Below are 144,179 nucleotides of genomic sequence, written 5' to 3'. Positions count from 1 at the left end.
CCACTGGGAATGTGATGAAAGAAATAAAAGCTGAAGTAAATCATTCTCTCTACTATTATTCTGACATTTCACATTCTTAAAATAAAGTGGTGATCCTAACTGACCTAAGACAGGGTATTTTTACTCTGATTAAATGTCAGGAATTGTGAAAAACTGAGTATAAATGTATTTGGCTAAGGTGTTAGCAAACATCCGACTTGACCTGTCACGTCCTGACCAGGAAAAGGGGTTATTTGTCATTGTAGTTTGGTCAGGGCATGGCGGGGGGTGTTTGTTTTGTGTGTTTCTGTAATGGTTTTCTTTAGAGAAGTAGAGGAGTCAGGCGCAGGACACAGGGATCAATGTAAACAAACGTGTTTACTTGAAAAATCAATAAATCTTCTCATAGGAAAAATACATATTGCGGAGAAACACCTCCAACCACACAAAACAGGAAACAATCACCGACAAGACAAACAGGAAATGCAGAGATTTAAATAATGAACATAATTAGGGAAAATCAAAACAGGTTTACACAATAAAGACAAAACCAAACAAACAGTAAAACATCGATCGGTTGCAACTAGTAAGCCGGTGACGTCGACCGCCGAATGCCGCCCGAACAAGGAGAGGGGCCGACTTCGGCGGGATTCGTGACAGTACCCCCCTCCTGACGCGCGGCTCCAGCAGCGCGCCGACACCGGCCTCGGGGATGACCCGGAGGACGGGGAGCAGGGTGATCCGGACGGAAGCGGTGAAAATCCTGGATTAATGATGGGTCCAGGATGTCCTCCGCCGGTACCCAGCTTCGCTCCTCCGAGCCGTACCCCTCCCACTCCACGAGGTACTGAAGGCCCCTTGCCCTATGTCTAGAGTCCATAAGGGCTCGTACTGTATACGCCGGGGCCCCCTCGATGTCCAGAGGGGGCGGAGGAACCTCCCGCACCTCCGACTGCTGGAGCGGACCAGCCACCACCGGCCTGAGGAGAGACACATGGAACGAGGGGTTAATATGATAATCAGGGGAAGTTGTAACCTATAACAAACCTTGTTCAATCTCCTCAGGACTTTAAATGGCCCCACAAACCACGCACCCAGCTTCCGGCAGGGCAGGTGAAGGGGCAGGTTTCGGGTCGAGAGCCAGACCCGATCCCCTGGTGCATAAACCGGGGCCTCACTGCGGTGGCTGTCGGCACTCGACTTTTGCCGCCTGATGGCTCGTTGAAGACGTACATGGGCAGCGTTCCACGTCTCCTCCGAGTGCCGAAACTATTCATCCACCGCAGGAGCCTCAATCTGGCTCTGATGCCATGGTGCCAGGACCGGCTGATACCCTAGCACACACTGAAAAGGGGTAAGGTTAGTGGAAGAGTGGCGCAGGGAATTTTGGGCCATCTCTGCCCAGGGGATAAATGATGCTCACTCTCCCGGCCGGTCCTGGCAATAGGACCACAGAAACCTACACACCTCTTGGTTGACTCTTTCCACCTGCCCGTTACTTTCGGGGTGGAACCCTGAGGTAAGACTGACCAAGACCCCCAGGCGTTCCATAAACGCCCTCCAGACTCTAGACGTAAATTGGGGACCCCGATCAGACACTATATCCTCAGGCACCCTGTAGTGCCGGAATACATGGGTAAACAGGGCCTCCGCAGTCTGTAGAGCCGTAGGGAGACCGGGCAAAGGAAGGAGACGGCAGGACTTAGAAAACCGATCCACAATGACCAGGATCGTAGTGTTACCCCGTGATGGGGGAAGATCCGTCACGAAATCCACCGATAGGTGTGACCACGGTCGTTGCGGAATGGGAAGGGTTTGTAATTTCCCTCTGGGCAGATGTCTAGGTGCCTTGCACTGTGCGCATACCGAACAGGAGGATACATAAACCCTCACGTCCTTGGCTAACGTGGGCCACCAGTACTTCCCCGTAAGGCAGCGCACCGTCCGACCGATACCAGGATGACCAGAGGAGGGTGATGTGTGGGCCCAACAGATCAAACGATCGCGAACATCAAACGGCACATACACGCGCCCAATGGGACACTGGGAGGGGGTGGGTTCAGCACGTGACGCCCGTTCGATGTCTGCGTCCACCTCCCATACCACCGGTGCTACCAGGCATGAAGCTGGGATTATGGGAGTGGGCTCTGTGGACCGCTCCTCTGTATCATACAGCCGGGACAGTGCGTCTGCCTTGACGTTCTGGGAACCTGGTTTGTAAGAAAGAGTGAAATTAAAGCGTGTGAAAAACATGGCCCACCTAGCCTGGCGAGGGTTCAGTCTCCTCGCTGCCCGAATGTACTCCAGATTTCGGTGGTCAGTCCAAATGAGGAAAGGGTGTCTAGCCCCCTCGAGCCAATGTCTCCACGCTTTCAGAGCCCCGAAAACAGCTAACAACTCCCTAGTTTCACTCCGCCGGGCTGAGCTTCTTCGAAAAGAAAGCACAGGGGCGGAGTTTTGGTGGTTTACCCGAGCGCTGAGATAGCACAGCCCCTATTCCAGCCTCGGATGCGTCCACCTCAACTATGAACACTAAGGAGGGATCAGGATGCGCTAGCACTGGAGCCGTGGTAAACAGAGCCTTCAGGTTACCAAAAGCTTTGTCCGCCTCAGCCAACCACCGCAATCGCACCGGTCCCCCCTTCAGTAAGGAGGTAATGGGAGCCGCCACCTGGCCAAAACCCCGGATAAACCTCCGGTAGTAGTTGGCAAACCCTAAAAACCGCTGCACCTCCTTTACCGTGGTTGGAGTCGGCCAATTACGCACGGCTGAAATGCGGTCAGTCTCCATCTCCACCCCTGACGCGGACAAACGGTACCCAAGGAAGGAGACGGACTGTTGAAAGAACAGACATTTCTCCGCCTTGACGTAAAGGTCATGCTCCAACAGTCGACCAAGCACCATTCGTACAAGAGACACATGCTCAGCGCGGGTAGTAGAGTATATTAGAATATCATCTATATACACCACTACACCCCGCCCATGCAGGTCTCTGAAGATCTCATCCACAAATGATTGGAAGACGGATGGAGCATTCATTAACCCATACGGCATGACAAGGTACTCATAGTGCCCAGAAGTGGTGCTAAATGCCATCTTCCACTCATCCCCTCCCCTGATACGCACCAGGTTGTACGCGCTCCTGAGGTCCAATTTTGTGAAGAAGCGCGCCCCGAGCAATGACTCTGTCATACTGGCGATCAGAGGCAGCGGGTAACTGTATTTAACAGTGATCTGGTTCAAACCTCGATAGTCAATGCACGGGCGTAAACCACCATCCTTTTTCTTCACAAAAAAGAAACTCGAGGAGACAGGTGAAATGGAGGGCCGAATGTATCCCTGTCCCAGAGATTCAGTGACATATGTTTCCATAGCCGCCGTCTCCTCCTGTGACAGAGGATACACGTGACTCCTGGGAAGTGCAGTGCCCTCCAGGATATTTATCGCACAATCCCCCGGTCGATGGGGTGGTAATTGAGTCGCCTTCCTTTTACAGAAGGCGATTGCCAAATCGGCATATTCGGGAGGAATGTGCATGGTGGAAACCTGGTTTGGACTTTCCACCGTAGTGGCACCTAAGGAAACACCTAAACACCTCCCCGAACACTGACTGGACCATCCCTTGAGAACCCTCTGTTGCCACAAAATAATAGGATCATGAGAAGCCAACCAGGGAAGACCCAACACAACGGGAAACGCAGGAGCGTCAATCAGAAAGAGACTAATACTCTCTTCATTTCTCCCCTGCGTTACCATAGCAATGGGAGCCGTGACCTCCCTAATCAGCCCCGACCCCAACGGACGACTATCTAGGGCATGTACAGGGAAGGGAACATCAACAGGAACAATAGGAATCCCTAATCTATGGGCTAAGGACCGATCAATAAAGTTCCCAGCTGCGCCTGAATCTGCTAGCGCCTTATGCTGGGAATGCGGGGAAAACCCCGGAAATCCTATAGATACCCACATGTGAGCAACAGGGGGGTCTGGGTGAGTCGTGTGCCTACTCACCTGAGATGAACCACCAGTGTTCCGCCTACCACCTCGACTCCCTGGAAAACCTCCCCAGCACCGACCAGCAGTGTGCCCTCTGCGGTCACCTCTAGTGCCTGGAATGCTCTCCCCTCCGGTCTCCCTAGTACCAGCCCCTCCCAACTCCATAGGAGTTGGACCTAAGGGATTGGGGGATGGAACCAACGGACACCGATCCGGACGTCCGCGGGAGGCCAGCCGATTATCCAACTGGATCGATAAGTCAACCAGCTGGTCCAGGTGGATGGTGGTGTCCCTGCAGGCTAGCTCCCTACGAACGTCCTCTCGCAAACTACACCTGTAGTGATCGATAAGGGCCCGTTCATTCCATCCCGCACCAGCTGCAAGAGTCCTAAAGTCCATTGCAAACTCCTGAGCGTTCCTCATCTCCTGTCTTAAATGTAACAAGCGCTCTCCCGCCGCTCTCCCTTCCGGTGGATGATCAAATACTGCCCGAAAGCGGCGGGAGAAGTCCTCGTAGTCCTCCAGAGTCGGGTCTTTCTCTTCCCAGATGGCGGTGGCCCACTCCAGGGCCTTACCAGTCAGACAGGAGATGACTGGTAAGAGCACAGAAAAAAAAAAATGTATGAAATGTATGCATTCACTACTGTAAGTCGCTCTGGATAAGAGAGCTGCTAAATGACGTAAATGTAAATGTAATGAGAGCGCTCACTCTCTTGCTTCCCGAGGGTGCCGGCTGGACAGCCGCCAGGTAGAGCTCCAGCTGGAGTACGAACCCCTGGCACCCGGCAGCTGTTCCATCATACGCTCCTGGGAGCGAGAGCCGAATCCCACTGGATACAGACGGAGGATGGGTAGAAATGTGTTCATCAGGAGGTGCAACTGGTGGTGCGACTGGTGGTGGTGTGGCTGGGTTGACGGTACATCTTTTTCTCTCCACTCTCTCCATGGTCTGCAGCACGCAATCCATGGCAGTCATGAGACTCTGAATCATGCTCGCTTGCTGCTGAACGCGCTCCTCTATATGAATCGGAGGGCTGGCTGCTCCTGCTGACTCCATAGTGGTCGGTGATTCTGTAATGGTTTTCTTTAGAGAAGTAGAGGAGTCAGGTGCAGGACCCAGGCATCAATGTAAACAAACGTGTTTACTTGAAAAACCAATAAATCTTCTCATAGGAAAAATACATATTGCGGAGAAACACCTCCAACCACACAAAACAGGAAACAATCACCGACAAGACAAACAGGAAATGCAGAGATTTAAATAATGAACATAATTAGGGAAAATCAAAAACAGGTGTACACAATAAAGACAAAACCAAACAAACAGTGAAACATCGATCGGTGGCAACTAGTAAGCCGGTGACGTCGACCGCCGAATGCCGCCCGAACAAGGAGAGGGGCCGACTTCGGCGGGAGTCGTGACAGTTTCGGTGTTTTTGGTTTAGGTTCTATGTTTTCTATTTCTATGTTTAAATCTAGTTTTCTATTTCTTTGTTGGGTTTTTGGTAGTACCTCCAATTAGAGGCAGCTGGTTGTCGTTGACTCTAATTGGAGGCCATATTTAGTTGAGGTTTGTTTCACTTGTGTTTTGTGGGTGGTTATTTTCTGCATAGCCTGGTAGCCTTATAGAACTGTCTTTCATTGTTTGTTTATTTTGTTTAAGTGTTTTCTTTAAATAAATTAAGATGAGCACTTTACCCGCTGCGCCTTGGTCCTATCCTTACATCGCCCATGACATCAACTGTATATTGTAGATAGCATTAAAATGCTAAAATGAGTCCAGAGAGCATGTCAGCCTGACGGAACTGCCCCTTTCAAACAAACTGTATAAATGATGAGTTAAGAAATTAACATACCAGACTAGAAAAGCGTGAACCTGCACATTTAAAGTGGTTTGAACTTTGAATCTCAACACGAGTTAGAGACAAACTCACCTCTTGGACAATCACTGGTACGGCTGATTAGTTGTCCTAAGTAAAGTATCTTCAAAAGCAAATGTAAGTAGGACAATTCTGCTACTCTGCTCAAACCATCGTATTACACTACTCTCATCACCCCACTGGGAACCATCGTTACGCCTGGCTAGCCTATCTTCAAACAAGCCTCTTCAAGAGTGAATGGAAGGAAAGTCACCTCTTTAGTTCTGTTCAGGACTAAACGACAAGTTACCGGATACCGGACAACTACAAAGGAGTAGAAGACTTGTTGGAACAATTTTGGACAATCAGAGCCTTACAAGCGTGCCGCGAAATGGCCCAACCCCCTATCCAAGGCTGCACTGTCCACCGAGAGAGATCCATGGCAAACCCAGGCTTTTCACATAAATACATTCATGATTTCTTACTCAAAGCGGGCAGCGGTTCATGTGCAAAGTATATGGTTACTGTAGGTGAGAGTAGTTTCTAAATGTACCAATGTTAAGTGTCTCTGTCCCCCTCTCTCTCTCCCTCTCCATCTCTTTTATAACAAGCAGCCATGTTGTTGTCGTTCCGCTAGGTACCTGTTTTAACATATTATTAAGTCTACAGTCAATAATTGGTGCAGTGTGTATGTTTATCTTGTGTTCCCATTTAATTAGCTTATAAATATATAATTAAACTAATTTTGTAGTACTGAATCATTAGTAAGGCTCAGGTTTTTGCAGATGCAAGGAGGTTACGAATGTTCTGAATGATGATATGATATGAGGTTATGATTAATAAGTTGACTGTTTATAGATGTGATAGGTAAAGACCTTTCAGAGTTTAATTTGGGAGATGGTAACTCTTTAATGAACCGCTCTCTTGGTGCCCCAGATCCTAATGAGTTAATTGTTACCTGATTAAATTAATCAGGTAACAATGAACCTTTTCATACATACCAACACACAGGTGTGATCATTCTACAGTGGTCCCTGTAGTGTACGATCAAACCGGTGTGATTAGAACGCATATTTAGAACGTCCGGTTTCGAATGATGCAACAATCAGCATTTGAGCTGGCCACACTGATTTTTCAGAAACTTTTTGCACAAACAGAGACCTTACAAACTTATGTCCAGAATGTGAGCAGTTTATTTTTGGATGCAATGTTCAGACATTCACAGAAGTAGCTACAGCATAACACAATCATCCAAACCGGAAAAATGTAGGCTACATTTATCCAACCGCTAACTGAGGAAAGACTGACATAACACAAGTGGTCATATTTTTATAACTCTCGGCTGACAGAAACTACAATATGAATTAGCTAATACAATTACTATTTATAATTAAATTACATCACGGGGGAGCTCACCATTGAGCTCACCATTGATCGAAATAATTCAGTAAAACATTTTCTAGAAATTGAAAGTAATCCGATGATGGGTAGATTGTGCATGCCTCCATGCTTGTTTTTTTCACATCAACCAAAGGTAATAAGAGGAGACAAGATGAGTTTGGTCTGTTTATAGTATGCATGTTGAAGTGGGTGTGTCGTCTACGATCATCCACTTCCCTTCATTCACTTCCGGAAGTTTATCCGAAAGATGAGTGAACCATTCTTTCACTTCATTATAACATCTTTGGTCTGGCAGATTACATGACACCCAGAATGCATTGTATAATGTCAACAAAAATGGTGCCACACATAGCTGGCAAATTGCTAAGCTCATTAGCAATTTGCCAGCTATGTGTGGCACTTCAAAAAAGTATTTTTCTCACATCATAGGTGTCCATTACAATATATGCAATGATCGGAATGTATTATTTGTCACCAGTAATTGAAAACATGTGAATAAAACTGTAAATACATTATGCTCCATACATGCATATATACCAGTGTATGCGCCTACAGTAGAAACGACAACACGATATACAGAAAATAAGGAACTTACTTTGGTAGGAACACACACATGTCAAAATTATTATGTGTAAGGAAAACAACAACAAAGACAAATCGAGCACCAGCAAGAAAATTTTCCAATTGTTGCAAGACTGCGCAAATATATATTTTTATTTATTTCACCTTTATTTAACCAGGTAGGCAAGCTGAGAACAAGTTCTCATTTACAACTGCGACCTGGCCAAGATAAAGCAAAGCAGTTCGACACTCACAACAACACAGAGTTACACATGGAATAAACAAACAGAGTCAATAATACAGTAGAAAAACAAGTCTATATACAATGTGTGCAAATGAGATAAATGCATACTTGATCTGCGCAAACATGAGTGAAGTGCGGTGGGTTCTCCTAGAAGAGAGAAGCAAACATGAGTGAAGTGCGGTGGGTTCTCCTAGAAGAGAGAAGCAAACATGAGTGAAGTGCGGTGGGTTCTCCTAGAAGAGAGAAGCAAACATGAGTGAAGTGCAGTGGGTTTTCCTGGAAGAGAGAAGTTTATCGGCTCAGTAAAGCTTCAAACATAAATTGTCCGAAACGCTGAAATGGACTTCTTCTATGAGAATTAATGAAGAGGCGGAACACACCTCAATTCAAGAAAAGAAAATACAAATTGTTAGAAAATAATTTGAAATTGACAAGTTGAAAATTAGCCAATAGATAATGAGCAGGCAGTGAGTGTAACTGTCCTGTTGCGTATTAATCACATTTTGGAAGAGTGAGTGCATTCTGACATCACATGCATAAAACAACTCATGCTGGGGCGACCATTAGAGATACTTGGAACTCAAGTGTGAAAAGTTTAAACGTAGTTAGGTAACTAGATAAATAACAGTCTTCAGATGAATGTTAAAGTCAAGTCACGACACAAGAGGAGAAGAGAAGATCACTGGGTAAAACTTCCAAACGGTCAAAGCGATTTTGAAATGGGGATGAAAACCAAAATTGGGCTATATATTCATTGGCTATGTCATAGTTAATCTGTAAACTATAAATACTGAATCATTACTAGCTCAAACACTTAATCTGTAATATTTCTGAATCAAAGTGGGGGGACAGTGGGGGAGACAAATCTAATCTGATAGTGGTAGTGGGGTGGTAGATGCCCAGTCTCCCTTATGGCTCAGCTCAGGTGCCTATATAGTACATACACCATAGACATACATCATTTACACACACACCACACACACATCAAATCAAATGTACTGTGGTGAGAAACATCAACAGGAGAAAGAGCAGGAGAAGAACAGAGCACTAGAGGAGAAGGTGAAAGTGCTCGAGGAGAAGGTGAGAATGATTACGTGTGACAGAAAACAACTCACCCCCGCAGAAAAGCCCGTAGAACATTCCACCTCAGACCCTGACTAAGGTCTCATAACCACAGCAGAATAGTCCACCCCAGACCCTGACCATAGCCTCGACATCACAGCAGGACAGACAAATGAAGAACCAAATGAAGAAGCCCAGAGGATCCCACCCCCTCTGAGTGAGCAGCCCCCTGGCAGCCACCCTGATAGCCCTACTGACAACCACCCCACACCCACTGAGGACATACACAATTCACAGATTGTACTCCTTATGGACTCAAATGGGAAATATATACAAGAAACTAAACTTTTTCCCAAACACACAGTCTCTAAATTCTGGTGTCCAAACCCCCAGCCTGCCCTAGACCTTCTGTCTGAGGACCAACTAGGGTTACCTAGCCACAAGTGGATTTATCCACTTCTGGGAAAATTGGAAAACCCTAAACAAACAACAACACGAAGAGTTATCTATCCAAAAAGGAGAAGTATGGGTAAACCACCTCTCCAATCTTTTTGGCCCTATAAAAAAGAACAGCAAAAACATATACATGATCAAATACAAATCTTAGAATCAACTATTAAAGACCACTCATTCTTCCTAAAATGGCCCATTCCCATAGAAAAACAGCACCTTATTCATGGTTATGGTAATGTTATAAAAAAACATTTACAGCAAGAAAGAGAACCCTTGTAATGAAACGGAAATTTAACCATTTTGAATGATAATCAAAAGGTGCTTTGAGTCTTACAAAATGACCAACAAAATAAAGATGATCAATCTTGGTATCAAAAGACATTACTTGAGACTAAAGTTGTCGACTTATGTCATAATAATAAACATTTAATATCTCTTAATATCTCAATTACCTTGAATGAACTACAGGACAAAATACAAACCCTTCAACACAAAAAGGTCTGTGGTGTTGATGGTATCCTCAATGAAATGATAAAATATACAGACCACAAATTCCAATTGGCTATACTTAAACTCTTTAACATCATCCTTAGCTCTGGCATCTTCCCCAATATTTGGAACCAAGGACTGATCACCCCAATCCACAAAAGTGGAGACAAATTTGACCCCAATAACTACCGTAAGATATGCGTCAACAGCAACCTTGGATAAATCCTCTGCATTATCATTAACAGCAGATTTGTACATTTCCTCAGTGAAAACAATGTACTGAGCAAATGTAAAATGGACCTTTTACCAAATGACCATATGACAGACCACGTATTCACCCTGCACACTCCAATTGACAAACAAACAAACCAAAACAAAGGCAAAGTATTCTCATGCTTTGTTGATTTCAAAAAAGCTTTTGACTCAATTTGGCATGACGGCCTGCTATACAAATTGATGTAAAGTAGTGTTGAGGGAAAAACATATGACATTATAAAATCCATGTACACAAACAACAAGTGTGCAGTTAAAACTGACAAAAAACACACATTTCTTTCCAACGGGCCGTGAATGAGACAGGGATGCAGCTTAAGCCCCACCCTCTTCAACATGTATATCAACAAAATGGCGAGGGCACTAGAACAGTCCACAGCACCTGGCCTCATACCTCGGCCTAAATATCAGCACCACAGGTAACTTCCACAAAGCTGTGAACGATCTGAAAGAGAAGGCAAGAAGGGCCTTCTATGCCATCAAAAGGAACGTCAAATTCGACATACCAATTAGGATCTGGCTAAAAACACTTGAATCAGTTATTGAATCCATTTCCCTTTATGGTGGTGAGGTCTGAGGTCCGCTCACCCAATCAAGAATTCACACTATCTGCAAACATATCCTCTGTGTACAACGTAAAACACCAAATAATGCATGTAGAGCAGAATTAGGCTGATACCAGCTAATTATCAAAATCCAGAAAAGATCTGTTAAATACTAAAACCACCTAAAAGGAAGCGATTCCCAAACCTTCCATAACAAAGCCATCACCTACAGAGAGATGAACCTGGAGAAGAGTCCCCTGTCGTGTCTTTGGCATCATTAAAACTGAAGACCTAATTCTCAAATAACTCTCTGTAATTATTATTACGTGATTAAACTGATTAATCGTGTAACTGTAATTAACTAGGAAGTCGGGGCACCAAGGAAAATATTCAGATTATAAAGTTATAATTTTCCTAATATAACTTTCAGATATTTTATTATCTGATGAATTAGTCTTTGAATTAATGAATTATTATTTACCTCACGTTAGTCTCATTCCAAACGTTGTAAATTGTTGATTATCTGCACGAACCCAGTCTTCACTATGAGTCATCCGTACATCAATTGTCTTAAAATCATTTATTTACTAACTAAGTAATTCACAGAAATGCATAACAAACAGTTGATATGGTTACAAAGAAATGATAAAGGAATGTGCCCTAGTGGGCTAAACCGGCATGGCGGCTTGTTAGACAAAAGGCGAGTGGGGGGTCATCTGAGGAGACACTACAGAGTTGAATATTATAACAATTGAAAAGCTAATCCTTTGCACATGAACGCTCACTCATTCGGGAACAATTGCAATCAATATATATATTTACGCTCAGTGTGTCGTTGAGATCTCTGTTGAAAAGTTTGTTTCTGTTGGAGAGTTTGTCCACCCTCTCTCTCTCTCTCTCTGTCGTGGTTAGAATGGATAATTCAGAGTAACATTCATTAATGTCGTTATAGATTAGCTGTTTCGGCGGTTGTCGGTCTTCGCGTTCAATGATACCGAATTCCTAGCTGCAGACTAGTAATTATTATCAAAGAAGTTCTTATTCTGTCGGTATCGATAGTCTAAGAGTTTAACCACGTGGGATGCTTAAAAGTTCAGCAAGAGAAATGCATGGTCTGCAACCTTTAGCCATCTCGTAATTGAGGTAAGCTTGGTCTCCTCTCAAACCTTGGCCCTCTCATTATCGAGGTAAGCTGGTCTCCTCTCAAACCTTGGCCCTCTCGTTATCGAGGTAAGCTGGTCTGGTGATAGAAAACCTAGGTGGGGGTTTTATTCAGAACATCGAAAAGGCTGTCTCATGATGCCAGGTCCTGTCTGTGCCCCTGGGGGCATGCCAAGGACTTAGTGAAACTTTAAACAGAAATACAATTCTCTCACATTAACATCATTACATAGCATCCCATCATCTCACAAATAGCTTCATCCTTATTCATTCATTTTATACAACCATTAGATGTAGGACTCATTCCTGAAATTCTATAAACATGGTTATGGTAATGTGGCGGTATTGTCTCTCATGAGTTTCACAGAATTGTACCAAACGGACCAGTTCGTAGCTGGATTCTTCACCGATCTTTTATACCTTCTCCAGAACATAAATGTCGTTCGGTTCTCCAGTTCTGTGAGGTGGAAGAAATTCCTTTGTTCTCTCGATGAAAACTCACTCTCTCTCTATACTGTGGCCATGAGCAGAGGATCATTAAAACTCGTTTTTCAACCACTCCACAAATGTCTTGATAAAAAACTATAGTTTTGGCAAGTCAGTTAGGACATCTACTTCGTGCATGACACAAGTAATTTTTCAACAATTGTTTACAGACAGATTATTTCACTTATAATTCAATGTATCAGAATTCCAGTGGGTCAGAAGTTTACAGACAGACAAGTTGACTGTGCCTTTAAACAGCTTTGAAAATTCCAGAAAATGATGTCATGGCTTTAGAAGCTTCTGATAGGCTAATTGACACATTTGAGTCAATTGGAGGTGTACCTGTGGATGTATTTCAAGGCCTACCTTCAAACTCAGTGCCTCTTTGCTTGACATCATGGGAAAATCAAAACAAATCAGCCAAGACCTCAGAGAAAATATTGTAGACCTCCACAAGTCTGGTTCATCCTTGGGAGCAATTTCCAAATGCCTGAAGGTACCATGTTCATCTGTACAAACAATAGTACGCAAGTATAAACACCATGGGACCACGCAGCCGTCATACCGCTCAGGAAGGAGTCGCGTTCTGTCTCCTAGAGGTGAACGTACTTTGGTGGTGTGAAAAGTGCAAATCATTCCAAGAACAACAGCAAAGGACCTTGTGAAGATGCTGGAGGAGACAGGTACAAAAGTATCTATATCCACAGTAAAACAAGTCCTATATCGACATAACCTGAAAGGCCGCTCAACAAGGAAGATGCCACTGCTCCAAAACCGCCATAAAAAAGCCAGACTACGGTTTGCAACTGCACATGGGGACAAAGATCGTACTATTTGGAGAAATGTCCTCTGGTCTGATGAAACAAAAATAGAATTGTTTGGCCATAATCATCATTGTTATGCTTGGAGGAAAAAGGGGGAGGCTTGCAAGCCGAAGAATACCATCCCAACCGTGAAGCACTGGGGTGGCATCATCATGTCGTGGGGTGCTTTGCTGTAGGAGGGACTGGTGCACTTCACAAAATAGATGGCATCATGAGGGAGAAAAACTATGTGGATAAATTGAAGCAACATCTCAAGACGTCAGTCAGGAAGTTAAAGCTTGGTCGCAAATGGGTCTTCTGAATGGACAATGACCCCAAGCATACTTCCAAAGTTGTTGCAAAATGGCTTAAGGACAACAAAGTCAAGGTATTGGAGTGGCCATCACAAAGCCCTGACCTCAATCCTATAGAAAATGTGTGGTTCTGAACTGAAAAAGCGTGTGCGAGCAAGGAGGCCTACAAACCTGATACAGTTACACCAGCTCTGTCAGGAGGAATGGGCCAAAATTCACCCAACTTATTGTGGGAAACTTGTGGAAGGCTACCCGAAACGTTTGACCCAATTTAAACAATTTAAAGGCAATGCTAACAAATACTAATTGAGTGTATGTTATCTTCTGACCCACTGGGAATGTGATGACAGAAATATAAGCTGAAATAAATCATTCTCTCTACTATTAGTTTGACATTTCACATTCTTAAAATATAGTGGTGACCCTAACTGATCTAAAACTGGGACTTTTACTAGGATTAAATGTCAGGAATTGTGAAAACTGAGTTTAAATGTATTTGGCTAAGGAGTATGTAAACTTACGACTTCAATTGTATATATATATATATATATATATATATATATATATATATATATAAAACTCAGCAAAAAACAAAACGTCCCTATTTCAAGACCCTGTCTTTTAAAGATATTTCATAAAAATCCATATAACTTCACAGATCTTCATTGTAAAGGGTTTAAACACTGTTTCCTATGCTTGTTCAATAAACCATAAACAATTAATGAACATACACCTGTGGAACGGTTGTTAAGACACTAACAGCTTACAGACGGTAGGTAATTAAGGTCACAGTTATGAAAACTTAGGACACTAAAGAGGCCTTTCTACTGAATCTGAGGAGGACTGCAGATGTGGCCATGGCAATGAATTGCAATGTCTGTACTGTGAGACGCCTAAGTCAGCGCTACAGGGAGACAGGATGGACAGCTGATCATCCTCTCAGTGGCAGACCATGTGTAACAACACCTGCACAGGATCGGTACATCCAAACATCACAGGTACAGGTACAGTATGGTAACAACAACTGCCCGAGTTACACCAGGAACGCACAATCCCACCATCACTGCTCAGACTGTCCGCAATAGGCTGAGAGAGGCTGGACTGAGGGCTTGTAGGCCTGTTGTAAGGCAGGTCCTCACCAGACATCACCGGCAATAACGTTCCTATGGGCACAAACCCACCGTCGCTGGACCAGACAGGACTGGCAAAAGTGCTCTTCACTGACGAGTCGCGGTTTTGTCTCACGAGGGGTGATGGTCGGATTCGCTTTTAACGTCGAAGGAATGAGCGTTACACCAAGGCCGGTACTCTGGAGCTGGAGGGTTCATCATGGTCTGGGGCGGTGTGTCACAAAATCATCGGACTGAGCTTGTTGCAGGCAATCTCAACGCTGTGCGTTACAGGGAAGACATCCTCCTCCCTCATGTGGTACCATTCCTGCAGGCTCATCCTGACATGACCCTCCAGCATGACAACACCACCAGCCATTCTGCTCGTTCTGTGCTTGATTTCCTGCAAGAAGGGAATGTCAGTGTTCTGCCATGGCCAGCGAAGAGCCCGGATTTCAATCCCACTGAGCACGTCTGGGACCTGTTGGATTGAAGGGTGAGGGTTAGGGCCATTACCATGGCCATGTCCAGGAACTTGCAGGTGCCTTGGTGGAAGAGTAGGGTAACATCTCACAGCAAGAACTGGCAAATCTGGTGCAGTCCATGAGGAGGAGATGCACTGCAGTACCTAATGCAGGAGATGCACTGCAGTACTTAACATGTGCAACTTAACACATGTTAAGCTTGCTGAAAATAAACGCAGTTGACAGTGAGAGGATGCTTCTTTTTTTGCTGAGTTTATGACCATCTCATTCCATCATTCTATAGGTCTTTATCCCATCATTGTGATGCTGGGACACGCTCAGTTCCACAGTGGAATTTAGAAATCACTCTTCCTTCTGAAACACATTCAGAACCACAGATATCATTTTACACGGCTTTCCCCTCAGGACATCCCTACAGAGATATTATTACACAACACTTCTCCCTCCGAACTCTTGGAATGTGTTTGTCCCTGTAATAGGGCCTGGCTAGTCCTGCTATTCTTAACAGAGCAGCTTTGTCTCATACTGTAGTTTTTATAACGTTTTGTTTTAATTTGAGGGAGACTCTGAAGAGGTCCATGATATAAGCGCCCTGGTATGGTGGACCAGATGTCTTGTCCCTTCATAGTGAACAGAAACAGTCAGTGATTGTGTAGTATACATATTGTACATTAGTTATTTCAGTGTTGGTATTTTTTGTACAACACCCCAAAGCCACCAGCACCCCTCCTTCTGTCCTCCCGGCCAGTGTGTCTCTCTAAGTGTCTTTGACCCACTCTGGACAGATATGTCCATATTACAGCTTTATAGGGCTGTTTGGTTTTAGTGCATCTTTATACAACTAACACTCTCTTTATGTGTCTCTCTGTGTGTGTGTGTGTGTGTGTGTGTGTGTGTGTGTGTCTCTCAATCTCTCCCTTGCTCGTTTTCTCTTTCTCTCTTTCCTCCTCTCTTTTACACTCTCAGTCTCTCCCTTTTAATCATATATTTTCTATTTCCCCATTTCTCTTGACTTGCTTGGTTACCAGATACACACACCTCAAGGGTACGATGTACATTTTTTCTTTCTTCTGTGAGATTGGTTGGTAGACTGAGTGGCTCCTTTAGTAACCGGCTCCAGAGAGCCTGAGGGTCAGACAGACCTCTATACCCAAAACAGATGTCTCTTCATCACATCACACAGCTGCTTCAGATGCTCTGCAGGAAATTCATTGCCTGAAATGGTAAACATTCTATTTTGGGTTCTCGTCACAGCGAAACTCTGGAATATGATGTATTTGCAGAAATTACTAAATTAATTTAACATTTCACAATTTACAGAAGACTGTTAGCCCCCTAAACTAATCCCTACGTTGCCTAGACTTTAGCTCAGTGGGCCAAAGTGGTCTTGAGGCTCATGGACGACCAAGGTTTGATACCTGGTCGGTAACAAACACAGTATAAATGTGTGTGCTTGGTACGCACATTTTAGTGTTCCTGCAGAGCTATCTTCTGTTCACATCCTGTTTGGGAAGTAGGAGACACAGGCCCAGAAATCACACACATATCATCAAGAAGTGTGGTTGACTGAGTCTGGGCCATGCCCCAGATGTGTTCCATACGCACACATTTACGCATTTTCACACTTATGCATGTACGCACACACACATGCATGCACACATGCACATTTTTACATACACATGTATGCACACACACACACATAGGCACATGCACACATGCACACACACACACACACTTACACACACATTCACACAGACAGATGTTGGTGATGAAAAGCCTCTCAGAGTGGCAGAAACATTAAACAGTGTAACCATGGGAACTATTCCTGCCTGATTGATAATGCCAAATCATAGAAATGCATTGAATAGAACATGAAAGATTCTGAATAGAACAACACTCAATGGGAATGACCATTCTACACACCCACATTCTATGCTAGACTAGTGCATATTGAAATGGCGCCCTCTAGCCGCAATAAGAGGGAGGGCCCTGGTGTATGATTAAATCAAAACACATCTGATTCACACAGTGAGGATGGTGTTTTTGTTGTTGAATTTAAACATTTTTGATAACCTTTTGAGGGTTGAGCTAAAATATCTGGTGGGGACTCATGGAGTTGCAGGACTGACAATGGCAAGTGTTTTATGCTCGGATTGGCTATCTTTAGCTGAAGATGTGCTGGAACTTTGCAATTCCATGGTAACAGAATGATGCTGAACACAGATTTCTCTCTGCAAAAAATGTATGTAAAAAACAATGATTGCAAAGTTAAACAAACCATACAACTTTATGCACAAAGACTACTTTTAACAATTTCTGCACTGTTCTTGAAGAAAATGTGTTTTTATAAAATTTTCTGTGGAAATGGTTAATTAAGTCATCCTTGTGCATAGGGTTCTATGGTTTGGGCAACTTTGCCACTATTGGTTTAGTTTGACATACATTTTTTAAAGAGAAAAATCTGTGTCTCAGGTTCATTCTGCAACCGTGGTATCGCCCATTAAGAATAGAGTAAAGTCGGACAGCAGCAGAGAGACAGCAGAAGTCTGGACAGACTGTAGAACTCATAGAACTTTGTGGAACTGGAACCATAAGGACTGGAAATCATCCAGAAGACATCACACTGCTCAGATATGAGGCAGGTCTGTCTTTCTGCAACACAGCAGTTAGGAGAGAATTACATCTGGATTGCATGTGTGTCTTTATGTGTCGGTGCACGTGTTCTAACATCAGATCAGAGATAGTTATCTGTCTGTTGATGATGTATGACCTCATCAGCTGTATATATGAGCAGACTGCTGGTGATTTAGTGCTACCACTCACATACTGTACACACCCAACTCTCTGATAGCGCTGATATATTGGGATGGAGAGAGTGGGAGGATTGGCTGGGGTACATATGGAGGGGAATGGGAGACTGAGGAGAGAGTGGGGGAGATAAGGGGGGAGTGTGGTGTGTGGGGATATAGGCAGTACAGTTTTGGAGGGTCTGGGCAGGGGAATAGGTACCACATGGAGAGAGTGAGAGAGAGAGAAAGAGGTGGAGAGTGAGAGAGGAAAGAGAGAGAAGTTTTAATTTAAAGTAGGCAGACAGCCATAACTTCACTCTTTGTCTACCTGGAGAAAAACTATGGACTTGGTCCTCACATTCACAAGGCTTGGCTTGGCTCTTTCTCAGCGTGTACTGGCTCTCCTTCACTGTATACTGTTCTACTTTCTGACTTATCCCTCTATCACTCTGTCTCTTGTAATCACAAGGTTGCTGGTTCAAGTCTTGTTCCAGCTGTTACCTCTCAATCCTTACACATATGGGTAAAACTCTGTAAATGAGCATGGGCCATACATGGTTACTGTACTAAACTTGAAGGAATGTTTTTGGTGTAAGATGTGAATATTGCATGCTACTGTTGCTGTCGACCTACAGTCCCCTACGTATGTATTTTGATGCTCCATTTTTTTTTGTCTCTATACTCCATACCAAATATTTATTATGAGATGACAGTACCTCATAGGCATTTAGGAGTATACCACATCAGTCACTGGCTTCATCAATAAGTGCATCAATGACGTCGTCCCCACAGTCACTGTACATACATACCCCAAACAGAAGCGATGGATTACAGGCAACATCCGCACTGAGCTAAAGGGTAGAGCTGCCGCTTTCAAGGAGTGGGAATCTAACCCGGAAGCTTTTAAGAAATCCCGCTATACCCTCCGACGAACCATCAAACAGGCAAAGCGCCAATACAGGACTAAGATTGAATCGTATTACACCGGCTTCGACACTTGTCGGATGTGGCAGGGCTTGCAAACTATTAAAGACTACAAAGGGAAGCACAGCCGTGAGCTGCCCAGTGACATAAACCTACCAGACAAGCTAAATCACTTCTATGCTCGCTTCGAGGCAAGCAACACTAAAACATGCATGAGAGCACCAGCTGTTCCGGATGACTGTGTGATCACGTTCTCCGTAGTCGATGTGAGTAAGACCTTTAAACAGGTCAACATTCACAAGGCAACAGGCCCAGATGGATTACCAGGATGTGTATTCCGAGCATACGCTGAGCAACTGGCAATTGTCTTCACTGACATTTTCAACCAGTTCCTGACCGAGTCTGTAATACCAACATGTTTCAAGCAGACCACCATAGTCCCTGTGCCCAAGAACACTAAGGTAACCTGCCTAAAAAAATGTTTTGCCTTTACCTCCCTTATCTCACCTCATTTGCTCACTTTGTGTATAGACTTATTTTTCTACTATATTATTGACTGTATGTTTGTTTTACTCCATGTGTAACACTGTGTTGTTCTACGTGTCAAACTGCTTGCTTTATCTTGGCCAGGTCGCAATTGTAAATGAGAACTTGTTCTCAAATTGCCTACCTGGTTAAATAAAGGTGAAGTAAATAAATAATAAATAAAAATGACTACTGACCCGTAGCACTCACGTCTGTAGCCATGAGGTTTTTTGAAAGGCTGGTCATGGCTCACATCAACACCATTATCCCATAAACTCTAGACCCAGTCCAATTTGCATACCGCCCCAACAGATCCACAGATGATGCAATCTCTATTGCACACAACACTGCCCTTTCCCACCTGGACAAAGGGAACACCTATGTGAGAATGCTATTCATTGACTACAGCTCAACGTTCAACACATTTTAGTCATTTAGCAGACACTCTTATCCAGAGCAACTTACTGTAGTGAATGCATACATTTCATTTCATACATTTTTTTTTTCTGTGCTGGCCCCCCGTGGGAATCAAACCCACAACCCTGGCATTGCAAACACCATGCTCTACCAACTGAGCTACAGGAAAGACACCATAGTGTCCTCAAAGCTCATCACTAAGCTAAGGACCCTGGGACTAAACACCTCCCTCTGCAACTGGATCCTGGACTTCCTGACATGCCGCCCCCAGATGGTAAGGGTAGGGAACAACACATCTGCACGCTGATCCTCAACACGGGGGCCCCTCAGGGGTGCATGCTCAGTCCCCTACTGTACTCCCTGTTCACTCATGACTGCATGGCCAGGCACGACCCCAACACCATCATCAACTTTGCAGATGACACAACAGTGGTAGGCCTGATCACCGACAATGATGAGACAGCCTATAGGGAGGAGGTCAGAGACCTGGCCGTGTGGTGCCAGGACAACAACCTCTCCATCATCGTGATCAAGACAAAGGTGATGAATGTGGACTACAGGAAAAGGAGGACCGATCACTCCTCCATTCTCATCGACGGGGCTGTAGTTGAACAGGTTGAGAGCTTCAAGTTCCTTGGTGTCCACATCACCGACAAACTATCATGGTCCAAACACACTAAGAGAGTCGTGAAGAGGGCACAACAAAGCCTATTGCCCCTCAGGAGACTGAAAAGATTTGGCAATGGTCCACAGATCTTCAAAAGGTTCTACAGCTGCACCATTAAGAAAGTCCTGACTGGTTACATCACTGCCTGGTATGGCAACTGCTCGGCCTCTGACCACAAGGCACTACAGAGGGTAGTGCTTACGGCCTAGTACATCACTGGGGCCGAGCTTCCTGCCATCCAGGACCTCTATACCAGGCGGTGTCAGAGGAAGGCCCTAAAAATTGTCAAAGACTTCAGCCACCCTAGTCATAGACTGTTCTCTCTGCTACCGCAAGGCAAGCAGTACCGGAGCACCAAGTCTAGGTCCAAAAGGCTTCTTAACAACTTCTACCCCCAAGCCATAAGACCCCTGAACAGCTAATCAAAGGGCTACCCTGACCCCTCTTTTACGCTGCTGAAACTCTCTGTTTATAATCTATGCATAGTCACTTTAACTACCTACATGTACAAATTACCTCAATTGCCTCGACTAGCCGGTGCCCCCGCACATTGAGTCTGTACCTGTACTCCCTGTATATAGCCTCGCTTGTAATTTTACTGCTGCAGTTCAATTATTTGTTACTTTCATTTTCTATTTTTTACTTATCTATTTTTTACTTAAAACGTATTTTCTTGAAGCATTGTTGGTTAAGGGCTTGTAAGTAAACATTTCATACCTGTTGTATTCGGCGCATGTGACAAATACAATTTATTTTGATTTGACATAATGGCACCTTTTATTTGATGGTAGTTTCATACATATCTGATTTACCATTTGAAAATTAAAGCACTTCATATATTTAGTCCCCCCATTTGAAGATGTCATAAGTATTTGACTACTTCAAGTTTGGATGCATTTAGCTTATAGTTTGTTTTGGTTGTGTTTCAGATTATATTTTTTCCAATAGGAAGTGAATGGTGAATACTGTAATATGTAATTTTGGAGTACATTTTTATTGTAAGTAAGAATAAAATATGTTTGTGAACACTTCTACTTGAATGTGGATGCTACCACGATTATGGATAATGGCTCGAGGGCGCCAGGCTGCCCATCATTACGCACAACTGTCACCTTCGTTATACGCATCAGCGCTTTCCCTATATCTGTCTGTTGTTATGTTTTTCATGTCCAGATGCTGTCCTGTCCTGTTTCATGTCTGTTTATTAATTAAACATTCACTCCCTGTACTTGCTTTTCATCTCCAAGCGTCTGTCCTTACAGAATGATGACAACCAATATTGGAAGCATCAGGAGTATTTTTTTTGTTTTTGTTTTTGTTGGTGACGTTGGGTCCGGGTGCCGTTGCCGATGGAACCCGGGGGTGCCTCAGCTGGCTCGTCAGGCTTCCCTGCCTTAGCTGGCTTGAAAGGTTTCCTTGCATCGTTTGGCTCTGGCCGGGAGGCTCCCATCCCACATCGTGCCTCAGCCGGCTCGTCAGGCTCCCACGTCTCAGCTGGCTCGTCAGGCTCCCACGCCTCTGCGGGATCGTCAGGCTTTCACGCCTCAGCCGGCTCGTCAGGCTCCCACACCTCAGCCGGCTCGTCGCTCTCACGCCTCAGCCGGATCGTCAGGCTCTCACGCCTCATACCCCCCCAAAAATGCTAACCTCCCCTATTATTGGTAATGGTGAGAGGTTAGCATGCTTTGTTGTAGCCTCTAACATTGTCACTCATCATTATTCATGATTCATTCATGATTTTTCTTAATCATGGCAATATCAGGATTGATTTAGAAGTGTTCAGAAACATCTTATCTACCACATAGAAAGAAAATTCCTCCAGTCAACATTCACCATTCAGTTCCTATTGGGCAAAACATGATCTGAAACCCAACCAAAACAAACTGCAAATGCACCCAACAAGTTTGTAGAGACCACAAGCTTGATGTAGTCATTGAGTGATAGGAATCTGGGACTAAATACTACACTTTTGATGATACACTACAAGTGAAATTTGTCCAAATACTTATGACATCTTCAAAAGGGGGGACAGTAAAGTGCTTTTATTTCTAAACGGTAAATCATATACAGTTGAAGTCGGAAGGTTACATACACTTAGGCTGGAGTCATTAAAACTCGCTTTTGAACCATTCCACAAATTCATTGTAAACAAACTATAGTTCTACTTTGTGCATGACACAAGTCATTTTTCTAACAATTGTTTACAGACAGATCATTTCACTTATAATTCACTGTATCACAATTCCAGTGGGTCAGAAGTTTATATACACGAAGTTGACTGTGCCTTTAAACAGCTTGAAAAATTCCAGAAAATGATGTCATGGCTTTAGAAGCTTCTGATAGGCTAATTGACATCATTTGAGTCAATTGTAGGTGTACCTGTAGATGTATTTGAAGGCCTACCTTCAAACTCAGTGCCTCTTTGCTTGACATCATGGGAAAATCAAAATAAATCAGCCATGACTGCAGAAAAACTTCCACAAGTCTGGTTCATCCTTGGGAGCAATTTCCAAATGCCTGAAGGTACCATGTTCATCTGTACAAACAATAGTACGCAAGTATAAACACCATGAGACCACGCAGCCATCATACCGCTCAGGAAGGAGACGCGTTCTATCTCCTAGAGATTAACATACTTTGGTGGTGCGAAAAGTGCAAATCAATCCCAGAACAACAGCAAAGGACCTTGTGAAGATGCTGGAGGAGACAGGTACAAAAGTATCTATATCCACAGTAAAACGAGTCCTATATCGACATAACTTCAAAGGCTGCTCAGCAAGGAAGAAGCCACTGCTCCAAAACCACCATAAAAAAGCCAGACTACGGTTTGCAAATGCACATGGGGACAAAGATCGTACTTTTTGGAGAAATGTCCTCTGGTCTGATGAAACAAAAATTGAATTGTTTGGCCATAATGACCATCGTTATCTTTGGAGGAAAAAGGGGGAGGCTTGTAAGCCGAAGAATACCATCCCAACCGTGCACGGGGGTGGCAGCATCATGTTGTGGGGGTGCTTTGCTGCAGGAGGGACTGGTGCACTTCACAAAATAGATGGCATCATGAGGAGGAAAATTATGTGGATATATTGAAGCAACATCTCAAGACATTAGTCAGGAAGTTAAAGCTTGGTTGCAAATGGGTCTTTCAAATGGACAATGACCCCAAGCATACTTCCAAAGTTGTGGCAAAATGGCTTAAGGACAACAAAGTCAAGGTATTGGAGTGGCCATCACAAAGCCCTGACCTCAATCCTGTAGAAAATGTGTGGGCAGAACTGAAAAAGTGTGTGCGAGCAAGGATGCCTAAAAACCTGACTCAGTTACACCAGCTCTGTCAGGAGGAATGGGCCAAAATTCTCCCAACTTATTGTGGGAAACTTGTGGAAGGCTACCCAAAACGTTTGACCCAAGTTAAACAATTTAAAGGCAATGCTAACAAATACTAATTGAGTGTATGTTACTTCTGACCCACTGGAAATGTGATGAAAGAAATAAAAGCTGAAATAAATCATTCTCTCTACTATTATTCTGACATTTCACATTCTTAAAATAAAGTGGTGATCCTAACTGACCTAAGACTGGGAATTGTAACTAGGATTAAATGTCAGGAATTGAGTTTAATGTATTTGGCTAAGGTGTATGTGAACTTCCGACTTCAACTGTGTGTATGAAAATGGCTTCAAATAAAAGGTGACATTCTTTACTGTCAACTCATATGAAACATTAGATCTCGAATCCAAAATGCTGGAGTATAGAGACATATTTAACATTTTAGCATCACTGAACAAAGACGTAGGTGTGTGCTTGTGGTTGTTTGACAGAGTAACTTATTCTAGTGGTTAGTTGGCTCTCATTGGCTGCCTGCTGGTGAAAAGACTGATTCTCCTGCAGAAAGAACCTGGCCAAGAGACAATGGAAGGTTTCCTCATTTCATGCTTTTGTTAATGGAAAAGCCATTAGAGAGAGAGAGAGAGAGAGAGAGAGTGTGTGTGTGTGTGTGTGTGTGTGTGTGTGTGTGTGTGTGTGTGTGTGTGTGTGTGTGAGTGTGTGTGTGTGTGTGTGTGTGTGTGTGTGTGTGTGTGTGTGCGTGTGTGTGTGTGTGTGTGTAGTACGCTAGAATGGTATGTGCTACCTGTCGTCTGTCTGTCCTAACATAAGCCACAGCTTTAAAAGATTAGTCAAGGTTTTTGAAATATCTTTTACTCAATTATAAACCAAACAGACAAATCTATTTCATAACAATGTTATTGTGAAACTTCGCCAATATGGACCCAAGTTTCTGTTACCATGGAAAAGATTAGACAAATTATGGTTCCAAAACCTTTTCTGAAGTTCTTCATTCTTGTTTGTCTGTAAAGCATCGGTTTGAACTCTGTATACGTGTATCAAAAAGCAGTAACTGCTTTTCTCATCAAACTTTCCCTCTGTAACATTACAGCTCATAATTAAACATATTATTGTAGATCAAAAGAATCTGATATCATAATATTAGTGCCCTATTTAGCCCCCTATTAATAATCCTCCATTTTAGCCCCCTCTTTCAGTCCCCTAATAACAATACACATTATAGTTCCCTCTTTAGTCCCCTATTTTAGTCCCCTACTCACCATAATAGTCCCCTGTTTTAGAAGTCATAGCTAAACTGGGTGACATTATGTCAGACCTATGATGACACTGTTCCCCTGAGGAGACTGTCATGTAAAACCCTTTGATTCTTCCTCTGGCAACAGACACAGAAACAGCATGTCTGACACTCAGAGGGTTGAGCAAAGTGCTTACACATGTGCCCATGTGCACACATAGCCACACACACAGACACTTTGGAACTGATGGTGGTGTTATGATATCTGTTTTTGCTAGGGGGCGCTCCTTCTGTGTCTTTTTCTCTCTCTATCGCTCTGTTCCCACACTCCTCTTTCCCTCTCTTCCTCAGTCCCCACCCTCTCTTTCTACCCATTCCCTCAGTCCCCCACCCTCTCTTTCTACTTCTCTCCCTCAGTCCCCCACCCTCTCTTTCTACTCCTCCCAACCTCCCTTTCTCCCTTAATCCCCCACAAGATCGCCCTCTTCCAGTCCCTCCCTCTCTCCAACCCCTCCCTTCTTCTCTCTATCCCCACTGCCTTCCTCTTCTCTACCCTCCTCCCTCTCCCTCCCTCTCTCCTACCGAGAGAGAGAGAGAGAGAGAGAGAGAGAGAGAGAGAGAGAAGAGAGAGAAGAGAGAGTAGAGAGAGAGTAGAGAGAGAGTAGAGAGAGAGAAGAGAGAGAGTAGAGAGAGAGAAGAGAGAGAGAGAGAAGAGAGAGTAGAGAGAGAGAGAGAGAGTAGAGAGAGAGAAAGAGAGAGAGAAAGATAAAGAAAGTGAAGGGTATCGAGGAGGTCAAGGACCTTGTGTGCCTCAGGAACGTATTTGGCAGTGGGTTTAAATACTGCCGGCATCCTGAACACACACACACACTTACCACCAACCACTACAGTCGTGGCCAAAAGTTTTGAGAATGACACAAATATTAATTTCCACAATGTTTGCTACCTTCAGTGTCTTTAAATATTTTGTCAGATGTTACTATGGAATACTGAAGTATAATTACAAGCATTTCATAAGTGTCACAGGCTTTTATTGACAATTATGTGAAGTTGATGCAAAGAGTCAATATTTGCAGTGTTGACCCTTCTTTTTCAAGACCTCTGCAATCTGCCCTGGCATGCTGTCAATTAACTTCTGTGCCACATCCTGACTGATGGCAGCCCATTCTTGCATAATCAATGCTTGGAGTTTGTCAGAATTTGTGGGTTTTTGTTTGACCAGCCGCTTCTTGAGGATTGACCACAAGTTCTCAATGGGATTAAGGTCTGGGGAGTTTCCTGGCCATGGACCCAAAATATTGATGTTTTGTTCCGCGAGCCACTTAGTTATCACTTTTGCCTTATGGCAAGGTGCTCCATCATGCTGGAAAAGGCATTGTTCGTCACCAAACTGTTCCTGGACGGTTGGGAGAAGTTGCTCTCAGAGGATGTGTTGGTACCATTCTTTATTCATGGCTGTGTTCTTAGGCAAAATTGTGAGTGGGCCCACTCCCTTGGCTAAGAAGCAACCCCACACATGAATGGTCTCAGGATGCTTTACTGTTGGCATGACACAGGACTGATGGTAGCGATCACCTTGTCTTCTCTGGACAAGCTTTTTCCGGATGCCCCAAACAATCGGAAAGGGGATTCATCAGAGAAAATGACTTTAACCCAGTCCTCAGCAGTCCAATCCCTGTACCTTTTGCAGAATATCAGTCTGTCCCTGATGTTTTTCCTGGAGAGAAGTGGCTTCTTTGCTGCCCTTCTTGACACCAGGTCATCCTCCAAAAGTCTTCGCCTCACTGTGCGTGCAGATGCACTCACACCTGCCTGCTGCCATTCCTGAGCAAGCTCAGTACTGGTGGTGCCCCGATCCCGCAGCTGAATCAACTTTAGGAGACGGTCCTGGCGCTTGCTGGACTTTCTTGGGCGCCCTGAAGCCTTCCTCACAACAATTGAACCACTCTCCTAGAAGTTCTTGATGATCCGAGAAATGGTTGATTTAGGTGCAATCTTACTGGCAGCAATATCCTTGCTTGTGAAGCGCTTTTTGTGCAAAGCAATGATGATGGCACATGTTTCCTTGCAGGTAACCATGATTGCAGAGGAAGAACAATGATTCCAAGCACCACCCTCCTTTTGAAGCTTCCAGTCTGTTATTCGAACTCAATCAGCATGACAGAGTGCTCTTCAGCCTTGTCTTTGTCAACACTCACGCCATTGTTTTTGGGGGATTCAGTTAATTTGCATGGCAAAGAGGGACTTTGCAATTAATTGCAATTCATCTGATCACTCTTCATAACATTCTGGAGTATTTGCAAATTGCAATCATACAAACTGAGGCAGCAGACTTTGTGAAAGTTAATATTTGTGTCATTCTCAAAAATTTTGGCCACAACTGTACTATATGCTCATCGGTGCAGACCAGAGGTGGGACCAAGTCACTATTATTTGAGTCATAAGCAGGTCTCAAGTCACAAGATCCGAATCTCAAGTCGAGTCTCAAGTAGACCGGGTCGAGTCAAGTCCAAGTCATGCATTCTAAGAGCAAGTTAAGTCGAGTTGAAGCACAAGTTTTTAAGTCAAGCCTCAAGTCACGTGAAAAAAAATCTATACATGCCATGACTTATTCAGCTAGAAAATGTTGTCTATTTATTGAGGCTACCAGACAGCCATTTTCATTGTTTTGTCTACAACACATTTTGATTATGTCATTGTAAAATAGGGAGCTTGTAGCAGTGGTAAGGGCATGACAGCAGAAGGCAAGGCAGGTTGATGTGCTCAGTGTAGATTTATTTATAGGTCTTGGTGATCCAATGGTGAAAGAACCATATCATACAAAATATGCAAGAAGATTTATCCAATATCCATGGGCAATAGCCCAAAATAAGTAGCCTCTGCTTCAGGCTTCTGGTGTGTTCAAAAAATATGAGGTCAAATCATGATGTCAGTGATCTTCAGGTCAGAAAGTAGAGTTCCCAAGTTGGAATTCCGAGTTGGATGACCGATCAAAACTATTTTTCCCAGTCGGAGCTCCTTTTTTCCCGAGTTCCCAGTTGTCTTGATTGCACTGAAGTCGGAAGTCTGAGATTTCCAAGTTCCCAGTTGTTTTGAACGCAGCATTAATCTGTCCTATCTAACGGAAAACCAAACAGAATCTGTCTATGGATGTGTTTACCCAGGCAGCCCAATTCTGATATTTTTTTTCACAAAACGGTATTTTGACCAATCAAATTACATCTGAAAAAGATCTGATGTAATTGGTCAAAAGACAAATTAGTGGGAAAAATATCAGAATTGGGCTGCCTGTCTTAACGCAGCCTAACAGGAGCTCAAACAGATACTTATAAGCACGCCCTGCCCATAACCATAAAATTACACAATTGGCAATTATAACCAATAAACTGGTTCTACAATGTAAATGTAAATGTAAATGTCCACATCGATCTTAATCAGAATGAATTATTATTAATGATATGTCATCAACATTTATACATGCAACAATCATTTTATCTTATTCAACTGAATCCATTGCATGGCACGAAGGACACATAGCCTATTTCTATGCGCACTAAAAGCCAACGTATGCTTGATCTGAAAAAAAATGTGGTCGAATGGAGGGTGTGACGCAATTGTGGAGGCTCTGGACAAATTGAGCTTTGTACCGCATCGCTGTGCGACTCACAAATGATATAACAATGTGGAAGGCTCCGTATAGCTGCATATTGATATGATTGGTTGACGGTAGGTGGGGGCGCAAGGTACTGTATAAACACAAACTCACTTCCTTGACAAATTCCTTCACAACAGCTCTACTGCTCAGCGAAGAGCAAGAAGTATGAATGCCCTGACGTCGTCTGCAAAGGCGGTATCACCGATTCACCGTAAATGCTGCACTGCCAATGCAGATAACAGATTGACCATGCAAAGCTTTTAGTCGCACGCGTTCCTAATAGGCATAAGCAGAATGATAGAGACAGAACATAGATACACGGAACTCCAACATAACCTTGGAATTTGGGAAATATGAACAAATGAAACCATATATTGAATTAACTTGTTATGGATAGGGGGCAGTATTTTCACGGCTGGATAAAAAACGTACCCGAATTAATCTGGTTATTACTCCTGCCCAGAAACTAGAATATGCATATAATTATTAGCTTTGGATAGAACACACTCCAAAGTTTCTAAAACTGTTTGAATGGTGTCTGTGAGTATAACAGAACTCAAATGGCCGGCCAAAACCTGAGAAGATTCTGTACAGGAAGTACCCTGTCTGACCATTTCTTGGCCTTCTTTGCCATCTCTATCCAAAACAGAGTATCTCTGCTGTAACGTGACACTTCCTGAGGCTCCCATAGGCTCTCAGAAGGCGGCAGAACGGGGAATGATGACTTTGCTGTCTCTGGCTGAAAAACAATAGCGCATTTGGTAAGTGGTCGATCTGAGAACAATGAGACTGGCGCGTGCATGCACGAGACGACTAAATGTTTATATTTTCAGTTTTTGAACGAAAACAACGAATCCCGGTCGGAATATTATCGCTTTTTTACGAGAAAAATCGCATACAAATTTATTTTAAACAGCGTTTGACATGCTTCGAAGTACGGTAATGGAATATTTTGAATTTTTTTGTCACGATACGCGCCGGGCGCGTCACCCTTCGTTACCCTTCGGGTAGTGTCTTGAACGCACGAACAAAACGCCGCTATGTGGATATAACTATGGATTATTTGGAACCAAAACAACATTGGGTGATGAAGTAGAAGTCCTGGGAGTGCATTCTGACGAAGAACAGCAAAGGTAATCCAATTGTTCTTATAGTAAATCTGAGTTTGGTGAGTACCAAACTTGGTGGGTGTCAAAATAGCTAGCCAGGATGGCCGGGCTATCTACTCAGAATATTGCAAAATGTGCTTTCACCGAAAAGCTATTTTAAAATCGGACACCGCGATTGCATAAAGGAGTTCTGTATCTATAATTCTTAAAATAATTGTTATTTTTTTTGTGAACGTTTATCGTGAGTAATTTAGTAAATTCACCGGAAGTGTTCGGTGGGAATGCTAGTTGTGAACATCACATGCTAATGTAAAAAGCTGGTTTTTGATATAAATATGAACTTGATTGAACAAAACATGCATGTATTGTATAACATAATGTCCTAGGAGTGTCATCTGATGAAGATCATCAAAGGTTAGTGCTGCATTTAGCTGTGGTTTTGTTTTTTTGACATTATATGCTAGCTTGAAAAATGGGTGTCTGATTATTTCTGGCTGGGTACTCTGCTGACATAATCTAATGTTTTGCTTTCGCTGTAAAGCCTTTTGAAATCGGACAGTGTGGTTAGATAAAGGAGAGTTTTGTCTTTAAAATGGTGTAAAATAGTCATATGTTTGAAAAATTGAAGTTTTCGGATTTTTGAGGAGTTTGTATTTCGCGCCACGCCCATCATTGGATATTGGAGCAGGTGTTCCGCTAGCAGAACGTCTAGATGTAAGAGTTAAATAAACAGAACTTCTACCCCATTAGTCTTGCAAACGTTCATGTGCACAAAACATCGCGGCCACTAAGTGGGTAAGAAAATGTCACTGAAAATGTATGTCAAACTGAAACAGAAATGTTTAAGTGCTGCAATAAACGGTACAGGGATGGAATGATGAAACACTAGAAATTGTTGTAGAATTTTAATGGAATATAGATTGACCACATATGTATTTAAACGTGTGCAAGCGCTAGCAAACATTTTAACAAGAGAACAAAGTGCTCTCCACTGGCTGGAGTATGGCAAGCGCTAGTGGAGACGCGCCTATGGTGCGTATTCGCAACAGTAATATTACATTTTAACAAATACCATTATGCAAGCTTAATAAGTAAATTATACATTTCAAACAATTTTCAAAAACCAAAAGACCAGTAGGCCTATGCTAGTAATTGTTGCTTGATGCCCCATTGCCGGTGAGCTTGCAAAGTACAGTTAATATTATTGATCATCAAACATTTTTTTGGAGATGTATATTTATTTATTACAGTGGTGGAAAAAGTCATACTTGAGTGAAAGTATAGATACTTTAATAGAAAGTAAAAGTGAAAGTCACCTAGTAAAATACTACTTGACTAAAAGTCTAAAGTATTTGGTTTTAAATATACTTAAGTATCGAAAGTAAATGGAATTGCTCGAATATACTTAAGTATCAAAAGTAAAAGTAAAAATAGAAACCATTTTAAATTCCATTTTAAACCAGATGGCACCATTTTCTTGTTTAAAAAATGTATGGATAACCAGGGGCACACTCCAACAATGCATTTGTTTTAGTGAGTCTGCCAGGCCAGAGGCACTAGGGATGACCACGTGTTCTCTTGATAAGTGCTTAAATTTGACAATTTTCCTGACCTGCTAAGCATTCAAAATGTAACAAGTACTTTTGGATGTCAGGGAAAATGTATGGAGTAAAAGGCACATTATTTTATTTAGGAATGTAGTGAAGTAAAAGTAGTCAAAAATATAAATAGTATAGTACAAATATCCCCGAAAACTACTTAAGTAGTTCTTTAAAGTATTTTTACTTAAGTACTTTACACCACTGATTTAAATATGGCAATCCTCTCTCCCTACAATTAGATTTTTGCGCTGCACTCGATCCGTTTAGACGTACAGAAAATCGGTAATCTGTTCGCTAGCTCGCAGTTTGCTGGTCCAATCAGAGGTCCGAGTGTGCGTTTCACTAGCCAATCTGTTGCACGTTTTGTTTTTTTTGCAGGGCGATGCTGAGGCTACTGTCTCTGGCTGCATGGAGAGTAAACCACGGAGTCTGTGGCACAAATTGTATTACAAACGTTACAAAACCTGATTCGATAATTTCAAGTCATCAGTCTCAAATCGAAGTCAAGTCTCAAGTTATTTTATTTTCCTTCAAGTCGAGTGTCAAGTCATCAAATTTGGGACTAAATTAGACTTGAGTCCAAGTCATGTGACTTAAGTCCACAACTCTGGTGCAGTGACAGACCGATAACCACCTCTACTGTCTTCGACTACATGTTTATACTGTACAGAGTACAGCTCAGGAATACAAACAACCACAAGCCAGAACTACACCTGTTCTACCACAGCTAAGACAAGTATGTCTACTCTGTTTCCTTCATTTACCTGGGGTGAGTTAGTGAGTTTATGCAATTTGAAGTTGGACAGAAATGCTTTTATTCATAGATGAGTAATTCCACTGTAATTGTACTGTAGTGAGTTATACCTTTAAAGGTGGGCATTTCATCTTCTGACTAACAGGCAGAGTGGTGTGGATGTGTATGACTGTACTTTAACCCAATCTTTCCCTAACTCAGTGAGATATGAAAATTAAGTCCAGTTGGCTTGTAATGATGATGCAGTCTCTGCTATCTTTGTGAGTATTATGTGTGTGGGAGCGAGCGTGTATGCATGTGTGTGAGTGAGCAAGCGTGTGTATTTGGGTGTGAGAGTGAAAGCTATCCACTGTGTATTATTAAGACGCTGCAGCTGTGCATGTGGACAAATACAGACACGCATTCCTCTCTGTCCAAGGCAGATGTTTGTCTGCACAGCAAGAAATGTGAAGGAAAAAAGTTGCATGAATTCCTGTACTAGATTACAGTATTGAGATCTTAAGTGAAGAAAACGTAGTCACTGGTTGGTGTCTCATGCTGTGACAACAGTCTCTCCAGGAATCACAGGCCGTAGCTTCTTGCTGTTGAAGTGTTGTGTTAAATGTGCTAAATCAGATAATTAAAGTTGCTGTGTCCATGGCTGTAGTGTGTTTATGGTACTGGGTCTGGTCCTGGTCCTGGTCTGGGGATGTGTATATGTATTTCACTAATATAATTATTATTCCCAGGTAATCTAAACTATCTCCATGGCCACGGTGCGGTAAATAGTGGCCCTAGGTCTCTGGCTGGGTCTGGTGCTAAGTGTCTGCAGCTGCAGGTCTGTGTATATACACTGCTCAAAAAAATAAAGGGAACACTTAAACAACACAATGTAACTCCAAGTCAATCTCACTTCTGTGAAATCAAACTGTCCACTTAGGAAGCAACACTGATTGACAATACATTTCACATGCTGTTGTGCAAATGGAATAGACAACAGGTGGAAATTATAGGCAATTAGCAATACACCCCCAATAAAGGAGTGGTTCTGCAGATGGGGACCACAGACCACTTCTCAGTTCCTATGCTTCCTGGCTGATGTTTTGGTCACTTTTGAATGCTGGCGGTGCTTTCACTCTAGTGGTAGCATGAGACGGAGTCTACAACCCACACAAGTGGCTCAGGTAGTGCAGCTCATCCAGGATGGCACATCAATGGGGGTTGTGCTTACAGCCCAACACCGTGCAGGACGTTTGGCATTTGCCAGAGAACACCAAGATTGGCAAATTCGCCACTGGCACCCTGTGCTCTTCACAGATGAAAGCAGGTTCACACTGAGCACGTGACAGATGTGACAGATTCTGGAGACGCCGTGGAGAACGTTCTGCTGCCTGCAACATCCTCCAGCATGACCGGTTTGGCGGTGGGTCAGTCATGGTGTGGGGTGGCATTTCTTTGAGGGGCCGCACAGCCCTCCATGTGCTCGCCAGAGGTTGCCTGACTGCCATTAGATACCGAGATGAGATCCTCAGACCCCTTGTGAGACCATATGCTGGTGCGGTTGGCCCTGTGTTCCTCCTAATGCAAGACAATGCTAGACCTCATGTGGCTGGAGTGTGTCAGCAGTTCCTGCAAGAGGAAGGCATTGATGCTATGGACTGGCCCGCCCGTTCCCCAGACCTGAATCCAATAGAGCACATTTGGGACATCATGTCTCGCTCCATCCACCAACGCCACGTTGCACCACAGACTGTCCAGGAGTTGGCGGATGCTTTAGTCCAGGAGCATGCCCAGGCATTGTAGGGAGGTCATACAGGCACGTGGAGGCCACACACACTACTGAGCCTCCTTTTGACTTGTTTTAAGGACATTACATCAAAGTTGGATCAGCCTGTAGTGTGGTTTTCCACTTTAATTTTGAGTGTGACTCCAAATCCAGACCTCCATGGGTTGATAAATTGGATTTCCATTGATTATTTTTGCGTGATTTTGTTGTCAGCACATTCAACTATGTAAGGAAAAAAGTATATAATAAGATTATTTCTTTCATTCAGATCTAGGATGTGTTGTTTAAGTGTTCCCTTTATTTTTTTGAGCAGTATATACAGTCGTATGAAAAAGTTTGGGCACCCCTCTGAGGCTGCAAAATAATTTACTCTGTCGTCACAGAAAATGATCACAGTGGCATGCCATTCATTTTCTAATAAAAGCTGAGTGCTGGGGTATTGTCCAGACAAAGTTTTTTAGTGTAGCAATATTAAGTTGTATGAAATTAAATCAGATGTGAAAAACAGGCTATGCAAAAATTTGGGCACCCTTGTCATTCTGTTGATTTGAATACCTGTAACTACTTAGCACTGATTAATTGGAACACACAGTTGGTTTGGTGAGCTCATTAAGCCTTGAACTTCATAGACAAGTGCATCCAATCATGAGAAAAGGTATTTAAGGTGGCCAATTGCAAGTTGTTGTTCTCTTTGACTCTCCTCTGAAGAGTGGCAACATGGGGGCCTCAAAACAACTCTCAAATGACCTGAAAACAAAGATTGTTCAACATTATGGTTTAGAGGAAGGCTACAAAAAGCTATCGCAGAGATTTAAGTTGTCAGTGTCCACTGTGAGGAACATAGTGAGGAAATGGAAGACCACAGGCACAGTTCTTGTTAAGGCCAGAAGTGGCAGGCCAAGTAAAATATCGGAGAGGCAAAGGCGAAGGATGGTGAGAACGGTCAAAAACAGCCCACAGACCACCTCCAAAGATCTACAACATCATCTTGCTGCAGATGGTGTCACATTTCACATTTACATAATTTAGCAGACACTCTTATCCAGAGCGACTTACAGTAGTGAATGCATACATTTCATACATTTTTTTTTTTTTTTCTGTGCTGGCCCCCCGTGGGAATCAAACCCACAACCCTGGTGTTGCAAACACCATGCTCTACCAACTGAGCTACAGGGAAGGCTGTGCATCGTTCAACAATTCAGCGCACTTTGCACAAGGAGAAGCTGTATGGGAGAGTGATGCGGAAGAAGCCTTTTCTGCACACACGACCCACAAACAGAGTCGCTTGAGGTATGCAAACGCACATTTGGACAAGCCAGCTTCATTTTGGAATAAGGTGCTGTGGACTGATGAAACAAAGATTGAGTTATTTGGTCATAACAAGGGACGTTATGCATGGCGGCAAAAGAACACAGCGTTCCAAGAAAAACACTTGCTACCCACAGTAAAATTTGGTGGGGGTTCCATCATGCTGTGGGGCTGTGGGGCCAGTGCCGGTGCTGGGAATCTTGTTAAAGTTGAGGGTCGCATGGATTCCACTCAATATCAGCAGATTCTTGGGAATAATGTTGAAGAATCAGTCACAAATTTGAAGTTACGCCGGGGCTGGATATTTCAACAAGACAACGACCCAAAACACTGCTCAAAATCTACCCGGGCATTTATGCAGAGGAACAAGTACAATGTTCTGGAATGGCCCTCCCAGTCCCCAGACCTGAATATCATTGAGAATCTGTGGGATGATTTGAAGCGGGCTGTCCATGCTCGGCAACCATCAAACCTAACTGAACTGGAGATATTTTGTCAGGAGGAATGGTCCAAAATACCTTCATCCAGAATCCAGACACTCATTAGAGGCTATAGGAAGTGTCTAGAGGCTGTTATTTTAGCAAAAGGAGGCTCTACTAAATATTGATGTGATTTTTCTATTGGGGTGCCCAAATTTATGCACCAGTCTAATTTTGTTTTGATGCATATTGCACATTTTCTGTTAATCCAATAAACCTCATTTCACTACTGAAATATTACTGTGTCCATCAGTTATTTGATAGATCAAAATGAAATTGCTGATCCAAACACCCAATTATTTATAAATGGAAATCATGGAAATTGTCAGGGGTGCCCAAACTTTTTCATACGACTGTATATAATATATTTAATAAAAATCACTATTATTGTTACTATTATCATTCCCAGGTTATCCATGGCTGTGCTGCGGTTCGTGCTGGCCCTGTCCCTCGCTCTGGTGCTGGGTTTGGTGCTGAGTGTCTGCAGGTCAGTGTGTGGCACCCCAGGGGTACCCCAAGAACTGGACTATGGAGGGGTTCCTCTCTGCATCAACCGTCTGCTGGAGGAACCCTCTGTCCTCAGCCTGAGGGGCTGCATGGACCGAGCATGGTACTGTATTTAACCTTGAACCTTTATGGACTGCGTGGTACTTTATTTCGATATATGGACTGAGCATGGTACTTCATTTAGATATATGGACTAAGCATGGCACTTTAATTAGATTCACTACCGTTCAAAAGTTTGGGGTCACCTAGAAATGTCCTTGTTTTTGAAAGAAAAGCACATTTTCTTGTCCATTAAAATAACATAAAATGTATCAGAAATACAGTGTAGACATTGTTAATGTTGTAAATGACTATTGCAGCTGGAAACGGCAGATTTTTATGGAATATCTATATAGGCGTACAGAGGCCCATTTTCAGTAACCATCACTCCTGTGTTCCAGTGGCATGTTGTGTTAGCTAATCCAAGTTTATCATTTTAAAAGACTAAATGATCATTAGAAAACTCTTTTGCAATTATGTTAGCACAGCTGAAAACTGTGGTGCTCATTAAAGAAGCAATAAAACTGTCCTTCTTTAGACTAGTTGAGTATCTGGAGCATCAGCATTTGTGGGTTCAATTACAGGCTCAAAATGGCCAGAAACAATGAACGTTCTTCTGAATCTCGTCATTATTAGATATATGGACTAAGCATGGTACTTCATTTATATATAGACTAAGCATGGTACTTTATTAGATATATGGACTAAGCATGGTACTTTATTTAGATATATGGACTTAGCATGGTACTTTATTTAGATATATGGACTAAGCATGGTACTTTATTTAGATACAGTATATGGACTGTGCATGGTACTTTGTTTAGATTTATGGACTAACCATGGTACTTTATTTAGATACAGTATATGTACTGAGCATGGTTCTTAATTTAGATATATGAACTCATCATGGTATTTTAATTAGATAAATGGACCGAGCATGATACTTTATTTCGAAATATGGTACGCATGGTACTTTTTTTTAGATACAGTGCATTCGGAAATTATTTAGACCCCTTGACTTTTTCTACATTTTGTTACGTTACAGCCTTATTCTAAAATTGATCAAATCGTTTGTTTTTCCTCATCAATGTACACACAATACCCCGTAATGACAAGCAAAAGCAGGTTTTTAGAATTTTTTGCAAAACAAAAAAAAAAGAAACTGATTTCACAGTTCAGACCCTTTACTCAGTACTTTGTTGAAGCAACTTTGGCAGCGACTACAGCCTTGAGTCATCTTGGGTATAACGCTACAAGCTTGGCACATCTGTATTTGGGGAGTTTCTCCCATTCTTCTCTGCAGATCCTCTCAAGCTCTGTCAAGTTGGATGGGAAGCGTCGCTGCACAGCTATTTTCAGGTCTCTCCAGAGATGTTTGATCGGGTTCAAATAAACTCACATTTTATTAGTCACATGTGCCGAATACTACATATACAACCTTACTGTAATGCCCTGGCCATAGAGAGGGGTTTTTGTTCTTTATTTTTGGTTAGGCCAGGGTCTTACATTGGGTGGGCGTTCTATGTTCATTTTTCTATGTTTTTGTATTTCTTTGTTTTGGGCCATGTGTGGCTCCCAATCAGGCACAGCTGAAGTTCGTTGTTGCTGATTGGGAGTCACACATAAGTAGCCTATTTTTCCTTTGGGTTTTGTGGGTGAGTGTTTTCTGTCTCGTTCGTTTTTGACCAGACAGGACTGTTTGCTATCGTTGCTGTTTTATGCTTTGTTTATAGTGGTTCATTTTATTAAATATTCATAATGAATCCACAACCTCCGCTGCATCTTGGTTTTCTTGCGACGACAGCCCTTACAGAATCACCCACCAAGAAACGGACCAAGCAGCGGAGGAAGGAGAGGCACCAGGAGAGGAGCTATCATGAGTCGTGGAATTGGGAGGAATTGCTGGACGGTGAAGGACCATGGGCTCAAGCTGGGGAGTATCGCCGCCCGCAGTGGGAGATCGAGGCGACGATAGCTGAGAGGCACTGGTATGAAGCGAGTGAGCGCAGCAGACACGAGAGGCAGCCCCCAAAACATTTTTTGGGGGGGCACACGGGGGGATTGGCGGAGTCAGGCGGTAGACCTGAGCCAACTACCCGTGCTTACCGGAAGCAGCGTGGTACTGGTAAGGCACCGTGTTATGCTGTGAAACGCACGGTGTCTCCAGTGCGCATGCATAGCCCGGTGCGTAATAGGCCAGCCCCCCGCAAGTGCCATGCGAGTGCAGGCATCGAGCCAGGGCGGATGGTGCCAGCTCAGCGCGTCTGGTCTTCAGTGCACCGTTTCGGTCCAGGTTATCCTGCGCTGGCTCTGCGCACTGTGTCTCCAGGGCGCTGGGAGGTCTCAGTTCGTCCAATGCCTGCGCTCCGCCCGTGCTGGGCCAAAGTGGGCATTCAGCCTGGAGTGTGGGTAAATAGCCTAAGTACCAGAACTCCAGTGCTCCCCCACAGCCCGGTTTATCCTGTGCCTCCTCCACGGACCAGGCCTCCAGTGGGTCTCCGCAGCCTGGTGAGTCCAGTGCCTGCGCCCAGAGCCAGGCCTCCTTCATGTCTCCCCAGCCTGGTTATCCTGGGCCAGAGCCGCCCGCCAGTCTGGAGCCGCCAGAGCTGCTCGCCAGCCCGGAGCCGCCAGGGTCGCCCGCCAGCCCAGAGCCGCCAGGGCCGCCCGCCAGCCTGGAGCCGCCAGGGCCATCAGCCAGCCCGGAGCCGCCGGAGCCGCCAGGGTCGCCCGCCAGCCGGGCGCAGCAAGAATTGCCCGCCAGCCGGGCGCAGTCAGGGTCGCCCACCAGTCCTCCGGCGTGGCCAGGGGCGCCACCTAAGTGGGCGACGCCGAGGGTGGAGCGGAGGCCACGTCCCACACCTGAGCCGCCACCGTAAGAAGGCCCACCCGGACCTTCCCCTTCAGAGTCAGGTTTTGCGGCCGGAGTCCGCACCTTTGGGGGGGGGGGGGGTACTGTAACGCCCTGGCCATAGAGAGGGGTTTTTGTTCTTTATTTTTGGTTAGGCCAGGGTGTTACATTGGGTGGGCGTTCTATGTTCATTTTTCTATGTTTTTGTATTTCTTTGTTTTGGGCCGTGTGTGGCTCCCAATCAGGCACAGCTGAAGTTCGTTGTTGCTGATTGGGAGTCACACATAAGTAGCCTATTTTTCCTTTGGGTTTTGTGGGTGAGTGTTTTCTGTTTCTGTTGTGTGGTTTGCACCGACAGAACTGTTGGCTTTCGTTTTCCCTGTTTGTTTTTGAAGTGTATCATTAAAAATCATTATGACCACTTACCACGCTGCATCTTGGTCCCCTCTTCCAGACGATCATTACACTTACCGTGAAATGCTTACTTACAAGCCCTTAACCAACAATGCAGTTCATGAAATAGAGTTAAGAAAATATTTCTAAAGAAACTAAATTTAAAAAAATATATACATAAAAAAACAAGTAACACAATAAAATAACAATAATGAGGCTATATACAAGGGGGACCGTATCGACTCAATGTTCAGAGATACAGGTTAGTCGAGGTAATTAGTAAAAAACAAAATGTGTGGGTACAGTAGAGGTAAAGTGACTATGCATAGATTATAAACAGCGAGTAGCAGCAGTGTAAAAACAAAGGGGGGGTGGGGGGGGGGTCAATGTAAATAGTCCGGGTGGCCATTTGATTAATTGTTCAGCAGTCTTATGGCTTGGGGGTAGAAGCTTAGAAGCTGTTGAGGACCCTTTTGATCCTAGATTTGGCGCTCCAGTACCACTTGCCGTGCGGTAGCAGAGAGAACAGTCTATGACATGGGTGACTGGAGTCTTTGACAATTATTTTGGCCTTTCTCTGACACCGCCTAGTATATAGGTCCTGGATGGCTGGAAGCTTGGCCCCAGTGATGTACTGGGCCATAAGCACTAACCCCTGTAGTGACTTGCGGTCAGATGCCGAGCAGTTGCCATACCAGGTGGTGATGCAAACGGTCAGGATGCTCTCAGGGGTGCAGCTATGGATGCCAAATCTTTTTAGTCTCCTGAGGGGGAAAAGGTGTTGCCGTGCCCCTTCACAACTGTCTTGGTGTGTTTTGGACCATGATAGTTTGTTGGTGATGTGGACAACAAGGAACTTGAAACTCTCGACCCGCTCCACTACAGCCCCGTTGATGTTAATGGGGGCCTGTTTGGCCCACCTTTTCCTATAGTCCTCGATCAGCTCCTTTGTACGGGCTCAGGGTGGGCCACTCAAGGACATTCAGAGATTTGTCCCGAAGCCACTCCTGCGTTGTCTTGGCTGTGTGCTTAAGGTCGTTGTCCTGTTGGAAGATGAACTTTTGCTCCAGTCTGAGGTCCTAGGCCGTCTAGGCCGTCTCGTTGTTGTTGGTAATCAAGCCTACCACTGTAGTGTCGCCTGCAAACTTGATGATTGAGTTGGAGGCGTGCATGGCCACGCAGTCATGGGTGAACAGGGAGTACAGGAGAACGCTGAGAGTGCACCCTTGTGGGTCCCCAGTGTTGAGGATCAGCGGGGTGGAGATGTTTTTACCTACCCTCACCACCTGGGGGCGGCCCGTCAGGAAGTCCAGGACCCAATTGCACAGGGCGGGGTCGAGACCCAGGGTCTCGAGCTCGATGATGAGTTTGGAGGGTACTATGGTGTTAAATGCTGAGCTGTAGTCGATGAACAGCATTCTCACATAGGTATTCCTCTTGTCCAGATGAGTTAGTGCAGTGTGCAGTGTGATTGCGATTGCGTCGTCTGTGGACCTTGTCGTGTCTTTGGCATTATTAAACTGAAGACATGTTTATCAAATAACTCTCTGTAATTATTATTACTCGAATAAGCTGATTAATCATGTAACTGTAATTAACTAGGAGGTCGGGGCACCAAGGAAAATATTCAGATTACAAAGTTATAATTTTCCTAATATAACTTTCAGATATTATAATATCTGATCGATTAGTCTCCTGATTAATGACTTATTAGTTTACCTCACGCCAGTCTCATTCCAAACGTCGTAAATTGTTGGTTATCTGCACGAACCCAGTCTTCACTATAAGTCATCCATACATCAATTGTCTTGAAATAATTTATTTACTAATCTAAGTAATTCACAGAAATGCATAACAAACAGTAGGTATCGTTACAAAGAAATGATAAAGGAATGTGCCCTAGTGGGCTAAACCGGCATGGCGGCTTGTTAGACAAAAAGGGAGTGTGGGTCAGCTGAGAAGGCACTACAGAGTTGATAAATATTAACAATTGAAATACTTATCCTTTGCACATGTACGCTCACTCATTCGGGAACAATTGCAATCAATATATATATTTACGGGATCTTTATTGGAGAGTTTGGTTCTGTTGGAGAGTTTTGTCCTCGCATTCTCTCTCTCTCACGGTTAGAATGGATATTTCAAAGTGACATTCATTCATGTCGTTCTAGAATAGATGTTTTCGGTCTTCGCGTTCAATGACACCGAATTCCTAGCTGCAGACTAGTAATTAATATCAAAGACTTGTTATTATTCTGTCGGTATCAATAGTCTAAGAGTTAAACCATATGGTATGGTTAAAGTTCAGAACAAGGAATGCATGGTCAAACCTTGGCCCTCTCGTTCTCGAGGTAAGCTGGTCTGGTGATAGAAAATCTGGGTGGGGGTTATATTCGGAACATAGAAAAGGCTGTCTCATGACGCCAGGTCCTGTCTGTGTCCCTGGGGGCGTGCCAAGGACTTGGTTAAGACTCCAAAGGGAATTTGAGTTTCCTTCACTAAACAGTCCAAAACCACAGCACACAACTTCACAAACAGTTCCATCTCTATTCATTCATTCTACACAACCACCAGATGTAAGTCTCACAACTGAGGCTACTATATAAACAGAGCCATGGTAATGTGGCCGCATTGTCTCTCATGAGCTTCACAAAATTGTACCAAACGGATCAGTTCATAGCTGGATTCTTCACCGATCTTTTATACCTTCTCCAGAACATAAATGTCGTTCGATTCTCCAGTCCTGTGAGGTGGAAGAATTGCTTTGTCTCTCCATGAAAACACCCTGTCTTTATACTGTGGCCATGAGGCGGGACATTTTCTTAGGAATTTATGACCCCTTCTGACCACAGCAACCTGGGTGTAGGAGACAGAGGGAGATGGTGCAGAAGTAGGGGGATGGTGCAGGAGCAGGGGGTCAACTGTGCTCGCTGTACCCAAAGAGGGCAATGTCATGACAACCTATTGGGGCGGTAAGCAAATTGGAGTGGGTCTAGGGTGTCAGGTAGGGTGGCGGTGAGATGATCCTTGACTAGTCTCTCAAAGCACTTCATGATGACGGAAGTGAGTGCTACAGGGTAGTCATTTAGCTCAGTTACCTTAGCTTTCTTGGGAACAGGAACAATGGTGGCCCACTTGAAGCATGTGGGGACAGCAGACTGGGATAAGGATTGATTGAATATGTCCGTAAACACACCAGCCAGCTGGTCTGTGCATGCTCTGTGGACCCGGCTGGGGATGCCGTCTGGGCTGGCAGCCTTGCGAGGGTTGACACGTTTAAATGTTTTGCTCACGTCGGCTGCAGTGAAGGAGAGCTTGCAGGTTTTGGTAGCGGGCCGTGTCAGTGACACTGTATTGTCCTCAAAGCGAGCAAAGAACTTGTTTAGTCTGTCTGGGAGCAAGACATCCTGGTTCGCGACGGGGCTGGTTTTCCTTTTATAGTCCGTAATTGACTGTAGACCCTGCCACATACCTCTCGTGTCTGAGCCATTGAATTGCGACTCTACTTTGTCTCTATACTGATGCTTAGCTTGTTTGATTGCCTTGCGCAGGAATAGCTAAACTGTTTGTATTCGGTCATGTTTCCGGTCACCTTGCCCAGTGGTTCGCACGAATGCTGCCATCAATCCACAGTTTCTGGTTTGGGAATGTTTTAATAGACTCTCTTGGTACGACATCGGGTTCTTGGTCTTACCAAGGCCCTTCTCCCCCTGCTGCTCAGTTAGGCCGGGCGGACAGCTTGATGAAGGGTCTTGGTGGTTCAAAACTTCTTTCATTTAAGAATGATGGAGGCCACTGTTTTCTTGGAGACCTTCAATGCTGCAGGCATTTTTTGGTACCCTTCCCCATATCAGTGCCTCAACACAATCCTGTCTCGGAGCTCTATGGACAAGTCCTTCAACCTCATGCTTGGTTTTTGCTCTGACAATTGTGGGACCTTATATAGACAGTTGTGTGCCTTCTCCAGTATTTATTTTTAATTTATTTAACTTGGCAACTCAGTTAAGAACAAATTCTTATTTACAATGACAGCCTACCCCGGACAACACTGAGCCAATTGTGCACTGCCCTATGGGACTCCCAATTACGGCCGGTTGTGATACAGACTGGAATCGAACCTTGGTCTGTAGTGACACCTCTAGCACTGAGATGCAGTGCCTTAGACCACTGCGCCACTCGGGAGCTGATTCAAGTCCAATTAAAGGAATTTACCACAGGTGGATTCCAATGAAGTTGTAGAAACATCAAAGATGATCAATGGAAACAGGATGCACCGGAGCCAAATTTTTTGAGTCTCATGGCAAAGTGTCTGAATATTTATGTAAATACTTTTTTTCAGTTTTTCCCATCTTTCATACATTTTCAAAAAAATCTAAAAACCTGTTTTTGCTTTGTCGTTATTGGGTGGTGTGTGTAGATTGATGAAGAATAACTTCTATTTAATCACTTTTAGAATAAGGCTGTAACATATCAAAATGTGGAAAAGTCAAAGGGTCTAAATACTTTCCGAATGCACTGTATTCCTTATTCTATTCTACTGAATTTTAGTCAATACCACTCCGACATTGTTCGTTCTAATATTTATATATTTCTTAATTCCATTCTTTTCCTTTTAGATTTGTGTGTATTGTTGTGAATTGTTAGATACTACTGCACTGTTGGAGCTAGGAACACAAACATTTCGCTACACCCATAATAACATCTGCTAAATATGTGTATGTGACCAATAACATTACATTTATTTGATAGAAGGTAAGACTACACACACGCACATGCACGCACTAACACACACACATATACACACACAGACAACATAGGGCTGGGAGGGAAAGTAAGTTAACGCTGAGGAGAGGAGAAAACCTCTGTGAGGGCTTGACCAGGAGAATAAGATCAGCCAAAATGATGCTCAGAAAAGCACTCCTCTTGCTGTGCCTTCAAATATTTTCAAATGACAAAAGCTGATAGAATTATGAACTCCTGAATGCTTCTCTTGGACTGCAAATCAGCACATGGGGAGTGGATTTATCTTCTTGCCTCATCTTCAACAACGAACCTGTGAATCACACAAACAGTCAGACACTGCTTGTCCGCTCGGTCGCTCAGCCGTGTCTCCTGGACAAAACACTGTTAAGATTCCTGGATTCCTGGATTCCTGTTCTGGCTGAAAGAGAGGATGTTTGGGCGGGAGGTTGAGAGAGGCAGAGAGAATGACGAGAGAAAAACAGAGGTAGATTAACAGGGAGGGAGGGAGACAGAGAAAGATTTCTCTGCTGGGTTCTCCAGGAGACTAGACTATAAGCTTGTATGTCTGACAAAGAGCTAAACACCAGACACTCCCCTCACCTTAGAGCACAGCTAGCAACCATTACTCTTCTGCCAACAGCTATAGGCAGGAACCAGTGCCGGTCAGTGCCGTTTATGATGAGGGAGGACAATTATTTTTTTCATGAGCATGGTGTTTTTTCTATTACAGTATATTGGATGACTGTCATTCATATTCCATTTACCCAGTTCAATGTAACATCGATAGGTATAGGCTACTATGTGAAACTCAAATTTTCCCTAGAACCATCATGAGGTTGTTATAACCTAGTCTATGAATGAAAGTTTACAATGTAGCTACACACAGGTCCTCCAGAAAATGTTGAGGGGACAGACAGTGACACATGGACAGACAGTGACACAACCCCCTTCAGAGGCTAGCCAGCTAACTAGCTTCTAGCTAGTAGTCAGTTAGCCACTGCTAGCGGTCATCACCGTTAACTCGGACATCTGCCAGCCTCAGCCCGGTCAATTCCTGCAAGTCTGCACAGCGCGACATCAACCCAGAGCATATCGGACTGCTTTTTCTCTACCACATCTCCGGATTCCTACTGCAAGCTCTGAACCTTTACTCCGGATCATTGCAGCTAGCTAGCTGCTATCCGAGTGGCTACTCCTGGCTAACGTCTCTGTCCCGAAGCAAGCACCAGTTAGCTTGGAGCTAGCCTTGAGCTAAGCCCATCTTCTGGCTAGCCGAAGAGATCCATCAGACAATTACTGGGCTTCAATACCGCTTTTGCCAATTGGGCTGGACCCTTTGCTGCCAACACGGAGCCCCGCCGATCCATCACGACTGGTCTGCCGACGTAACTGTCCGGTGATGACCGTTTCAACAGGCTCTTCCGTTGCTACGTCCCCCTGAGGCCTATCTGCTAGCCTGCTAGCCCCGGCCTGCTAGCTGTCTGAATCGCAGTGCCTCCAGCTCGCCTAGCTACTCACTGGACCCTATGATCACTCGGCTACACATCCCTCCCCCTAATGTCAATATGCCTTGTCTACTGCTGTTTTGGTTAGTGATTTTTGTCTTATTTCACTGTAGAGCCTCCAGCCCTGCTCAATATACCTTCGCTAGCCCTTTTGTTCCACCCCCACACATGCGGTGACCTCACCTGGCTTAAATGGTACCTCTAGAGACAAAACCTCTCTCATCGTCACTCAATGCTTAGGCTTACCTCCACTGTACTCACATTCTACCATACCCTTGTCTGTACATTTATGCCTTGAATCTATTCTTCCGCGCCCAGAAATCGGTTCCTTTTACTCTCTGTTCCGAACGCACTAAACGACCAGTTCTTAATCCTTTAGCCGTACTCTCATCCTACTCCTCCTCTGTTCCTCTGGTGATGTATAGGTTAACCCAGGCCCTGCAGCCCCCAGCATCACTCCCATTCCCCAGGCGGTCTCATTTGTTGACATCTGTAAACGTAAAATCCTTGGTTTCATGCATGTTAACATTAGAAGCCTCCTCCCTAAGTTTGTTTTATTCACTGCTTTAGCACATTCTGCCAACCCGGATGTCCTAGCCGTGTCTGAATCCTGGCTTAGGAAGGCCATCAAAAATCCTGAAATTTCCATCCCTAACTATAACATTTTCCGACAAGATATAACTGCCAAAGGGGATGGAGTTGAAATCTACTGCAGAGATAGCCTGCAGAGCTCTGTCATACTATCCAGGTCTGTGCCCAAACAATTCAAGCTTCTACTTTTAAAAATCCACCTTTCCAGAAACAAGTCTCTCAACTTTGCCACTTGTTATAGACCCCCTTCAGCCCCCAGCTGTGCCCTGGACACCATACGTGAATTGATCGCCCCCATCTATCTTCAGAGTTCGTACTATTAGGTGACCTGAACTGGGACATGCTTAACACCCCGGCCGTCCTACAATCTAAACTAGATGCTCTCAATCTCACACAAATTATCAAGGAACCTACCAGGTACAACCCTAAATCCGTAACCATGGGCACCCTCTTAGATATCATCCTGACCAACTTGCCCTCTAAATACACCTCAACCAGGATCCAGGATCTCAACGATCACTGCCTCATTGCCTGTCAAATGCTTCCTAAAACACTTCAGCGAGCAGGCCTTTCTAATCGACCTGGCCCGGGTATCCTGGAAGGATATTGACCTCATCCCGCCAGTAGAGGATGCCTGGTTGCTCTTAAAAAGTGCTTTCCTCTCCATCTTAAATAAGCATGTCCCATTCAAAAAATGTAGACTTGACTGCCCTTGACCAGCACAAAAACATCCTGTGGCGTTCTGCATTAGCATCGAATAGCACCCGCGATATGCAACTTTTCATGGAAGTCAGGAACCAATATACTCAGTCAGTTAGGAAAGCTAAGGCTAGCTTTTTCAAACAGAAATGCGCTTCCTGTAGCACTAATTCCAAAAAGTTTTGGGACACTGTAAAGGCCATGGAGAATAAGAGCACCTCCTCCTTGCTGCCCACTGCACTGAGGATAGGAAACACTGTCACCACCGATAAATCTACGATAATCGGTCATTTCAATAAGCATTTGTCTGCGACTGGCCGAAATTGTTCCAACCCCTATTACTAGCCTTTTCAACCTCTCTTTCATATCGTCTGAGATCCCCAAAGATTGGAAAGCTGCCGCGGTCATCCCCCTCTTCAAAGGTGGAGACACTCTAGACCCAAACTGTTATAGACCTATATCCATCCTGCACTGCCTTTCTAAAATCTTTGAAAGCCAAGTTAACAAACAGATCACCGACCATTTCGAATCCCACCGTACCTTCTCCACTATGCAATCTGGTTTCCGAGCTGGTCATGGGTGCACCTCAACCACGCTCAAGGTCCTAAACGATATCATAACCGCCATCGATAAAAGACAGTGCTGTGCAGCCGTCTGGCCCACAGGGTTCAATTCTCGGGCCGACTCTTTTCTCTGTATATATCAATGACGTCGCTCTTGCTGCTGGTGATTCTCTGATCCACCTCTACGCAGACGACACCATTCTGTATACATCTGGGCCCCCCATTGACTGGAACAATTTGTAAAAATCACTGAAGCTGGAGTCTTATATCTCTCTCTCTAACTTTAAGCATCAGCTGTCAGAGCAGCTTACCGATCACTGTATCCTGTACACAGCCCATCTGTAAATAGCACACCAACTACCTCATCCCCATATTATTACTTACCCTTTTGCTCTTTTGCACCCCAGTAGCTCTACTTGCACATCATCATCTGCACATCTATCACTTCAGTATTAATGCTAAATTGAAATTATTTTTGCCTCTAGGGCCTATTTATTGCCTACCTACCTACTCTTCTACATTTGCACATACTGTACATAGATTTTCTATTTTTCTATTCTATTGTGTTATTGACTGTACGTTTGTTTATGTGTAACTCAGTATTGTTGTTTTTTTCACGCTGCTTTGCTTTATCTTGGCAAGGTCGCAGTTGTAAATGAGAACTTGTTCTCAGCTGGCCCACCTGGTTAAATAAAGGTGAAATAAAAATAGAAAATGAAATAGAAATTGTAATCATTAGTCCAACAGTTGCAAACAAGAGTTGCTATTGGACAAATTCAGGTATGTTTATCCCTGTTTCGTTCCGTTTGCTTCGTCGGCGGAATGAATACACCCCTGATCACACGTGAACACAGTTCACTCACCTTTTCCTTTTATTTGTGGACTTCAATGCACAACACATCAGAAGTATGTGACCAGGCGACAAAACCTTTTCAAGACAAACCATATCCTAACCACTACACACAGCCTACATCGTTGTCACCATATTAGCTAAAGTAAAGTCAACATAGCTAATAGACCTAATGCGTTAGTAAATCCCCAACAATCATGCAGTAAATTTAGTCACTAAGCAGTATAGCAGTTACACCGGCAGGCCCTGGTGGAAATAAATTAATAAAACCAAAAGCTTACCTTGACTTGGAAGAGTTCCAGTGTTCTAGCTAATTGTAGCATCCCTCTGTTTGAGCTGGGCGTTTTAAGTAGGCTAAATTAGCTATGTGCATTCACTAGCTAAGTGAAATAGAAAGTGAAAAGTGAACAAAATCTCTCTCGCTCTTGCTTCTCCTTCATTTTTTAAGAAATTAATTTGTTCAAAACTTGTCTAAACTTTTGTCTTTCTCTCTCTCAACTACTCACCACATTTTATGCATTGCAGTGCTAGCTAGCTGTAGCTTATGCTTTCAGTACTATATCCATTCTCTGATCCTTTAATTGGGTGGACAACATGTTTAATTGGGTGGACAACAGTTCATGTTGCAAGAGCTGTGATAGGTTGGAGCACATCCTCCGGAAGTTGTCATAATTACTGAATAAGTCTATGGAAGGGGGTGAGAACCAAGAGCCTCCTAGATTTTGTATTGAAGTCAGTGTACCCAGAGAAGGACGGAAGCTAGCTGTCCTTCAGTTACACCATGGTGCTACCCTACGGAGTGCTGTCGAGGCTACTGTAGACCTTCATTGCAAAAAAGTGTGTTTTAATCAATTATTTGGTCGACGTGAATATATTTAGTGTAATTTTATCTAAAAAGGTTAACTTTTTAAATGTTTTACCATTTTTATGAAATTCACTGAGGAGGATGGTCCTCCCCTTCCTCGTCTGATTAGCCTCCACTGGCAGGAACAGGAGGGAGAGACAAGGAGATGGCAGGTAATTGGGGTGGCAGGTAGCCTAGTGGTTAGAGCATTGGGCCAGTAACTGAAAGGTAGCTAGATCGAATCCCCAAGCTGACAAGTTAAAAATCTGTCATTCTGCTCCTCAACAAGGCAGTTAACCCACTGTTCCTAGGCTGTCATTGTAAATAAGAATTTGTTATTAACTGACTTGCCTAGTTACATTTAAAAAATTGTGTAGTGTTCTCTCCTCTTCTGTTTTAGGATCTGGCATTAATTTGAGATATTGTGGTTTGATGAGTTTCTGCTCCCAATAGAATAGTGAAGCTGTTCCCAGATTCTGTTCAGGGGAGTAATTCTCATATGGTCGGCCATTTCATCAAAGATGATGGTGGTGCACTCAAAATATGTCAACTTTTCATAGGAGGAAATGGGGTTAGATTTAGTTCACACATGCTAGAAACATGGTAGAAACACACATTCCTCAAACACATGCCACTGATAAGGAAGAGTCCATTGATCCAACACACACGTATAAATGTGCACATTATAGAACATTGGTTGTTGTTATGTTTTACAATATATTATAAATTATTTGTGTTGTTATTGGATGATGCATGATTGTATCTTATTGCTTTTGCAAATGACAATAACAATAAAATATATACCATTATCACACAAAACAATCATAGTTTTTCTCTCTCAACTAATATTTTACAACAGACACTACTGATGTAGACATGAAATAATCCCTATTTTATGTAAAACAAAACTGTTGTTTATTCCACAGCATCAGTCACTATAAACCCTGTTATATTCATTAGTCTAGATCCTGGTCCTATTGCTCTACAGGTAGCTAGTTCACTGTCTGAGACACACAAAAACATTCCTTTACTATGACCACATCCCATAATGACCTGCTGTTATCTCCATGGAAACCCACTGTTTGTTATTCCTGAATATCAGCTTCACAGACCTAGAAATCATACATATAACCCTATCCCTACACGTTAATAGAGGTATAGGTCTTCCCGTGAGTGGCATTTTAACATGCCTTGTTCCAAGTACTTTACCATACCTCTAAACCTATAGGGGACAGTCTGCATGTGTGTGTGTGTATTAATGTCAATACCATATTGTTACAGGTGACATTGCATTTTTTTGCAGACCCAGCCATTCGGGGGGCGCTAAATCTGGACCAGCATACTGTACATGCAATGGAAGCTATGTGGCTGTGTGTATGTTTGTGGAAAACCTGTGATAAATTGCTATGTACCAGACTACAATTTTCCTGATTGATCATATCCCACAAGACTCACCACTCACACTCACGCACGCACACACACATACACACACACACACACACACACACACACACACACACACACACACACACACACACACACACACACACACACACACACACACACACACACACACACACACACACACACACACACACACGTTCATTTTCTCCTCTCCACCACACTTACCAGTGGTGGTAATGTCAGAGAGACTAGAGACAAGACTGTGTTCTGATTAAAGACATGTATCATCGCTTACTCAAGACAGAAATTCAACATAAAAACCTGTGGTTCCGTCCCAAATGGCACCCTATTCCCTACATAGTGCACCACTTTTGAGCAGAGCCATATGGGCCCTGGTCAAAAGTAGTGCCCTATATAAGCAATAGGGTGCCATTTGGGACAGTTGTGCTAGGTCTGTGCCAGCAGTGACTGCAGTCTAGCAGGGATTCAAGGTCTAATGCTGACATTTTTATCTCTATCCAATCATTTCTGGGTAAGAATTAAGTACCTTACTGTGAATGTTTTCAATTAAAATGGTAAATAAAAAAAGAAACAAAAATAGCTTCTTAGCAAAGAACGCCTGACTAACCGGTGTCTGTATGTAGCCTCGCTACTTTTATAGCCTTTTTACTGTTGTTTTATTTCTTTACTTACCTATTGTTCACCTAGCACCTTTTTTGCACTATTGGTTAGAGCCTGTAAGTAAGCATTTCACTGTAAGGTCTACACCTGTTGTATTCGGCGCACGTGACAAATAAACTTTGATTTGATTTGATTTCTCAAGCAAGAATGTTGCTAAGACTGTCTGGGAGTGGGAAGGGGAAAACTGACAACTAGCTGTTATTGGCAGAGAGGTTTGGAACTATCTTTCTTATTGGTCTATTAACTAATTTATCGCCTGGTGATGTCACCAGGCAGGCCGAAAACCCATCACACCAAAACAGGCAAACATTTCAGGCAGTCTTTTCAAACAGCTAAAAAAACATGTAATCATTTGGTGGGTGCTTACAGTATATGTGTCCAATATCACACATCTACAAGTATGTATTATACGCATGTGTGAATTGGAAATGTGTTTTTTGCATATCTCAACCCTCCCTGAGACACCCTTGGAGAGTGGAGTCACATCCAGGGTCAGCCATTATCAATAGAGACCCTGGAGCAATTAGAGTTAAGTGCCTTGCTCAAGGTCACATCGACAGATTTTTCTCCTTGTCAGCTTGGGGATTCAAACTAGCAGCCTTTCGGTTACTGGCTCAACGCTCTAACCTCAGGCCCAGCTCTTACACTAAAAGGGCATTATCATCATTTTTAAAGTGTCACAGTATTATTCGAACCTGAAATATATATTTAACACAGAAAATCACATTTTTGACTGCACTGGGCCTTTAAGTCATGGTGAGGCGAGAGGAGGGCTGTGTTAAGAAACTCTCTGGTTCCATCATGGTCCTAGACACCGTTTCCTACACACTCCCTAAAACACTACATCATCACAGCTACGTTACACTGACTTTCCACATCTCACCTCTCCTGTTGTTCAAATCAGGACAAAGGCATATTTCCATTAGGTTTTTGGCCCAGTGGTGTTGGAGTATATAGAGACCTATCTCAGCTGGTCTAGCTCACAAACATTTACAGATGCACAATGGAGAGCATCCTGTCGGGCTGTATCACCGCCTGGTACGGCAACTGCTCCGCCCACAACCGTAAGGCTCTCCAGAGGGTAGTGAGGTCTGCACAACGCATCACCGGGGGCAAACTACCTGCCTTCCAGGACACCTACACCACCCGATGTCACAGGAAGGCCAAAAAGATCATCAAGGACAACAACAGCCCGAGCCACTGCCTGTTCACCTCGCTATCATCCAGAAGGCGAGGTCAGTACAGGTGCATCAAAGCAGGGACCGAGAGACTGAAAAACAGTTTCTATCTCAAGGCCATCAGACTGTTAAACAGCCATCACTAACATTGAGTGGCTGCTGCCAACATACTGACTCATTTCTAGCCACTTTAATAATGAAAAATTGATGTAATAAATGTATCACTAGCCACTTTAAACAATGCCACTTTATATAATGTTTACATACCCTACATTACTCATCTCATATGTATATACTGTACTCTATACCATCTACTGCATCTTGCTTATGCCGTTCGGCCATTGCTCATTCATATATCTTTATGTACATATTCTTATTCATTCCTTTACACTTGTGTGTATAAGGTAGTTGTTGTGAAATTGTTAGATTACTTGTTAGATATTACTGCTGTCATGACGTTGCCCTCTTTGGGTACAGTGAGCACTATTCCCCCTCCCTCTGCACCATCCCCCTCTCTCTGTCTCTCCTACACCCAGGCTGCTGTGACCTCAGGTCATAATATTCCTGGAGGAGAATCCTTCCTCATGGACAGACAGTATAGAGAGAGTGAGTTTTCATAGAGAGAACAAAGGAATTTCTTCCACCTCACAGGACTTGACAACCAAACAATATTCATGTTCTGGAGAAGGTATAAAAGATTGGTGAAGAATCCAGCTACGAACTGGTCCGTTTGGTACAATTTTGTGAAACTCATGAGAGACAATACAGCCACATTACCATAACCATGTTTATACAAGTGTCTCCGTTATGAGGCTTACATCTAATGGTTGTATAAAATGAGTAAAGATGAAACTATTTGTGAAATTATGTAATATGATTTTAGACTGTTTAATGAAGGAAACTCCAATTCTCTTTGGAGTTTAACTAAATCAGAGGACCGCCCATGAGCACAGTTATGATCTGGCATCATGGGACAGCCAGAATAAAACCCCCACCTGGGGTTTCCCACTTCAGACCAGCTTACCTCGATAACGAGAGGGCTTAGGGTTGAGACGAGACCAGTACCTCTATCACAGAGGGAAATAAGGTTTGAGTAGATTGCTGAATCTTTTAAACATCCCACGTGGTTAAACTCTTAGACTATCGATACTGACAGAATAAGAACAAGTCTTTGATATTAATTACTAGTCTGCAGCTAGGAATTAGGTATCATTGAATGCGAAGACCGACAACCGCCGAAACAACTATTCTATAACAACATGAATGAATGTCACTCTGAACTATCCATTCTAACCACGACAGAGAGAGAGAGAGGGCAGACAAACTCTCCAACAGAAACAAACTTTTCAAAAGAGATCCCGACGACACACTGAGCGTAAATATATATATTGATTGCAATTATTCCCGAATGAGTGAGCGTTCATGTGCAAAGGATTAGCATTTCAATTGTTATAATTATCAACTTTGTAGTGTCTCTTATCTTTCGCGCCCTTATCAGTCCCTCTGTCTAACAAGCCGCCATGCCGGTTTAGCCCACTAGGGCACATTCCCCTATCATTTCTTTGTAACCATATCTACTTTGTTTGTTTGTGTTATGCATTTCTGTGAGTACTTGGTTAGTAAATAAATGATTTTAAGACAATTGATGTATGGATGACTCATAGTGAAGACTGGGTTCGTGCAGATAACCAACAATTTACAACGTTTGGAATGAGACTAACGTGAGGTAAAGAATAATTTATTAATCAGAAGACTAAGTGATCAGATATTAAAATATCAGAAAGTTATATTAGGAAAATTATAACTTTGTAATCTGAATATTTTCCTTGGTGCCCTGACTTCCTAGTTAATTATAGTTACATGATTACGTAGTTTAATCACGTAATAATAATTACAGAGAATATTTTATGAAGATTAATCTTCAGTTTAATGACACAAAGACACGACACTGCATGGTCGGAACTAGAAGCATTTCGTTACACTCGCATTAAAATCTGCTAACCATGTGTATGTGACAAATACAATTTGTTTTGGACCCGGTTTGCAGCCTCTCCTGTTGTCTGGACCAGAACTGAGATATATTTCCACACAGCCTGATTTTACATTCCCTGGCTCTGTAGTGTTGGCATGTGTAGAGCCCTGACGTTGCTGTTCTTCGGGTTGCAGAGTTAGTTAGTGAATGTTTAGTGAATGTTTTTCCGTACCTAATATAGCAGACTTAAAATAACGCCCACCTTCCTTACCCCAGACACCTGACCCCTCCCTCACACCAATCCCACTCTCCCTGCCCTCTCTTCACCCCCTCCCTTCCCCCTCCTAGCCTGGCTTTTGTATTCCCTATCCTCTGAGCCGTAAAGGCAGCAGGACAGCTCCCGGATGGACAGTTCATACAGGGGAAGGAATAAACCAGCAGGAAAGGAATGAAGGAGAAGGAGGAGGGAGTTGGGGATGGAAAGATGATCTACCCTTTAGAACCAATAACAGTTACTCTTTAATATTTATCCCACACCAGGTCCCCATAGAGCCAGATCTGACACTCCCAACATTAATATTTATCCCACACCAGGTTCCCATTGAGCCAGATCTGACTCTCCCCACATTAATCCCAACATTAATATTTAGCCAACACCAGGTCCCCATAGAGTCAGATCTGACTCTCCCTGTCACGTCCTGACCAGTAAAGGGATTATTTGTTATTGTAGTTTGGTCAGGACGTGGCAGGGGGTGTTTGTTTTATGTGTTTCGGGGTTTTGGGTTATTGTTCTGTGTCAGTATATTTCTATGTTCGTTCTAGTTTTTCTATTTCTATGTTTAGTTTATTGGGTTGACCTTCAATTGGAGGCAGCTGTTCCTCGTTGCCTCTAATGGAAGGTCCTATTTAGTAGAGGTGTTTTTTCTTGGGTTTTTGTGGGTAGTTGTTCCATGTGTAGCTGTGTGCGCCTTACAGGACTGTTTCTCATTGTTGTTTTTTGTTTAAGTGTTGGTTTTGGTTTTCTTCTAAATAAAGAAGATGAGCATTCACATTCCCGCTGCGTTTTGGTCCCATCAGTACAACGTACGTGACACTCCCCACATTTATATTTCGCCAACACCAGGTTCCCATAGAGCCAGATCTGACTCTCCCCACATTTATATTTAGCCAACACCAGGTTCCCATTGAGCCAGATCTGACTCTCCCCACATTAATATTTAGCCAACACCAGGTTCCCATTGAGCCAGATCTGACTCTCCCCACATTAATATTTAGCCCACACCAGGTTCCAATTGAGCCAGATCTGACTCTCCCCACATTTAATATTTAGCCCACACCAGGTCCCCATAAAGCACATGTCAAACTCATTCCACAGAGGGCCAAGTGCCTACGGGTCTCCTACCCTGTACTTGATTGATGAATTAAGGTCACTGATTAGTAAGGAACTCCCCTCACCTGGTTGTCTAGGTCTTCATTGAAAGGAAAAACTAAAACCAGCCTACACTAGGCCCTCCATGAAATGAAATCAAATGTATTTATAAAGCCCTTCTTACATCAGCTGATATCTCAAAGTGCTGTACAGAAACCCAGCCGAAAACCCCAAACAGCAAGCAATGCAGGTGTAGAAGCACGGTGGCTAGGAAAAACTCCCTAGATATGCCAGAACCTAGGAAGAAACCTACAGAGGAACCAGACTATGAGGGGTGGCCAGTCCTCTTCTGGCTGTGCCGGGTGGAGATTATAACAGAACATGGCCAAGATGTTCAAATGTTCATAGAAGACCAGCAGGGTCAAATAATAATCATCACAGTTGTCGAGGGTGCAACAAGTCAGCACCTCAGGAGTAAATGTCAGTTGGCTTTTCATAGCCGATCATTGAGAGTATCTCTACCGCTCCTGCGGTCTCTAGAGAGTTGAAAACAGCAGGTCTGGGACAGGTAGCACGTCCGGTGAACAGGTCAGGGTTCCATAGCTGCAGGCAGAACAGTTGAAACTGGAGCAGCAGCACGGCCAGGTGGACTGGGGACAGCAAGGAGTCATCATGTCAGGTAGTCCTGAGGCATGGTCCTAGGGCTCAGCTCCTCCGAGAGAAAGAAAGAAAGAAAGAATTAGAGAGAGCATACTTTACCTTTTAGGGACAGACGTTCCGCTAGCGAAACGCCTCACCAATATCCAATGGTAGTGTGGCGCGAAATACAAATACCTCAAAAATGCTATATCTTCAATTTCTCAAACATATGCCTATTTTACACAATTTTAAAGACAAGACTCTTGTTAATCTAACCACATTGTCCGACTTCAAAATGGCTTTACAGCGAAAGCAAAACATTAGATTATGTCAGGAGAGTACCCTGCCAAAAATAATCACACAGCCATTTTCAAAGCAAGCATATATGTCACAAAAAACAAAACCACAGCTAAATGCAACACTAACCGTTGATGATCTTCATCAGATGACACTCCTAGGACATTATGTTATACAATACATGCATGTTTTGTTCAATCAAGTTCATATTTATATCAAAAAACAGCTTTTTACATTAGCATGTGATGTTCAGAACTAGCATACCCACCGCAAACTTCCGGTGAATTTCCTAAATTACTCACGATAAACGTTCACAAGAAACATAACAATTATTTTAAGAATTATAGATACAGAACTCCTTTATGCAATCGCGGTGTCAGATTTTAAAATAGCTTTTCGGCGAAAGCACATTTAGCAATATTCTGAGTAGATAGCTCGGCCATCACAGGCTAGCTATTTTGACACCCACCAAGTTTGGTGCTCACTAAACTCAGAATTACTATAAGAAAAATTGGATTACCTTTGCTGTTCTTCATCAGAATGCACTCCCAGGACTTCTACTTCAACAACAAATGTTGTTTTGGTTCCAAATAATCAATAGTTATATTGAAATAGCTCTGTTTTGTTCGTGCGTTGAGGTCACTATCCGAAGGGTGACGCGCGAGCGCATTTCGTGACAAAAGAATTCAAAATATTCCATTACCGTACTTCGAAGCATGTCAAACGCTGTTTCAGATCAATTTTTATGCATTTTTTCTCGTAAAATAGCGATAATATTCCGACCGGGCAACGTTGTATTCATTCAAAGACTGAAAGAAAAAAATGGAGTAGTCTCGTGGATGCGCATCTCCAGTGTCACTGTCCCCAGGCAGGCCAGTAACAAACAGAGCTGCTGTACTTAGCCCAGAGACTGCAGACCTCTCATTCCACTTTCTGGTGCCTTCTGAGAGCCAATGGAAGCCTTAGTAAATGTCACGTTATAGCACAGATGCTGTATTTTTGATAGAGAAGGACAATAAATTGTCAGACAGGGCACTTCCTGTATGGAATCTTCTCAGGTTTCTTGCCTGCCATATGTGTTCTGTTATACTCACAGAGACCATTCAAACAGTTTTAGAAACTTTAGAGTGTTTTCTATCCAAATCTACTAATAATATGCATATTCTAGTTTCTGGGCAGGAGTAGTAACCAGATTAAATCGGGTACGTTTTTTATCCGGCCGTGAAAATACTGCCCCCTATCCCAAACAGGTTAAATTCACACAGGACACCGGATAAGACAGGAGAAATACTCCAGATATAACAGACTGACCCTAGCCCCCCGACACATAAACTACTGCAGCATAAATACTGGAGGCTGAGACAGGAGGGGTCAGGTGACACTGTGGCCCCATCTGACGATACCCCCGGACAGGGCGGAGGATTATGAAGGATTATGCATCAACATGAAACATGATTCACAACATTGGTGTACAACATTTGGACTTTTGAATGTGAGGGGAAATACATTTAAATCCCTAGATTCAGCCAGAGCCACATAGAAGTCTTTCTGACTGAGAATAAACACTAAAATCATATTGGTTTCATTATGAAACCATCCTTTCATTTTACTGTGCTTCATTGTGCTACTGGAGTCACGAAGGCTTTCTTTCTTTATTTCTGCTGAACTCTGAGTCTCCTGAACAACTTTCTTTCTTTCTCTTTTCTCAATGTATACATGGCTTTATTAGTCAACATGAGATGGACATTTATCTTCTGCTTTAATCTAACCCCCAAATACACACACACACCCACACAAACATTAGGTTGGTGAGGCTGGAGCAGAGGGTAGCCTCAGGGCAGCTGCAGTGCAGCACCCAATGAGCATATTAGGGGGAACACTCCTTGTTCAACGGAACATCGGTGGTAGGTGGCCGTCTCCCCACCACACCTCATCAGCACTGGGATTCAAACTGCTTCTCTAACCTCGAGGCTACTGCTACCCCCTAAAAATTATCTCATCTTAAAATGGCTTAAACTGATCTCATCTGTACCTCTACTGTAAACTTCTCTAAAGTTTGGATTTGTTTGGACATTGTTGGATGACGTTAAAAACCTTTCATGACAAACATCCCATATTTCCAAACATGATTAATTCTGTCAATAACATTGCCGATGTTCTGATTACATTCTACAATTTCTTTGATTACATAGTGAGGATTGTGGCAGGGCGTTGTGGTGTGTGAGTGGATTGCATGCCAGACAGTATTCTGGAGCATGATCTCATATGCTGACAACGTGTGGTTTACAGTAACACACAGACACACACGCGGAAGAGGACGAGACACAGCTCAGCACACAACTCCCTCGCTCTCCATGCGTCCATGCATGTGTGTGTGTCAGCCATGCGTACTTGCATCCATGCTTGGTTGTGTGTGCGTCAACCGTGAGTCCGTGCATCCATTTGTGTGTGCGTATACACACAATTTGTGTGAGAGAGAGCAGTTCCAGCAATTTTTAAGAATTCATCCTTTCTCCATGTGAAATAGGTTATGTAGAGATGCAGTCTTAGGGGCAGATATTCAGGAGGCAGAAAGTTCTGGTGCAAAGGTGTCCACATTTATTGTGTTCAATAGTGACAGCCAGCGATTAATATTTACAAAACAGTTAGACAATAGACTTCTCAAGCAAAATAACAAACCGCACTTAGCTTAAAACAGGCTTACCCTTTACCTAACATAGGTATTACAGGTTGGGGGTGTACCTGGCTCACACAGTCTCCCCACTTGCTCTTCTTCTTCTTCAGTTTTTAAATGGTGGTTGGTGATCACAAGGTGCATTACCGCCACTAACTGGACTGGAGTGTAAATCCATTACAAAAAAAACACCCCTCCGACTAGTTTCAAACAGCTTCTCCTTCACCCAAATCCAGATAGCAGATGTTCTGAAAGAACTGCAAAACCTGGACCCGTACAAATCAGCTGGGCTAGAAATTCTGGACCCTCTCTTTCTAAAATTATCTGCTGCCATTGTTGCAACCCCTATTACTAGTCTGTTCAACCTCTCTTTCATATCGTCCGAGATTCGTAAAGATTGGAAAGCTGCTACCAAGTTAACAAACAGATCACTGACCATTTCGAATCCCAGCGTACCTTCTCCGCTCTGCAATCCGATTTCCGAGCTGGTCACGGGTGCACCTCTGCCATGCTCAAGGTACAAAACCATATCATAACCTCCCTCGTTAAAAGACAGTACTGTACAGCCATCTTCATTGACCTGACCAAGGCTTTCAACTCTGTCAATCACTGTATTCTTATCGGCAGACTCAACAGCCTTGGTTTCTCAAATAACTGCCTCGCCTGGTTCACCAACTACTTCTCAGATAGAGTTCAGTGTGTCAAATCGGATGGCCTGTTGTCCGGACCTCTGGCAGTCTCTATGGGGGTACCACAGGGTTCAATTCAACTCTTTTCTCTGTATATATCAATGATGTCGCTCTTGCTGCGGGTGATTCCTTGATCCACCTCTATGTAGACGACACCATTCTGTAAACATCTGGCCCTTCTTTGGACACTGTGTTAACAAACCTCCAAACGAGCTTCAATGCCATACAACACTCCTTCTATGGCCTCCAACTGCTTTTAAACGCTAGTAAAATGAAATGCATGCTCTTCAACCGATCGCTGCCCGTACCCACCCGCCCGCCCGCCCAACTAGCATCACTACTCTGGACGGTTCTGACTTAGAATATGTGGACAACTACAAATACCTAGGTGTCTGGCTAGACTGTAGACTCTCTTCCAGTCTCACATTAAGCATCTCAAATCCAAAATGAAATCTAGAATCGGCTTCCTATTTTGCAACAAAGCCTCCTTCACTCATGCTGCCAAACATACCCTCGTAAAACTGACTATCCTACCGATCCTCTACTTTGGCAATGTCATTTACAAAATAGCCTCCAACACTATACTCAATAAACTAGATAAAGTCTATCACAGTGCCATCCGTTTTGTCACCAAAGCCCCATATACCACCCACTACAGCAACGTGTATGCTCTCGTCGGCTGGCGCTCGCTACATATTCGTCGCCAGATCCACTGGCTCCAGGTCATCTATAAGTCTTTGCTAGGTAAAGCTCCGCCTTATCTCAGCTCACTGGTCACCATAGAAACACCCACCCGTAGCACGCGCTCCAGCAGGTATATCTCGCTGGTCATCCCCAAAGCCAACACCTACTTTTGCTTCCTTTCCTTCCAGTTCTTTGCTGCCAATGACTTGAACGAATTGCAAAAATCGCTGATGTTGGAGAATAACTTTAAGCATCAGCTATCTGAGCAGCTTACCGATCGCTGCAGCTGTACACAGCCCATCTGTAAATAGCCCATCCAACTACCTACCTCATCCCCATATTGTTTTTATTAACTTTTTTTTGCTCTTTTGCACACCAGTATTTCTGCTTGCACATCGTCATCTGCACATCTATCACTCCAGTGTTAATTTGCTAAATTGTAATTACTTCACTACCATTGGCCTATTTATTGCCTTACCTCCTTACTCCATTTGCACACACTGTATATAGATTTTTCTATTTTGTTACTGACTGTACTTTTGTTTATCCCATGTGTAACTCTGTGTTTTTTGTCGCACTACAAGTTCTCATTTACAACTGCGACCTGGCCAAGATAAAGCAAAGCAGTGCGACACAAACAACAACATAGAGTTACGCATGGAATAAACAAACATACAGTCAATAATACAACTGTTTCATCATACCAGAGGACATTTCTCCAAAAAGTACGATCTTTGTCCCTATGTGCAGTTGCAAACCGTAGTCAGTTTTTTTATGGCAGTTTTGGAGCAGTGGCTTCCTCCTTGCTGAGCAGCCTTTCAGGATATGTCTATATAGGACTCGTTTTACTGTGGATATAGCTACTTTTGTACGTTGTTTCCTCCAGCATCTTCACAAGTTCCTTTGCTGTTCTTTTGGGATTGATTTGCACTTTTCGCACCACCAAAGTACGTTAATCTCTAGGAGACAGAACGCGTCTCCTTCCTGAGCGGTATGACGGCTGCGTGGTCCCATGGTGTTTATACTTGCATACTATTGTTTGTACAGATGACCGTTGTACCTAAAAAGCGTTTGGAAATGGCTCCCAAGAATGAACCAGACTTGTGGACGTCTACAAAACGTTTTCTGAGGTTTGGGCTGATTTCTTTTGATTTTCCCCTGATGTCAAGAAAAGAGGCACTGAGTTTGAAGGTAGGCCTTGAAATACATCCACAGGTACACCTCCAATTGACTCAAATGATGTCAATTAGCCTATCAGAAGCTTCTAAAGCCATGACATCATTTTCTGGAATTTTTCAAGCTGTTTAAAGGCAAAGTCAACTTTGTGTATGTCAACTTCTGACCCACTGGAATTGTGATACAGTGAATTATAAGTAAAATAATCTGTCTGTAAACAATTGTTGGAAAAATTACTTGTGTCATGCACAAAGTAGATCAGCTAACCGACTTGCCAAAACTATAGTTTGTTAACAAGAAATTTTGGAGTGGTTGAAAAACGAGTTTTAATGACTCCAACCTAAGTGTATGTAAACTTCCGACTTCAACTGTATATAGTATATATCAGCTGGAAGTAGAAGCCTAAGTGTTGTTTTCCATTAGTTTACTCCTATTAGGGGAGGGTTGGTAGGGTAAGGAGAACATAATACATAACAAATATTTACATTTATTTACCAAAATATATATACACTGCCGAAAAAAATAAAGGGAACACTTAAACAACACAATGTAACTCCAAGTCAATCACACTTCTGTGAAATAACTGTCCACTTAGGAAGCAACACTGACTGACAATAAATTTCAAATGCTGTTGTGCAAATGGAATAGACAACAGGTGGAAATTATAAGCAATTAGCAAGACACCCCCAATAAAGGAGTGGTTCTGCAGGTGGGGACCACAGACCACTTCTTAGTTCCTATGCTTCGTGGCTGATGTTTTGGTCACTTTTGAATGCTGGCGGTGCTTTCACTCTAGTGGTAGCATGAGACGGAGTCTACAACCCACACAAGTGGCTCAGGTAGTGCAGCTCATCCAGGATGGCACATCAATGCGAGCTGTGGCAAGAAGGTTTGCTGTGTCTGTCAGCGTAGTGTCCAGAGCATGGAGGCGCTACCAGCAGACAGGCCAGTACATCAGGAGACGTGGAGGAGGCCGTAGGAGTGCGACAACCCAGCAGCAGGACCGCTACCTCCGCCTTTGTGCAAGGAGGAGCGGGAGGAGCACTGCCAGAGCCCTGCAAAATGACCTCCAGCAGGCCACAAATGTGCATGTGTCTGCTCAAACGGTCAGAAACAGACTCCATGAGGGTGGTATGAGGTGGGGGTTGTGCTTACAGCCCAACACCATGCAGGACGTTTGGCATTTGCCAGAGAACACCAAGATTAGCAAATTCGCCACTGGCGCCCTGTGCTCTTCACAGATGAAAGCAGGTTCACACTGAGCACATGTGACAGACGTGACAGAGTCTGGAGACGCCGTGGAGATTGTTCTGCTGCCTGCAACATCCTCCAGCATGACCGGTTTGGCGGTGGGTCAGTTATGGTGTGGGGTTGGCATTTCTTTGGGGGGCCGCACAGCCCTCCATGTGCTCGCCAGAGGTAGCCTGACTGCCATTAGGTACCGAGATGAGATCCTCAGACCCCTTGTGAGACCATATGCTGGTGCGGTTGGCCCTGGGTTCCTCCTAATGCAAGACAATGCTAGACCTCATGTGGCTGGAGTGTGTCAGCAGTTCCTGCAAGAGGAAGGCATTGATGCTATGGACTGGACCGCCCGTTCCCCAGACCTGAATCCAATTGAGCACATCTGGGACATCATGTCTCGCTCCATCCACCAACGCCACGTTGCACCACAGACTGTCCAGGAGTTGGTGGATGCTTTAGTCCAGGTCTGGGAGGAGATCCATCAGGAGACCATCCGCCACCTCATCAGGAGCATGCCCAGGCATTGTAGGGAGGTCATACAGGCACGTGGAGGCCACACACACAACTGAGCCTCATTTTGACTTGTTTTAAGGACATTACATCAAAGTTGGATCAGCCTGTAGTGTGGTTTTCCACTTTAATTTTGAGTGTGACTCCAAATCCAGACCTCCATGGGTTGATAAATTGGATTTCCATTGATTATTTTTGTGTGATTTTGTTGTCAGCACATTCAACTATGTAAAGAAAAAAGTATTTAATAAGATTATTTCTTTCATTCAGATCTAGGATGTGTTGTTTAAGTGTTCCCTTTATTTTTTGAGCAGTATATATATGGGGGATTGGAAATAATGCAGACAATTACATTGATGGAAGCTACAATCTATCTGCAATATTAAAGCTGATCTACCTCCTACCCCCCCGAAATAGGAAAAGAAGCCAAATTTACTGAAGCAGACAATGCCTTCGGGAAGTACTCAGACCTCTTGACTTTTTCCACATTTTGTTACATTACAGCCTTATTCTAAAATGTATTTTTTTTATCACAGAATACACCGTAATAACAAAGCAAAAACAGGTATGTAGACATTTTTGCAAATTTATTAAAAATAAAACAACAGAAAAACCTTATTTACATATGTATTCAGACCCTTTGCTATGAGATTCGAAATTGAGCTCAGGTGCATCCTGTTGCCATTGATCATCCTTGAGATGTTTCTGCAACTTGATTGGAGTGTACCTGTGGTAAATTCAATTGATTGGACATGATTTGAAAAGGCACAGACCTGTCTATATAAGGTCCCACAGTTGACAGAACATCAACTGTTCAGAGGAGACTGCTTGAATCAGTCCTTCATGGTCGAATTACTGCAAAGAAACCACTACTAAAGAACAACAATAATAAGAAGAGACTTTCTTGGCCTAAGAAACACAAGCAATGGACATTAGACGGTGGAAATGTTTCCTTTTGTCTGATGAGTCCAAATTTGAGATTTTTGGTTCCAACCACCGTGTCTTTGTGAGACACAGAGTATGTGAACGGATAATCTCCGCATGTGTGGTTCCCAGCATGGAGGAGGAGGTGTGATGGTGTGGGGGTGCTTTGCTGATGACACTGTCAGTGATTTATTTAGATTTCAAGGCACACTTAACCAGCATGGCTGCCACAGCATTCTGCAGCGATACGCCATCCCATCTGGTTTGCGTTTAGTTGGACAATGACCCAACACATCTCCAAGCTGTGTAAGCGCTATTTGACCAAGCAGGAGAGTGATGAAGTGTTGCATCAGATGACCTGGCCTCCACAATCACCCAACCTCAACCCAATTAAGGTGTTTTGGGATGAGTTGGACCGCAGAGTGAACGAAAAGCAGCCAACAAGTGCTCAGCATATGTGGGAACTCCTTCAAGACTGTTGGAAAAGCATTCCATGTGAAGCTGGTTGAGAGAATGCTAAGCGTGTGCAAAGCTGCCATCAATGCAAAGGCTAGCTACTTTGAAGAATCAAACATCTATTTTGATTTGTTCAACACTTTTTTGATTAATACATGATTCCATAATGTGTTATTTCATAGTTTTGATGTCTTCACTATTATTATACAATGTAGAAAATAGTCACAAAAAATAACTTGAATGAGTGGGTGTGTCCAAACTTTTGACTGGTACTGTATATTTGGACTCGTGTTTTAGTTAATTGTTGAATTGCAGAAAGGTGAATTCGTCAGCCAGTGTCAGTTGGAAAGCAGATTAAATCAGGTTTTCAGGGTTTTGCCTGTGCTTCGCTCCATTCCATTCCATTTTTTATTTTGAAAACTCCCCAGTTCTTAATGATTACAACCATACACATAACATGATGTAGCCACCACTTTGCTTGAAAATATGGAGAGTGGTACTCAGTAATATGTTGTATTGGATTTGCCCCAGACATAACGCGTTGTATTCAAGACAAAAAGTTACTATTGCTTTGCCACATTTTTTACAGTAGGTCTTTAGTACCTTGTTGCAAACAGGATGCATGTTTTGTAATATTTTTATTCTGTACAGGCTTCCTGCTTTTCACTCTGTCAAGTAGGTTAGTATTGTTGAGTAACTACAATGTTGTTGATCCATCCTCAGTTCTCTAATATCACAACCATTAAACTCTGTAACTGTTTTAAAATCACAATCGGCCTCATGGTGAAATCCCTGAGCAGTTTCCTTCCTCTCCGGCAACTGAGTTAGGAAGGACGCCTGTATCTTTTTAGTGACTGGGTGTATTTATAAACCATCCAAAGCCTAATTAATAACTTCACCTTGCTCAAACGGATATTCAGTGTCTGCTTTTTTTATGTTTTACACATCTGACCTTGAAAAACCTCCCTGGTCTTTGTGGTTGAATCTGTGCTTGATATGGCATGATATCCAATATTATTGAACACAGAATGAGTCCATGCAACTTATTATAAGATTTGTTAAGCACATTTCTACTCCTAAACTTATGTAGGCTTGCCATGACAAAGGGGTTGAATAATTATTGACTGAAGACAATTCAACTTTTCATTTTTAATTAAATTCAAACATTTCTGAAAGAAAATCCACGTTGACACTATGGAGTATTGTGTGTAGGTCAGTGACACAAAATCTAAATGTAATCAATTGTAAATGCTGGTTGTAACACAACTACGTGGAAAAAGTCAAACGACAGGGACAGACAGAGACACACGGAACTCCGACACAACATGGGAAATATGAACAAAGGAAAACATTAACAGAATGAAATAAACAGAGATTTTAGCTCCTAAGTGTTACGATGATTATGTTCACCAAAATAATGTTTCACTCTGGTAAGCTAGACTCAGGTAAATAACCGCATTTATTTGGGGAACAGATTATACTAAAATACCTTTCCATACAAACATTTTCCTTCCCAACTGTGCATGAACTATAAACGGTAGCTAACAAAGGAGCTAAAGAATAACATAGTAATGTGCAGTATAATGCTTCTAGAAAGAAATTGCAAAATATATAAGGGAAATAGAACACATTATTTCAGACAGTACATGTTCATTACGAGGGCATAAATCCACTTTGTCACACTTCAGAAAAGCATACCTGTCAGACAGTCTTATACAGAACTGCTGATGATAACAGCCTTCAATGGAGAAGCTGGCGAAATGAAATGTGCCCTGAAGTCTGCATGGACATAAATCATTCACATAAATCGTGCATCGCTATCAGTGGAACACTTGCATGAAGGTCATCGCAAGGATTTCACCCTCTATCTCCGTCAGTCTACCTGTTCATCAGTCAGTGTAATCTACTATGGTATGTTACTGCTCAAAGTGTGTTTGTATATCTGTCTGAGCAATTATTATCTGTCTAGGTCATGGTCTGGTTGTGTATGCTATGAGGGCTGATGGATAATGTCTGGTAAGCTACTGACAGATGAGTGATGTTCTGTCTTACAGCCTTCAACAAAAGACCTGTCTCAGATGTTTAAATGTAGAACTCAAGACAATCCACTTGTCATGGTCACTTTTCCCAGAGGCAAAGAAAGCAGCCAGAAAGAAATCAAATCAAGTCAAATGTATTTGTCACATACACATGGTTAGCAGATGTTAATGCGAGTGTAGCGAAATGCTTGTGCTTCTAGTTCCGACTATGCAGTAATATCTAACAAGTAATATAACCTAACAATTTCACAACACCACCTTATACACACACAAGTGTAAAGGAATGAATACGAATATGTACATAAAAATATATGAATGAGTGATGCCAGAACGGCATAGGCAAGATGCAGTAGATGGTATAGAGTACAGTATATACATATGAGATGAGTAATGTAGGGTATGAAAACATTATAGAAAGTGCCATTGTTTAAAGTGGCTAGTGATACATTTAATTACATCAAGATGGCAAGATGCAGTAGATGGTATAGCGTACAGTACATACATATGAGATGAGTAATATAGGGTATGTAAGCATTATATAAAGTGGCTAGTGATAAATTGATAACATACATTTTTCCATTATTAAGTGGCTAGAGTTGAGTCAGTATGTTGGTAGCAGCCACTCAATGTTAGTGATGGCTGTTTAACAGTTTGATGGCCTTGAGATAGAAGCTGTTTTTCAGTCTCTCGGTCCCTGCTTTGATGCACCTGTACTGACCTTGCCTTCTGGATGATAGCGAGGTGAACAGGCAGTGGCTCGGGTGGTTGTTGTCCTTGATGATCTTTTTGGCCTTCCTGTGACATCGGGTGGTGTAGGTGTCCTGGAGGGCAGGTAGTTTGTACCCAGTGATGCGTTGTGCAGACCTCACTACCCTCTGGAGAGCCTTACGGTTGTGGGCAGAGCAGCTGCCGTACCAGGCGGTGATAGAGCCCGACAGGATGCTCTCGATTGTGCATCTGTAAAAGTTTGTGAGTGATTTTGGTGACAAGCTGAATTTCTTCAGCCACCTGAGGTTGAAGAGGCACTGCTGCGCCTTCTTCACCACACTGTCTGTGTGGGTGGACCATTTCAGTTTGTCCGTGATGTGAACGCCAAGGAACTTAAAACTTTCCACCCTCTCCACTACTGTCCCGTCAATGTAGATAGGGGGCTGCTCCCTCTGCTGTTTCCTGAAGTCCACGATCATCTCTTTTGTTTTGTTGACATTGAGTGAGAGGTTATTTTCCTGACACCACACTCCGAGGGCCCTCACCTCCTCCCTGTACGCCGTCTCGTTGTTGTTGGTAATCAAGCCAACCACTGTAATGTCGTCTGCAAACTTGATGATTGAGTTGGAGGCGTGCATGGCCATGCAGTCATGGGTGAACATGGAGTACAGGAGAGGGCTGAGAACGCACCCTTGTGGGGACCCAGTGTTGAGGATCAGCGGGGTGGAGATGTTGTTACCTACCCTCACCACCTGGGGGCGGCCCGTCAGGAAGTCCAGGACCCAGTTGCACAGGGCGGGGTCGAGACCCAGGGTCTCGAGCTTAATGACGAGTTTGGAGGGTGCTATGGTGTTAAATGCTGAGCTGTAATCGATGAACAGCATTCTTACATAGGTATTCCTCTTGTCCAGATGTGTTAGGGCAGTGTGCAGTGTGATGGCGATTGCGTCATCTGTGGACCTATTGGGGCGGTAAGCAAATTGGAGTGGGTCTAGGGTGTCAGGTAGGGTGGAGGTGATATGGTCCTTGACTAGTATCTCAAAGCACTTCATGATGACGGAAGTGAGTGCTACAGGGCGGTAGTCATTTAGCTCAGTTACCTTAGCTTTCTTGGGAACAGGAACAATGGTGGCCCTCTTGAAGCATGTGGCAACAGCAGACTGGAAAACTTTAGTACAGCCCCATGTTCTTCCAGGAATGAGGTGGATTAAGTGAGTCATTTACAGGCTTGTGCAGTCATCCTACATGGTTAGCCCCTCTGTCTGGCTGTGGTATAGATGAGCTTCAGTGGGAGGTCCTACAGTCTTACAGCATGCTCAGCAGAGGATCCCCAATCCTGCAGATACAGATGTTGAATTTCTGTCCGACTAGATGAGCAGGACGTTGCACTGCATCAACCAATGGTTGTGTGCCACGTCATCGACTCTTCAGTCGGGCATCAGATTGCTACAGTGCCTTCAGAAAGTATTCACACCCCTTGACCTTTTCCACATTTTGTTGTGTTACAGCCGGCATTTGAAATGGAGTCAATTCAGATTTTTTTCTCTGACCTACACACAGTACTCCATAATGGCAAGGTGGAATTTGGTTTTTCGAAATCTTTGCAAATGTCTTGAGTCAATAAGTATTCCAACCCTTTGTTATGGCAAGCCTAAACAAGTTCAGGAGTAAAAATGTGTTTAACAAATCACATAATAAGTTGCATGGACTCACTCTGTGCAATAATAGTGTTTAACATGATTTTTGAATGACTATCTTATCTCTGTACCACACACATACAATTATCTCATACAGTTATCCCTCAGTCGAGCAGTGAATTTCAAACACAGATTCAACCACAAAGACCAGGGAGATTTTCCAATGCCTCGCAAAGAAGGGCACCTATTGGTAGATGGGTAAAATAGTAGACACTGAAATTCCCTTTGAGCATGGTGAAGTTATGAATTACACTTTGGATGGTGTATCAATACACCCAGTCACTACAAAGACACAAGCGTCCTTCCTAACTCAGTTGCCAGAGAGGAAGGAAACTGCTCAGGGATTTCACCATTGGGTCAATGGTTACTTTAAAACAGTTACAGAGTTGAATGGCTGTGATAGGAGAAACCTAAGAATGGATCAACAAAGTTGTAGTTACTCCACAATAATAACCTAATTGACAGAGTGAAAAGCAGGAAGCCTGTATATAATAAAAATATTCCAAAACATGCATCATGTTTGCAACAAGGCAAAACATTTGGCAAAGCAATTCACTTTTTGTCTTGAATAAAAAATGTTGTGTTTTGCGCCAAATCCAATAGAACACATTACTGAGTACCACTCTCCATATTTTCAAGTATAGTGATGGCTGCATCATGTTATGGGTATGCTTGTAATTGCTAAGAACTGGGGAGTATTTCAGGATAGAAAAGAAACGGAATGGAGCTAAGCACAGGTCAAATCTTAGAGGAAAACCTGGTTCAGTCTGTTTTCCACCAAACACTGGGAGATTAATTCACCTTTCAGCAGGACAATAACATAAAACTGGTGTTGCTTACCAAGAAGACAGTGAATGTTCCTTAGTGGCCGATGTAACAGTGTAGGTTCCGTCCCTCTCTTCGCCCCAACCAAGGACCCTTGCACACATCAACAACTGACACCTACGAAGCATCGTTACCCATCGCGCCACAGGAGAGGGCTGAGAACGCACCCTTGTGGGGACCCAGTGGGGAAACCCTACTTCAAGTCTCAGAGCGAGTGACGTCACTGATTGAAATGCTATTAGCGCGCACCACCGCTAACTAACTAGCCATTTCACATCGGTTACACCGAGATACAGTTTTGATTTAAATTTACTTGAAAATCTATTGCAAGACCTGAAAATGGTTGTCTAGCAATGATCAACAACCAATTTGACAGAGTTTGAAGAATTTTGAAACGAATAATGTGCAAATGTTGCACAATCCAGGTGTGGAAAGCTCTTAGAGACTTACCCAGAAAGACTCACAGCTGTAATCACTGCCAAAGGTGCTTCTACAAAGTATTGACTCATGGGTGTGAATAATTACACTACCGTTCAAAAGTTAAATGTTCTTGTTTTTGAAAGAAAAGCTAAATTTTTGTCCATTAAAATAACATCAAATTGATCAGAAATACAGTGTAGACATTGCTCATGTTGTAAATGACTATTGTAGCTGGAAACGGCTGATGTTTTATGTAATATCTACATAGGCGTACAGAGGTCCATTATCAGCAACCATCACTCCTGTGTTCCAATGGCACATTGTGTTAGCTAATCCAAGTTTATCATTTTAAAAGACTAATTGATAATTAGAAAAACATTTTTCAATTATGTTAGCACAGCTGAAAGCTGTTGTTCTGATTGGGGTATGTCTCTATAAGCTTGGCAAATCTAGCCCCTGGAATTTTTACAGATTCTTCAAGGCAAACTGCTCCAGCTCCTTAAAGTTGGATGGGCTCCGCTGGTGTACAGCAATCTTTAAGTCCTACCACAGATTCTCAATTGGATTGAGGTTTGGGCTTTGACTAGGCCCTTCCAAGACATTTAAATGTTTCCCCATAAACCAGTAGAGTGTTGCTTTAGCAGTATGCTTAGGGTCATTGTCCTGCTGGAAGGTGAACCTTCGTCCCAGTCTCAAATATCTGGAAGACTGAACCAGGTTTCCCTAAAGAATTTCCCTGTATTTAGCGCCACCCATTCCTTCAATTCTGACCAGTTTCCCAGTCCCTGCTGATGAAATACATCCCCACAGCATGATGCTGCCACCACCATGCTTCACAGTGGGGATGGTGATCTCGGGGTGATGAGAGGTGTTGGGTTGGCGCCAGACATAGCATTTTCCTTGATGGCCAAAAAGCAACATTTTAGTCTCATCTGACCAGAGTACCTTCTTCCATATGTTTGGGGAGTCTCCCACATGAACACCAGAAGTGTTTGCTTATTTTTTTCTTCAAGCAATGGCTTTTTTCTGGTCACTCTTCCATAAAGCCCAGCTCTGTGGAGTGTAGACTGTGGAGTGTAGACTATGTGGAGTGAAGACCCCAGCCACCCCAGTCATAGACTGTTCTCTCTACTACCGGAGCGCCAAGTCTAGGACCAAAAAGCTTCTCAACAGCTTTTACTGTCACGCTCGTCGTACGAACTGGAAGCATACTCGGACCAACGTGCAGCGTGATCTGGGTTCCACATCTTTATTAGTGAAACGCACAAAACAGTAAACAGCAAACGAAATGTGAAGTCATGGAGTGCTCACAGGGAACTACACAGACACAAGATCCCACAAAACACAGTGGGGAAATGGCTGCCTAAATATGATCCCCAATCAGAGACAACGATAAACAGCTGCCTCTGATTGGGAACCATACCAGGCCAACATAGAAATAAATAACCTAGACTAGAACACCCCCCCGTCACACCCCGACCTAACCAAAATAGAGAATAAAAAGGCTCTCTATGGTCAGGGCGTGACATTTAACCCCAAGCCATAAGACTCCTGAATAGCTAATCAAATGGCTACCCGGACTATTTGCATTGTGTCCCCCCCCACAACCCCTCTTTTACGCTGCTGCTACCCTCTGTTTATCATATATGCATAGTCACTTTAGCTATACATTCATGTACATACTACCTCAATTAGCCTGACAAACCAGTGCCCCCGCACATTGGCTACCCGGACTATCTGCATTGTGTCCCACCACCCACCCACCACCCGCCAACCCCTCTTTTACGCTACTGCTGCTCTGTTAATCATATATGCATAGTCATTTTAACCATACCTACATGTACTTACTACCTCAATTAGCTCGACTAACCGGTGCCTGTATATAGCCTCGCTACTGTTATAGCCTCGCTACTGTATATAGCCTCGCTACTGTTATTTTTCACTGTCTTTTTACGTTGTTTTTTAACATTTCTTTACTTATCGATTGTTCACCTAATACCTATTTTTTACTTATAAATTGCACTGTTGGTTAGGGCCTGTAAGTAAGCATTTCACTGTAAGGTCTACACCTGTTGTGTTCAGCGCACGTGACAAATAAACTTTGATTTGATTTGTACGGCTTAAAGCGGTCCTATGGACAGATTCTCCAATCTCCGCTGTGCAACTTTGCAGCTCGTTCAGGGTTATCTTTGGTATCTTTGTTGTCTCTCTGGTTAATGCCCTCCTTGCCTGGTCTGTGAGTTTTGGTGGGCAGCCCTCTCTTGGCAGGTTTGTTGTGGTGTCATATTCTTTCCATTTTTTAATAATGGATTTAATCGTGCTCTGTGGGATGTTCAAAGTTTCGGATATTATTTTATAACCCAACCCTGATCTCTACTTCTCCACAACTTTGTCCCTGACCTGTTTGGAGAGCTCCTTGGTCTTCATGGTGCCGCTTGCTTGGTGGACTCCGGCGCCTTTCAGAACAGGTGTATATACACTGCTCAAAAAAATAAAGGGAACACTTAAACAACACAATGTAACTCCAAGTCAATCACACTTCTGTGAAATCAAACTGTCCACTTAGGAAGCAACACTGATTGACAATAAATTTCACATGCTGTTGTGCAAATGGAATAGACAACAGGTGGAAATTATAGGCAATTAGCAAGACACCCCCAATAAAGGAGTGGTTCTGCAGGTGGTGACCACAGACCACTTCTCAGTTCCTATGCTTCCTGGCTGATGTTTTGGTCACTTTTGAATGCTGGCGGTGCTTTCACTCTAGTGGTAGCATGAGACGGAGTCTACAACCCACACAAGTGGCTCAGGTAGTGCAGCTCATCCAGGATGGCACATCAATGCGAGCTGTGGCAAGAAGGTTTGCTGTGTCTGTCAGCGTAGTGTCCAGAGCATGGAGGCTCTACCAGGAGACAGGCCAGTACATCAGGAGACGTGGAGGAGGCCGTAGGATGGCAACAACCCAGGAGCAGGACTGCTACCTCCGCCTTTGTGCAAGGAGGAGCAGGAGAAGCACTGCCAGAGCCCTGCAAAATGACCTCCAGCAGGCCACAAATGTGCATGTGTCTGCTCAAACGGTCAGAAACAGACTCCATGAGGGTGGTATGAGGGCCCGACGTCCACAGGTGGGTATTGTGCTTACAGCCCAACACCGTGCAGGGCGTTTGGCATTTGCCAGAGAACACCAAGATTGGCAAATTCGCCACTGGCGCCCTGTGCTCTTCACAGATGAAAGCAGGTTCACACTGAGCACATGTGACAGACGTGACAGAGTCTGGAGACACCATGGAGAACGTTCTGCTGCCTGCAACATCCTCCAGCATGACCGGTTTGGCGGTGGGTCAGTCATGGTGTGGGTTGACATTTCTTTGGGGGGCCGCACAGCCCTCCATGTGCTCGCCAGAGGTAGCCTGACTGCCATTAGGTACCGAGATGAGATCCTCAGACCCCTTGTGAGACCATATGCTGGTGCGGTTGGCCCTGGGTTCCTCCTAATGCAAGACAATGCTAGACCTCATGTGGCTGGAGTGTGTCAGCAGTTCCTGCAAGAGGAAGGCATTGATGCTATGCACTGGCCCGCCCGTTCCCCAGACCTGAATCCAATTGAGCACATCTGGGACATCATGTCTCGCTCCATCCACCAACGCCACGTTGCACCACAGACTGTCCAGGAGTTGGTGGATGCTTTAGTCCAGGTCTGGGAGGAGATCCCTCAGGAGACCATCCGCCACCTCATCAGGAGCATGCCCAGGCGCTGTAGGGAGGTCATACAGGCACGTGGAGGCCACATACACTACTGAGCCTCATTTTGACTTGTTTTAAGGACATTACATCAAAGTTGGATCAGCCTGTAGTGTGGTTTTCCACTTTAATTTTGAGTGTGACTCCAAATCCAGACCTCCATGGGTTGATAAATTGGATTTCCATTGATTATTTTTGTGTGATTTTGTTGTCAGCACATTCAACTATGTAAAGAAAAAAGTATTTAATAAGATTATTTCATTCATTCAGATCTAGGATGTGTTATTTTAGTGTTCCCTTTATTATTTTGAGCAGTGTATTTTGAGATCATGTGACAGATCATGTGACACTTAGATTGCACACAGTTAGACTTTATTTAACTAATTATTTGACTTCTGAAGGTAATTGGTTGCACCAGATCTTATTTAGGGGCTTCATAGCAAAGGGGGTGAATACATATCACCACTTTTCTGTTTTTTATTTTTGAGAATTGTTTTTAAACAAGTACATTTCTTCATTTCACTTCACCAATTTGGACTATTTTGTGTATGTCCATTACATGAAATCCAAATAAAAATCTATTTAAATGACAGGTTGTAATGCAACAAAATAGGAAAAACACCAAAGGGGATGAATACTTTTGCAAGGCACTGTAAGATGGTTGCGGATAATATGTTGATATATTCCATAAAGAAATCTCCTGTTTCCATCTACAATAGTCATTTACAACATAAAACATTTCTACACTGTATTTCTCATCAATTTGATGTTATTTTAATGGACAAGAAATGTGCTTTTCTTTCAAAAACAAGGACATTTCTAAGTGACCCCAAACTTTTGATGAGAGTTTTCTGTATTTAATTTTCAATACATTTGCAAAAATTTCTAAAAACATGTTTTCACTTTTTTTTATGGGTAATTGTGAGTAGATTCCATTTTGAATTCAGGCTGTAACACAGCAAAATGTGGAATAAATCTTGCGGTGTTGGCTGTAGTTGTCACACCTAGGGTGGGCATTCTATGTCCTTTTTTCTATGTTTTGGTATTTCTTTGTTTTGGCCGGGTATGGTTCTCAATCAGGGACAGCTGTCTATTGTTGTCTCTGATTGAGAACCATACTTAGGTAGCCTTTTCCCACAGGGTGGGGTGGGTAGTTGTTTTCTGTTTGGTGTGTTCACCTGACAGAGCTGTTGCGTTTTGTTCCACTTTTATTTCAGTGTTCAAGTTATAATAAACATCATGAACACGTACCACGCTGCGCTTTGGTCTACTCCTTCTTCCACAGACGACCGTTACAGTAGTCAATCAGTCAGTGTTTTTCCATAGACAACATCTCGAATGCCTCTGGCTGTAACCCACAAGACTCATAGACTCCCAAATTGCACCCTATTCCCTACCCCCATGTGCACTGGTCAAAACAAGTGCACTACATAGGGAATAGGGTGCCATTTAGGACTCAGTCTAAGTTCATCAGCTCTGCACTCTGAGATGTATTCATTTTTTAATTTATTTAACCTTTATTTAACTAGGCAAGTCAGTTAAGAACACATTTTTATTTACAATGACGCTTACCTGGGAACAGTGGGTTAACTGCCTTGTTCAGGGGTAGAACAACAGATTTTTACCTTGTCAGTTCGGGGATTCGATCCAGCAACCTTTCGGTTACTGGTCCAACGCTCTAACTACTAGGCTACCTGCCGCCACAAAGCCCAGATAGAGATCTAAACAGTGGAATCATCACAATCATCTTCTAAATGACAGAACAGAACGTTCCTGCAGCACTTTTACCCAGTTGACCTGATTATGGCTGGCCTATGATTTGGAAACGGCTGCTGGAATAGTGGGGATAAGGTGCATAAACTGTAACATTGGGGGTTATAGTTGTGATATTGGTGTTGGGTGCAGTAACACTGGGGTTTATAGATGAGATATGAGTGTAGGGATGCAGTAACACTGGGGTTTATAGATGAGATATAGGTGTAGGGTGCAGTAACACTGGGGTTTATAGATGAGATATGGGTGTAGGGTGCAGTAACACTGGGGTTTATAGATGAGATATGAGTGTAGGGTGCAGTAACACGGGTTTATAGATGAGATATGGGTGTAGGGTGCAGTAACACTGGGGTTTATAGTTGAGATATGGGTGTAGGGTGCAGTAACACTGGGGTTTATAGTTGAGATATGGGTGTAGGGTGCAGTAACACTGGGGTTTATAGTTGAGATATGGGTGTAGGGTGCAGTAACACGAGTTTATAGTTGAGATATGAGTGTAGGGTGCAGTAACACGGGTTTATAGTTGAGATATGGGTGTAGGGTGCAGTAACATTGGGGTTTATAGTTGAGATATGAGTGTAGGGATGCAGTAACACTGGGGTTTATAGTTGAGATATGGGTGTAGGGTGCAGTAACACTGGGTGTTATGGAGGGTTGAAAGAAAGAAGGAGAGAGGGAGTGAGTGAGTGAGTGAGTGAGTGAGTGAGTGAGTGAGTGAGTGAGTGAGTGAGTGAGTGAGTGAGTGAGTGAGTGAGTGAGTGAGTGAGGGGGAGAGCCTGAGGGATAAGAGAGAGTGAGGGAGAGAAAGGGCTGAGGGAAGAGTTCTCCACATGTGTTCTCCTCGTTACCCTGAGCTGCATGCTGCTCATTCTGCAGGAATGTGCTGCTAACGTGTCTGTAACCTCCACCTTCACACACACAGAGAGGTGTGCGCGCACACACACACACACACACACACACACACACACACACACACACACACACACACACACACACACACACACACACACCGCACCAAACTTAATAAGACTCCCCATTGCTCTAACCACACAGCTGCTCTGTGCGATACAGCACATCACATAATACAAACTTCAAGGAATAGCTCACAGAAATTACAGAATTACATATTGGTTTTCTTACCCTGTAAGCAGTTTATGGACAAGGTATGAGAGCAAACCATGCTTTGGTTTAGTTTCCCGGGCACTGTTTCCAAATGCTAACAAATGCACAAATACCATTCAAGTCATGGAACCAATATAATAATTTTTTGCACATCTTGACCAAGTCAAGACCGAGGTACTTATTGTTGGAGCCAAAGCACAGATAGAGAATCTGGCATTTTAATTCACGGGAAATAAAATTAAAACATCAGGAAAAAATCCTAGGTGTTATTTTAGATCCTGAACTCAGTTTCGAGTCACACATTAGGAACATGACAAAATAGCTTTTCACCACCTGAGGAACATTGCCAAGGTGCGGCCGCTTCCCTCTCAGGCTGATACAGAGAGACTCATCCATGCTTTTATTACAAGCAGGCTTGACTACTGTTATGCTCTCCTGTCTGGTCTACCCAAGAAAACCAACGGTCAAATGCAAAACATCCAGAATGCTCCAGCACGGGTACTGACCAAGACCAGTTGGAGAGCACACATTACACCGGTTTTAAGGTCTCTGCACTGGCTGTCTGTGAGTTTTAGAATTAGTTTTAAGATTATTCTGTTTGTTTTTAAATCAATCCACGATTGTGCACCCCAATACATGTCAGACATACTTTTAAGTTATGTACCCAGTAGATCCCTCAGGTCCTCTGGCACTGGCCTTTTAGCTATACCAAAGTCTAGGACCAAGAGGCTGAATGCGAGAGGGCTTTTTTGGTGGGCAGAGTTCTATTTTAGACTATGATTGACACTTGCCCCAGCCACATACAGAAGCACACGTGGGTCACACACACGCACACACACACACACACACACACACACACACACACACACACACACACACACACACACACACACACACACACACACACACACACACACACACACACACACACAATGGTGTAAAAAGTACTAAATTGTCATACTTGAGTAAAAGTAAAGATACCTTAATAGAAAAAGTGAAAGCCACCCAGTAAAATACTACTTGAGTAAAAGTCTAAAAGTTTCTGGTTTTGAATGTACTTAAAGTACAGTGGTGGAGAAATGATTCAGTCGTCATACTAAAAGTACAAAATACAAGTAAATGCAATACATCAGATTCCTTATATTAAGCAAACCAGATGGCACTATTCTTGTACTTTGATTTATTTACGGACAGCCAGGGGCACACTTCAACCCTCAGACATAATTTACAAATGCGATATTTGTGTTTAGTGAGTACACAATATCAGAGGCAGTAGGGATGACATTGTGTAATATTGATAGATGCATGAATTGGACCATATTGCATCATGGTCACCTAATCTTCCATTTGGCTCATTCATCCCTCCTCCTCTCCCCTGTAACTATTTCCCAGGTCGTAATTTACAGTTGAAGTCAGAAGTTTACATACACTAAGGTTGGAGTCATTAAAACTTGTTTTTCAACCACAAAGTTCTTGTTAACACACTATAGTTTTGGCGAGTCGGTTAGGACATCTACTTTGTGCATGATATAAGTATTTTTTCCAAAATTGTTTACAGACAGATTATTTCACATATAATTCACTGTATCACAATTCCAGTGGGTCAGAAGTTTACATACACTAAATTGACTGTGCCTTTAAACAGCTTGGAAAATTCCAGAAAAGGATCATGGCTTTAGAAGCTTCTGATAGGCTAATTGACATCATTTGAGTCAACTGGAGGTGTACCTGTGGATGTATTTCAAGGCCTACCTTCAAACTCAGTGCATCTTTGCTTGACATCATGGGAAAATCAAAAGAAATCAAGTTTGGTTCATCCTTTGGAGCAATTTCCAAATGCCTGAAAGTACCACGTTAATCTGTACAAACAATAGTACACAAGTATAAACACCATGGGACCACGCAGCCGTCATACCGCTCAGGAAGGAGACTTGTTCTGTCTCCTAGAGATGAACGTACTTTGGTGCGAAAAGTGCAAATCAATCCCAGAACAACAGCAAAGAACCTTGTGAAGATGCTGGAGGAAACAGGTACAAAAGTATCTATATCCACAGTAAAATGAGTCCTATATCGACACAACCTGAAAGGCCGCTCAGCAAGGAAGAAGCCACTGCTCCAAAACTGCCATAAAAAAGCCAGACTATGGTTTGCAACTGCACATGGGGACAAAGATCGTACTTTTTGGAGAAATGTCCTCTGGTCTGATGAAACAAAAATAGAACTGTTTGGCCATAATGACCATTGTTATGTTTGGAGGAAAAAGGGGGAGGTTTGCAAGCCGAAGAACACCATCCCAACCGTGAAGCACGGGGGTGGCAGCATCATGTTGTGGGTGTGCTTTGCTGCAGGAGGGACTGGTGCACTTCACAAAATAGATGGCATCATGAGGAAGAAAAAATTATGTGGATAAATTGAAGCAACATCTCAAGACATCAGTCAGGAAGTTAAAGCTTTGTCGCAAATGGGTCTTTCAAATGGACAATGACCCCAAGCGTACTTCCAAAGTTGTGGCAAAATGGCTTAAGGACAACAAAGTCAAGGTATTGGAGTGGCCATCACAAAGCCCTGATCTCAATCCTATAGTTAATTTGTGGGCAGAACTGAAGAAGCGTGTGCGAGCAAGGAGGCCTACAAACCTGACTCAGTTACACCAGCTCTGTCAGGAGGAATGGGCCAAAATTCACCCAAGTTATTTGTGGGAAGCTTGTGGAAGGCTACCCGAAACATTTGACCCAAGTTAAACAATTTAAAGGCAATGCTACCAAATATTAATTGAGTGTATGTAAACTTCTGACCCACTGGGAATGTGATGAATGAAATAAAAGCTGAGATAAATCATTCTCTCTACTATTATTCTGACATTTAACATTCTTAAAGTGGTGATCCTAACTGACCTAAGACAGGGAATGTTTACTAGGATTAAATGTAGGAATTGTGAAAAACTCAGTTAAAATGTATTTGGCTAAGGTGTCTGTAAACTTCCGACTTCAACTGTAAATTAAAAACGACTTAACAAGCACACACATGCACACACACAGAGCATGGTGAGAAAACATCCTCCAACAGTGTAGATTTTAACACTTTATTTTGGATAGTCTACAAACTATCTAGTAACCCTAGCTCTAACCCTAACCTTAACCCTTAACCTAACTCTTATTCTAAACCTAACCTTGCTTATCAACAGATAATTTGTGGATAGTATGACCATCTGTAGAGCCACTACAGATGGAATATCCGGACTATCCAAGTAGTAAAGTGTGACTGAGATTCATTGTTGATCTCTGCTGTGGAGGGCCAGAGAGAGGGAGGGAGGGGAGGGGAGGGGAGAGGAGGGGAGGGAGTGGAGGAGAGTGGGAAACACTATGAAAAATAGCCAGGGAACCAACCCAATAGGAGGCTTGTCCACTGAGAAGGAGAGAGGGAGGGAGAGGAAGAGAGGGGTAAGGGTAAGAGAAGGGTAAGAGAGATAGAGAGCAGAGAGACAGAAAACTCTCAACTTGATTAAAGAGGGCAGGTACCATTGGCAGGTAAGACAATATTTGTTGTTTCTTTTCTCCAGGGGGGATGCTATTAGATGTGACACGCTCGATAACAGCATGTAAACAGAGCAAGACCAGGAGAGAGTGCGTGTGTCTTACAGTGTGTGAGGTGTATGTGAGACGAGGAGTGTGTGTTTGTGTGTGCGTGTCTTGGCAGAGAGGCGGACAGAGCCTGACAGTGTGTGTTTCTATAGAGATGCTGAATGAGAGTGGTACTGTCCTGAGAGAGCTTGCACTAGAGCGTTTGTTGCTTCTGCTAAAGTTCTCTCACAAAGCAGATTCTAGAACGCTGCTGCTCTGCGACATTCAGACAAATAGCGACACACCTATCCATTTCGTTCAGCTAAACATGCTGCTTTCTTGTTGCAAGTTGATGGAAGGGTAGTACTGGGTGGCAAAAAGACTGAACTGAAAGTGAAGTTATGTTTCACAGTCAGACTTAGGAAAACATTGCTTTGCTGTGTTTGGCTATATCACGCTACTTTCTACAGCTCTAAGCTTTAAATCAGATAGGGCTTGACAACTGTCCAGGTGTCTGTCTGTCTGCTAGGATTGGTAGGTCACAATTATATACAGATTTTTGTTGATCAATGTCTTTGAAAAGAGAGGAGAAGCTTTCTGAAATTTCCAGAAACATCTCAGGAATGTTCATTCCTTCATAATGGTCTGTGGTCTGGACTGGTTCTGTTGAATTGGATCTCTGTTTTTACACAGCAATAAAACTGTCAATTGAATTCATTATTGACAAAAATGTTGGCTGCATGGGAAACATTGTTAAAACGGATCATTGTTGATCATACAACATTATCTGTTGTCTAACACCTGCTATAAAATATCTATATCATTCTGCCAAAACAAAGTTTCTTATTTGACATTTGGCGATATTTCCTTTAGAATGTGGGTCACCCAGGAGTTTAGACATCCAGGCTATATATCTGCCTGCCATCTCAACCAGGCTTAACAGTGCAGACAGCCCAATGATTTTCCTTGCATGTCTGCAGACCCTCCTCTGTCTGTCTCAGTATTTTCCAAATGGTGTTTCAGAGCCAAGCGTTCTTGGGCTGGAGCTATAGCCTGTAAGGTAAACCAGTAAGGTTGACGTGTTACCAGTCACATTTCTGCCTAGACTTTATAGCACCCCTTAATAGAGTTGCCAACCCTCTTCTCCAGTGGAGCAGAAAATATATTCCGGGAGATTTAATCGACAATGGAAAAGTGAATAAAGTTGAAGGATTCTTATCATCGTTCTAGGATGAACTTGGAGCAAGTGAGCAACGCTTACTCAGATGTGCTGAACCCTGAGTATTAGAGTGTTATTTATCTATACAGGTGTTATCTATCTATATACTTTATATATATATATACAGTACCAGTCAAAAGTTTGGACACAACTACTCATTCAAGGATTTTTCTTCATTTTTACTATTTTCTACATTGTAGAATAATAGTGAAGACATCAAAACTATGAAATAGCACATATGGAATCAAGTAACCAAAAAAGGGATTCTTCAAAGTAGCTACCCTTTGCCTTGATCACAGCTTTGCACACCCTTGGTATTCTCTCAACCAGCTTCAGGAGGTAGTCACCTGGGATGCTTTTCCAACAGTCTTGAAGGAGTTCCCACATACACTCAATTTGGTTGAGGTCGGGTGATTGTGGAGGTCGGGTGATTGTGGAGGCCAGGCCATCTGATGCAGCACTCCATCACTCTCCTTCTTGGTCAAATAGCACTTACAAAGCCTGGAGGTGTGTCGGGTCAATGTCCTCTTGAAAAACAAATGATAGTCCTACTAAGCGCAAACCAGATTGGATGGCGTATTGCGGCAGGGTGCTTCACAGTGGGAACCATACATGTGGAGGTCATCTATTCACCTACTCTGCATCTCACAAAGACACGGCGGTTGGAAACAAAAATCTCTAATTTGGACTCAACAGACCAAAAGACAGATTTCCACCGGTCTAATGTCCATTGTCCGTGTTTCTTTGCCCAAGCAAGTCTCGTTTTCTTATTGCTGTCCTTTAGTAGTGGTTTCTTTGCAGCAGTTCGACCATGAAGACCTGATTCACGCAGTCCCCTCTGAACAGTTAATGTTGAGATGTGTCTGTTACTTGAACTCTGAAGCATTTATTTGGGCTGCAATCTGAGGTGCAGTTAATTCCAATTTCTAAGTCTGGTAACTCAAATGAACTTATCCTCTGCAGCAGAGGTAACTCTGGGTCTTCCTTTCCTTTTTTCCTTTCTTGATATATATATATATATATATATATATATATATATATATATATATATATATATATATATATCTTGATGACTAACAACCCTAAGTCACAGACACATAGCTGTGACAGTAGTATAGATGTGCAGAACTCTGTCATCTCTCCGTTGTTGTCTACCAACAGCCCAAGCTCTCTGTCCTGAAGTCGTAACATCTGATTATAGCTGTTGGAGTTCTGGACTACTGAGAGAGGAAAAGTGAAATCACACTCTGGGCTGAGTGGCATTGCCAGGAACATGATTCGTTTGGGAGGAAGGGAAGTTCAGAACTGTTTATCCTGGACTGGACAAACTCTGGCTAGGAGAATAGTTTTGCAATGACTCTCAGCTATTTATCAGACTCGACAGAAGGCTTTCTCACAACAAACAAAGCACAGAAAAACACAGTCAATCCCACACTGTTGTAAGATGCTGATCCATAACACCTTGTATTTTTGTGAGTAGTCACTTGTTGTATCTTGGGAACTCTGTCAATTACTAACTAATGACCAACAGCTGGTTTGATGTGGTCTCCTGTATGCTAGGTTGTAAGATTGCCAGAGAGAGAGAGTGAGAGAGACCAAGAGAAAAGAGAGGCAGACAGAGAGAGAGATGGAGAAAGAGACTACTTAGGGTCCCCTGCTGGGCTGGGCGTCTCAGAACTCCAGCCACTCTGTTCCCCCTCGTTAGGATCCCCTCACACTGGACCAAGAGCTCTATTCAATCCGCATCTCAGAAGTTCAGCTTTACAGTGTGATTGAAAGGCAATGTTCCCGCTTTACCGTAAACTGCATTCACAGTAAATGCTGCACGTGTCGGCTCAATCTGAAATGACCTTAACATTTCTAGCACGGGAATCTGTAATGCTGCAGCGATCCAGATTGAATAGAGCCCCAAAACACACAATGGAGACTTTATCGTTCAGCTCCCTCTTAAAACTAACCCTTCACTTCTTTCTTTCTTTCTCTCTCTCTTATTTTTAACAGCTGTAAAGGAAAAGCTAGTGCTTCACCCAGTCATTAATGAGAACCATGTTGGTGTGCTTTGCCTGCGCAGGTCACTGCTCTCAACTCAGCCTTTATATAAGCAGATTACCAAAACCCTGCAAAAGGCTAGAGGAAAACATTTACTGTAGTGGCTGCTAGCAAGTAATCCACTTTCAACTGTGATCACTTTTAAGGTTTAACAACGCAATCATAACTCCCATTTAAACTGCATCATAAACGATTTAGAAACAAAGTCATACTAAACAAAGGGGCATATATAAAAGGTGCTTATATCTGGTTCTTTACCAAATATCACATTTCCCATAACCCTTTTGCCACAATCTCTTTTTCCTCCCTCCCACTCTCTGTCTCGGTCTCTCTGTCTCTCTGTCTTTCTGTCTCTATCTCTCTGTCTCTGGGTCTCTGTCTCTCTGTCTTTCTGTCTCTATCTCTCTGTCTCTGGGTCTCTGTCTCTCTGTCTCTGTCTCTGGGTCTCTGTCTCTGGGTCTCTGCCTCTCTGTCTCTGGGTCTCTGTCTCTCTGTCCCGCTGTCTCTGTCTCTGTCTCTGGGTCTCTGTCTCTGGGTCTCTGTCTCTGGGTCTCTGTCTCTGGGTCTCTGGGTCTCTGTCTCTGGGTCTCTGTCTCTGTCGCTTTGTCTCTGTCTCTAGGTCTCTGGGTCTCTGTCTCTCTGTCTTTCTCTCTATCTCTCTGTCCCGCTGTCTCTGTCTCTGTCTCTGTCTCTGGGTCTCTGTCTCTCTGTCTCTCTGTCTCTATCTCTCGGTCGCTCTGTCTCTATCTCTCGGTCGCTCTGTCTCTATCTCTCTGTCTCTGTCACTCTGTCTCTATCGCTCTTTCTCTCTGTCTCTGTTGCTTTGTCTCTATCTCTCTGTCGCTCAATCTCTGTCACTCGGTCTCTGTCTCTGTCTCTCTGTCTCTGGGTCTCTGTCTCTCTGTCTCTATCTCTGGGTCTCTGTCTCTCTTTCTCTATCTCTCGGTCGCCTTGTCTCTATCTCTCTGTCTCTGTCACTCTATCTCTGTCGCTCTGTCTCTATCTCTCTGTCTCTGTTGCTTTGTCTCTATCTCTCTGTCGCTTTGTCTCTGTCTCTCTGTCGCTCGGTCTCTGTCTCTGGGTCTCTGTCTCTCTGTCCTCTCTGTCTCTCTGTTGCTTGGTTTCTGTCTCTCTGTCAATTCAATTCATTTCAAAGTGGCTTTATTGCCATGGGAAACGTGTTTACATTGCCAAAACAACAATGACAAAAACCAACAAAGGGAATTAAACAACACAAAGAGAAAAGCAATCAGACATTAACAGTAAACATTACTACACAAGCAAAAAGTTTCAAGAGAGTAGCATGGGAGGGGGCGTGGGGGGGATTGTCACACATTTTGCTGCTGGGATTGATTTGTGTTCGAATTCTTTGTGGGTTTGTGTAATTTGAGGGAAATATGTGTATCATATCATTTGACAGGAGGTTAGAAATTGCAGCTCGGTTTTCCACTAACTTTATGGACAGTGGTCACATATCTTGTCTTCTCTTGAGAGCCAGGTCTCACTGAGTCTGTACATAGTGAAGGCTTTTCTTAGTTTTGGGTCAGTCACAGTGGTCAGGTATTCTGTCACTGTGTACTCTCTGTTTAGGGCAAGGTAGCATTCCAATTTGCTCAGTTTTTTGGGTTGATTCTTTCCAATGTGTCAAGTAGTTCTCTTTTAGTTTTTTCATACTTTGGTTGGGGCTAATTTTATGTCTGTTAACAGAGCGACATAACCAGCTGGCTGAGGGGATTCTTCTCTAGGTTCATCTCTCTGTAGGTTAGGGCTTTGTGATGGAAGGTTTGGGCATCGATTTCCTTCAGGTGGTTGTGGAATTTAACAGTTCTTTTCTAGATTTGGATAATTAACGGGTATAGTCCTAATTCTGATCTGCATGCATTATATGGGTTATGCATTGAGGATATTTTTGAAGAATTCTGCATGCGGAGTCTCAATTGGGTGTTTTCCCATTTTGTGAATTCTTGGTTGGTGAGTGGACCCCAGGGCTCACCACCATAGAAGGCAATGGGTTCTATAACTGAGTGGAGTATTTTAAGCCAGATCCTAATTGGGATGTCAAATTGTATGTTTCTTTTGATGGCATAGAAGGCCCTTCTTGCCTTGTCTCTGTCTGTCTGTATCTGTCTCTCTCTTGCTCTCTCTCCATCTCTCTGTCTCTCTCTCAATTCAATACAATCTCTCTCTCTCTCTCTTTCCTCCACCTCTTATCTCTCCATCCAGGACAATGAAGGCAGGTGTGGGACTCTACTCTGCCCTGGTGCTCTGTCTCCTGATGGGGGCAGTGTTCTCCCAGAGACCGAGACCTAAAAAACCTCCTAAGCCTCCTAAGGCCACCAAGCGGCCTTCTTTCAAGCCTAGCCTGCCCCCTAATGAACTGGAACCCCAGGAGCCCACAGACTTCCCCCCTCCCATCCTTGGCCCCCCCTCCATGTTCCCTGACTGTCCCCGCGAGTGTTTCTGCCCCCCCTCCTTCCCCAACGCCCTCTATTGTGAGAACCGGAACCTCCGTACGGTCCCTGTGATCCCGTCGAGAGTCCACTACCTTTACCTGCAGAACAACTACATCTCTGTGGTAACAGCGGAACCCTTCAACAACGCCACAGAGCTGCGATGGGTTAACATGGCCAACAATCGCATAAAAAAAGTAGACAAGCAGGTGGGAGCATTTTTCTATTTATTTATTTAGTTTATTTATTTTGTCATGCATTTGCTTATTTTCATTATTCCATCTTTCTTTTTTCTTTCGCTATTTGTCTCTGTCTCTCTTTCTCCCTCTCTCCCTCTCACTCTGTCTCCCTCTCTCCCTCTCACTCTGTCTCCCTCTCTCCCTCTCCCTCTCTCTCCCTCTCTCTCTGTCTCTCTCTCTCTCTGTCTCTCTGTCTCTCTGTCTCCCTCACTCCCCCTCTCTCTCTCTGTCTCTCTGTCTCTCCATCTCTCCGTCCGTCCGTCCGTCCGTCCCTCTCTCTCTCTCTCTCTCTCTCTCTCTCTCTCTCTCTCTCACTGTCTGTCTGTCTCTATGTATCTCTGTCTGTCTCTCTGTCTACGTCGCTATCTCTCGTTCTGTCTCTCTGTCTCTCTGTGTCCCAGGTGTTTGAGAAGGTACCTGGTCTGTTGTTTCTCTACATGGAGAGGAACCAGCTGAAAGAGGTTCCTGATGACCTGCCAGCTGGGTTGGAGCAGCTCATTCTCAGCCACAACCAGATCTCCAAGATCCCCTCTGGAGCCTTCGGCAAGATGGAGCACCTCGCTCTGCTCGACCTGCACCACAACAAGGTACATGCACACACACAAATGCACAAACATACACACGCATGTATGCATGCACACAGGCATGTATGCACACGGACTCGCACAAACACATGCTTGCACGCGTACAGAAATGCACTCACTCTCACGCTCACTCAATGATAATTCTCCCTGTGTATTCTCTGTTGTGTTTAGTTGAGTGACAGTGACGTGGGGAAGAACACTTTTAAAGACATGAAAAACCTGGTTCAGCTGAACTTGGCCCACAACATCCTGAAGAAGATGCCAGCTAACATCCCCAACGGCATCACACAACTATTCCTGGACAGGAACAACATCGAGGACATCCCTAAGTAAGCACACATGCATGCACACACAATGCAGGTACGCACACGTACGCACACACACATTATCTATTGACCGAAACATTGGTGTGAGATCCAGTAAAGCACACAAGAATGACAGTGTGCTGAACTCTCTATCCTCTAAGCACTTGGAAAATACTGCATCATCCCACTATTTACAGTAACCCACTTGTCTTCCCAATCCAGAGACTACTTCCAAGGCTTCTCCAACCTGGCGTTTGTGAGGCTCAACTTCAACCAGCTAAGTGATAAGGGAGTACCTAAGGCTGTGTTCAACGTTTCCACCCTGCTAGACCTTCACCTGGCCCACAACCAGCTCACCTCCGTCCCCCTGTTCAATCCCCAGCTGGAGCAACTGCACCTCAACCACAACAGCATTGAGAGTGAGTAGCATAACATAAGGCCATAATAGGTCTGTAACATGACCACGACACAACCACATCACAACTATAACAGCATTGAGAATGAGTAACATGCAATGGAGATGCAGCCATTAGTAACATAACCACGACAGCATTGATTAACTTATATGTGTGTGTGTGTGCGTGCGTGCGTGCGTGTGTGTGTGTGCGTGCGTGTGTGTGTTCATGTGTCAGGTATTAACGGGACCCAGCTTTGTCCATTCAGTCTGTCCTCTGAGAGTCTGACTGATGAGGCTCTGATGCCCAGACTCAGGTAATATAAATATTCACGACACAATAGGTACGATAGATGGATTGATTTATTGATTTGTGTCTTTGATTGATTGATTGATTGATTGATTGATAGTTTGTTTGATTGATTGATAGTTTGTTTGATTGTTTGATTGATTGATTGATAGTTTGTTTGATTGATTGATTGATTGATAGTTTGTTTGATTGATTGATAGTTTGTTTGTTTGATTGATTGATTGATTGAGAGTTTGTTTGATTGAGTGATTGATAGTTTGTTTGATTGATTGATAGTTTGTTTGATTGTGTGATTGATTGATAGTTTGTTTGATTGATTGATTGACAGTTTGATTGATTGATTGATAGTTTGATTGATTGATTGATTGATAGTTTGTTTGATTGATAGTTTGTTTGATTGATTGATAGTTTGTTTGTTTGATTGATTGATAGTTTGATTGATTAATTGATTGATAGTTTGATTGATAGTTTGTTTGATAGTTTGTTTGATTGCTGGATTGATCGTTTAATTGATTGATTGATTGATAGTTTGATTGATTGATAGTTTGTTTGATTGATTGATCGTTTGATTGATTGATTGATTGATAGTTTGTTTGATTGATTGATTGATTGATTGATTGAAAGTTTGATTGATTGATTGATCGTTTGTTTGATTGATTGATAGTTTGATTGATTGATAGTTTGTTTGATTGAAAGTTTGATTGATTGAAAGTTTGATTGATTGATTGATTGTTTGATTGATTAATTGATAGTTTGATTGATTGATTGATTGATACCCAACAGGTACCTGCGTCTGGATGGGAACCACTTGAGCCCTCCTGTCCCTCTGGATGTCATAATGTGTTTCAGACACCTTAAGTCTATTGTCATCTAGAGTCAGGCCTGGAGTTAGTACACACACACACACACACACACACACACACACACACACACACACACACACACACACACACACACACACACACACACACACACACACACACACATTACATTTACATTTAAGTCATTTAGCAGACGCTCTTATCCAGAGCGACTTACAAATTGGTGCATTCACCCACATGCAGCAAACGGCAAAAAACACACACTGTTGCACGCAAGGCCACACACAGACACACAAACATAGGCAGTCACACGCAAACGCACAACATCACACGCACACACACACACACAACCACACAACACACACATAACCACACACATACACATTAGTATTTTAGATGGGTGAAATGGTGCCAGATAACCTGAGTAAAATGCTAACTGTACGGCTTTGACAACGTCAGGAATATTTCACAGCTGAAAGATTTTAAAGCGTTAAAATAAATATTTATAAAACTAGGTCTTTGGTGCATGGATGTATCTGCAGTTCCAGTAAGATAGGAGTTGTTTTGTCTGTAAGTTGTGTTTCTAATATTAAGGCAGTATAAGTACCATAGAATAATGGAACAAGTGGCAGATGAAAAATAAAGGTACTTTGACTGACATGCTACAAATATAGTGTAGTTACAATTAGGGTATGATTACTCTTTGCATATTATGAATGTACTGTAACACTACATCTGGGGTAGGGACGAAGCATAATAATGGTTTACAAGGGCCAATACACAGGTAAGGCATTTGGTGAATGAAAAACAGGTTAAAAACGTGACTACCATGTAGTTTAAAATGTCCTTGGTGTATCTGTGTTTTTGAGGTACTTTCGATAAAAGTAATTGTATCCCTTTGTTTTGTATGAAGCAGTTCTATACAAATAAAATGTGCTCTTGGGCTGATCATGTATCCTTTCCTAGCCACATCATTCCTATCCTTCTGAGTGTGTTCACTGTCCTCCTCTGAAAGCACAGCCTCCACTACCTCCTCATGACCATGAACCTATTATCACTGTCATCCCTGTTCCTGGCAACCCATTCTTGCTATATCGTCTGGAAAACCCAGAATATGACTGCTGCTGTTATAGGGAGCCAGCGAGAGAGCCAGCGAGAGAGCCAGGGAGAGAGCCAGGGAGAGAGCCAGGGAGAGAGCCAGGGAGAGAGCCAGCGAGAGAGCCAGCGAGAGAGCCAGGGAGAGAGCCAGGGAGAGAGCCAGGGAGAGAGCCAGCGAGAGAGCCAGCGAGAGAGCCAGCGAGAGAGCCAGCGAGAGAGCCAGGGAGAGAGCCAGGGAGAGAGCCAGGGAGAGAGCCAGGGAGAGAGCCAGGGAGAGAGCCAGGGAGAGAGCCAGGGAGAGAGCATATTGTGCTGCATGTTAGAGACAGACAATTTGCCCATGTGAAGTGAATTATTATCTCCTTATCCGCCTGTCTGTCTGTCTGTCGAACCATACTGTATGTACAGAATATATAAACAGACACACACATGTATGTGCATACACACAGGAGAATGAGTCAGTTTGTTGTCTTTTAGAAAGAGATGTTTTGGAAGGGTTTTCTGGGTGAGGAACGACCAATTGGTGAGTGTCCCTGTGGGTGCTGCTTTTTGTTACTCATCCATGGGCTTATCAACACTACAGATAACAATTATATCATTAATATAACATTCATTTCTGAAAAACAATGGCAACACTAGGTATTCTGTCTTGGAATTTGAAAGGCCTAAATTGTCCTATCAAATGATACAACTGTATTGATATACTGTAGCAATGCTCCAAGAGGACTGCTCCATAAGGACTTTGGCATCCCGTAATCCGAGCCATCAAGTTATACATTTTACATTTGTTCACAGACTATTTATCACAAAGGAAACATTTTACAATGAAATTGGACCCATCTCCAAGCTGTTCAGTGTCCCCTAAATGATGTGGTAGTGCCCTGCAGTTAAATGCTTCTGGGACAAAGTAAAACATTTTTTTTAGAAGTGCATGAACCTAAATATATTCAAACGCATTCTTAAATGGAAGAAGTTTGGAGCCACCAAGGCCGTTCCTAGAGCTGGCTGCCCGGCCAAACTGATCAATCGGGAAGAAGGGCCTTGATCAGGGAGGTGACCAAGAACCCGATGGTCACTCTGACAGAGCTCCAGAGATTCTCTATGGAGATGGGAGAACCTTCCAGAAGGACAATCCTCTCTGCACCACTCCACAAATCAGGCCTTTATGGTAGAGGAGCCAGACGGAAGCCACTCCTCAGTAAAAGGCACATGACTGCCCACTTGGAGTTTGCCAAAAGGGACCTAAAATTGTCTCAGTTATTGAGAAACAAGATACTCTGGTATGATGATACCAAGATTGAACTCTTTGGCCTGAATGCCAAGTGTCACGTCTGGAGGAAACCTGGCACCATCCCTATGGTGAAGCATGGTGGTGGCAGCATCATGCTTCTGAATGTTTTTCAGCGGCAGGGACTGGGAGACTAGTCAGGATCGAGGCAAAGATGAACGGAGCAAAGTACAGAGAGATCCTTGATGAAAACATGTTCCAGAGAGCTCAGGCTGGGGCGAAGGTTCACCTTCCAACAGGACAACGACCCTAAGCAAGCCAAGACAACGCAGGAGTGGCTTCGGGACAAGTCTCTGAATGTCCTACAGTGGCCCAGACAGATCCCGGACTTGAACCCAATTTTACATCTCTAGAGAGACCTGAAAATAGCTGTGCAACGATGCTCCCCATCCAACCTGACAGAGCTTGGGAGAATCAGCAGAGAAGAATGGGAGAAACTCCCCAAATACAGGTGTGCCAAGCTTTTAGCGTCATACCCAAGAAGACTTGAAGCTGTAATCGCTGCCAAAGGTGCTCCAACAAAGTGCTGAGTAAAGGGTCTGAATACATATGTAAATGTGATATTTCCATAGTTTTTTGTTTGTAAATTAGCAAACATTTCTAAAAAACGTTTTTGCTTTCTCTGTCAATGATGTGCGTACTGGGAGCGGAGTCAGGTGCAGCAGAGCAGAGAGTTGTGAACAGGCACACACTTTATTTAGGCAGGAGAAACCAACAGACGGACGCCACTGCGTCAAAACCTCCATCCAATATGCCAAAGTCCAAAAATGCGCAAACAGTCACAATAATAAAGTCCAAACAAATAAACATACCTCGTGAATATAAAACACAGAATAAACGCACACCAGAAATAGCGCGTCAAAAATGACACAACACGAAACAATCACACACAAAGACATGAGGGGGAACAGAGGAATAAATACATGTAGTGTGATTGGGGAATGAAAACCAGGTGTGCAGGGAACAAGACAAAACGAATGGATAAATGAAAAATGGAGCCGCGATGGCTAGAAAGCTGGTGACGTCGACTGCCGAACGCCACCTGAACAAGGAGAGGAGTCTGTAACCTAAAATTTTTTGGAAAAAGTCAAGAGGTGTAACGGGTGTCGTAATGATTGGACCAAGGTGCAGCGGGAACGTGTATACTCATCTTCTTTAATTGGTAAAAAGAAGGAAAAAAACAAACATAACACGTATACAAACACAACAAACGACACTAACAGTCCTGTCCTGTCCTGTCCTGTCCTGTCCTGTGCTGTGCTGTCCTGTCCTGTCCTGTCCTGTCCTGTCCTGTCCTGTCCTGTCCTGTCATGTCATGTCATGTCATGTGCTCAGACACTAAACAAGGAGACAACTACCCACAAATCCCATTACAAAAACACCCCTCTTAAATAAGACCTTCAATTAGAAGCAACGAGAGGCAGCTGTTTCCAATTGAAGGTCAACCCCATTAACTAACATAGACATAGAAAGACTAGAACTAACATAGAAATAAACTAACAAGAACATAGCCCAAAAACCCCGGAACACTCTAAACAAACACCCCTCTTACATAATACATAGCCCAACAAACCCCGAACCACATAAAACAAACACCCCCTGCCACGTCCTGACCAAACTACAATAACAAATAACCCCTTTACTGGTCAGAACGTGACAAGAGGTCTGAATACTTTCCGAAGGCACTGTAATTGTTAAGGACTGGGGAGATTTTCAGGCAGAAAAAAAAGGAATGGAGCTAAGCACAGAGAAAATGGGTGGAGACTTGGGATTGTGGGAATGAGATGGGAGTTGGGGGTGGAGTCTCACTTTTTTAGTTTTTTCCCTTTACATACTACATCTATTATTATTTTTTATCATAATGATCAATACTTTGTATGTATGTAAAACATTTTTCTATGGTTTTTTTTTGAGTGGAAGCTCACAGGTGAATATGAACTATTACCCCCCAAAAACTAAAATAATTGGTCCCAAAAAGAGAAGAACACATGTATGCAGTCATGAGAAGTTCAGTCTACACTGAAAAACAAAGGAAGGAAGAATGAGTCCTTGCTGAGGATGCATATGTGTCTCATATGTAGAAATATTTTACATTCATACCGCACCATTCATTGTGCTGAAAAGGGTGTAGTTTCACAGGTCAAAATGACTGCAGAAAATGACAACTTCTCCACAAGCTGTCTTGGCCATCCCTGCTTACCTGGATCCTTGTGATGAGTAGTCTAAAAGGTGAAACTACAGCACAAGGAAAGGAGAAAGATCATTTCCATAAGTTTTCAAATGTAAACCTCCACCCACACCTATTCACATAAGCATAAACTCACACCTATCCACGTACTGAGTGAATTAGATGACGTCCCTCAAGACTTAGGTCTAACCTTTCTCCTCATGACACGCCAGCAAAAATAAACTGATCACCCTTTGTTACTCGACAGTTGACGTAGACGCTTTCTTCCTTCTCTCTTGTTGTGCCATAGCTATGATCTTTTGCCAAGTTCTATATACTTCTATTAAATGCCAAAACATACCAGCTAATCCAGCATGAGTCCTGGAAATAACACGTTTTACAACAGTAACTGTAAGCGTCTCGTTCACTCCAGGAATCCTGTATAGCTTGGCCTTAGGGCTTAAATACCGTCAGCCCAACAGCCCAACCTTATTTGTGTCTCGAACTATGAGATCAGAGTCTGCTGCCAGGAAGTGGTTTAGTGAGGAAGACTCTTTTAGGGACACATTACGGTAAACCTATTCCTAGACTAAAAAGCACGTTCAATGGAGTAAATGAATGAAAGCGTTGTAAACCTTCATGTTCATGTCACAGTGAGACTGTCAAATAAAGTATAACCAAAGTGCTTTAGAGTCCAGGAGTAGTCTTTATTATTCTGGGTTCCGCAAAACTGGCCTAGAGAGTTCTAATCAGAAGTTTTCAATCTCACGCAGCTGCAATGGGCTATAATACCCTGAGGGGCCTAACAGCTTTTATTCAAGGGAACTGTAACTCACTCCCATAAACACAGTAAGGCTGACCTCTTATGGTTAGGACATGTATTACATCAATGGAAAAGGAAAGAAAAACAGCACACCCTCATGGTGATGTGCTGACTAATTGAAGACAAACTATGCAATGAAAAAATAAAGTTTCACACTAATTTTGGTAACACTTTACTTGACACCCAGCATCATAACACGTTATGACACAGTCATAACCATGTCATAAGATTTCATAACAGCTGATATAACTTGTCATAATCTGTTATAATATGGTCATAATATTGTCATGACACATATATTTACACCTGTAGTGACATATATTGCATTATTTTATGGCTGGTTATGACACCTACATAAGAGTGACAAAACATGCCCTTATGTCAGTAATCAGTCAAAATGAAGGTGTCTTGTCCTGCTCCTGAAATCTGCTCCTGCATTCATCCCAGTCATCAGCAACAGAGCACTGGGGTAGATGCATGTCTGACATCAATGCGTGCACAATTACAATTACAATTTAATATGGTCTATTTCAGGAAATGTTATATAACATAAACATACTGTTGATAAGTAGTTTATGGTGTCATGGAATGTTTTGCCTTGTGTGGTACGTGTTGTGGGTTTTGACAAGCTTATGTACACTACCGTTCAAAAGTTTCGGGTCACTTAGAAATGTCCTTGTTTTTGAAAGAAAAGCAAATTTTTTGGGGCCATTAAAATAACATCAAATTGATCAGAAATACTGTGTAGACATTGTTAATGTTGTAAATGACTATTGTAGCTGGAAACAGCAGATTTCTTATGGAATATCTACATAGGCGTACAGAGGCCCATTATCAGCAACCATCCCTCTTATGTTCCAATGGCACGTTGAGTTAGTTAATCCAAGTTTATCATTTTAAAAGGCTAATTGATCATTAGAAAACCCTTTTGCAATTATGTTATCACAGCTGAAAGCTGTTGTCCTGATTAAAGAAGCAATAAAACTGGCCTTATTTAGACTAGTTCTGGAGAATCAACATTTGTGGGTTTGATTACAGGCTCAAAATGGCCAGAAACAAAGTACTTTCTTCGGAAACTTGTCAGTCTATTCTTGTTCTGAGAAATGAAGGCTATTCCATGCGAGAAATTGCCAAGAAACTGAAGATCTTGTACAACGCTGTGTACTACACCCTTCAAGAAACAGCGCAAATTGTCTCTAACCAGAATAGAAAGGGGAGTAGGAGGCCCCGGTGCACAACTGAGCAAGAGGACGAGTACATTAGAGTGTCTAGTTTGAGAAACAGATGCCTCACAAGTCCTCAACTGGCAGCTTCATTAAATAGTACCCGCAAAACACCAGTCTCAACGTCAACAGTGAAGAGGCGACTCCGGGATGCTGGCCTTCTAGGCAGAGTTTCAAAGAAAAAGCCATTGGAACACAGGAGTGATGGTTGCTGATAATGGGCCTCTGTACGCCTATGTAGATATTCCATAAAAAAATCAGCCGCTTCCAGCTAAAATAGTCATTTACAACATTAACAATGTCTACACTGTATTTCTGATCAATTTGATGTTATTTTAATGGACAAAAATTAGCTTTTCTTTCAAAACAAGGACATTTCTAAGTGACCCCAAACTTTGGAATGGTAGTGTAGGTGTCATAACCAGCCATAAAATAACGCAATATATGTCACAACAGGTCTAAATATATGTGTCATGACAGTGTTATGACCATATTATGACAGTTTGACACGTTATGTCAGCTGGTATGACATACTATGACATGGTTATGACTGTGTCATAAATGTGTTATGACACTGGGTGTCAAGTAGTGTTACCCTAAGTTTTCCTTGAACGTGGATTTATGAGGGGATGATAGCTATTGAGCCAAACCGGCAAGGAGAGATGAGTCCGCAACTTTCTTTTTTCTTTGCTCATGTATTACGCCAAACATGCATCAAATGTTCTGCCCTACATTTCCTAGAGGAGCGCTGAGTCACTTCTTTATAGTTAGAGAGGAAGTACTTTTTTCTGTTATAGCAGTATATTCTGGTTCCACTGTGTGCTTTGATTTCCTGGACCTGCAGCCTGCTTCCTATACACTTCTTCTCATCCCACATAGCTGAGCAGGTGATGGCTTCCCATAAGCACCTGTCTGGTGGGAGAACACGTCAAGAGCTACAGGCAGAAGGGTGTGACATCATACAGAGAGCTCTGCTGTGGGTGGATGGAGATTCCGTACATATTTATGTCACAAGATGATGAGATGACAATCATTCAACAATGCTATTTTCAGTTCATGGAGAAAAGAGATGCTGCTGGGAAATGTTCTGAAAATACAGCAGAGATGGAGCCAGAGCTTTCTAGCCCGCGCCCCAGCTCAAGCCTCAGCCTGAGTTCCAGCCTCACACCCAGACCCTTGGCCTTCTTGGAAGGTCAAAGAAAGTTAGGGAAGCACCTCACTGGGGCAATGTATTGTTGTGTGCTTCATGGATGTGTTCTATTTAGGAAACAACATGGAAAGTTACTGTGCGCAGAGGTGAAATTGGGGTGGAATAGCAGGGAACGGAATTCTGAAAGTGAAATGATTTTGATTTTGACAGAAACGTACAGTTGTTAGTGGTTAAGGCCTGCAATATAGTAATAATGTGGGTGCTTATATTTGTCCTAGTTCACACATGTACAAGTGTGTGTTTTTTGCATCTCCCAACTCACCATGAGACACCCTTGGAGAGTGGAGTCACATCCAGGGTCAGCCATTATCAATGGCGAACCTGGAGCAATTAGGGTTAAGTGCCTTGCTCAAGGTCACATCGAGAGATTGTTCACCTTGTTGGCTCAGAGATTCAAACTAGAGATGTTTTGGTTACTGGCCCAACGCTCTAACCGCTAGGCTACAGGCTGTCCATAGACAGGCTGTCCATATACCGGCTGTCCATATATATCGTTAACTGACGAGGATATATTACGCAAGCCTTGATATTAAATCCCAGAACTGTCATCAGTTCCTTCCTCTTCCTTAAAATTACTCATGTAGAGATGAGCTGTTATTCCTTCCTATGCTGCTGTATTTCCTTCTACCTGTTTCTGTGTGACTGTGCATGTGAACACCTTGTGGAGTATCTGGCGAAATTCCCCTCTCTGCCCTATAAGAGCCAGACATGAGAGCCAACATGGACACAGAGGACTGCTCATCAGAGAGATAAAGGACACACACACAGAGGACTGCTCATCAGATAGATAGAGGACACACACACAGACACACAGACAGGTGAGTTGGAACACCTGCCACACACCTAAGGATTTGTTGGGGGCATGTGGTCGAAGGGGGGGGGGGGGGGGGGCATGGCGTAAAGGCCGGGGGAGATTTTGACTTGGACGCGGGGAAGACTTTTTAAATTGATTACTGGATGCTGCACTGAACTGACAATACGCTATAAACATGGATATGTCACAAATTATAAAAATGTAACCACCGAGTCATTTCTGGAGGCTTGAAGCAGCGTTACTGTAGCAATAACTCTAAGCAATAACTTAATAACTCTAGCTAACTTAGACTGAGAAGACTTAACATGAATGTGTATGTTGTGATGTCAGTGATGCTCTATCTAAAAGTTGGACTTTTCCTTTTATCAAGTATACTTTTTTCTCCATATACCTGTCAGTAAAAAATGGTTTTATTGTCACATACACCTGAAAAGTGTTGTTTTGTACAGTCTCAGCCATAGTAGTACGGCACCCCTGGAGCAAATTAGGGTTACGTGCCTTGCTCAAGAGTACAACAACAGATTTTTTTACCTTGTCGGCTCAGGTAATCAAACCAGCAACCATTTTGGTTACTGGCCCTATGCTCTAACTTCTAGGCTATGTGTTACCAGTACGTAAGGTGTGTGAGTTTACTTTCTAAGTGATGCTCTGTCTGTCTCTAGGTTGACATAGAGATGAAGCTGCTGTTAAGCCCCACCCTCCCCAGGCTCCTCTTCCTGTTAGCGTGTCTCAGTGGGTGTGGCTTGGGACATGGCACACACCTGGGAACCTGCTCTGTCACCGTACACACTCACGAACTACGCAAGCACTACACAGAGATACGGAGCTCTGTGGTGAGCACACAAACACACACACAAACACAGTCATTTCCATGTCACTGTATTAGAACAAGAAGCCTACCCTGAGGCTCTCAGTCTCTACCTCTCTTTTACTCTCTCTCTTCTCACTCTCTGTCACACTGTCTGTTTTACATATACATATTTTATTAGAGTGAATAGAATTTTGTATTGACTGTGTTGTTGTCGGTTAAATGTGTGCAGATAGCAGCAGACAGTCAGATGGGAGTGAGACTGCTGAGGGGAGACATGATGAGGAACATACAGGTAAATTGTTCTCACTACCTTAATTTGCATATCAATGTTCTTTAAAAGGCACTCAGTCTAGTGTTGTCAATTACGGGAGGACTTTTCCTGGTGCAAAAAAACACATACATGTATCTGTACAAAAAATACAGTAAACCCTCATAACCTTGCAGCATGATATAATTTGGAACATTTCTTTAACAACGTGCTGCAGTAAATGTAACATGTAGTGTGTCCTCCCTTTCAGGAGGGGGAGCACTGCTGTTTCCTGCGTCTATTGCTGCGTTTTTATGTGGAGAGAGTGTTTGTTAGCCACGGCTTGTCTCAGCCACTGCACCGACGCTCAACCAGCGCTCTCGCTAATAGTTTCCTCACAATCAACAAGGACCTGAGGCACTGTGTAAGACACGCACACACTCAGGCATGCACACACACATACATATTAACACACAACAGCACACATTTTACACCTAAAAACTCACACATGAACAAAAGCTACTACTATAGTGATCTAATGACATCTCTTTATGTCCTCCAGCACTGCCACTGTGGAGAAGACACCAGGAGAAAAATGGACTCCCTACTGGCCCAGTTTGACAAGGTAACTACACACACTGACATATAACTATACATATATAGAGAGAGCGAAATAGAGAAAATACTGTTTGGCGAGTGTATGGTGAAAGAGGCTTAGACAGTCCAAGAGAGGAGAGTGAGAGAGAGATGAATCAATAAGATCCATGCCAATGTTAACCTCTCTCCGCCTCTTCTCCATCCTCTCCCCTCATTTATCCCTCCTCTACATTCTACCACACCTCATCTCTCCATCCTCATCTCTCCATCCTGTAGCTGGAGATCTACCGGGCAGCAGTAAAGGCTATAGGAGAGCTGGACTCTCTACTGGACTGGCTGGAAGAACTCAAGCACAACTCACACACAACTCACACAGACAGATAACACACTCATATATGTTTATATGAAAATGTGTAAAGGTTGCAGTACAGATGATATGTTACATTTCTGTTACCACATATAATTTATTTGATGAGATAAGTTTACCTGAAAGGAATATTTATTTATGTGTGTATTCATGCTTCTGTATGTATTAAAGCAGACATATGTCAGTCTCAGATGGTTGTCTAAGTTCCAGAAATAATGGTCTGTGATAGTATTATTAACCAGTGTGAATTTGACCAAATTGTCGATTTTCACTACAAATGACATGTACAGTGCCTTCGGAAAGTATTCAGACCCCTTGACTTTTTCCACATTTTGTTAGGTTCAACCTTATTCTAAAATGTATATATAAAAAAAAAAAATCATCAATCCACACACAATACCCCATAATGATGAAGCAAAAACTGTTTTTTAGACATTTTTGCTAATTTATTCAAAATAAAAAAATGAAATATCACATTTACATAAGTATTCATACCCTTTACTCAGTACTTTGTTGAAGCACCGTTGGCAGCAATTACAGCCTCGAGTCTTCTTGGGTATGACGCTACAAGCTTGGCACACCTGTATTTGGGGAGTTTCTCCCATTCTTCTCTGCAGATCCTCTCAAGCTCTGTCAGGTTGGATGGGGAGCATCGCTGCACAGCTATTTTCAGGTCTCTCCAGAGATGTTTGATCGGGTTCAAGTCCGGGCTCTGGCTAGGACACTCAAGGACATTCAGAGACTTGTCCCGAAGCCATTCCTGCGTTGTCTTGGCTGTGTGCTTATGGTCATAGTCCTGTTGGAAAGTGAATCTTCGCCCCAGTCTGAGGTCCTGAGCGCTCTGGAACAGGTTTTCATCAAGGATCTCTCTGTACTTTGCTCCGTTCATCTTTGCCTCGATCCTGACTAGTCTCCCAGTCCCTGCCACTAAAAAACATCCCCACAGCATGATGCTGCCACCACCATGCTTCACCGTAGGGATGGTGCCAGGTTTCCTCCAGACGTGACGCTTGGCATTCAGGCCAAAGAGTTCAATCTTGATTTTATCAGACCAGAGAATCTTGTTTCTCATGGTCTGAGTCTTTAGGTGCCTTTTGGCAAACTCCAAGCGGGCTGTCATGTGCCTTTTACTGAGGAGTGGCTTCCGCCTGGCCACTCTACCATAAAGGCCTGATTGGTGGAGTGCTGCGGAGATGGTTGTCCAGAGGATGTCTAGAGCTCTGTCAGAGTGACCATTGGGTTCTCGGTCACCTCCGGTCACCTCATGTCCAACTGCTGAGGATTTCTTTGTTATTTGATAAATTTTTAAATATGACTGTAACGTAACAAAATGTGTAAAAAGTCAAGGGGTCTGAATACTTTCCGAAGGCACTGAAGTGTGCAATTGCTGGTACCTGGGCTGTCGTCCTTAAATGTAGTTGATTATAATTTGACAGGCACCTTGCCCTCATTAAGCTCTCGGAGTGCACACTGGACGCTCTGGCCGAGGAGTAGGGTTGTTCTGAGCGTTCTGACCTTACAATGGTAGTCAAGCACCCAAGCTTACTGGCTAAATGTTGGCTAACTAGCTAGCTACTTCCAGACAAATGAGAGAACACCTCACTCGGACCATTTTACTCACCCTAGCAGAGCTGGTTAGGCTGTTTTTATGTTATCCAGAGCATTGATGACTGTATCTGTGCTGCTGGCAACAATTTAATTACTATTTTTTTTGCCGACGTTTATTGACACCGGCCATATTCAACGGGTGTTGAACCTTCGTAAATGAATCAGTTATTCAGACGAGAGTGCTCTGATATTGGAGTAGATAGCCAGAGTGAATTTACGAACGCACCATCTGGCTGTCCCTTCGCCACAGAACGCAGTAAACGTAGTGAGCGAGGTTTAAAAAAACTGCATTCTGAAGCTGCCTTACTCAAAAAAAAATACCAAAACAATAATACCAGAGGTGTCGAGTATGCTGCTTTATTAACTCAATCAATGATTTTGTTTACATTGTTTTCTAACTGATATGATACAATATTGTGACATGAATTAATGCGAGAAGTACACGCAAAACACCGCCATCTCCTGGATAGTGTTGGTCCCAAAACAGATGCCGCTCTAAAGAAAAAAGGTATACCCAAACACGCTTCAGCCCAATTGAAACGAAAAAAGGGGGACCCGGTGCTCGACTGAGGGACTTGAAAATCCCCAAAACATTCCATACCTCAGGATACTTAAACTGGTGACTATCCGGGAGAATAAAGAAAAAGGAGCACTCTAACCCGATTGTTTGTACTGTCAATAAATCAGATTTATGCAGAAACATATTTATTCTCCACGATAGTCACCAGTTGAAGTATCTGGGATAAGGAATGTTTTTGGGATATGCCAATCCAACACACAGCAAAAGTTATGCAGTAATGTGAAATATCATACATCTGTACCTGATAGTATTTATAATAATAAATAAAGGTTGAGAACCTATATTTATTTGAGAGAAAAAAAATTGCCTTCTATAACAAAGCCTGAAATGAAATCAAATTATTAAAAATAAAAAGCTTTATTTACAAGAAGCATGATATACCAATCCACTCTAAGATGCTCACAACAACATAGCATGACATTACATGGACTGGGGCTATGCAAGGTTTATGAGAAAGAACACCATGCAGTGGTGTCAAACCCACTACACAGACATAAGAGGTGGCAGACTAGAGCTGGTGAGGTGGCACACTAGAGCTGGTGAGGTGGCAGACTAGAGCTGGTGAGGTGGCACATTTGAACAAGGAGCCTTGTTGAAACAAAAGATGTGCTGCTTTTAGTACAGCTAGAAGACAGTCACTGATATGCGTTGTGTATAATTCAAAACTAAATGAGATGGCAACTACATATGCTTAAAAATGTATGGTTCTGTTAGGCACACTATTTTGGGCTTCTACAATGTTGTGCATGTTTATTCCTCAATACATTCACAATATAAAATGCCTTTGGAAAGTATTCAGACCCGTTTACTTTTTCCACATTTTGTTAGGCTACAGCCTTATTCTAAAAATGTGTTTACTTTTTTTTTTTAAATCCTCATCAATCTACACACAATACCCTATAATGACAAAGCAAAAACAAGCTTGGTCTGAGTATTTAGGTGCCTTTTGGCAAACTCCAAGCAGGCTGTCATGTGCCTTTCACTGAGGAGTGGCTTCCGTCTGGTCACTCTACCATAAAGGCCTGATTGATAGAATGCTGCAGAGATGGTTGTCCTTCTGGAAGGTTCTCCCATCTCCACAGAGGAACTCTGGATCTCTGTCAGAGTGACCATCGTGTTCTTGGTCACCTCGCTGAACAAGACCCTTGTCCCCTGATTGCTCAGTTTGGGCGGGCGGCCAGCTCTAGGATGAGTCTTGGTGGTTCCAAACTTCTTTCATTTAATAACGATGGAGGCCACTGTGTTCTGGGGACCTTTAATGGTGCAGAATTTTTTTGGTACCCTTCCCCAGATCGGTGCCTCGACACAATCCTGTTTTGGAGCTCTACGGACAATTCCTTTGACCTCATGGCTTGGTTTTTGCTCTGACATGCACTGTCAACTGTGGGACCTTATATAGAAAGTATTTCCAAATCATGTCCAATCAATTGAACTTACCACAGGTGGACTCCAATCAAGTTGTAGAAACATCTAAAGGATGATCAATGGAAACAGGATGTAACTGATTTCAATTTTGAGTCTCATAGCAAAGGCTCTGAATACTTATGTAAAAAATGTATTTTTTTTTTAATTTGATAAAATTTCAAAAAACGTGTTCTCACTTTATCATTATGGGGTATTGTGTGTAGATTGCTACGGATTTTTATTTACTTAATACATTTTAGAATAAGGCTGTAACGTAACAAAATGTGGAAAAAGTCAAGGGGTCTGAATACTTTCCTAAGGCACCGTATATTTAACCAAGATCATTGACCTGATGGGTTTGTTTGTCCTGCCACTACAGGTATAAGGTAGCATGTCTTCAAATCTGAAGCACTTTCCCATCAAAATGTAAACATCCTTTATGTATATAGATAACACCAATGTACTAGTTTGCTGTGACTTTAAGGTGTAATCCAAATGGGGGACTCATATGTTGGGAAAAACTTAAAAAGCTTACTGTGTAAACTAAAAATACTAGTTCTACAAAACATACTATCCACTTTTGTGCCATGCTCAGATGGGTTATGAAACATCAGCTTTTTACTATCGAAAGGTCTTACTGCACAAGTGAGAGAAATATTTTACCCTAAGCAGCAATGTCATGTTTCTCACTCTGTGTTCATCCTCATTCTCAGTTCTTACAAGTGAAGCATTAACCACAAAAAGTCAGCAACGTGGTTGTTCTCTGTGAATCTGTTGGTGCTGTTTTAGAAATCGTGCTGCCCTGAAGCATTTTACACACATGGGGCACTTATATGGTTTCTCACCTGTGTGAATACTAATATGTTCTTTCAGGCTAAACTTCTGAGTGAAGCATTTGCCACAATAACAACACTGATATGGTCTCTCTCCTGTATGACTCCTCATATGCTTTGCCAGGGATTTGGTGTAACCAAAGCATTTGCCACATTCTTTGCACTGATATGGTTTCTCTCCCGTGTGTATCCTCATATGGACTGTTAAGTTATGCTTGAGGCTAAAAAATTTCCCACAGTCTTCGCATTGATGTGGTTTCTCTCTTTTGTGAGTCACCATATGTTCTTCCAGGCATATCTTCTGGCTGAAGCATTTGCCACATTCACTACACTGATATTGTTTTTCTCCAGTGTGTGTCCTCATATGATCCCTCTCTCTGTTCTCCACCGTTTGGGTTTGGTAAAGATGTGAGAGCTGAGGTGGGTCCTGATCACAGTCACTTTTCACAAAGGAAGGATTGTTTATGAACTCTTTGATATCAGACTCCAGCCCCTGAAGCTGCTCTTCCTCCTGACCTGTCCCAAACTCCTCCTGTTCCTCTTTAATCTGAGTGGGCTCTGGGTCCTCCTGCCCCAGACTGGTGCACCACCACTCCTGCTCACAGTGCTGCTGCTCCTCCTCTTCAGGGACAGGGAGTATTAGCTGCTGGGGATCTAAAAGTAAAAGGAAAGTCAATCAATCAATCATTATATTACAATCGATCATGACATTATTTTCAAGAAACAATTGTCTATTGGTTGTTTATTGGCAATGTGGCTTGCCTGCTTGATTGATGTCATAGTCGCTACCAACCTGCTTTATGCAAATGTATCTTTGGTTGGGTAACGACATCCAGCAGCATCCGTAGACGATCGATCTCCTCCTTTGAACGGGAGATTTCTTCCTGGTACTCTGATACCGTTTTTTCCACGACCACAAATATCTCAACAGCCGCCGCTGTCAATCGCTCGGTAAGAAACACATTCAGCAGATGAAGTTTGGACATTTTGTAGCATGAACGTGTATCAGTTCCTATTGTTTAACTCACGTGGATTAGTAGTATTATGTTGTGTGTAAACCGTGAACCATAGACTGGGAAAGGAAAGCGGATGAACGTCACAAGAGTAGCAGAGATTGCAATACCGCCCCCTTTTGTGTGGGTTGACTACGATAATGTTGCTGTCAATGAATGGATGTCTACAAACGTAAGTGCTGTCAAAAATATGTGAATATTAAAGAGTAAGGTTAAGTCATATTACATTTAGGATTACTCAGCGCTGCATTCATCCAAAATGTGTGGTTGGTTTGTTTATGGCTTTATCTCCCTCCAGTCCGACAGGTGGCGGTATACCAATAGCGACCAATGAACAAAGAGCGGTAAGGAAGCATGCACTGTTTACTTCCACATACCGTAGGACAGCATTTCTCTGGACATTTTTTTTGTACACTATCATAATGTCTAAACTACATCTGCTGACAGTGTTTGTTACCGAGCAATTAACAGCAGCAGCTTTTGAAATGTTTAGGGCCGTGGTTAAAACGATATCGGAGTACGAGTAAGACATCTCCCGATCAAAGAAAGAGATCGAACGTCTACAAAGGCTAACGTTACTAACGTTAATGTCATCACACAGCCTGACATAGTAATATAAAGCAGGTCTGTAGCGTATACTGATGTTTCCATAACTTTTTACCTTCACATATCATAAAGACGTTTCAGATAAACCATACAATATTGTGGCCAGACGTGCATGTGCGCAGTCGGATCTTCAGTGTCAGAGGAAAATAACTATCTATATCATACTATAGTTCGAGATATTTATTTTTTCATCTCTACAGATCCCCAGCCGCAGAAGTTCCCCCTGAGCAGCAGCACTGTGACAGGAGTGGATCCCAGGTCTGGGGCAGGAGGACCCAGAGCCACCACAGGTTAAAGAGGAACAGGAGTAGTTTGGGATTGGTCAGGAGAAAGAGCAGATTCAGAGGCTGGAGTCTGATACCAAAGATTCATATTAACTTCTCCCTTTGTGAAAAGTGATTGGGATCAGTACCCACCCCAGCCCTCAAGTATTCACCAAACCCAAACCGTGGAGAATGACTTACTACCCACTAAAACAACAGAAGAGATCCAACTAGAACATGGAGAGGGCTATGGAGTATCAGAACCAAACAGTGAATTACAGCCCCTCTCTCCAGTAAATTCAGACTGTTCTCCAGCTCAGAATAAAAACAGTGAATGTGTCGATAGTTGTACATCAACTCTGAGAAAACAGTCTGACAAAAGATCTCTGGGGAGAAACCGTTTAACTGCCATGTGTGCAGCAAATGTTTCCTTATAGAGGAATACTGTCAAAGACATGCAAATACATACAGGGGATAAATATTTTCATTGCCATGGTTGTGGCAGGTGCTTTACCAGAAAGGGACAGTTGGCAGAGCATTTAAGATAGTTACATCCAGAAGAGAAGCCGTTCCACTCCCAGGTTTGTTTCAAAAGTCCTCATCTTTTGCAGGATCATATGAAATTACACACAGGGGATACATATACACTCCCCTCCATATGTATTTGGACAGTGAAGCTAACATTTTAAAATTGGCTCCCGCATTTTGGATTTGAGATGAAAGGTTTCATATGAGGCTACGGTACATAATGTCACCTTTTATTTGAGGGTATTTTCATACAGATTGGTTTTACCATTTTAGAATTAAAAGCATTTTTATGTATCTAGTGCCCCCATTTGAAGATGTCATAAGTATTTGGACAAATTCACTTAGTGTGTTTGAAGTAGTAAAAAGTGCGGGTGCGTATTCCGAGCAACAAACATGTTGCTTGTTGGATGCATTTGTTGTCTTTTGGGTTATGTTTTGCCCAATAGGAACTGAATGGTTAATTATAACTGGAGTCATTTTCTAAGTAGATCAAATGTTTCTGCACACTTTAAAATAATCCTGAATGAATCATGAAGAGGCTACAACAAAACATGCCAACCTCTCACCATTGCCATCTTCTCTTCCTACCTACAATAAAAGGGACTCCAAAATGACACAATACATTATTCACCATTTAGTTCCTATTGGGCAAAATATCATCTGAAACACCACCAAAACTAACTGCAAATGCATCCAACAAGTTTGTAGTCACGTTTGATGTAGTCATTGAGTGCAAGGAATTTGGGACAAAATAACTTTTGACTAATAGAAGTGAAATACTTATTCAAATTGGGGAACTTGATACATTTCATGCTTTCATTTTTAAATGACAAAACATATGAAAATGCCCTCAAATATAAAGGTGACATTCTGTACTGTCGCCTCATATGGAACATTTGATCCCAAATACAAAATGCTGGCGTATGGAGCCGATATTAAAATGTTAGCTTCACTGTCCAATACATGGAGGGAAGTGTACATGCTCACTGTGTGACCACAGTTTTATAGCTCAGAATAGACTAAACATCCACCAGCTAGTTCACACAGGGGATAAGTTTTTTAGCTGCAATGGGTGTGGCAAATCTTTCCCTAGGAAGGGATATTGACATACATATGAGGATACACACATGGTAAAAAACTTTGTTGCCGTGTTTGGCACAAAGGCTTCCATCAAACAGAGCATATGAAGACAAGACCCAAGGCTGGAGGTGCTCTGTGAGGGAAATAGGATTCAGTCAGAATATCTGAAGGAACAGTTTAACAAATGTAGGACATTCTCCTCATGTCACTACTGTTAGTTGATTTAATCTAATGTATTGATTGATGAATGAGAGTAATTGACAATTTGCTATTTTTGTGTCCAAGGATAATATTTTATATATAAAAAAACTAATCTTATTACAACACATTTCTATATGTTCTCTTCTGTTTGGCACTGTATAAATGTATCACAAAGAATGATACATTTGTACAGTTTTTGCATATCAAAGGGTGAAAATATATTGGGCAACTGTCCACGGTTGAATTTGAACAACTAAAATGGGATATTGGTGTCGTTCATAAGAAAACTGCAAGTATTGACACTTGTCCATACAGTTAAAAATAAAAAAAAGACGCCTTCATCCAGCAAGGAGAGGGCTGCACGACACAGGTCACAGGTCACGGATAAATTCTGATCCTCTAGCAACGGAGGAATACCTTGCCAAGAAAAGAGTATGGTAGCATTTTCTGAATTTCATTGTACATTTCAACTTATTTAGTTAATTGTATGGTCAGTGTAGAGTGATTTACATCTGGTATCAGTTATTGTTTTGCTTTTAGTTATCAAAGAAGGGCTCAAGGGAAGAAGGATCAACCTCCAATGGAATTGATGTCTGAAACAGCCAGGGCACAAAAAAAGGGAACAGTGGAGGGCAACAAATGCTCTTATGGACCAAAGCGGGACCTTCAACCAGAGTAGTCCTCAGTCTCAACACATGACAAAGCAAAGAAAAGTGCAGATTGCAGAAACAATGCAAAAGAAACAACTACGGAGGGTTGAACAGAAATTGCAACAAAGCAAAAGGGGGAGAAATTCCCAAAATATTTATAGAGGTCAAACAAAACCAGAAAGCAAGTAAGCATACAATAGAGGAAAAAAACTATTTGGAGAAAAAAGTTGAGTTATGAAAACAGTGGGATGAAAACAGTCACCTGCTGTTTAAAATACTGTAACCAAAAACAATGTCAAAGTTCAGAGAAGAGGTCTTGTTTAACCTCACAGAACTGCAGCATTCAATGAATGGGTGAACTCTCCATGTTGTACAGGCAGGCAGTTTGTGCCCATTTTATATAACTGAATGTGTGACTAACACTTGTACCTGTTATAAGGCTAACCTGAAAGTGCAAATTGTGAGGGCTCATGCCAGTGTCCTGTGTAGAAAACGATTTTAAACATCATTCATGTAAAAACACCAAGTTTCTGGGAAGAAACCATTTCAGTGTCAAGATTGTGGTAAACATTTCAGTCGAAAAGGAAGCTTGCAGATGCATGAGGACACACACGAAGGAGAAGCTGCATCGTTGCCATATTTGTGGAAAGAGCTTCCCTGACCACACGTATGACGAGTCAGAGGGTTGAAACCACATCGCTGTGATGAATGTCACAAGGTCTCCGCTGAGTGAAGCCCTGACCCTGCATATGAAGACTCACCTAGAGGAGAAACCGCATCCGTGCCATGAATGCAGCAGACTTCAATCAGATGGGATCACTTAGAAGGTATATGAGCTTCTTTCACAAACGGGAGGAATCATGATTTGCGTGGGGAAAATGTGTCAGTTTAAACTAGATTGAAAGATACAGTATGTATGTTTAGATATCAGTTAGTATCTCAGAGGCACTGCTTTAGGTTGAAATTGGTAGTCACACGGTGCTTCCCATCCCATACACACACAAATGCTACCCGCCCCACACACAGCTACCCACCCCACACACACACATAGTGCTACTCACCCACCCCACACAGCTACCCATCCACAGTGCTACCCCCCCACACACGGTGCTACCCACACACAGTGCCCCCCCCCCATCACACACAGTACTGCAGCCTGAATGGTAGAAGATAAAATAATCCTGATCTTAAAACATTTGACCAATTATTTATTAAAAACAGTTAACATTCAGTACAGAACACTACATTTTTACACAGTAATTTCATCAGGGATAACTGTCAAGACCCTAATAGGATAGTCATACAGCCCAGCAGTCATGTCCAAGTCCTAAGGGGAAATAGATGAGGATGATCAAATTAATTGATTGGTCTGCATCTACTAAAACAGGTGATATCCTCTGCTTCCTGTAAAAATGTGTAGTGTAATTACAAAACAACAACATCAGTCAACATATATATAGCTACTAGCAGTATTCATATCCTCATGCTGGCACTGAACCAAGCATGGCTTCAGATGATGACGCATGCAGCAACACAATCACATGGATCAGTGAAAAACAGTAACATTTTCATTACTCAAAGTTATTCCCATTCCCCACTGTATTGTAATGCATTGTTCAAACATCAATCACTGATTCTTCTAGTGTTTTAAATCCTGGCCAATAATTAAACTGCCCAGATTTACTTGTCACTCTCCTTCTGTGCTCAGAACTTAATTTCGAGAGAGCGTAAATGTCTCTGCTGTTAACGTTTTGACCGAGCCATTTTCCAGCCATGCGGTCTCTCCCCTGGGTGAATTTTAAAGTGAGTGTTCAGGTGAGCCGACTGATTGAAACATTTCCCACAGATGTGACAGCGGAAGGGCTTCTCTCCAGTGTGAATGCGGTGGTGCCTCCTCAACATGCTGATGGTTGTGAAGCCTTTTCTGCACACAGAGCAGCTGAATGGTCTTTCCTTGGTGTGCCATCGCATGTGGACCTCTAACTGACAGGAGAAACTGAAGCATTTCCCGCACTCTCTGCAACGATACACTCTCTGTATGCCCTGGGGTTGATAGGGGGATCTCTGTTGAGGCAGCTTTGAGGTGTTCTGGCCTCTAACATCAATGTGTAGACCTATACTTTCTCTTTCATATGCACTGCTTGTTCCCTGTGGATGTGGGGCCTTATATCCTGAGAGTCCTTCTCTCTGAATTCTATTGTTGATATTGGGTTGGGCACCATTTTCACTCGAAGCTGCAAGACAGTCGGAATTCACGTTGAAGATGGTCTGTAAGTCACTGGTTGGTTCTGATGTGCTGTAGTCTTCATTTTCTATTTTGATCTGCTTAGAAGATATGGTTCTGGCTAAAGAGTCTCCTCTGATGTCCACAGTTTGGGTATGTGGAAGATGTGAAGGCTGAGCTGGGTCCTGATCACAGTTACTTTTAACAAAGGGAGCAGTTAATATGGACTCTCCTTTGGTATCAGACTCCAGACCCTGAAGCTGGTCTTCCTCCTGGCTGATTCTGAGCTCCTGTTCCTCTTTAACCTGTGTGGGCTCTGGGTCCTGGCCCAGACCGGGGCTCCACTCCTGCTCACAGTGCTGCTGCTCAGGGGAAGATGCATCTTCAGTGAGATGGATAGCATGGTGGTCTAGAGGGAAAGGAAAGGAAGAAAGTCAGCTGAAGGGAATTCTATCTTAGCACCACAGTACATGTATGACATGTGTAGCCTGCATGTGAACCAGAATCTGGGTTTACAGGAGACGTTGAATATGGAGATTCTCCTTTAAGCCCAGGAAGCAGCCATTCAACTTGCTATTCACCAGCTTTGCAAGCCTAAATGTCAAAACACATTCGGTACTTACCAAAGACAAGTGTGGCAGAGCAACCATTGTCATTACTGCCTTTACATCCAGTATGTACTTCCAAAAAAGTTCTAAATAAAAAGTTAAATGCAACTGAAAAAAAAATGGTTTGTCTGGAAAGAATCTAAGAATTGTTTTTGACCCATGTCCCAGATCTACTTCTGCACCGCTAGTAAAATCACTCAGTCTATCTAGAAATATAGAATCCTTGTCTACTTACATAAAATATTATTGCATTCCGTGTAATATATGGGTGAAACAACAGATTGATATGACGTTCAAACTGTTGTAGGTGACAAAATCAATTACCTTTCCTGCTGCTGGATCAGCCGACCTGTGTGTGGCAGTAATGAGTGATTTTATTGGAGGCGTAGAAGAGTGGATGATTTGGCCAAAAACAATACACTTACACGGAACCCAAACCGTCTGCACGCGTGCGCCATCGTGCACTATCGTGCATAAATTTATTTTGTCCCCCTACACCAAAGGCGATCACAACACGCAGGTTAAAATATCAAAACAAACTCTGAACCAATGACATTAATTTGGGGACAGGTTAAAAAGCATTAAACATGTATGGCAATTTAGCTAGTTAGCTTGCACTTGCTAGCTAATTTGTCCTTTTTAGCTAGCTTGCTGTTGCTAGCTAATTTGTCCTGGGATATAAACATCGAGTTGTTATTTTACCTGAAATGCACAAGGTCCTCTACTCCGACAATTAATCCACACATAAAACGGTCAACCGAATCGTTTCTAGTCATCCCTCCTCCTTCCAGGCTTTTTCATCTTTGAACTTATATGGTGATTGGCATCTACACTTTCATATTATTACCACGACAACCAGCAAAACATTTCATCTTTAAATCACCCACGTGGGTATAACCAATGAGGAGATGGCACGTGGGTACCTGCTTCTATAAACCAATGAGGAGATGTGAGAGGCAGGACTTGCAGCACGTCAGAAATAGGAATTACTTCTATTTTGGCCCTTGGTAACGTAGACGCTCGTTGGCACGTGCGAGCAGTGTGGGTGCAATAATTGAATAACATGGATTTCTACATTTATTTTGCGACGCTCGCGCACGCAAAATAAATGTAGAAATCCATGTAGAAGGTGTGGTCAGCCTATAATGCTGCATTTAGACAGTCAGCCCAATACTGGTCTTTTTCACTAATTGGTCTTTTGACCAATCAGATTGGCTCTGAAAAAGATATGGCCTCCCAAGTGGCGCAGCGGTCTAAAAATGTTTTTATCAAACTATTTGTCACAAGCGTCAAATACAACAAGTATAGACCTTACTGTGAAATGCTTACTTACAAGCCCTTAACCAACAGTGCAGTTCAAGAAGAGTTAAGAAAATATTTACCAAATAAACTAAAGTTAAAAAATTAAAAGTAACACAATAACAAGGCTATATACAGGGGGTACCGGTACCGAGTCAGTGTGCAGGGGTACAGGTTAGTTGAGGTAATTTGTACATGTAGGTAGGGGTGAAGTGACTATGCATAGATAATAAACAGTAAGTAGCAGCAGTGTGCAAAACAAATGGGGGGGGGGGGGGGGTCAATGTAATAGTCCGGTGGCCATCTGATTAATTGTTCAGCAGTCTTATGGCTTGGGGGTAGAATCTGTTAAGGAGCCTTTTGGTCCTAGACTTGGCGCTCCAGTACCGCTTGCCGTGCGGTAGCAGAGAAAACAGTCTAGGTGACTGGAGTCTCTGACAATTTTACAGGAGTCTCTGACACTGCCTATATACACTGCTCAAAAAAATAAAGGGAACACTTAAACACAATGGATCTCCAAGTCAATCACACTTCTGTGAAATCAAACTGTCCACTTAGGAAGCAACACTGATTGACAATAAATTTCACATGCTGTTGTGCAAATGGAATAGACAACAGGTGGAAATTATAGGCAATTAGCAAGACACCCCCAATAAAGGAGTGGTTCTGCAGGTGGTGACCACAGACCACTTCTCAGTTCCTATGCTTCCTGGCTGATGTTTTGGTCACTTTTGAATGCTGGCGGTGCTTTCACTCTAGTGGTAGCATGAGACGGAGTCTACAACCCACACAAGTGGCTCAGGTAGTGCAGCTCATCCAGGATGGCACATCAATGCGAGCTGTGGCAAGAAGGTTTGCTGTGTCTGTCAGCGTAGTGTCCAGAGCATGGAGGCGCTACCAGGAGACAGGCCAGTACATCATGAGATGTGGAGGAGGCCGTAGGAGGGCAACAACCCAGCAGCAGGACCGCTACCTCCGCCTTTGTGCAAGGAGGAGCAGGAGGAGCACTGCCAGAGCCCTGCAAAATGACCTCCAGCAGGCCACAAATGTGCATGTGTCTGCTCAAACGGTCATAAACAGACTCCATGAGGGTGGTATGAGGGCCCGATGTCCACAGGTGGGGGTTGTGCTTACAGCCCAACACCGTGCAAGACGTTTGGCATTTGCCAGAGAACACTAAGATTGGTAAATTCGCCACTGGCGCCCTGTGCTCTTCACAGATGAAAGCAGGTTCACACTGAGCACATGTGACAGACGTGACAGAGTCTGGAGACGCCGTGGAGAACGTTCTTCTGCCTGCAACATCCTCCAGCATGACCGGTTTGGCGGTGGGTCAGTCATGGTGTGGGGTGGCATTTCTTTGGGGGGCCTGCCACCTCATCAGCCACCTCATCAGGAGCATGCCCAGGCATTGTAGGGAGGTCATACAGGCACGGGGAGGCCACACACACACACACACACACACACTACTGAGCCTCATTTTGACTTGTTTTAAGGACATTACATCAAAGTTGGATCAGCCTGTAGTGTGGTTTTCCACTTTAATTTTGAGTGTGACTCCAAATCCAGACCTCCATGGGTTGATAAATTGGATTTCCATTGATTATTTGTGTGTGATTTTGTTGTCAGCACATTCAACTATGTAAAGAAAAAAGTATTTAATAAGATTATTTCATTCATTCAGATCTAGGATGTGTTATTTTAGTGTTCCCTTTATTTTTTTGAGGAGTGTATATACAGTATCTCACCAAATTGAGTACACCCCTCACATTTTTGTAAATATTTGAGTATATCTTTTCATGTGACAACACTGAAGAAATGACACTTTGCTACAATGTAAAGTAGTGAGTGTACAGCTTGTATAACAGTGTAAATTTGCTGTCCCCTCAAAATAACTCAACACACAGCCATTCATGTCTAAACCGCTGGCAACAAAAGTGAGTACACCCCTAAGTGAAAATGTCCAAATTGGGCCCAATTAGCCATTTTCCCTCCCCTGTGTCATGTAACTTGTTAGTGTTACAAGGTCTCAGGTGTGAATGGGGAACAGGTGTGTTAAATTTGGTGTCATTGCTCTCACACTCCCTCATACTGACTGGTCACTGGAAGTTCAACATGGCACCTCATGGCAAAGAACTCTCTGAGGATCTGAAAAAAAGAATTGTTGCTCTGCATAAAGATGGCCTGGGCTATAAGAAGATTGCCAAGACCCTGAAACTGAGCTGCAGCACGGTGGCCAAGACCATACAGCGGTTTAACAGGACATGTTCCACTCAGAACAGGCCTCGCCATGTTCGACCAAAGAAGTTGAGTGCACGTGCTCAGCGTCATATCCAGAGGTTGTCTTTAGGAAATAGACGTATGGGTGCTGCCGGCATTGCTGCAGAGGTTGAAGGGGTGGGGGGTCAGCCTGTCAGTGCTCAGACCATACGCCGCACACTGCATCAAATTGGTCTGCATGGCTGTCGTCCCAGAAGGAAGCCTCTTCTAAAGATGATGCACAAGAAAGCCCGCAAACAGTTTGCTGAAGACAAGCAGACTAAGGACATGGATTACTGGAACCATGTCCTGTGGTCTGATGAGACCAAGATAAACTTATTTGGTTAAGATGGTGTCAAGTGTGTGTGTGGCGGCAACCAGGTGAGGAGTACAAAGAGAAGTGTGTCTTGCCTACAGTCAAGCATGGTGGTGGGAGTGTCATGGTCTGGTGCTGCATGAGTGCTGCCGGCACTGGGGAGCTACAGTTCATTGAGGGAACTATGAATGCCAACATGTACTGTGACATACTGAAGCAGAGCATGATCCCCTCCCATGATAACGACCCCAAACACACCTCCAAGACGAACACTGCCTTGCTAAAGAAGCTGAGGGTAAAGGTGATGGACTGGCCAAGCATGTCTCCAGACCTAAACCCTATTGAGCATCTGTGGGGCATCCTCAAACGGAAGGTGGAGTGCAAGGTCTCTAACATCCACCAGAGTGGAAGAGGACTCCAGTGGCAACCTGTGAAGCTCTGGTGAACTCCATGCCCAAGAGGGTTAAGGCAGTGCTGGAAAATGATGGTGGCCACACAAAATATTGACACATTGGGCCCAATTTGGATATTTTCACTTAGGGGTGTACTCACTTTTGTTGCCAGCGGTTTAGACATTAATGGCTGTGTGTTGAGTTATTTTGAGGGGACAGCAAATTTACACTGTTATACAAGCTGTACACTCACTACTTTACATTGTAGCAAAGTGTCATTTCTTCAGTGTTGTCACATGAAAAGATATACTCAAATATTTACAAAAATGTGAGGGGTGTACTCACTTTTGTGAGATACTGTAGGTCCTGGATGACAGGAAGCTTGGCCCCAGTGATGTACTAGGCCGTACACACTACCCTCTGTAGCGCCTTATGGTCAGATGCCGAGCAGTTGCCATACCGGGCGGTGATGCAACCGGTCAGGATTTTATTTTATTTCACCTTTATTTAACCAGGTAGGCCAGTTGAGAACAAGTTCTCATTTACAACTGCAACCTGGCCAAGATAAAGCAAAGCAGTGCAACAAAAACAACACATAGGCTAAACAAATGTACAGTCAATAACACAATAGAAAAATCTGTATACAAATTAAGTAAGGACGTAAGGCAATAAATAGGCCAATTACGGCGGAGTAATTACAATTTAGCAATTTACACTGAAGTGATATGTGCAGATGAGGATGTGCAAGTAGAAATACTGGTGTGCAAAAGAGCAGAAAAACAAAAACAGATATTGGGATGAGGTAGGTAGTTGGTTGGATGGGCTATTTACAGATGGGCTGTGTACAGCTGCAGCGATCAGTAAGCTACTCTGACAGCTGACGCTTAAAGTTAGTGAGGGAGATAAGTCTCCAACTTCAGTGATTTTTATGTTGGCTTTGGGGATGACCAGTGAAATATACCTGCTGGAGTGCGTGCTACGGGTGGGTGTTGCTATGGTGACCAGTGAGCTGAGATAAGGTGGAGCTCTACCTTTGATTTTACCTAGCAAAGACTTATAGATGACCTGGAGCCAGTGGGTTTGGCGACGAATATGTAGCGAGGTTGCAGCGGTGGGTAGTATATGTGGCTTTGGTGGCAAAACAGATGGCACTGTGATAGACAGCATCCAGTTTGCTGAGTAGTGTGTTGGAGGCTATTTTGTAAATTACATCGCCGAAGTCAAGGATCGGTAGGATGGTCAGTTTTACGAGGGTATGTTTGGCAGCATGAGTGAAGGAGGCTGTGTTGCGGAATAGGAAGCCAATTCTAGATTTAACTTTGGATTGGAGATGCTTAATGTGAGTCTGGAAGGAGAGTTTACAGTCTTACCAGACACTTAGGTATTTGTAGTCATCCACATATTTTAAGTCAGAACCGTCCAGAGTAGTGATGCTAGACGGGCGGGCAGCGATCGGTTGAAGAGCATGCATTTCATTTTACTAGTATTTAAGAGCAGTTGGAGGCCATGGAAGGAGTGTTGTATGGCATTGAAGCTCGTTTGTAGGTTTGTTAACACAGTGTCCAAAGAAGCGCCAGATGTATACAGAATGGTGTTGTCTGCGTAGAGGTGGATCAAAGAATCACCCGCAGCAAGAGCGACATCATTGATATATACAGAGAAAATAGTCAGCCCGAGAATTGAACCTTGGGGCACCCCCATAGAGACTGCCAGAGGTCTGGACAACAGGCCCTCCGATTTGACACACTGAACTCTATCTGAAGTAGTTGGTGAACCAGGTGAGGCAGTCATTAGAGAAACCAAGGCTGTTGAGTCTGCTGATAAGAATGCGGTGATTGACAGAGTCGAAAGCCTTGGCCAGGTCGATGAAAACGGCTGCACAGTACTGTCTTTTATTGATGGCGGTTAGGATATCGTTTAGGACCTTGAGCGCGGCTGAGGTGCACCCGTGACCAGCTCGGAAACCAGATTGCATAGCAGAGAAGGTACGGTGGGATTCTAAATGGTTGGTGATCTGTTTGTTAAGTTGGCTTCCGAAGACTTTAGAAAGGCAGGGCAGGATGGATATAGGTCTGTAACAGTTTGGATCATGACTGCGGCCGCTTTCCAATCTTTAGGAATCTCAGACGATACGAAAGAGAGGTTGAACAGATTAGTAATAGGGGTGCTCTCTAGGATGCTCTCAATGGTGCAGAATGGTTGTAGAACTTTTTGAGGATCTGGGGACCCATGCCAAATCTTTTCAGTCTCCTGAGGGGGAAAAGGTTTTGTCATAACCTCTTCATGACTGTCTTGGTGTGTTTGGACCATGATAGTTTGTTGGTGATGTGGACACCAAGGAACTTGAAACTCTCGAAACCGCTCCACTACAGCCCCGTTGATGTTAATTGGGGCCCGTTCAGCCCACCTTTTCCTGTAGTACACGATCAGCTCCTTTGTCTTGCTCACATTGAGGGAGAGGTTGTTGTCCTGGAACCACACTGCCAGTTCTCCGACCTCCTCCCTATAGGCTCTCTCATCGTTGTTGGTGATCAGGCTGTTGTGTCATCAGCAAACGTAATGATAGTGTTGGGAGTCGTATTTGGCCACGCAGTTGTGGGTGAACAGGGAGTACAGCAGGGGCCTAAGTACACACCCCTGAGGGGCCCCAGTGTTGAGGATCAGCATGGCAGATGTGTTGTTGCCTACCCTTACCACCTGGGGGCAGCCTGTCAGGAAGTCCAGGATTCAGTTGCAGAGGGAGGCGTCTAGTCCCAGGGTCCTTAGCTTAGTGATGAGCTTCATGGGCACTATGGTGTTGAACACTGAGCTGTAGTCAATGAACAGCATTCTCACATAGGTGTTCCTTTTGTCCAGGTGGGAAAAGGCAGTGTGGAGTGCGATTGTGTCATCTGTGGATCTGTTGGGGCATAATGCGAATTGGAATGGGTCTAGGGTATCCGGGAGGATGCTGTTGATGTGAGCCATGACCAGCCTTTCAAAGCACTTCATGGCTACCAACGTGAGTGCTAAAGGGCGGTAATTATTTAGGCAGGTTACCTTCGCTTCCTTGGGCACAGGGACTATGGTGGTCTGCTTGAAACATGTAGGTATTACAGAATCAGTCAGGGAGAGGTTGAAAATGTCAGTTAAGACACTTGCCAGTTGGTCCATGCATGCTTTGAGTACACATCCTGGTAATCCATCTGGCCCCACAGCTTTGTGAATGTTGATCTGTTTAAAAAGGTCTTACTCACATCGGCTATCGAGAGCGTTATCACACAGTCATTCAGAACAACTGGGGCTCTCGTGCATGCTTCAGTGTTGCTTGCCTCGAAGCAAGCATAAAAGGCATTTAGCTCATCTGGTAGGCTTGCGTCGCTGAGCAGCTCGCATCTGAGTTTCCCTTTGTTGTCCGTAATAGTTTTCAAGCCCGGCCACATCCGAACAGTGTCAGAGCCGGTGTAGTAGGATTCAATCTTAATCCTTTATTGACGCTTTGTTTGTTTGATGGTTCGTCTCAGGGCATAGCGGGATTTCGGATTAGTGTCCCACTCCTTGAACTCTAGCCTTTTGCTCGATATGGAGGTTTCCTGTAATCCATGGCTTCTGGTTGGGATATTTATGTATGGTCACTGTGGGGACGACGTCATCGATGCACTTATTGATGAAGCCGATGACTGAGGTGGTATACTCCTCAATTCCATTGGATGAATCCCGGAACATATTCCAGTCTGTGCTAGCAAAACAGTCTGCCGTCATCTGACCACTTCCATATTGAGCGAGTCACAGGTACTTCCTACTTTAGTTTTTGCTTGTAAGCAGGAATCAGGAGGATAGAATTATGATCAGATTTGCCAAATGGAGGGCGGGGGAGAGCTTTTGGATGAGCATCTAAGGCACTGCATCGCAGCGCTAGAGACGTCACTACAGACCCGGGTTCGATCCCGGGCTGTATCATAACTGGCCGTGATCGGGAATCACATAGGGCGGCGTACAATTGGCCCAGCGTCGTCCGGATTAGGGAAGGTTTTGGCCTGGAGGGCTCCCCGTTGGAGAGTTGCAGTGATGAGACAAGATTGAAATTTGGGAGAAAACGGGGTAAACATTTTTTTTTTATTGTATATGAATAGATCTGAGGTGATTCTTTAAAATGTGTATTTTTTTACCAAACGCCCCTCAAGATTAGAGTGGAGTTGAATGGAGAGAGAGAACGCTCTCTGCTGAGTTTATAAAATGGTAAAATGAGCAGCACGGTAGTGCATTTTTAGATACAATGTTGTCACCAAATTTAGGTTGCTGTTACTCCCATCCCTATTGCAGAATGCAGCAATTTGACAGCATGTACTAATGTTGATTTAATCCACACTTACATTAGTACCATTGTTTTGGTGATTGGCATTTAGGCTCTGACAATGAAAAGGCAGCAGACAGGCCTACAGTATGTTTAGGTAAGGTGACCTAATTTGTCACTATGAAAATCATTTGGTCAAACAGATTGTGAACTCAAAAGCGTAAGTTTGATTCTAGAGGGGGGACAATAAATATAAAAACATTTTGGTTAGGGTGTAGGGGCAGATTTATGTCTTGCCTAGAGCAGATTTGATTATCAATTTACTTTATTTAGTCTGATCAGTTGAACAATTCTCATTCTTAACAGTGGGTTGAAATAAAAGTGGAATTAGTGTGCATGTCAGAAAGAACACTGTTATTCCCCACATTTACAGTATTTTATTGTTCCACTTCTTCCCAATTTTGCCAGTGTAATCACAGATTTTAAACCTGATGCCTACTTGTGTCTTTGAAAATGAAGGCTATATATTTTTTCAGCCATTCATGGACAGTTTTGAATAAGTCCTACAAATAAGCATTGTATATTAAAATGCTCCAGGCCTCAAATATAATTTGCCATTTTAGTATTGTGCACATGCAAGGTAGCGATAAAAGGGGACTGACAACTCATTAACAAATATTTTGTCAAAGTAGAGTAAGATAATGACAATGATCTTCAACTAGTAGACATAAACCACCTGAATATTGATATTCATTAGACCTTTTTTTTACAGGTTGGATGATTGACAAATTAAGAACATCCAGCATTTGGGAAACATAGATCAAGGAGAGCAAGCAGGATTTTCATCCAGCACTATTTTAAAGAGTTCACCAAAATACTAAATGTGTGTGTCCTTACCTTGAAAGCAGTCTACGACAAAACTGCAATCTATGATTTGGTTACCCACTGCCATCAACCATTAATATTAGTATTTCCTGTGCAGAGCATTCTCACTGACCTTCCCACTGTTTCTCCCATTGGCCTGTTTCCTCATCTAATTTCATTACTGAAATAATTTTTTTTAAAGTGTCAAACCACCTAAAGAATTTTAAAAAAGGCATACTTTTAATTCCATCCCCCCAAAACCTAAAAGTAACAATATCGTAGAATTTTGAGTGTTCCTTTATTGTTTAAAGCATTCTGAATACAGCTGACCTGTTGTTGTTTTTTTACCCTGGTCATAGGCCTAAACCATGTCGAAATACATAGAATTACAGGAGATTAGCTTTAAAACAGTAACATTTCACAGGCCCCGTCTAGGCAAAATCTCACTCCAAGCTTTCTTCAAAGTTGGCAGCACTGTGGTCGGCTTTTCATATTCTCAGGCTAGTGTAACGTTAGTATATTAGAACAATTCTGGTATTTTGTATAGATTTATTTGTGGAGTCTAGCAACAACCAAAACAATTCCCTCGTTTTGAGAAATAAAAGTAGGTTCATATCCTAGCGCTACTTAGCTAGTTACCTGTTTGAAGTAGAACGCGCTGAACAGCAATATCCAGCAGCTTTCGGAGACGATTGTTCTCCTCCTTGGAGCGAACGATTTCTGTCTGGTACTCAACTATAGTACCCTTCACAGCCCCAAATATCTCCTCGGCAGCCGCGGTTAATCTCTTCGTAAGAAATATATTCAACAATTCCAATTTTGACATTTTGTCTGCTGTGCGAGTAGTACCACAAATGAAAGACGTTACTTATCTTTCAGGTAGTATTATTATTTTTAACAATCCACCATCTTTGTTTATAGCTATCTAGTTTCACGAATGTGACGACACAGATAAAACAATGAGCCAGATATTTCACCGGATGTATAAATGTGAAGCATCCAGTTGGCGTTTCCACTTACTACCAAATCTGATAATGAGAGGAAGCCCAGTGGCCGGCAGTGGGAGGAGATGGATTTTGGACGACATTCTGCAAATGTTCTCATCGATGAAACATTTGATCTACAGTTTTATTTTTCCAAAACTAGAATCTGTTACGAACAGAGTGGACTAATCTTTGTAGACTTTACCCTTTGCCATAGTTTAAAAAAATGCGTGTTTTAGGAGCGCAAGGGCGTATTGAGCTATTGCACACGCGCACTTCAGAGTAGGCGTTCTCTTACGGAAACATGCAAGGACATGCTAGCTCTGCCTATATCCTTGCTTGTTCTGGCTACTTTGATTAAATTTGTTCCCATTGGAAACGCAGGCCATGGTCTATCTTGATTTATAAAAAAAATCTTCGGCTACGATTCGTCTGATATTTCTGCTCAGATAGCACTGACCAAACTTTAGAGCGCCGTCTACTGTATCGGAGGGGAAACCAATTTGTATTGAAAAACACACAGTTCAAGAATTATAAAATCAACAGTAGTTGATTGCTCCAGGTAAGTTTAGGGCACATAATGAACTGAAATGACTCTGGCACTCAGATCTTTCCAATGTAGCTGTAACAACCACTTTCTTAGATTGACATGTCTTTTGAATGTCTTCAGTCATCCTCACGCCATTTGCACACACTGTATATATACTTTATTTTCTTATTGTGTTATTCACTGTACGCTTGTTTATTCCATGTGTAACTCTGTGTTGTGGTTTGTGTTGCACTGCTTTGCTTTATCTTGGCCAAGTCGCAGTTGTAAATGAGAACTTGTTCTCAACTGGCCTACCTGGTTAAATAAAAAAATAAAGAAGTCCTCGAGACTGGGGAATAGCAACTTGTCATGAAAGCCTTTTTATTATGTACAACACCCTTTAGACATTTACATCAGAACAGGCTCAAGCAGGTACAGATACACAACCAACAGGCTCATTATCCAAGATCATCCAACTCTGGTCAGCAGACATCTGATCGCAGTTGACATGGGACAGGACCAACTGGTACTCCGGCCAGTTGTCACATGCTAGCAGAGGAAAGTGGAAAGCGTCAGTTGAATTCAGACATGGTGTATGAACATTACAAATAGGTTCAAAGTCAGACAGCAGATTCATAGTCCCTGAGAAGCTGCTTTTTCACATTTTAAGACTAGAAAACACTATTTGTAACAAAAGGTTGAACAGAGAGCAGGCTGGATGTTAAACAGTGTGTAATGTTTCATATTCAACTGTGTTGAATTGTTCAGTCAAATAATTGGGTAGGTTTAAAACATTGTCCAAAATGGTATTTCATCCAAACACACATGTTGACCAATGTACAATACAAATAAAAAAGGGGGGGGGGGAATAGGTAGGTGAAGCTAGAGGAAGATGGTAGTTGTATTTAAAAAGGGACTAATTCCAAAGTTAACTTCTGTAATACGAAACTGAAAAACAAATCTTACTTTTAGGTCCAAATACTTGAGGGTAAACATTCACTTCATACTTCAACCCATATTTTCATTTAGTTCATCTCAAATATAGCTAACTCAAAGTTCCCACAACCACTTTACATTTACCATTTTATCAGTTCAGAACTTTAGGTGAACAAAACTGTACATGATTTTTGGAGCGTCAGTCCGACAGTAGACATGAGCTCAAGGCAAGCACAGGAGCAGGCTAAAGATTGGAATTGCAGCAGCAGTCTGACACCCTGCTACAACAGTTAGTTATTGTAGCTCTTCCATTTAAAGCAGTCTAAGCATACACAGATTCAGTCTGTGTATGCAACAAACAATGATACATTTTTATTTTTTTACCTTTATTTTACTAGGCAAGTCAGTTAAGAACAAATTCTTATTTTCAATGACGGCCTAGGAACAGTGGGTTAAACTGCCTTGTTCAGGGGCAGAACGACAGATTTGTACCTTGTCAGCTCGGGGAGTCGAGCTGACAACCTTTCAGTTACTAGTCCAATGCTCTAACCACTAGGTTACCTGCCGCCCCATGGGTGACAGGCCTGGCAGGTTAAGACCACAAGCTCGTCCTTAAAATGCAAGATGGTAATTCCTGAGGATGTTTGAAAAATATATTTGTATGTCATTCAACAAAATGTTAGCTTTTTCCATGTTATCTTTCGGGACAAAAAAAGAAAGACAAAAAAAAATAAAACCCTTAGACGAGTATATCACTACTAGTGTCAAATAATCAAAAAGGTACAGAAATTAAAATACATAAAGGATAATTTTCCCAGGACAAAAAGGTAACCATGAATTAAATAGTAGAGTAAAAACAATCCCATCTAAAAATGTAAAATACAATGCATTTAATTTTTTCTTTAATTAACATAAGTCCCCTCTGACATGTTGGCGCGAGCAACCAGTCTACTATCATGAAATGGGCTGAGAGATGGTGAAGGTGGTTGGGGATCTTCAGTAACATTGATGCCCTGCAAGTTTGTCTGGTAGGTTAAAGTTCAACTGGTGTTAGTTCAGGTGGTTGACTGAGGGTTTTTGATTAGTTCCGGTGGTGAAATTCTATTGGTGGTGATGAATGTAGGAGTTACTCTAGGTCAAGGGTCAGTCAGGGGTCATGAATGGGATATCAGGTTACATGAATATTTGCGTTACTCAAGGTCAAGGATCGGTCAGGGGTTGTGAACGGGGTATAAGGTATCAGGTGACATGAACATAAGCGTTACCCAAGGTCAAGGGTCGGCCAGTCTAGCTGATTGGTTTAGCAGGTAGGCCAGTCTAGCTGTCAATCATCTCAGACAGCTCCAGCAGGTAGTCGTCCTCTCCCTTGCCGGGGTCCAGCTCCAAGTCGTCTTCCAGACGGTCATCTGTGAACTCGATCATCAGTTCGTCAAATTCGTCCATGGCGGAGGAGCTAACAGTGGACCGCCGAGCCTTGGGCTGGGTGGGCGTCTTCACCAAAGAACTGGTGAGGAGAGCAAGACGAGCAGAGTTCATTTAACCTCATTCAGCCATGGAAGTTTGGGTTTATTTTAGATTTAACCATATGACAGTATAAAGAAGAGTTGTAACCGTAGCGCGGTTTGCCAGTGTTACCTTTGTGGGACTATGTAGGTATCTGGGGCTGCTGTGGGGATGGCTGGGCTGTGCTGTTTGACAGGGACCACCTGGAACTCCTCTCTCAGGGGACTGGAGCCGCGGCCCAGGGCCGGGATAGTGAGAGGACTCCTAGGAACCATCGGACTTATTTGGGCCTGTATTCTGGAGGAGGGAAAGGACACCTGGAGAAAACACACAAGGTATATAACACAGTATATAATAACAGTGGTTTTATAAAGTACATCTCCATAACATCAAAGAAATCCTGTCACAGAGAGAGCTTGAGGTTTGAGACCTACCTCTCTCAGTTTGCAGGGCAGCTCCTGCGGTGGCTCTTCCTGTGCTGTGGAGGTGCAGTTGAGGGGTTTGACTGCAGCAACAGCAGATCTTTCTGCTGCTCTCCTTTTCTGGCCTGGCTTTACCTGGGCAGCCGGCTTTATCACAGAAGGCCTCACGTTCAGCTTGGGCCTCACTGAAACAGCACACAGGAGGTAAGACTAATATTTGAGTTGATCTTTGCATAAACTTTGGGGATTTTATTTTCTCTGCAGGCACGTACCTTTAGCTTCAGTAGCTTGCCCAGCCTTCTCAACTGGAGCCTCTTCCACAGAGGGCCTAGGGGAGGTAGCTGATGCTAAGGCAGCCTGCTTGGGGGGACTGGAACCTCCTGGGGAGCCTCTCTCCCTCTTGCCTGGGGCAGTGCTGAAGCTCCTGGGGCTGAGGGAGGGGGAGTCTGGCTCGGCCTGCCTTAGTGGAGTCCCCTGTTGGGGGGATAGGGTGGCACAGAGCAGAGGGGAGGGGGTCTTGGGAGCCTGGGCAGGTGCCTCCAGGGTGATGGTGGGGGGTGAGGAGGCGGCAGAGGGGCTCACCCACACCTTCTTCTCCCTCTGGGGGGCAGGGCCTCCGGCCTGTTTCTGGGTAGATTCAGCCTTGGCGAAGCCCTCTGAGTGGCTGGTGGACGAGGCCTGCTCTGAGTGGCTGGTGGACGAGGCCTGCTCTGAGTGGCTGGTGGACGAGGCCTGCTCTGAGTGGCTGGTGGACGAGGCCTGCTCTGAGTGGCTGGTGGACGAGGCCTGCTCTGAGTGGCTGGTGGACGAGGCCTGCTCTGAGTGGCTGGTGGACGAGGCCTGCTCTGAGTGGCTGGTGGACGAGGCCTGCTCTGAGTGGCTGGTGGACGAGGCCTGCTCCTCCTGCACCCGTTGCCTGCGAAGCCTCTTCTCATGCATGATCTCCTCAAAGGTCTTCACATTCACGCTGCTACCGTTAGCAGGGGTGGCCTAAAGGAACAGAGATATTCAGTGATTAACCGCTCTGATTCAGAGTAGGACTACATATTTGGATCTAAGGTATTCAGACAGGACACACATGATAGAAGGTATGGAAGTCTTACCTCAGTAGCAACAGCAGCAGGCTCAGCTGGCTTCTCCTTCTTGGTCACCTCGGATGTCTTCTGGGTGGTAGTAATGGCAGCTGTAAGGACAACAAAATAATGTCTTAGAATAATATATAACACTACAGCTAGAGGTTGTTATGAGCAATTGGAAAAGGGTTCCTGAATCAATCTACAAATAATTCACTAATCAAAAATATTTGGGATGCACGACAGATCGGTGAACATATCGGAATCGGACGATATTAGCTAAAGATGCCGGTATCGGTCCGATGTCTAGTTAACGGCGATGTGCAAAACCGATGTCAAAGCTGACGTGCATACCAAAATAACGTAGGTACTTGACACCACGTAAAATTTGGCACTACGCAGCATTCCTAACCTAGCCCACAATGCGTGCTGTGTGGATCGAGCAGTCAACAAGTCGAGCAGCCATTTGAAAGACTAAGAGCATTTCAGCAAGACAACTCAAAGGCGAAATCCATTAACGGCAAGATAATGGAATTCATTGCCCTTGACAATCAACTGTTCTGTTATGGGTGATGTTGGCTTTCGCAACTGGTCGAGCACCAGTACACACTACCAAGTGCGCTATTTTTCAGATGTTGCCCTACCGGAGTTACACAGTAATAGCGTCACTGCTGTTAGCTTCACGACATACTATGGAATACCGTTTGAGTCTTTGCGTGTCAAAAAAGATGCACGTCAAATAACATTATTTGACAATAACACAGTTCTATTATAGAATGTTGTGTGTTCTGAATTTGCACGTGCAAGCCAAGTGCCACCACTACCATCAGTAGCACTTAAAGCAGTACAAAAAAGTCTGCAAACAAGCAAACACCGGCCACGAACGATGTGTTTACAATACCAAGTTGGTAATAAAGCATTATTTGTTCGACCGCAACTTCTGGGATAGCTAGCTAGCTTTAGCTTGGTACCTAGCTAGCACCAATACATCCAGCCTGAAAACAATGACCAGTAGAAACTGCAGTCATTTTCATTATTAGCAATGATTTAGGAATCCTTGTAAGTATTAGCTAGGTTGCCACTTGTTGTTCGCCTATTGAAATTGAACTTCAGTTCATGAAAATAAATAGCTAGCCAGCTACTTAACCCTGTTGCCCAAAGCTAAAGTTATAAGCAGCCAGTTAGCTGTATCTGGCTAGTGAGGCTGGACCAGACTGGGTTGTGTTGTGAAGATAGCCACAATAAGGTTTAGGCACAATAGTGGAATTTGCGGTTTGCCTTCAAAATAAAAGTACCTCTTTGAAAGTGATGCAGAAGGTTACAATTGGTGGAATCATGTCATATTTAGACTAGATAATGTTAAACAAGGTTGGAATGTGAAACAAAGAAATGGGGTATCAGTCTACTCGGTGACACCCACAGAACTCAACTGTGAAGAGTTTACGCAAATATTAGCATTGTAGCTCTTATCGTGGGACTGTGACTGTGTGAAATCACCTCCCCAGTCAGCCTACTGTGTGTATTGACATTCATATTGCACTGTACAGCTTTACCTAAGGATTGGGGATCAATGAAATGGGCTAACAGTCTACTCAATACCCAAGCAATTTTTTCCTAACATCCTCCTCAGAGTTATCAGACTCCAAAACATCCACGCAGTATTTTTTTAGTGTTCAATACACACAGGTTGACAATAAATGTGGGTCAATTCACAGTTGTTTCAGAGTCCCGCAATAAGAGCTATGACGCTAATGTTCTCTGGGTGTCACTGAGTACACTGATACCCCATGTCATTGATCCACAATCCATAGGAAAGGCTGTACAATGAAATAAGTGCAATACATCCAGTGTGATTAACAGATGTCAAATGAACAAATAATTATTTTGTTGATTTATATAACATTCCAACCTCATTTAGCATGATCTATTCAATTATGGCATAATTCGCTGTCAATTACATACTTTTATTGAAGGCTAACTGCAAAGTCCTCTTGTGGCTAATTCTTATTGTGGCTAGCTTCACATAGATGGGTCCGGCCACCATTAATCAAATAAGAACTGTCTTATAAATTAGGGTTATTTTAGATTACACCTAGCTATATAGATAGCTAGCTAACTATAGCTACTGAAGCAGTTGTTTTGCTATGTTTTTGGGGAAGAACATTGTTTGCGTCCATGAGCTAGCTAGCTTTTTTTTCATGACCAGCACTGTAGGTGTGCAAGACAACTTACCAGCATCATAGCATACATGTCAATGAATCGTTGTGACATATGAAATACGAGTGATAGTGTAATCATTGTGTAATAACTACGTAAAACATTTATGAACGCATGAAATTATTATGTCACAGGCAGTCATATTCAGGTCCTGATTGGTCAACAAGCTTATTTGACACGTCAAATAGTGTTATTTGACACGCAAAGACCCAAACGGCTTTCCATAGAAATCCTGGTCAAGAATGAAATGACTGAACAAATGAACAACAAAGCAGCACAGCAAGTAAGTGAAAGAAACAGGTTTTGATTATGTTTTACTGGTAATGGGGATATACGTAAATGCCAACAAAATAACTTTTTGGTCAGTGTGGTGACTGTGTGTTTAACCTTTATTTAACAAGTCAGTTAAGAACAAATTCTTATTTACAATGACGGCCTACCCCGTCCAAACCCGGACGACGCTGGGCAAATTGTGCGCCGCCCTATGGGACTCCCAATCATGGCCGGATGTGAAACAGCCTGGATTCGAACCAGGGACTGTAGTGATGCCTCTTGCACTGAGATGCAGTGCCTTAGACCTCTGCGTCTGTGTGTGTTAACTATTTAACTGTACTAGAATGCTTAAAAGGCCGCAAACATTTTAAATATTGGTTATCGGTATAGTTTTTTTGGGCAAGGAAAATATTGGATATTGGTATCGTCCAAAAATGGCATATCAGTGCATCACTAAAAATATATATACTTACCAGAAGCTGGTTTGTTGATACGCAGTATGCAGGACTTCTTGGCACCTTCCTCTTTGGAGGCCGGGGCAGAGCCTGGGATTTTCCCGTTAGACGCCTCCTGTCCCAAGGCCTGCATCCTGGCTGCCTTCTCCCTGCGGATTTCCTCCAGGGTCTTCACCTTAACTCTTCCCCCAGGAGGGACCACCCGCATGGGCATGGCTGGCTCTGGGGGTCTCTGGGAGTTACCCAAAGCTGCTTCCACAGCCAGCAGCTTGGTCTTCCTGAGGCTGGGCCCCTGGTCCTCCTCCAGCTTCCTCTTGGCATGGAGGATCTCAGAAAAGGTCTTCACATGAAGACCAGCTGCACATTTGACAGCGGCACTTCTCTTTGAGGCCTTGGAAGCGGTGGTATCAGGGACTGAAGGACGATGGTCGTCCCCTTGACCCTGAGTCTTGGCTAACTTTTCATGCCTAATCTCCTCCAGGGTTTTGATGCGGATTACTCCAGACGCTGTAGTCTTGCTGTTGCTCTCAGCTGAGGGAGAGGTTATTTATCAACATTGACAAAAGGAGAATAGCTGTATACTTCAGATTGATACTGTTAAACCGTTTAAAAATTGTATTAGCTACCAAAAGCTCTTTACAGAAGAATATACAAAGTAACTAAATAATTAAAATATTAAAATCACATCAATAGAATGACTAAGCAATTTTGAGACATTTCAATTAATAAATCAAATGTATTTATGAAGCCCTTCTTACATCAGCTGATGTCACAAAGTGCTGTACAGAAACCCAGCCTAAAACACCAAACTGCAAGCAATGCAGGTGTAGAAGCACGGTGGCTAGGAAAAACTCCCTAGAAAGGCCAGAACCGAGGAAGAAACCTAGAGAGGAACCAATTAACAAGTATCAAGAGATACTTGTTAATTGTGAGAGGTGAGTTAATTAATACCTGCTTCAGATGCAGCAATGGGTTCAACAGGTAATCCCAGTCTGTCCCTGACAGGTTTCACAGCTAAGGGTTTGGAGAAGAAAATAACATGAAAACCAGTCCAAATTAGGCACGGAGGACAGACTACCCATAAGAAACCAATTTTTTTCCCCCATTGCCAAACATTTTTTACATGTTCTTTGTTGCGTGCCCTAATGAACACGACCCAGGTATTTAAGGAATATTTAGTTCAAGCCCATCGACACAACATATAACATCAAGAACAAAGGCTAAATATACCAGTTCAATTACATACACTTAAGAACTAGTATTCCTATATAGTCTGAGGTATTTCAATCCACTGTGGATATATTAAAGTTTCCCTTCGCTCACCTTTCCGAGGGGGCAGGTCCATTTCATCCTCCTCCATGTTCCTCCCGAGGCGCTCGGCCAGACGGCGGTTCATTGGGATGTCACCCTCGGCAGGAACTTCTAAAAGGTCAGAGGTTAATGGTCATGGAAGTTTAAGGTGTTGGTGGTAGCACAACTAATAACGCCCAGTGTGATTTTGTAGCTCATGATTGTACAGTTGTGTAGCTACATGGACTGGCAGCGTTGTACATGTATACGCTCACTAATGTAAGTTGCTCTGAGTAAGAACATCTGCTAAATGACAAATGTAATGATTAGTGATTCTCAGATAGGAAAGAGTGCAAACATTACTCCGAGTGATTCTTTAACTACGACAATACAAGACATTGGAGTTTCCAGAAGTCTCCTTTGACTATTCTCTTCCTGAGCCTGTCCACAAAGTTGTCTCCTAGTCTCTTCACCAAACACCACAGTGTCTGAGGGGGCAGCATGCATATGTTACAAATTACATGTACATGACATGTAGCAAGTGTGTTCATGTAGCAAGTGTTCATATGTACTTGTGGGATTCACTTCAACAATATTCAAACTGGGAAAACATCCCATCTTGTTAATCAATGCATACACAATGGGGGCTCAGCTAGATCAGTGTTCAATGATTCTTACCATCCTTAGCTGTGAAGAGAGATGGACGGATAAAGGATTTCATGTTCTCCTTCTTGCTGCTCATGCCGTTGTTTCTCTGGTTTGAGCCCTGGCCAGGAACTGGATAACCTGAGAGACAAGGACAGTTGATAAACTCACACCATATCACTAACAGTAGGAGAAAAGATAAGTGCTCACTTATGAACAAACCAATTTTTTTATCACAACCAGAGTTTCTCAATAGTTTCTGAAATGACAGTTTTTCTAATATTGACGACGATACAAAAGGCAATGGTCGATGCATTGGGGAGGAGAGAGGAAGGATGAACACCAGCTATCCTCATACTGGCTTTCAGGGCTTTCCTCAGTCTGATCTCCTCCAAGGTTCTGACACCAAAGTTGAGCGAGTCATCTGTGTCCCCCCAAAAAATAGTTAGCCAATCACAGAGAGACAAAGGGGCCGCTCAAAGACAATGACGTCCCCTGACCAAGGTTTTAAAAGAGGGTCTTTCTCTACCCCTCTGTAATGGCCACTTGAGACACACACAGCCTTGAATGGGCAAAGTTTTAAGAGGATTGTTCTTTCAAATACAAGACCTTTGAAATATATCCCTGTTGTCACGGAGGCATTAAATTATATTGATGTTATTCTTGAAGAATAACTTAAATGCCAATGACCTTAGTTCAACTGTTGTACCCCATCAGAACCTAAAATATTATCTTGTTTTACGCCAATGTTTGTAAAAGTAAACGTAAACCAATACTGTATAGTCTCAAACCATGGGTAAAACATCCATAGCTCTATCTGAATTTAAGAGTGGTTACATTTCGCCAGCCCCATCACTCAGCTTTTAAATGAAACGGTGGGGGGAAAATATGCTTTGTTATTGATTCAACTGCTGATTGACGCTTTAAAAAACAGGCATTGCGTTGGATGTTCATCTGTTCTATTTCTTTGTCCTCCTCATACCGGAGTTGGAGGCCACGGCCATCTTCCTGGGAGAGACCACTCTGGATCCGTCTGAGACGTACCTGCTGTCCTCCCCCTCTGAGAACTGATCTGCGTAGGTACACACACACAGGAACCTCCCTTAGTCAAATGGTAGTTCACAAATTAAATCTCAAACAAAAGTATTGTATTTCCTAACCATCTCCACCTTCAAATATAATTTACACCTAAAACTTTAATAACCTTGACGGTCTGCTCCATGCGTCTCTGCGCTACTGCCTCTTTAAGAGCTCCATTCTGTCTCTGCATTGTGTATCTTTCCACTGTGTTTCTTTCCACTGCCCTACTCCTTCTTGTCCTATGGACTATTTGCTCCTTAATTGTTGTTTATATTGCCTTTCTACATTTTAGTCTAACTTTTTAGTTATGTTAAGTGTGTTGTGACCTTTGTAAATTGCACTTGAAATAAACTTGACGTAAATACACTACACAAATGTAATTGTCCTAGTTAAGATGTAAGAACAGTGTGTTTCTCACCATCTTCATCCTCATCATCATCTGCCGGATTGATGACCACAGGCGGGTGGGTCGGGCTGGGAACGTTCTCCTGTGTCTCCGCCTTAATGACCCCACGGAGCTGGGGGTTGACTGGGATCGGGGCAGAGACAGGAGGCAAAGGATCCTCATGAGGCTGCTCTTCCTCTTTCAGGGCGAAACCTAAGTGACAAAACCATCCAGTTCAGAAACTATTGACCAACTCTGGTTCTGATAAAAAATAGGTTTGTTCATAAGTGAGCGCAAATATGCTATTCATCTCAGTCCTGAATGAATATATATATATATATATATATATATATATATATATATATATATATATATATATATATATATATATATATATATATATATATATATACATACATACACACACACACACACATAGCTCAAAAAAATTAAAGGAACACTAAAATAACACATCCTGAATGAAATAATCTTATTAAATACTTTTTTCTTTACATAGTTGAATGTGCTGACAACAAAAATCAGACAAAAATAATCAATGGAAATCCAATTTATCAACCCATGGAGGTCTGGATTTGGAGTCACACTCAAAATTAAAGTGGAAAACCACACTACAGGCTGATCCAACTTTGATGTAATGTCTTTAAAACAAGTCAAAATGAGGCTCAGTAGTGTGTGTGGCCTCCACATGCCTGTATGACCTCCCTACAACGCCTGGGCATGCTCCTGATGAGGTGGCGGATGGTCTCCTGAGGGATCTCCTCCCAGACCTGGACTAAAGCATCCGCCAACTCCTGGACAGTCTGTGGTGCAACGTGAAGTTGGTGGATGGAGCGAGACATGATGTCCCAGATGTGCTCAATTGGATTCAGGTCTGGGGAACGGGCGGGCCAGTCCATAGCATCAATGCCTTCCTCTTGCAGGAGCTGCTGACACACTCCAGCCACATGAGGTTTAGCATTGTCTTGCATTAGGAGAAACCCAGGGCCAACCGCACCAGCATATGGTCTCACAAGGGGTCTGAGGATCTCATCTCGGTACCTAATGGCAGTCAGGCTACCTCTGGCGAGCACATGGAGGGCTGTGCGGCCCCCCAAAGAAATGCCACCCCACACCATGACTGACCCACCGCCAAACCGGTCATGCTGGAGGATGTTGCAGGCAGCAGAACGTTCTCCATGGCGTCTCCAGACTCTGTCACGTCTGTCACGTGCTCAGTGTGAACCTGCTTCATCTGTGAAGAGCACAGGGCGCCAGTGGCGAATTTGCCAATCTTGGTGTTCTCTGGCAAATGCCAAACGTCCTGCACGGTGTTGGGCTGTAAGCACAACCCCCACCTGTGGACGTCGGGCCCTCATGGAGTCTGTTTATGACCGTTTGAGCAGACACATGCACATTTGTGGCCTGCTGGAGGTCATTTTGCAGGGCTCTGGCAGTGCTCCTCCTGCTCCTCCTTGCACAAAGGCGGAGGTAGCGGTCCTGCTGCTGGGTTGTTGCCCTCCTACGGCCTCCTCCACGTCTCCTGATGTACTGGCCTGTCTCCTGGTAGCGCCTCCATGCTCTGGACACTACGCTGACAGACACAGCAAACCTTCTTGCCACAGCACGCATTGATGTGCCATCCTGGATGAGCTGCACTACCTGAGCCACTTGTGTGGGTTGTAGACTCCGTCTCATGCTACCACTAGAGTGAAAGCACCGCCAGCATTCAAAAGTGACCAAAACATCAGCCAGGAAGCATTGGAACTGAGAAGTGGTCTGTTGTCACCACCTGCAGAACCACTCCTTTATTGGGGGTGTCTTGCTAATTGCCTATAATTTCCACCTGTTGTCTATTCCATTTGCACAACAGCATGTGAAATTTATTGTCAATCAGTGTTGCTTCCTAAGTGGACAGTTTGATTTCACAGAAGTGTGATTGACTTGGAGTTACATTGTGTTGTTTAAGTGTTCACTTTATTTTTTTGAGCAGTGTATCACACACACACACAGTGGGGGAAGAAAGTATTTGTTCCCCTGCTGATTTTGTACGTTTGCCCACTTACAAAGAAATGATTAGTCTATAATTTTAATAGTAGGTTTATTTGAACAGTGAGAGACAGAATAAGAACAACAAAAAATCCAGAAAAACGCATGTCAAAAATTTTATAAAATGATTTGCATTTTAATGAGGGAAATAAGTATTTGACCCCTCTGCAAAACATGACTTAGTACTTGGTAGCAAAACCCTTGTTGGCAATCACAGAGGTCAGATGTTTCTTGTAGTTGGCCACCAGGTTTGCACACATCTCAGGAGGGATTTTGACCCACTCCTCTTTCCAGATCTTCTCCAAGTCATTAAGGTTTCGAGGCTGACGTTTGGCAACTCGAACCTTCAGCTCCCTCCACAGATTTTCTATGGGATTAAGGTCTGGAGACTGGCTAGGCCACTCCAGGACCTTAATGTGTTTCTTCTTGAGCCACTCCTGTGTTGTCTTGGCTGTGTGTTTTGGGTCATTGTCATGCTGGAATACCCATCCACGACCCATTTTCAATGCCCTGGCTGAGGGAAGGAGGTTCTCACCCAAGATTTGACGGTACACGGCCCCGTCCATCGTCCCTTTGATGCGGTGAAGTTGTCCTGTCCCTTAGCAGAAAAACACCCCCAAAGCATAATGTTTCCACCTCCATGTTTGACGGTGAAGATGGTGTTCTTGGGGTCATAGGCAGCATTCCTCCTCCTCCAAACACAGCGAGTTGAGTTGATGTCAAAGAGCTCCATTTTGGTCTCATCTGACCACAACACTTTCACCAGTTGTCCTCTGAGTCATTCAGATGTTCATTGGCAAACTTCAGACGGGCATGTATATGTATTCTTGAGCAGGGGGGCCTTGCGGGCGCTGCAGGATTTCAATTTATAACATTTCTGACATGCATTTTTCTGGATATTTTTGTTGTTATTCTGTCTCTCACAGTTCAAATAAATCTACCATTAAAATTATAGACTGATCCTTTCTTTGTCAGTGGGCAAACGTACAAAATCAGCAGGGGATCAAATACTCCCCCCCCCCATACATACATACATACGTACGTATATATATATATACACACACACACACATACATACATACATACATACATACATACATACATACATACATACATACATACATACATACACAGAACAAAAATATAACATGCAACAATTTCAAAGATTTTACTGAGTTACAGTTCATTTAAGGAAATCAGTCAATTGAAATAAATTCATTAGGCCCTAATGCAGCACCCTCAGCACCCCTACCTCCCACAGCTATGGCGGCATGGATCAGAAAACCAGTAAATATCTGGTGACCACCATTTGCCTCATGCAAAGTGACACATCTCCTTCACATAGAGTTCATGAGGCTGTTGAATGTGGCCTGTGGAATGTTGTCCCACTCCTATTCAATGGCTGTGCGAAGTTGCTGGATATTGGCGGGAACTGGAACACGCTGTCTTACACGTCGATACAGAGCATCCCAAACATGCTCAATAGGTGACATGTCTTGTGAGTATGCAGGCCATGGAAGAACTGGGACTTTTTAAGCTTCTAGGAATTGGGTACAAATTCTTGTGACATGGGACCGTGCATTATCATGCTGAAACATGAGGTCATGGCGGCGGACAATTGGCACAATGGGCCTCAGGATCTCATCACAGAGATAATACACGTGGTCATACATGTGGTCTGCGGTTGTGAGGCCGGTTGGACGTACTGACAAATTCTCTAAAACAACGTTGGAGGTGGCTCATGGTAGAGAAATGAACATTCAATTCTGGCAACAGCTCTGGTGGACTTTCCTGCAGTCAGCATGCTCCCTCAAAACTTGAGACATCTGTGGCATTGTGTTGTGTGACAAAACTGCACATTTTTGTGGCCTTTTATAGTCCAACACAAGATGCACCTGTGTAATGATAATGCTCTTTAATCAGATTCTTGATAATCCATCCACCTAACAGGTGTGGCATATCTTAGCAAAGGAGAAATGCTCACTAACAGGGATGTAACAGATTTGTTCACAAATTGAGAGAAATATTTTTTTTTGGCATATGGAACATTTCTGGGATCTTTTATTTCAGCTCATGAAATGCTGCGTTTATATTTTTGTTCAGTGTATATCTGCTGATACACAATATCATTCAAGTGAAAATTCTGTCACGATGCTGAGGAGATGAAGATCAGCAAGTTAACAGTGGCTGGGCCAGAGTCTACTCACTTTTGTTAAGCGGTACGTATTGGCCATCTATGAAGCGTGGTTTCTCATGGTGGAACGCACAGTGAGGCTTCTGGCAGCCAGCAGGCTGGTTCTCCCAGTAACACGCCATCTCCTTCCTGTTTTTCTGTATGAGAGGAAGAGGTAGAGAGGGGGCATGTCAGAAGACGTAGTAGCATGCTTTGCAACATACGAGTATTTTTATTCAATATTTTATTATTTTAGTTTTTGTTATTAAACGTTAAAATGAAGTTGGAATCCTTAACCTGTCTACATTTGCGAGGCATGCAAGAAAATGAAGACATTGCGAGACGCAGATTTCCAAGAGATATGCACACGCTTCTGCCTGTCCCTCCTCTCTCTCCCTCGCACTGGCCTGCCTGCTCTTTCTCTTCGCTAATGACACAAATGTGTCTTCGGTCTGTTGCATGTAGAATATCTTAGCTTAGGCTACTCATGGGACCGATTTGTCACCGGGTTACAGTATCTTTGGGCCAGCACGGTGTACAGATGCGGCACATTTTTTTTTTAAATTGTCTGAAAAGTTATCATCAACCTGTTACTGTAACTGTGTTCTGTCTGTAAAGGGTCGCAGTAGATAGAACTTCATTGCCCGACCCCTAGAGGTCATACATGCATAATAGGACCATTTTTCTGCATTGTGAATTGACCTGGAATTTCAGGATTTTTTTGTGTTTTAACAAAAAAAATGGCAGTTTAAACGATAAGAAAATGTTAATTTGTCACATCCCTACTTTATACCGGGGTATTATAAATACCAACAGTATGATTTTTCAATACTGTTTTTAAAAAAAAGTTAGAAGCAGCCCCCTCCAAAACCTAAGTTAAGTATAACTAAGATGTGAAAAATGATATCCAGCTCAGGACTCCAGCTATAAATTTGGTTTGTTGACATCTAGCCACTTAGCTAGCAAGTTAAGATCAAGCTTCTTGGTTACAGCAGAGACATTCAATCCCCTTCTGGAACAAGATCCCAGTTTCCTAAACTGTTTTGTGAGTTTTTTTTTTTTAAATAGCGCCCCATGTGCACATACCCAGGTATGGTACAGAAATGGAATGAAAATCTGGATACCGCCCAAACCTCAAGGGGATATTCCTGATATACTTTTTTTGTTTGTGTGACAAACCTCAGGCAAAGATGGTCTAAACACACACACACACACACACACACACACACACAGAGCGAGGAGATCTATCCTTACCTTAATCTCCATGTGGCGGAACTTGCAGACCTGTCGGAAGCAGCGGCTCTCCTGCCACAGGCTGCAGACAACCTCACTGCCCTTGGCGGCATCACAGTGTCTGAAGGGGCAGCGATCACCCTGCACCAGGAAATACAAACCACAACCATTTCAATACTTACACATCTGAGCTGCATTTACTGTCATTTACCCCCCCCTCAAAAAAAAAAAATGCTACAGTGCCCGATGCTGTTTTTGTTATGACTCCTACTTTAGCACAGTTGGAGTAGTAGAAGAAATAGCAGTCATCTCCATGGTTAGTCATGTTCAGGCTGGTGGACTGGATTCACTTCCGGGTCAGGGGTGTTCTCTTCAGGGCCAACAGGACTCTCCCTGGGCTAGCAACAGTGAAACAGGAGCCATGGTCATTTCTCTGGCAAGAGTGGATTTGATTGCTTCACTGTGGCGGCAACAGACAGTCCCTCCAGGATTTTGCAGGGATTTTTTGTTATATTTGCGGGTAAAAATGCTTGATTTTGCTGTGGAAATTCTGACATTTTGCATAGCAATATGCAATGATTGTCAAATGTCACAACTGCACTGACAAGGGAAAAAGTTTGTTGACGTGTGGCTTTATTGAACCATAATATGCAGTAAATGTGTGGCGATTGGTTGAAATTGCGAACCTTCTTTGTACTGCGGTGATGGGTCAGTTTTATGCAATAATATTGCTATGATTTGACTGTCTTATGGAGAAATAGTGCAGTGATATTTGCAAGCCCTCGCATAATGTGGGGTATTGGTGATTTTGCAAAAGATTGTGATAACAGAATCGCTGAATCCTGGAGGAACTGAACATAACTCTACAGAGTTTAATTCTAAAGAATTAGAATTCCTTTGTGGTCCATTGTGACATATGTCCACGAAAGGAATGTGACTGAGTATAAGTTGCAGAGAAATTAGACTCTGCTTCAGGCTAAATTCACCTGGCGTGGATGAGAAGATTCCTCCCTTCCTCAAGCACTTCTAATAGGGTGTCTCTGTGACTATCATGGTCCTGAAGGAACACTCGATCCGTGAGATAAGAAGGAAAGGGGAGGTCCAGAGACACTTGTCGTCCTACAACCTTCCTTCTAACTCTTTCCAGCCAGACTGCTAAGCATTACAGATGGATGGTGCAAGAATGGGGGGAATAATGTGAGAGAAGTGAGGGATTGCACTCCCAGCAAATCATCCAAAAAGACTAGCAGGAGAAAGAAAAGAGGCTTTGAGAGAATTTCTTTTTTTTGTCAGCTTCATAAAGGATGATGTCGAAAAATATAGGTGGGATGGGTCTTCTAGGGATTCCAGCAGGCGACAATGAGTGGCTTTTTTAGTTGTTGCATGAAATCTTCAGTAAATCTACTTTTCTTAATAATAAACTCTTATTCCCCATCCAAAAGAGCTAAAGGAATGGACAAGAAGATGCTTCTTAACCTAGATTTAAATAAAACAAACACTCCCCTGGAAAACTGAAAAGAAACTGGTTTGAGTACAGGACAGAGACTTACAAACAGTCATAACAGAACTGCAGTTTCTCACCCAAGTGTAACGAGAGAAAATGTATAACATAACAAGGATGTGCCAACACCATCCACAATAGCGTGTGATAGAGCATAGGTCAAACTGAATTATATCATAAAGGACTAACTACACAACTGAGTATTGTATAATCCATTATTGGGAGCTAAATCAGCGCATACTACTCGATACGCTTGGATATCATCCTATTCCTTCACATTTAATGCATTTCATTTGGAATTATAAATGTGAAACTGCATATTGTGCGTCATTTGACATCTGTCCAGAGGCCCCCACAACATCAGGGACAGGCATTTCAAATCATGTAAGCCGCTAAACAGCTTAATACAGCATCCCAGATTAAAACATACAAATATAAAACACTAAATAAATTACACTGAACAAAAATAAATGCAACATGCAACTATTTTACAAGTTACCGTTAATATAAGGAAATCAGAACTTTTATTTTCTTACAGACAGTTATATCCGTCCACTAATACAGGACTAGTAGAAGAACAAAAAATTCCTCCGATTTTTCAGATGGTGCTGCAGCACCCTCAGCACCCCTACTTTCCACAGCTATGGCGGCGTGGATCAGAAAAACAGTCAATATCTGGTGTGACCACCATTTGCCTCATGCAGTGCAACAAAACACCTTCGCATGGAGTTGGTCTGGCTGTGGATTGTGGACTGTGGAATGTTGTCCCACTTCTCTTCAATGGCTGTGCGAAGTTGCTGGATATTGGCAAGAACTGGAACACGCTGTCGTACACGTCGATCCAGAGCATCCCAAACATGCTCAACGGGTGACAAGTCTTGTAAGTATGCAGGCCATCAAAGAACTGGGTCATTTTCAGCTTCAAGGAATTGTGTACATATCCTTGCGACATGGGGCTGTGCATTATCATTCTGAAACACAAGGTGATGGCGGTGGATAAATGGCACGACAATGGGCCTCAGGATCTTGTCAAGATATCTCTGTGCATTCAAATTGCCATCAATAAAATGTAATTTTGTTCGTTGTCCGTAGCTTATGCCTGCCCATACCGTAACCCCACCACCACGGGGCACTCTGTTCACATTGACGTCAGGAAACCACTCGCCTACACGACACCATACTGTCTGCCATCTGCCCGGTACAGGTGAAACCGGGATTCATCCGTGAAGAGCACACCTGTCCAGCGTGCCAGTGGACATGAGCATTTGCCTACTGAAGTCGGTTACAACACTGAACTGTAGTCAGGTTAAGACCCTGGTGAGGACGACGAGCATGCGGATGAGCTTCCCTGAGAATGTTTCTGACAGTTTGTGTAGAAATCAGCTGTCCGGGTGGCTGGTCTCAGACGATCCTGTTGGTGAAGAAGCCGGATGTGGAGGTCCCGTGCTGGTATGGTTACAAGTGGTCTGCAGTTGCGAGGGCAGTTGGACGTACTGCCAAATTCCCTAAAACAACGTTGGAGGTGGCTTATGGTAGAGAAATTAACATTAAATTATCTAGCAACAGCCCTGGGGAACTTTCCTGCAGTCAGCATGCCAATTGCACGCCCCCTCAAAACTTGACATCTGTGTCATTTTGTTGTGTGACAAAACTGCACATTTTAGAGTGGCCTGTGTAATGATCTTCTTGATAGTCCATCCACCTGAGGTGTGGCGTGGCGTATCTTGCCAAAGGTACAATGCTCACTAACAGGGACGTAAACACATTTGTGAAAAATAAGCTTTTTGTGCGTATGGTTCATTTCTGTGATATTTTATTTCAGCTCATGAACCATGGGACCAACACTTTACATGTTGTTTATATTTTTGTTCAGTGTAGACAGACGAATTAGCTACTAGAATTATTGAGCGAATACGATTTTCATCTTCAGTGCGTGCTAGTTACTGAAAAAACAAAAACTCATTGGAACATTTAGTTTACCATTTTTCTCCACAACATGTATGATTCAAACTAAATTAAAATAATGTTCCAAATGACAATACCACAGGTCACTAAAACAGGCCTAGCATGTATAAATAATTAGCTAACGTTACTGTATGAACTGTATCTAGCCCCACATGAAAATAACTTAACTAAGATGCCGTTAGCTAGACACAATACGCCAACGCCAAGTTACCTGACTAGCTAAGACATTTTTTTCTTGAAAACAATAGCTTTTGTATTGCAAATAGTTAGTTAGCCCTAGCTGGTTACCGTTACTGTGTCATCGTTTGGTTATTAGCTAGTTAATGTTATATGAACTGGGTGGTCATTTTCCTTTATTATCTAACGTTAGTTTGTAATTTAATGTTACAGCTAGCTAGCTTTAGAATATGGTTAAAGGGCGTCGATGCAAGCAACTAACGTTACACTTCCAAGACCTGGCCAAACTCTGGCCTGGCTGCTAACGTTAGCTAGCTAGCTCTCTGGCTGTTACTGTAGTAAGCGAGCCTCGGACAGACGTTTTACACCTCACTTCCAGTTAAGGATTTTCCCTTACATACAAATGCAATCACAAAAACATTATTGAATAAAGCGCATTAGTTACCAGTAATACTAAAAATTAGAAAATATGTTCCACTACAGGAGAGAAACACGTCCACCAGCGTCGGGTTCCTCCTGGCTGCGCAAGTCTGAAACACGGCCAAAAAAACGCTGGCTGGGCTGGAACACTAACGCAAGGACAAAACAAATTAATTGAAACTAACATTCACTGTGCCTCTTCTGATTTGAGTGATGTTTAGAATTATATTTTCCCTAAATTGCCCAAAAAATTCCAGAGCTGTCAATTTTTGAAGAAAGCTTGGAGTGAGATTTGCCACCTGCTATGTGAATTTAATTGCCCCTTGGCACAACCCCCAATAAAATTGTACCGTTTTAAAGCTAATTTCCTGCAATTCTACGTATTTTGACATGGTTTAGGCCTATAACCTGGGTAGAGAATAAAACAATTACAACCACAGGTCAGGTGTATTCAGCATGCTTTGAACATTAAATGAATACTCACAATTCAACTACTTTGTTACTTTGAGATTTTGGGGGGGATGAAATTTTAAAGTATGCTAATATTTAGTAAAACATTTTTTGGTGGTTTGACACTCAATTCAGGCAGTAATGAAAAGAGAAGGGAGGTGGCAAATGTTAGAAATAATTGGAAGGTAGGAAGCCGGGATTGATCCCTGTTCTCAGGTTGAAAGTTATATGCAACATGTGCAGGGGAGTTTTACCATTACACAAAGGCTCTGTACAGGAAATGTTTATATTAATGGTTGATGGCAGTGGGTAAGCAAATCATAGACTGCTTGCAAGGTGAGGACACAAACATTTTGTAATTTGGATGAACTATCTCTTTGAAATAGGTCTGGAAGAAAATCCTGCTTGCTCTCCAGGAGGGTTGGCCACCCCTGATCTATGTTTCCCAAGTACTGGGTGTTTGCAGATGTTATTCTTTTAATAAAAATGTATTTCTCAAAATGACCCAACCTTCAAGAAAAATCGAATGAATACCAATATTCAGGTGGTTTATGCCTACATAGACAAAATATGATGCCTTTATGAGTTGTGAGTCCCTCTACCATATCTGCCTAGCATGTGCACAATACTAAAATGTCAAAAATGGTATTTGATTCGTGGAGCATTTAGTATCCTATACTTATTTGTATGACTTATTCAAAACTGTCCATGAATGGCTGCAAAAATACATAGCCTCATATCATTCATTTTCAAAGACAAGTAGGCATCAGATTTCAAATACGTTATTACTCTGGCAAAATTGGGAAGTGGGATAATAAAATACGTTTGGGGAATAACAGCAGTGTTCTTGCTGACAAGTACAGTGATTACCCTATATTTTAGCCCATTGTTAATAATGATAATTGTTCCACTGATCAGACTAAATAAAGTAAATAGAAAATATAATTTCCTGAAGACAGGATGACATAAATCTACCCCAAAACCAATGATTTTCATAATTACAAATCACGTCACCTTTCCAAACTTCCCTGCTAAAACATACTGTAGGCCTGTCTGCTGCCTTTTCATTGTCAGAGTGTAAATGCCAATCACCAAAACAATGGTACTAATGTAAGTGTGGATTAAATCAACATTAGTACATGCTGTCAAATTGCTGCATTCTGCAATCGATTCATGGACGGGAGTAACAGGAACCTCATTTTGTTGACAATATTTACATAAAACAGCTCTACCGTGCTGCTCTTT

General features: G+C 43.1%; 5 protein-coding genes and 1 long non-coding RNA gene across 11 annotated transcripts; 3 read left to right on the top strand and 3 right to left on the bottom strand.

Moving 5' to 3' along the window:
• Positions 1–81,021: 81,021 nt before the first annotated feature.
• LOC115150318 (prolargin) lies at positions 81,022–90,485 on the top strand. Of its 2 annotated transcripts, XM_029693478.1 has the most exons (8): positions 81,022–81,128; positions 86,653–87,088; positions 87,520–87,705; positions 87,874–88,031; positions 88,230–88,426; positions 88,640–88,718; positions 89,495–89,625; positions 89,767–90,485. In XM_029693478.1, the coding sequence occupies exons 2-7, from the start codon at positions 86,657–86,659 to the stop codon at positions 89,583–89,585; spliced, it is 1,143 nt and encodes a 380-aa protein (XP_029549338.1). In that variant the 5' UTR covers positions 81,022–81,128; positions 86,653–86,656; the 3' UTR covers positions 89,586–89,625; positions 89,767–90,485. The 2 variants fall into 2 exon arrangements, with proteins under 2 accessions (XP_029549338.1, XP_029549337.1); XM_029693477.1 differs by lacking the exon at positions 89,767–90,485 and having other exon boundaries at positions 89,495–89,645.
• Positions 90,486–98,829: 8,344 nt separating this feature from the next.
• il19l (interleukin 19 like) lies at positions 98,830–100,367 on the top strand. The gene is made up of 5 exons (XM_029692667.1): positions 98,830–98,988; positions 99,196–99,258; positions 99,485–99,637; positions 99,776–99,838; positions 100,087–100,367. Exons 1-5 carry the CDS (start codon positions 98,830–98,832, stop codon positions 100,192–100,194), a joined length of 546 nt encoding a protein of 181 aa, XP_029548527.1. The 3' UTR covers positions 100,195–100,367.
• Positions 100,368–104,365: 3,998 nt separating this feature from the next.
• On the bottom strand, positions 104,366–105,670 carry LOC115150316 (zinc finger and SCAN domain-containing protein 2-like). The gene is made up of 2 exons (XM_029693475.1): positions 105,396–105,670; positions 104,366–105,256 (listed from the first exon to the last, which is right to left on the bottom strand). Exons 1-2 carry the CDS (start codon positions 105,586–105,588, stop codon positions 104,514–104,516), a joined length of 936 nt encoding a protein of 311 aa, XP_029549335.1. The 5' UTR covers positions 105,589–105,670; the 3' UTR covers positions 104,366–104,513.
• Positions 105,671–105,950: 280 nt separating this feature from the next.
• LOC115150317 (uncharacterized) lies at positions 105,951–108,420 on the top strand. Its single transcript, XR_003867091.1, has 2 exons — positions 105,951–106,239; positions 106,422–108,420. It is a non-coding gene; the product is annotated as an uncharacterized LOC115150317 (long non-coding RNA).
• Positions 108,421–110,130: 1,710 nt separating this feature from the next.
• Positions 110,131–122,219, bottom strand: LOC115150315 (zinc finger and SCAN domain-containing protein 5B). The gene is made up of 2 exons (XM_029693474.1): positions 121,818–122,219; positions 110,131–111,576 (listed from the first exon to the last, which is right to left on the bottom strand). Exons 1-2 carry the CDS (start codon positions 122,002–122,004, stop codon positions 110,687–110,689), a joined length of 1,077 nt encoding a protein of 358 aa, XP_029549334.1. The 5' UTR covers positions 122,005–122,219; the 3' UTR covers positions 110,131–110,686.
• An 825-nt stretch (positions 122,220–123,044) lies between these two features.
• Positions 123,045–142,662, bottom strand: LOC115150313 (zinc finger CCCH domain-containing protein 11A). 5 transcript variants are annotated; one of them, XR_003867090.1, is made up of 17 exons: positions 142,510–142,661; positions 138,693–138,819; positions 138,443–138,562; positions 137,223–137,346; positions 133,003–133,182; positions 132,487–132,576; positions 131,848–131,928; positions 131,538–131,645; positions 130,893–130,991; positions 130,521–130,583; positions 129,588–130,100; positions 126,655–126,734; positions 125,824–126,541; positions 125,564–125,736; positions 125,262–125,446; positions 124,892–125,130; positions 123,045–123,239 (listed from the first exon to the last, which is right to left on the bottom strand). XR_003867090.1 is itself a non-coding variant. In XM_029693471.1 (17 exons), exons 3-17 carry the CDS (start codon positions 138,744–138,746, stop codon positions 124,944–124,946), a joined length of 2,775 nt encoding a protein of 924 aa, XP_029549331.1. In that variant the 5' UTR covers positions 138,747–138,819; positions 139,408–139,576; positions 142,510–142,661; the 3' UTR covers positions 124,502–124,943. The 5 variants fall into 5 exon arrangements, 4 of the variants coding, with proteins under 4 accessions (XP_029549331.1, XP_029549330.1, XP_029549332.1 ...); XM_029693471.1 differs by lacking the exon at positions 123,045–123,239 and adding an exon at positions 139,408–139,576 and having other exon boundaries at positions 124,502–125,130; XM_029693470.1 differs by lacking the exon at positions 123,045–123,239 and having other exon boundaries at positions 124,502–125,130.
• Between the last annotated feature and the right edge of the window lie 1,517 nt (positions 142,663–144,179).

Source organism: Salmo trutta, chromosome 16 (genome assembly GCF_901001165.1).
Source record: "Salmo trutta chromosome 16, fSalTru1.1, whole genome shotgun sequence".
NCBI classification, from domain to species: Eukaryota; Metazoa; Chordata; class Actinopteri; order Salmoniformes; family Salmonidae; genus Salmo; species Salmo trutta.
Note: the sequence above shows the minus strand (reverse complement) of the source record. Positions and strands in the feature narration are given on the sequence as shown.

Bases quoted from the DNA above. Each gene is read 5' to 3' on its own strand.
- LOC115150318 (XM_029693478.1), top strand. From the start codon at position 86,657: ATGAAGGCAGGTGTGGGACTCTACTCTGCCCTGGTGCTCTGTCTCCTG. The intron at 88,427-88,639 runs GTGAGTAGCATA...TTCATGTGTCAG, and splicing joins CAACCACAACAGCATTGAGA to GTATTAACGGGACCCAGCTT. The intron at 88,719-89,494 runs GTAATATAAATA...GATACCCAACAG, and splicing joins GCTCTGATGCCCAGACTCAG to GTACCTGCGTCTGGATGGGA.
- il19l (XM_029692667.1), top strand. From the start codon at position 98,830: ATGAAGCTGCTGTTAAGCCCCACCCTCCCCAGGCTCCTCTTCCTGTTA. The intron at 98,989-99,195 runs GTGAGCACACAA...AAATGTGTGCAG, and splicing joins CAGAGATACGGAGCTCTGTG to ATAGCAGCAGACAGTCAGAT. The intron at 99,638-99,775 runs GTAAGACACGCA...TATGTCCTCCAG, and splicing joins ACAAGGACCTGAGGCACTGT to CACTGCCACTGTGGAGAAGA.
- LOC115150316 (XM_029693475.1), bottom strand. From the start codon at position 105,588: ATGTCCAAACTTCATCTGCTGAATGTGTTTCTTACCGAGCGATTGACA. The intron at 105,257-105,395 runs GTTGGTAGCGAC...TTTTACTTTTAG, and splicing joins GATACATTTGCATAAAGCAG to ATCCCCAGCAGCTAATACTC.
- LOC115150315 (XM_029693474.1), bottom strand. From the start codon at position 122,004: ATGTCAAAATTGGAATTGTTGAATATATTTCTTACGAAGAGATTAACC. The intron at 111,577-121,817 runs GTAACTAGCTAA...CTTTCCCTCTAG, and splicing joins GCGCGTTCTACTTCAAACAG to ACCACCATGCTATCCATCTC.
- LOC115150313 (XM_029693471.1), bottom strand. From the start codon at position 138,746: ATGACTAACCATGGAGATGACTGCTATTTCTTCTACTACTCCAACTGT. The intron at 132,577-133,002 runs GTGAGAAACACA...GTACCTACGCAG, and splicing joins TGATGATGAGGATGAAGATG to ATCAGTTCTCAGAGGGGGAG. The intron at 131,929-132,486 runs GTATGAGGAGGA...GGGGGGACACAG, and splicing joins GGCCGTGGCCTCCAACTCCG to ATGACTCGCTCAACTTTGGT.